Raw genomic sequence first — 102,059 nt, 5'->3', positions numbered from 1 at the left:
AAGCCTGGAGAACTATTCCTGAAGACTACTTAAAGAAAGAAATTTAAGATAGTTTAAGCTGTGTTGAACAATAAAGGTGGCATTACCAAATATGGACTTCCAGGCTGGTAAGTGTTTCTCTGTATTAAATAATATTAAATATTGAGTAGTGAGGAAATTTCACGACTGGACTTGTTGCACAGGTGGGATCCTATCACGGTACCAGGCTGGAATTCTCTGAGCTCCTGAGAGTGACCGCTCTTTCACAAATGTATCCGGAAACAGTCTGCATCTCTAGGTGTTTAATTTTTTAGACCTGTGGCTATAGAAGTGATTAGAACATCTGAATTTAATGATTTGGATGGGTGAATGAATACTTTTAGCAATATAGTGTACTTTAAAAGATTAACTACACTATTATTTGACTGACATGTTGATGTCAGAAGTCATTGGACTACTTAAACAAGTAACTGTTTTTTTCATCTGTGCACTGAAAAGAAGCTGTAGACACAACATGAACTATCTTTACCTATAAGGCTATTTTCAAACAATGATAAGGCACACTTATTCAACACTAGCACCCCATTACAGTTGTCTCTCTGTACACACACAGAATATAAGCTTGGCTTTAACTCTCTGTAAACTCTGGCTGGTCATATCTGCCGTTTTGGTTGCTTCCTGTTGTGTTAGGAAACAACTGTTGTCTTGTGCTATTTCTCTGTGGGTTGATCACATACAAGTAGTCATGTGATCCACTGTAAATATCAAGTACTGACTGTAACATCTTTAAGAAGTTCTTAAACAAATCACTGCACCTGACTGAGTATACACTGACACACTGATCAATATTAAAAGTAGTCCTTATTTACAGACCTAGCAATGATACAAAAACACACAAGAAACACAAATTCTTGTCACCTATCTGATTTTGAAGGTACTAATGCAAGAAGGCAGGAAGGAAGTATCACTATTGTGCTTGCTAAGTCAATTTCCTGCGCTCTGGTTCAGTCCATTTCCAGTGTGAGCCGTGCGATCAATCTGCAGCTCTGGACATGATATCATGTTACAATGTGACACTACGTTGAATACAGCATGAAGTTGCCATATTGCTGCTGAAGTGTAGGATTTGGCGGGGTATTTTACAGGACTGGAGAGGCTCAGAGAAAGATTGCTCCAGGCTAGAGCATCTCTCCAGTCCTCATCCCATAATGTCTCACTGTCTTTTATCCTCTCCCTGAGCTTGTGCCACCTCTCACGGGACCGCAGACCCAGGCAGGCGGCCAGCTGGTGGAGGCTCACTGGGACCACCAGCAGAGACACGAACAGCATAAGGGGCTCAAGGGGGAAGACACTCCATGTAACAACATACTGCACCTACCATTGCACTTAGTAATCACTTCTAAGGTTTCCATACAGGCTGCTGGCATGATCACTTTTGTGTGTCTGCAGGGATTTTAGCTTTGCGAATAGTTACATCAATCTTTTTGTGCAAACGTGTGTGTGTGTGTGTGTGTGGGTGATAATGATGTGCAAGCATATGTCTGGATATACCCAAGATGCCTCTTCTCTCCCATTCTTCAATGTGCAAACTATGTGTGTGTGTGTGTGTGTGTGTGTACGAGTGTATTACAGGAAAACAGTGACTAATGTCTGCCCTCTTCTCTTCCGTAAGCTGATCTGTCCCTGAGGCGGACAAGAGGGCACCGGATTTTCTCTTCCAAGAGACGCTTTAGAAACGCTGCAAAGACAGAAGCACATGAACCCTTTATTACTGCGCAGGCACACTCAGCACTCATGAACTCAGTGACGCCCATGAGCGGCCGTTCTTGTGTGCCGTAAGAGCATCCATCTCCGAGCGCCTTAAGGTCAACTTGGCCTCCATTACCTAAGCCACAGCATCCAAGAGAGATGACCCATGTAGTGCTCAGACAACACAAGCTGAAACTGGTAATGCAGCATTGCTCCCCTCTGTGTAAACATGGAAAAAGTGGCGTTGGGACAAACAAGAAAACCTACACAGTTCAGGCTGACAATGTCTAAACACATTAGGTTATGGTAGCAGTATGAGATCAAAGACACTTTAATTAAAAACTAATTGATGATGCTCTGCATATTTCTTTATTTTCAAATGCATGAATGTCCTTTTTTGTGAATAGGAGGTCAGTAGCAGTCTTTCAGTGCAGTCATATTCTCCATTCAGGGGCACGGAAGGTAACACTTAATTTACCACTGTTATAATGGACACAGTATCTGCTGCATACATAATTAATCGATCACTGTTTTCCACATTGATAACAGAATGACCCTGGTCCTCATCTCGTCTTTGCTGCTCACAATTACTGTGAAACATGTGACACACTCACAGAGCTTCAGAATCAGAAGCGCATCATATGTGCTTCGTGGTTAGAACCACTGCAATCGGGCCCGATAACTCTCCGGATAGTTATCAAGCCAGGCAGGACTTACGCGGTTTATCACAACTCTCATGTGGATACATGAGGGTTTGCAACATGTTAATGTGGTTGTTATTCCGCTCCAAGACTCTTTTGAAGAGCTGCAGCTTAGATGGGAAAGTAATTTTTGAATAATGCGCAATAAAACTCCTCAAAAGGTTCTGCAGAGCCACACTTTCCAGCAACAAGCACTCTGCTATAGCCCCTAAGAGCCGTTTGGAATAATAAGAAGGCAAGCAATAGTCAAGGGTGAGACATGTTGAACTGCACCGGCAAAGTGAAGATCTGTTCGCGCTATTTTTAACTCAGAATCTTAATGAAACAACCCCCTAGCACCCATGAGCTCCCCTCTTCTTTCCCACTCAATGAATCCATTCAGTTGAAACACGCTCAGGCAGTAAGATGAAAAATGGTGCTTAGAAATGGCTGTCCAGCTTCAGTGATTAATATTAGAGTGAGAGAAGTGATGATCTATTATTGAACTCCCAGTCTTCACAGCACAACGAGGATAAAAGTGATAAGCAGTGGTGCCACAGTGTGTAATTACAGATTACTCTCATCATTAGAGTAACCCACTTTGGAATGTATGTTGTAATTAACTTTATTTTAGGTGCAGCATTTAGCCTTTAGCTTACCTTAGGAGCATCATCAAAGTACTTCTGTACCTACAGCGCTCAGACAGACAGGTCTGACAGATTGTCCCTTACATACTGCGCACATTAAAAAGCCTTTATTATCTGCCTTTATGCAGATAGATAGATAGATAGATAGATAGATAGATAGATAGATAGATAGATAGATAGATAGATAGATAGATAGATAGATAGATAGATAGATAGATAGATAGATAGATAGATAGATAGATAGATAGATAGATAGATAGATAGATAGATAGATAGATAGATAGATAGATAGATAGATAGATAGATAGATAGATAGATAGATAGATAGATAGATAGATAGATAGATAGATAGATGGATGTGTTTCCTGACCATTGTAAACAGGATAATACCGAGTCCACTGCCCCATGAAGCAAGTGTGGGACAATTGATTTTTGAAATAAGTTAGGTCAGGGAGGTGATGTGTGCGCTTTTGTCGCGCAAAGGGAGGGTCGGGGTTGTGCAGACAGATGGTAAACAAATATTTGACAGCAGCCAGCAGCAGCACTGGGCTTCCTCTGTGGTGTGTTTGCAGGGTGAGCGGGCTGAACTATACAGGAGTTGTCTCGGCTCTTCAGTTCCCAGTTCTGCGTCCTCTGAGAGGAAGAGCTGCTGTAATTGGTTTCTCAATGAAGGATCATCAGCAGCTCCCCGGAGGCTTGGTGGACTGTAGCGCAGCGCTGCTCCATCAATCGTCCGTTTACCGGATTTGAACGCTGCTTTGCTCTTTTCTTCTGAAATAAACAAGTGCGCAGTGAAGGGGACTGTCGGAGCATCATCACCCTGCGCGCTTTAGACGGGGATCTTTTGTGATCTCTTTTTTTCCTCCCCCAAACCTGCTGAACGAGTATTGGGGGTTAATCGTTCTGTCCACCTCGGGGAGAATATCGACAAAGTTTAACGCAGATTTTCGCCATGAGTGATTTGGAGGACGACTTTGCCAAGATCCTGCTGCTAAAAGAGGAGAGAATACGGGACTTGGAGAGGCGGCTTGCCGATCGGGAAGACGAGATTCAAGAACTGAAGAGAAAATTACACAAATGTCAGTCTGTTCTGCCAAGCGCTCAACTTATTGGACCCAGGACCCGCAGGGCGCAGGGCATCTCCGCGGAACCTCAAACGCACCAGGACCTGTCAAGGCAGGCGTTTCGGAAATATGCCAAGTCCGACTGGTAAGACAGTTTACGCAGGCGGTGGTACTTTATAGCTCTGTTATTGCGCCCATGTGTCTGCTTTGTGTCCCGTCTTAAAACATTTTCTGGGTGTTTTTCTTCTGAATTGATTTTTTTCTGGTCATAGAAAACTATTCATCAGCATTTCGTTACGAGGACGTACAACTCTGTTTCTAAAGGAGAATACATGTGGTGACAAAAAACAAAAACTAGAGGCTCAAACACACACGGCTCACTGAGACTCCTGTGTGCTTTGTCTCCACATAGTGTTTCTGTCTCTTTATGATCTTCTTTTTTTCTAAATGGGAGACTCAGAGTTTTGCCATGAATGGACGAGCACTTCCATTCTTGCGGGCCGATGACGCAGCTCCAAGGCAAGCTTTAGAAAGAGCTCCTAATTGATCAGATCCATCATGGCAGCCCCACGGGACGCAGACAGGAGGAAGTGCGATGCATTATTGGCTTTTAGTGGCTGGACGCTGAGGACCCGAAGTGCATGTCTGAGGATATTTAATACTCCATTAGAAAACGCTTTGTTTGGCCATATGCTTCCTTCATCACCTTTAGGTGCTCGTTTTAGGTTCACAATCCTTATTTTAAGGGTTTCATCTGAGGTATGATGTCTGTATAGATAAAAGAAACTACCTTTTTATTTAGTCCTACTCAGCTTAGTTTGGTTTTGCTGTGTTTACTCGAAGAACCAAAAAGTTTGCCAAAGAACTTTTTCTTTTAATTTATTCTCACCTCATTTTCTATCATCAGAACCCCATCAGAATAAATTACTTATTACACTGACATCACACACACGCACAAGCAGACAGCCTGTTGACTCGCTTAGTGCAAGAGACAATGGGGTTAATAATATTAACATGGCTAGACTATTTCCAATCTTCATTTGCATTAATAAACTGCAGGCAGGAAAGTCCTCATTTGCAGTCATCAACGGATGCTCGCTGTGCTTTCAAAGGCAAACAACCGCAGGGAAAGCCCCCAGACAAACAAACTGAAGACAGCCCAACTTTAGAGGGATGAAAAAGTGGCAAACGAGCTACATTAAAGTTAAAAATAAAGTATCTCCATCAAATTGTCAGCCTTCCAGTGGAAGCATGGCTCGTTCTCAAAGTGATCAAATTATGAGTTTATTTTCAGCTGCTGAGTAACAGTAAGTGCCACAGTAAGGCTGCAGGAGTTGACAGACGGGAATGTGCCCATGCGCTCTGAGGATAAACCGGAAGTAAACCTAGAAAACGTGAAAAACGCCAGTGACATGACGTCTCTGTGCTGCCGGGGTCTGGAGGAAGGCGCCCACATGAGCTGCTGACTGTGAGCCGCAGAGGGGTCAGAGACGGTGTGACCCCCCTCATCCACCACCACACACGCACACCCCACTGAATCAGGACGTGGCACCAGGCGGCGGCCCGCCCCGCTCCTCAGATTACTGCAGCATGGAGCTCCGGATCCTATTTCTATTGATCCGCATAGGAAAGGGGCTCACTTGAATGGCTAGAGAAGTGAAATTTAAAGCGCAGAGGTGCTTTGAAGGACAGTGGGAGGGCTTTTTGTTGATGGGAAGATGCGGGGTTCCAACACTGAACCTGAAATCTCCGGACGTCTGCAGTTTCAGATGTTATGAAGCAAACTTTGCTGCTGCTTAAGCTCTGTGGTCTGCCCCCATCCCTTAACAAACATAATATAAACCATGATTTTATTTTATTTTTTTAATTAGCTCAGAGAATACTGCGCTACATTGGCTTATTTGGATGGTTTTCTTTTGTTGTGGTTCAATGAATGACTTAAACAGAAAGTTAGGTTTGCTGGTTGTTGAGCAGGTCTTCCTCTCATGTTCAACTTTCACAGATTACCTCTGTTGTGCTTTGTAGCTTGCTTGGTTCCTTGCTGTGGTTCAGGTTGTAGAGCAGGAAGAGCAGGGTTCACGGTTCACTCCATGGCTTTTCATATTGAGCATCCAGACTATGCTTGGACAAGGCACGAGACCCAAAGTTGCTCTCCATGGCAGGCGAGCTTCACAGCCTCTGTTTAGCAAAAGCACAGTCTGAAGAACATTTTCCATGCTGCTATGCAGTTTCAATACATTTTCATTTGATCTGTGTAAACCCCCATTACCCATTAAAAAAATCACAGACCTACATGTTATTACTTTGAGTGATATTACTAATACCAATTCCTCCGATTAATCGCATACATACCCGCATACCCCAAATCCTACATTTTAATGTTCTCATGATCCAGTATCACTCATTACATGCTGATTTAATGTCCACAATCATCCTCAGCCTGGAGAGCAGTACCATGCCTCATTCTTGATTGTCTGCGTTGATCCTTTAAGCCGCCACAAGAGGGCAGCTGAGATCTTTTTATTAGACCATCTGTCTCCATTTCGGTTTGTTTACATGGTTTTTGTCGGGAAAAATATGTCTTAAACCACCGCACCAAAAACACCTATCTCTGCAGTCCGAGAAATCTCCCCGCTTTTGTCCTCACTGTCAGCCGGTGACGCTTCATCCTCTCAGCACAGTAATTGCGATTTCAGCCTCAGTAAGTCCTCATCCTATCAGATTGTCCTTGGCAGTTTATCCTCTTCTGAATTTGTCCAGAGAGCACGAGGCCAAATGCTGTTCGCTGAGCTTCGGATGAGTCATTGGGATAATGTGGACAGGCACCAGCGGCGCTCGGAGTGCACACAACACCAGATTAGATGAGAAACGTGGAGCTGCCGCGAAGGAGTCGTGAGCCTCATTAGCTCTGACATTTTTTTTTGTCTCTGCTGCTGCCGTTTGACACTTTTTTTAAAATATGAAATTTGGCAAACTGACTCCATTTTGCAACAAAATTGAATTCAGAAAAGGGTTTGGGGAAAGTTTAATTCTTCACACCCAACACAACATGAAAAGCAACATTCAAATTCAAATGAAATATTGAAAACATCTTCATACATTGTCTAATATTTGCACTTTTGTCCTCGTAGACAAAAAAGTACTCCAGCAGAATACACGCGTCCATCCTTAATTGAAAACCTCGGTGTTTATTTTTACGCTGAGGTTCATTAAGTTTTCCATCACCTTCAACTTCTATTAAGGCTCCTGTGCTCATCTATTTGTTACACGCAGCCTCAGGGTGAGTTGCTGAGGTATGATGACATGGTTCTTAGAGCAGTGGCTTTCTCACTGACTCCATTATTCATGGGAGACGAGCGCATCTCTCTCTCTCTCTCTCTGGAGTGGCAGACTGCACTGTGCTTCAGATTCCTGTAGGCGCCCTTCTCGCCATGCGCTCTCACCGGGTCGCAGCCTGACGCACTCGGGGAGGACGGTCCTCCGCTGTCACAGCACCGAGGGAGGGAGCGAGAGAGAGAGAGAGAGAGTAAACTTTGCATGACTGTGGCTGAGACGCTTTCTGTGCTCACCTTGACGATCGCGTGCCACGTTCTTTTTAATCCCCAAACATCTGCTTCTGACGGACAGAATCAGCCACAGCAGAGACAGGGGTTCCTTCCTCTCAAGCTTTTCATGACGAATAAAGTTTGTGAGCCGCGTGGCAGAGCAGAAAGGATAAAGACTCGGCTGCATACCTTGCGATAAACTTCCTGGGAAGTCGCTCATTGTCGCCGATTAAAATGGGCACCTTGCGCGACCTCCAGTACGCGCTCCAGGAGAAGATTGAGGAGCTGCGCCAAAGGGATGCCCTCATCGACGAGCTGGAGCTGGAGCTCGACCAGAAAGACGAGCTTATACAGAGACTACAGAACGAGCTGGACAAATACCGCTCAGTCATCAAACCGGCGACCCAGCAGGTCCACAAGCAGAACGACTTGCAAGAGCAGCAGCGAACGAAGAGGCAGGCAATTTCGGCCGAACCCACTGCCTTCGACATCCAGGATCTTAGCCATGTCACCCTACCGTTCTACCCCAAAAGCCAGCAGTAGGTGTTCAAATTCTACCCACAGTCTTTATATTTAATATGACTGATATTTTTGCATTCACTGTTGTGCTTCCGTCTGAACTGATTCACTCTTTGTTACCTTTCCGATTCCTGTGCGTAATGATGCGTGTGGCGCAGCAGGTACTTCACCTGTAGCGCACACTGGGATAATGAGGCAGTGCTCTCCACGTACTCATGCGCGCGCACCAAGGGCGCCCCCCCACACACAAACACACAGCGGATGTTCTTGCAATGTGACACGATATCTTCAACTATCAAAATGAGACAAATATTAAAACCTCAAGAATCCGTGAAGCTGTCGCTAGTGACGCTCATCAGCAGGATTATAAGCAGCATAACGATCAAAAGTTGACTGTATATAAACTTGATCATAGTCAAATATGAGGGAGAATTTGAATGCCATCCAGGTTTGGAGAACTGGTGGTGGGAGCTCTGTGTAATGTACCAGTGCCTGTTTTATACAAGCTGTGATCCTGTGACAGGCAGTCTTAACAGGCTCTCTCTGCATGTTTACCTTATGATTTCTGTCTTTCTCACTCCCTCTGTCTTTCCAAACTCTTACGCAAATACGGCTCTCCTGCTCGACTTGGTCTGAAACAGGAGGTCTGGATCTTAAACGTAGGCTGGCACTAAATTTGCCTTCTGTTGTGAAGTAATCCATCTCTCTGTTGGTTTAAAGGTTGAGCTATTATGAATCAACACTCCCCTGGTTGACAGGGAGAATATTTACCTAACATTTCTTTAAACACATTAAAAACTGCACATATTGAATTTAATGAAAAGAAAATATTGCCCTAAAATGCTTAGCAGGAGACTCGAGTTCCTAAAAATAAATAAAAGTGATCATTCCTATGGAAGTGATTGGAATATTATGAGTCCTAGCGTTAAGTTATCATTTTCTATTCTCATAATGATGTTTTAAGCCTAAGAGGAAAAAAGATTACAGCCTTCAGATTTTGCAGCGAGATCAGTCACATCAGATACGAATGTCATTATTCCACTGACACGCAAACAAACTCAACAACAAAGATTTCATCAAAGAAGATTCAAAAAATGAAGGGATTTATTTATCTGAGCAGCAAAAAGCCATTAGTCTTTGTTATACCTGTCAGCTCCCTGGGTTTGTGAAAACACACAAAACGCTCTTTTCTTATGCGTGTTTTTTTGTTTGTCTGAGATCCTGAACACTGGTTTGGAAGGTTAGTTGAGGAAAACACCAGAGTGATCAATTCTTTTGATAAGCGGCATCATTCAGAGACTTTTATTATATATTTCTACTTCCATTAAGTGATTTTCTTGAACCACTTGTCAAGACTTTTATCACTTTACTTCAAAAAGTGGTTGATTACCCCATGATTTAATATTGGAACAGATTAGAGAGAATCTCCAGTTAAGAAAATATCAATTATGATGGGAAAAGACTATTTTAAGATTTAAAAAGAAAGAAAAGATGAGTGGCAGCGGTTTCTTAAATAATTTCTGATGATGATCCTCAAAGGAAAGCTAAAAATTAACTCATTACCATGAGGCTGTTTGAACTTCCATCAAGCCTCTCTCAGCGACAGCTTCAATTTTCCGTTAAGCGTCTGCCACACCTTTTCACACTCCTCATTTGTTAGAGAATGGCATTTTCTCTAATATTGCTCTTCTAATAAGCATATAGATGAAAAAAAATTAATTGAAAAACAGCCAGTGTTGAATGCAAATGACTGGAACGTGTTTGTGCGCCTGTTCTCTTATTAGTTGAGCACTGTTCTTATCTTACTCAGGCAAAGATGTCCAAACTGGTTGGACATCTTTGTCTGAGTAATTTGGAGAAGTTTATATTTTTCTGTAGAAAAGCAGCTCATTTAGATTGAGTTTTTTGTTGTTGTTTTTTTGTGCATGTTAATTTATACTGTGGGCTAAAACAAGTTCACTAACTCTTTATTTTCCTTTGTTACTGAAATTTACTGATAATACCTGTTAGATCTGGCTAAGTGTTTGTGTTTTTCTTTCATTCTCCCCTCTCTTTATCTTCTTTACAAGGCCCATAGAGCACTCTTTACACTTATGCTATCCATTCTTTTCCCTCTTTCTGACTTTTATTTCTCCTGGCCTCTCCCACTTTTCTGCCATGCCTTTTCTTTTTTTCCTCCTTAAAGAGCATAGTTTCTCCTTTTAAGGAAGACTGAACTTGCTCAGTCTAAACTTCTGTAGTGGATGAAAGAAAATATATCGCTCTCACAAAGGAGACGGAGGCAGATGTTTTCATAAGGGTTGGATTTGGAAGATGTTGCTCAAGGATGGCCACAGTCATGTCTGCTCTAAATCTCTTGGGTGTAAATCTAACAGAAATAGGGTCAATGAGGCACATTTCCAGTGGGCTGGAGGTCAGCCTTGGAAAAAAAAAGATTTCCAGCTTGTTCCTGTTGAGCCTTTTTCACACATGTACTGCAGGCCTGGACTTTTGTAGATGGTAGATGTAATTGACAGACACTACCAGTTAAACGTTTGGACACACCTTCTCATATAATGCTTCTTTATTTTAATGATGATTTATGGTGTAGATTCTCACTGAAGGCATCAAAACTATGAACAAACACATATGCAATTATGTAGCAAACAAAAAAGAGTGAAATAGCTCAAAACATGTTTTATATGTTAGATTCTTCAAAATAGCCACCCTTTACTTTGACTACTACTTTGCACGTTCTTGGCATTCTCTCGATGAGCTTCATGAGGTAGTCACCTGAAATGGTTTTCCAACAGTCTTGAAGGAGTTCCTTGAGATGCTGAGAACCTGTTGGCCCTTTTGCCTTTACTCTGAGGTCCATCTCATCCCTAACCATCTCGATTGGGTTTAGGTCAGGTTACTGTGGAGGCCAGGTCATCTGGCGCAGCACTCCATCACTTTCCTTCATCATCAAATAGCCCTTACACAGCCTGGAGGTGTGTTTGGGGTCACTGTACTGTTGAAAAATAAATGATGGTCCAACTAAAAGCAAACCGAATGGGATGGCATCTCGCTGCAGGATGCTGTGGTAGCCATGCTGGTTCAGTGTGGACTCATCAAACCAAAGCACAGATTTCCACTGGTCTAATGTCCATTCCTTGTGTTTCTTGGCCCAAACAAATCTCTTCTGCTGTTGCTTTTTCTTAGTCGTGGTTTCTTAGCTGCTATTTGACCATAAAGATTCACGCAGTCTCCTCTGAACAGTTGATGTACAGATGTGTCTGCTACTGGAACTCTGTGTGCTATATATCTGAGCTCGAATCTGAGGTGCTGTTAACTTGGTATTTCTGAGGCTGTTGACTCGATGAATTTATCCTCAGCAGCAGAGGTGACTCTTGGGCTTCCTTTCCTGGGGCGGTCCTCACATGAGTTTCATCGTGGTGCATGATGGTTCTTGCGACTTGGGGACACATTGAAAGTTTTCAGATTGACTGACCTTCAGTTCTTAAAATAATGATGAACTGTTGTTTGTCTTTACTTAGCTGATTGGTTCTTGCCATAATATGAATTCTAACAGTTGTTAGCTGTGTACTAACCTGACTTCTGCACAACACAACTGATGGTCCCAACCCCATTAAGAAGGAAGGAAATACCAATAATGAACCCTGACAAGGCACACCTTTGAAGAAAAAAACATTTCAGGTGACTACATCATGAAGCTCATTGAGAGAAGGCCAAGGGTTTGCAGCGCTGTCAACAAAGCAAAGAGTGGCTACTTTGAGGAATCTAAAATATAAGACATATTTACAATTATTTATCATTTTTTCCTATGCTACATAATTCCATACACTGTATCTTGCCTCATATATTTATGTCTTCAGCATCTATCTACAATGTAGAAAGTAGTAAATGAGAAAGTGTGTCCAAACTTTTGACTGGTAAGTGCAGTTGCATGTGTGAGTGAAAATGTCAGATTCAGACCTTAAGTGGTCTGTACCAGCTCACAAAGGCCATGTAGCGTCTAATTGCTCCCAGGTGAGAATAACTCAGGTCATAGTCCGGTGAAACCACTGTCATTTGTCATATGTCCTGCCACCTGCGCACCCTACTCATGCAGCATCCTCGCCTAATACAAAGGAGTGCTGCCAGCTGTGAGAAGCAGATCATCTTCTGTTGCATGCTACACGTGAGCTGGACAATATCCTGGCTCGATTCTCCTAAAATTGTTTAAGTTAGTCTGTGAAAATGCCTCGAGTTAATTATGCGTAAAGTGTTCTGTCTTTTCATAAAATGAAATCTATTATGAAGTATCAGTCCAAAAAAACTGCACTTCACACAATTACTATGGTTTATCCTTTCAAACTAATGAGATCTTCTCTTCCTGCAGACAACTCCCCCCCAAAAAATTACAACTGAAGGAGCAAGGAGTCAAATGTGAACATAGATTGTGGAGTGGGAATTAAAAATAAGTGCAACACCTCAATCCCTGTTTAAAATTCCCACAGCAGCATGTTTAGACTCTCAAGGACAGAAACAACTTCTGGATAATCCAGGTTGCTCAGTTAGAGCAGCTCCATTTACGATTCAAGTCTATTAAAAAATCCAGTGGATTTGGATGCTTGTTAGCCTGAAGCCTCTCGCGTTGGTTGGTTGCTCTTGTTATTCTGTAAATGATCTAAAATTTGAGAAGAGATGACACGTATAGGGATCATGGAACATCTATAGGAATGCACATACCTGATCTTTGTCCTTAAGATTATAGAAATCCAGAAGCCACATGTGAGAATTAAGGTTCTTTTGTGTGCTTTCAAAAAAAAACCCAAAACGTTATTCGGGTTTTCCAGTGGAATACGACACGCAGCTAATGTTGTTCTTTGGTAATTTAGTTTCTCACGTTTATATGCGAGTGTGAAAAGCACCGCTGGTCGGGATCCACAGGCTTCAGACCCTAATTTGGTATTCATGGCCATGAATGAAAAGCACAATTTATTAGAGCCCCGCTAATAATTCAGCTGGTGTAAAAACAGTGCAATAAAATGTGCAGATGTTGGTGAAAGCTCAAATGGTAGCTGCTTCTGAGAAGAGACTGGCATCGCTCTTTTAAGTGTTTTGGCATTTAAAAAAAGAAAAGAAATTTGAAACAGCACCACTGTCTCATCCCAGACTCAATAATGTGTTTGAGGATTTATTGAAGAAGCGTTTGAGTGACCTTAAAAGTTCAGGATAAAGAGAAGTAAAACACTCATTGTGCAGTGAAACATTGCCTCATATACACATGAATCTGCACAGGAGGTTTGTAGAGTTTGCTGTTTGAAAATAACAGACAGGTTGAAAACATAAATCTGAAAGAAGTAAAAAAAAAAAAGGGCACTGTTGATGTTGTAATTTGAAGTTTTGTTTATGCACTTTTGTTCCTTGGCGAGGACTTTGCTGCAGGCTGGCAGTGGGGAAGAGAAGCCTGCATGTTGTGGGAGCACTGCTTCATAAATGCCTTCTAGGTTATTTGCCCTTTTAGCAATGAGCTCTCCAGGTGATCAACAATGCACTAAGAAATCCGTTTCTGAAAAGGGCACTGAGCACAAAAAGGCAAGAGGCAGTTCCCCAGTGCCTTTGAATCCTACTTGCGGGGCATAGTGGGCTCTTTTGGGGATTTTTTTTATGAATTAGGATGTTGGCCTCCCTTCTCAGTGTGAGAGGTCTCTTTAATGGTTTAACCCTGGTACATAACCTCATTCATTTAGCTGCCACAGAAGCACATACACAGCATGCAGCCGAGCAAATGGAACTGTGGCGATCTTGACTCATTGTTCGCGATCTGGCCCGCGTCAGACTTCTTTCAACGTGTCTTCCTTTCTCAGACAGTCACACTGATGCTTGCTTTCAGGTTTCAGATTTGCTATCACCTGTTGAACAAATATCTCTCCTCTCCTCTGACGCTGCATCCACTGCATGCTGCTAGATTTAGAAGATAATTTATCAGGTCTCCTTTCATAATGTCGCCTGCCTCTCCGTTTGCCCTGTGTTTCCTTTCAGCCCACCTGACAAGCACTCTTGCACCTTGACAACCACGCGTTAGCTTTGCACTTTATTACATTTTCTCCCTACAGTTGCATAGTTAATGCAGAATCTGTTTACCTGCAGAATGCCCTAATGACTCTGCAAACTGAAAGCCGAGTTGGCTTTCAGAAGTAAACCCCTGAACGGAAACAATCTGCATCCATTAGGCATTGATTTTGCTATTTATTGACTTTCCTCAGAATTTTGAGGGGAGGGAGGCGGGTGAGATGGTTTCACCTTGACATCTTTGAATTGAGGATATGCTTTTGAAAAGGCGCCGAGCCGTTAAAGCTAGAATGAAATAGCCTTGGAAATAAGAGACATGCTGAACAGTTTTTATTTGAGATGTGCGCCTGCGAAACCTCTTATTGTGTCTCATTTTGTCATTCTGCAATGAAGAATGCACAAGTCAGTGCTTGTACAGTGACTGTCTCACATTGCTTCGCTTTGCCTCCAGGTCCAAGGAACTGATCAAGGAGGCCATCTTGGACAATGACTTCATGAAGAACCTGGAGCTGTCGCAGATCCAAGAGATCGTGGACTGCATGTATCCTGTCGAGTACGGGAAGGACAGCTGCATCATTAAGGAGGGCGATGTAGGCTCACTGGTGTACGTCATGGAAGGTAAACGATGCAAATTGATCTGACTGTGAAACCACAGGTAGAATGATTCTAAAAAGACTTATTATAAAACTTTGCCTAATCTATGAAGAAGTGTACATCTTTATAAACCTCATTATAGCATCCACAGAGGATAAATGAAAGGGAGTTATTGATGGGTTTCAAACTAAAGCTCAAAACACTTTGTGGTGTTGCATGATTCACTCATGTCACATCGATGTCATTTTGTGTGCTCTGGTGTGCTTGCTGAGTCCGTTTAATTAGGTTCTTTTTAGTAGTACTGACCAGCATGTGGTTCTTTCTTTCTTTCTTTCATAAAACTAAGCGTGCGAAACCCGCGATGACAGCAACAGCAACACAGCATCAACTGTGGCGCTGATGGGATTTGTGAAAGGGCAAGCGATTCAGCGGTGAAACGTTCAGGGAGCCATCATCCTTTACAATAGATCTGACCTCAGGGAAAACGGCCTCACTTAGTGCCTGCCCAATATAATTCATCCCAATGCAGAGGTAAATCTGGACATTCAAATGCTGAACTATAGAATGAATATATTAGTATTTAACTGCTCGAGTCCTTGTAACCTCACTTTAAAACTCGGCTGAGCAGTGACAAGCGAAGCGAGGCAGTAACCAAGAGGCAGTGAGCTTGAGTCTTATGGGCTTGTGTGGAGACTGTGGCATTTAAAGGATAATATTTAACTACGAAGAATGAATCTAGAAAATTGATTGTTTGCTCTATTGTGGGCCACCGACTTTTATAATTGTGTTGGAGAAACATTTCCCGGATCCCCATTCGGCCAAACATTGTTAAAAATAGATTTGTGGGAAAGGAGGACTAAAATAAGAAGGCGGTATTTCAAAGAAGGAATTATGGAAAGGAATTAAATTATGCCACAAATCTATAATTCTGCTCGTTTGTCTCAAAACTCAGGCAGGTGGGATTTGTCATATCAGGAAGAAATACCTCAGCTTTTACAGTGCTTTAACTTTCCTTCTGTTTCCCACAAATAAAATCCTGCTTACTTCATTCAACCTAAACTAAACTAATTGTCTTTGTATATGATTCTGATAATAGCTGTGCACTGTGGGAAGTTTTATATGGTGACTTTAGCATAAAACAGACTATTTTTTCACTGATGCCGAGCTTACATAAATGATTGGAGTACTTCCTCTATCCTAGTTCACACCCCCGTCATGAGAAAAAAACACACCACTTGTTGCCCTTATCTGTATCTCTGATATGTAAAGAGTCATACAAATCATATGCAAAACCCAGCAGTGGACTGTACACTGGTAACCAGAGATAACAGTGGTGCTGGGAAAGGGCTGGGTTGCTGTAATGACATTAGGAAATACTTTTTCGCTTTTACCTTTAATAAAAGAAACTATATATGTGTGCTAAACCACTGTGGCCTTGCTGAACACAGGTCTACAAAAGCCTATGGTCACAGTCAGTAGATTTCACTCTGTCCCTGACGAATGCTGCGTGCCAAAGGTGTGAGGTCACAAATGAGCAAGTGCCACACTGACTTGATGAATAGGTTCCTCTCGAGCACAACTGAAAAAAAAATGAAAGATACAAATCTGTAAGGGAAGTAATTGTTGAGGGGCTTTGTGGGTTCCTCTTTGACAGCGATAGAGGCAAAAGCTGCGATGTAATTGGTAGTAGGGCTTCAGTTCAGGGGTGGTCACACTAATATTGCATATTATTTAATTAATGAGTGAAATTATTTTGCATTTTTGAATCCTAAGGGTAGGCTCAACATATTTATCTTTAGTGAACATTACTGCCTCTCTCTGGCTGCCACTGACTTCCGTTCTGCTCTATGATCGTCTCCTTTCTGTTCCCCTCTCTCGTGTCCCAGCGAGTCCTTTGCCTGCAGTTTTCACCCCGACTGTCCCTGTCCTTGATCTATTTTGCATAAAACCAAATGTTGAAACCATTAGCCCAAGGCGGACGACTTTGTACCAAGGTCTGTAGAAGCCTGTAACGGTTGGTGACATTTTAATCCACGCTGACGGGATGTCGGTGTCTTATGTCAAACACATAGCTGCATCCACTCAGCGCTGTACGTCATTTTCCTGGCAAATGAAGTGTTCGCCGCTCAGGCAGTTGCGTCATTTATTATTGAAAGTTGGTGTGGTAGTCGTTAATGTTTTGCCATGGGGCTGACATATCCATTATGCATCATGCAGGGATATGAGGCACAAGTAAACAACTCTTACACCAATAATAACAATAATAACAGTGGTAATATGAGTGATGCATTTAAACATCACTCCTAGTTTAAAGTTGCTTTAACTATGAGGGCGAATAACTTGTTTCCCCTCTTTTAGAATGAAATTGCAGACAGTTTCACAGCTTCCCCGTTGAAATAACAACAGGAGGACAGTTATCTATTGTTGCAGATGCACCTGATAATTGGAGATGAGACGAAAATAATAAGAGCTGCAGACACAGAATGAATCCTGGCATTGGCTTGCTGCTATGATGAGTCTGCCTGCTTAGCAATGGCTGCCTTCATGAATGTTTGTTGCGCTCAGCTCACATCCACCGGGCTCTAATTGACATCAGTTCTCTTTTAAAAACAGTGATTGCAACAGAGACAAAAGCTCGTGTTTCCATGGAGATGGGATAGATTTTTGATTGGCTGTGTCACCCGCAAAGACCCACACAGGTGGATCGTAATGATAATAACTCGCACAATCACGTCCAATTACTATGAAGTATTTACTTGAGAGGGGGAAAAAAAGCCATTTGAGTTCTTTCATAGATTTCATTCATCTTAATCTAATGACTATGTGTTTGCTGCAGTAGGAAGCAGTGTTAAGTAGGTTCTTGCATTGCCGTTTTGTCTGTCTTTTTATTAGGTGAAGACGTGGAACCTTTTAAACAGGTGCAGATCAAGGACTTCAAGTATCGCCTAATGCAAAATGTAACAGAGTCTAGTCTCTAGTTTCCAGAATAGAGATTGAATCATTAAAAGCATTTTATTCCCACATTATCAGATACTGTCAGATGGTGGGTGAGGTGACGGCCCTCTTTTAAGGGACTAAGAACACTGCAGTGCATGTTTCGTAGTGTAACTTTAATTGAGACTGGGCACAAAAAAGTCTTGGGTTGTTTTTGCTTTGTTGTGTAATTTTGGGGGTTAAAATGTGGTTCTGGCATACTGACAAATGATGCTTTTATGGGGCGTCTAAATATGACTCCAATGGGTCCTTTACAGGGATTGCTAAAAGACAAGATGAAATCTACAGCACCAAAAACTTTAAAAAGTGACATTTTGTACAACTTCGAGAATACTATTGTTAAATTCAACAGTTGAATAGTGGGCCACAGCAAAACTAAAGCAAAGACTATTAAGATCACATAACTGGCTTACAACGTGAATATTGATTACTTCGGCTGGCAGGTGAGGGATTCTTCAAAGTGACGCAGTAAATGGTTTTGTGTTGTTCACCAAAGGTCACACATGAATCACGAGAAGTCGCAAACCTGCCAAATCTGAAGGTTACCTGTGGTTTCTGACATTAAAGATATTTTCAGGGCTGCAAGTAATGATTTTTTTTTTTTCATTTATTGACTAACGTGTCAGATCTGGTCTCAATCTGTCATTTGGGCCACAAAAGGTAACGAAATAGTGACATAAACTCCCATCTCACCACTGGTCCAAAATCTGAAGAATTGCTAAAACAAGGCATTAATTAGCAAATTTGTTGCAGATCTCTGTTGAACAGGTGCGCTAGTTTAGATATAAGTCTTAACATGGTTACATTTAATGGTTTGGTGCTTAATGGAATGGTAAAGAATTGTGTTTTTCTTCTGTGATTGCACATAATTGCTATTTGAATTGAATTGAATTACAAACCAGAACAAGTTTCCTCCACTTGGCAGCTTTTATTGAGACAACAAAATATATTCAACCTCTCCTTACTACGTTTCATCTTGCCAACTTTGCATTTATATTTGAATATTACTTAACATTCCTTCTTGGTCTTGCATCTTTCACCCTGTCTGAGAAACAAGCGCATCCAAGGAAAATAAAATGAAAAAAGAGAACGAAGAAACATTGAAACATACGTGGCAAAGAATCTGAATTATGTATTTTTTTCTCTATGTGTCATCTTTTAGGTACAACTAGATGACTGCCCTTGCTGTATATTTTATTAGTTTTACTGAGTGTTCAGGGATCGCAGACAGAAAAGTGAGGAAAGTGAGGGGAGAGGTAACGTTACAGTAGACTCAGCTCCAAACCCGGAGTGCTCGTGGTAAACTGACAGCTACTTTGACAAGCTAACATAGTCAAGGCAGCACTTGATGCACCGTGTGCCATTTTATTCAGGTGGATGTGTTCAGGGGATTTCACAGCGCACCCAGGATTTGACGTTTTCTCTACACAAATAGGTTAGGCTCCCAATTACTTTATTTGACCTGCTGTTAGGCGAGGCAAGTAGAATATCCTGACAGATCAAGAAAAAAGAATGTGTTTAAAGTTTAAGTGGCATACTTGAAAGCCTGAATAAGACAGAAATGAACAATGTGCTGTTTTGAAGCTTATACCGAACCACTTCTGACAGTCACTTCTTTTCCTTCTGCTTTTACTGAGCTATACCTCAGAATAACAATGAACAGAAATGTTTACTGCTATGGCGAGACACTAGTTTCTCTCTACAGTAGAAGCATCTGATGCTTTATCACTCCTTATGAGGTGACACTGGAAATCTACCTGTTTGCATGTAGCGTTAATGAAACATTAACAGCATAGGAAAATGAGAGGGACAGGTTGCTGTCTGCATTTTAATTTTATGGCATATTTTACCCTCCCTTCAGCTTCTACTAGCACCTTATCGCCTCTCTGGCACCCTGCACTCTAGCTCACATGCTGTGTTTTTGAAACATGACATGAAAACATATCACTCTGAAATCTGTTTTGTAACTTTTCATAAAAAAATCATAGCATCACGTGCGCTTGTTAACCTAATAATCATCTTTATTTGACTATTTAGCTGACTAATTAACCACAGGTCAACATGATAATAATTAATCAAAGTGCTTTGGCAGGCACACAGAAGAAACAGCATGACCAAACTGAAGCAAAATTGGGCTAAAGGTAAGTTAAACTTAAACAAGAGTAATAATAATGAAAAAAGAAACAAGAAAAAAAGGACATCTGTTGTGAGAAGCAATGTAAGCAAGTCTCCTCAAGCAAGTCAAGCTAAAATGAATGGACCCAAGAAACAACCAGCGTACCAGCTAACCAAGTAACATGCTCGACAATTTCTCTCAATTAATTATTATTGCTGTCTGAAAGTTAGACAGATGTTACGGTTTAGGTGACTTTATGTTGCGCGATAGCCAGCGGTCCTCAAAGAGATGCTCTCTGTTCTAACTGTCCAATGAGGCAGAGTAAAGGGAGATGGACTCCTCTTTCATTTTGAGCAGGGCTTAGAGACGTAATCACCAGGGGCACCTGAGTGTGACTCAGTGTCACAGGTGTGAGAGGACACAAGATGTAGGGCAAATACTTTCAGTATTACCACTGTTTTCCATACAACTGCCAATACCTTCAGTAATGACTAAATAGGCTACTTCTGGTCTTTTTAATTATTTGCATATTAATGACATAATGTGAAAATACCAAATGCATTTGGTTACAGAAACACGAGTGCACAAAGCCATCGCACTGCATTGTTGCCTGGCAACTTAAATAATGCAGACTTCAAATTGTTGCCGCTGTTGCTGTCGGTGCATCTTGAGGGGGGGCTGCTCAGCCAAGTAAAATGTGGAGGCGCAAAAATTTTGGTTTGATTGCCCCCTGAGAATACAGCATGAAGCCAATATTTGATGCAACAACTGCTACACTGAAAAGCAGCCAGTAGTAGGTTAATAATCAAACATAACACACTGCTGAGGCTCGTGCACAGCCTGAAAAGGCATCTTTCAAAACTCAATATTCAACTATTTGTATGTGCACCCTCCTTTTGTAGCATGACGTGCAATGCAATCACTGACAGTAGACTGAGTTGCACATATGAGCTATCAGCTCTCATGATAACTTTAATGAGGCTCTCAGCGGAGGTTTAATAAGGCGTCATCTGGGGAAAAGGTTAGAGATTTGTACTTGCAATGATGTCCAAAACAACTGTCACTCCTGTAGCTCTGTACCTGCACATTTAAACCATCCCCCAAATCCCCCCGCCTATCAATACAGGCATAGAAGTAAGTGTAGTCAAGTATGTTGCACGATACATGTGTAATAACAATATTCTTTGCAACTGCTGTGTTATTATGTGCTGTGTTATTATGTATTATTCTGTTTCTTCACTTCACGGATGGCATTGCTGATGCAATAGCGAGGCATGAAAAATCAAGTCCTGTGAAAGAGCCTTCAGAAAAGTATTCCCTTCCAAACATCGTTTTATTCATAATTTAAAAGCTGAGATTTTAATGGTGAATAAAGCAGATTCAAAACTTGCTATACAGCAGCGCAACTCTGTAAATGAAAAGCAGTGAAAGGAGAGGGCAAAGAGGCACAAACGTGGGTTAAAAGAAACTGCACAAAATTCAGATGGCTTGCTGATTTTTCGGGACGGTGTACAAACATCTATCTACTAACATACAATAGCTTAATGATCTGAAATACATCTATCAAGAAGAATATAACTCGGGCTAATGTGTAATTTATGTGCAAATAGTGCGAATGAGCATGTTACAGACTAATAATCTCACCTACGCTGAGCTGAGCACCATCTGCCCTGAACACCAAATGAAAATACTCTTTCTCTGGCAAGTGTCTTTTCTCATTTGCCCTCCCTGCATCTAAGTGGTTCCCTTTGTCACTTTCTTTCATTCTCACGTGTTCTCACAGAGACACAGACACACTGCTGCAAGTTATCTATTCAAAATGCTCCTACACGAGACCAGACACATGCACGTTTCCCTCTATCACTCCTTCTCACATTTTACCAACTTTGACCCCAATCTGTCCACTTGTCACTACGCCTCTCCACTTGTCCACTGCTTCTTTTTCCTGTACTGTTTTTTCTCCCTGCTACTCTTCACCCCTTCTGTCCATCTTACCTATTTTCATTCAGCCATTCCCTCTATATTCTCTGTGTTTGTAAGCCTTTGTTTTTTTTCCCCTACTTAGAATAGGAATTGATCCCCATTTTAACTCCTCTGAGGCCGATGAATCCAGCTCAGAGAAAGAATTAGTGAGTAATTTGTGAATGATCTCTGAGCCTTTATCCCCTTTGTGGCCAACCCCGCTTCGAGTGTTCCTCATCTGGAAAGATGTTGAAAGCAGAGTCTGTGTGTGACATAAGAGAAGGAACCAGGTGGTACTGACAGAGAGAGGGAGGAAAAGGGGCTTGAAAGCATCCGATGAGATGAATATTATGCAAGTGCTTGAAATTACATTCATGTTGGGAAAAGGAAGGCAGTGTACTGTAAACTTGTTGCTGTAAAAGGATGTTCATGTTTGAGAGTGCATGGGGAGGTGGTGGTCATCAATGATGGAAGAAGCATGTGGAGCTTTAAATAAAAGTGAGAGCAAAAGTATTACCATCAGGTACTTCAAGTAAGACTTTAATAGTTATTTAAACTTTATTGAGATGGTTATTAACATTTATAAAGTTTGAACGTTTGCATGCATAATCATGGTTTTCTTATAATTTTACCATCTCAAACTAAAAGTTCCAAAACGTTGCCATAAAAAGCAAAAACCTTACTTTATTTAATAGCTGTGGCTCTCTTCCACATTGATAGGAGACATCTGACTAGGATATTTCCTGGGTGCTTCCTAAATGAGGTCTTCAGGGCATGTTCTACTATGGCAGACCAGGACATGCTGGAGAGATTTTATTTCAGGTGGCTTGGGAATGCCTCCCAAGGCATCTGAATTCCAGCCATTCAAATAGATGGATGGATGATAGATTGATTGACAGATTAATGGATTGATTGAATAACTTCTATCCCCTTCAGGGCTGTGTCCCTCTGCACCTCTGGACTGCTTCTGGTGCTCCTGCTATGTCTGGATTATTTCCTGGAAGCCCTTTTCTGACTAATTGCAGTAGTTGATTTGACTTTTTACTACAGATATAAAAGCACTAACAGAGAAAAATATTAACTTATGTGTCAAACTTTCCCAGACTTGATGTGGAGGGTTTATCACTGGTGATAAGAACCAGGACTCCCACACAGCAAACAGTAGATCAAACAGCATTCTTCAATATGAAAGCCTGTTTCGTCCCAGCATAAAGATAGTGCAACAGGAGTGAAATCTGAAGATTACTTGTAGTTGTTGTTGTTTTTTTTAACTTTGGTATTGCACATTATGAATTTGCTTAGTGAGCTGTCCAGGTGTATATGACCTCTTCCACTGCAAAAGCTGAGACATGCTCCAGTCTTGTTGCAGCCCTGGATAAAAGGTTAAGAAAATGGATTTATAGATTGACAGTGTACAATACTACTGTAATGTTCTTTGGCTTCTCAGAAAGAATATTTGCTGCAAATCTTACTTGTGGTGCAGATTCTTATTCCATTGCATGTGCTCACTCACAGTGAAGTTTTTTGGGCAGACAAAGCAATCATCGATTTCCACCCACTTATTCGAGTTGGCTCCCTCCGACTATCTTCACCAACACAGAATTCAGTTTGTAGGAATTGCAAGTCCAGAGGTAAACCATGAAGAAAGCAATTCAGATCTGACATTTTTTTATTTTATGGATGGAATCAATCTACACACCTGTTTTGGATCTTTGATATCATTTCAGTGTTACAGATAGAGCTAGTTTTAATTACTTTATACAGTTATGGGTAGCTTCAACAATAATATTGATGATTTAGTAAGACGGTTTAGTAGAAGAACACATTGGCATAACATGGAAAACTTTAAATATGAATATTTATGTACAGTACTCAAGTAAATGTATTTAGTTACATTTCACCGCTGGTGATCTTGGAGTAATGCTGAGTGTGACAGGATAAGCTGTGTTTGTCAAGGTTCAGAATGAGGATACAAGATGGGGCACCAGTAATCTGCTCTGCTACTGTGACAGAGTAATCCTTCCTTCACCCCAAGACTAACACATGCACACACATGGGTGTCACACACACATCCACACAGAAGCAGTATATAGAAAAAGCACTCACCGACTCTCAACCACATTGCCACCTGTGGATTGTATCACTCTCTAGTCTGTCATTGTTAACTCACCTACATGAAGAAGCCTGTGAGTTTAGGAAAGGCAGTTTCATCAGTCGGTATTGGTGGAGTCAAGGTTTAGAGGACTTAGAGTAAAGGGTTTATTAAAATTTCGGTTCACTGCAAACTTTTTTTTTATTGATTCCCCTGAGTTAAAATTTATCTCTTTGTTCTCTTTTTGATCTTTGATTGCTTTTCCCAATTACCGTCTGCCTCGACATGGGAATTCTCAGTGGGTTTCTGCAAGGTACAAAGCAGTATTACAAACCAGCTTTGTGTGTATTCTGTTTGTTTGTGAGCTTTAATGTTGTATACGATAGAAGCAAATGGCAGTTTCTCAAAAAAAAAAAAAAGCCTAGTTTTAAACGTGAATACAAAGCAGTTTTGTAGATTATCTAAGAGATTTTTAAAGTATTTTATCAGCCAAGGAGATTAGACAATTCACAGCTCATCAAATGCCATTTAATCTTTTAATAACCAGATAAAAATCTGTTCATCCACCACTTTGGTCCAGAAAAATCTTAGTAAGTGCCACCCAACAGACAACAGGCACGGTCTAAAAATGTAAATACAAACAGAATCCAATGATTTGCAAAATATTTTAAACCCTACAATCAACCGATTATATCAAATGCTGGCGAATATGTGGCTGTGACATCAGTAATTTAAAAGTAACTGGGACAGGGGTGTTAAAATTATGTAATAAAAACATAGAATACAAAAAAAGCACTTTAATTCGTAACATGACTGGATATTAAGAGTAAAAATAGTCTCCTGGAGAGGCTGAGTATTTACTAGGGACAGAATATGGAGAAATCTCTGCACACAAGGTCCAAAGCTGAAATACAGTACTGAGCAGCCATGACCTTCAGGCAGCACTACAATAAAAACAGAAATGATTTTGAAGTGAAAATCAGTGCACGGGCTCTGGAACACTTCTGAAAACTATTGAACACAATCATTGAATCCACCTGATCAACATCCAGAATTCAAGCCACCTTCACTGGCCCTGACCTGCTTTGAGCTGTAGCAGTGATAAACTGCCCTTTGTTCTGCATATTTAAACTGTTATATTCTGTTTGAAAAATCACAGAGACCGCCTCCTACTTGGCTAACAAGAGGAGCACATGCAAACACAAGAATGAGTTATCCGCACATCTGCAAAGTCACCATTAATGCTGAACAATGGAGTCACATGTGCTCCTATCTAGTTGTCTCTAGATGCCATCTCCTGTTTGCACAAATTTTAACTGCATTTTTTTCTGTAATAAAATACTTTTTTTCAGACAGATAAAAGAGGTCTTCATCAGTCATGCAAAACCAAGAAAGACTAGGTTTGCATGACCGATAAAGACCAAGACTGCATTCCCTACAGGTTCCAGGTCAGGAAAAAAAAGTGGATTCATGTTTTTAACCAGTCACAGTTTAAGAACCGGACATTTAGGTAGATTTCAGAAGTGTGCTGCCAGGCAGGAGAAAAAGAGGAATACCCCAAAGACGATTCATGGATGTAGTGAAGAAGGACATGTGGAGGTTGGTGTGACAGAGGAGGATGCTATGAATAGGGTGACAAAAGAGTTAAACAACAGAAGTAAGGAAAGCCTACGTCACAGCCAGGCAGAGTGGAGAAAACTACTTATGTTACATAGGCCGAGTTTTGATTTGACAACTTGTTAATTAACATTAAATTCTGAATAGCAGTGAGCCATGAAATTGATGCCGTTGAGTCAGTTATTTTCTTTCTCTCTCAGTAATGGTGGTTTTTGGATTAGGACATAAATTTTACAACACGTAAAGACCTCCATCTGTTATCCACTGAAAACCTTTGGCGCATCTTGGCACCAGAAAAATAGGATCACATAAAGCAGCAATGAGAAAACATTTTGCTTTCAAGGCTACACTGATTGGTCTCCTCAGATTCTAAATGCTGGCAGAGATGTGTTTAAGGAAGAGACGAGGCCCATGTTCCAACTTTTTTGAAACTTCAGGGGTATATTTTGCAAAACAGCAAAGTTTATGTCACGGCCGGAATGGCCAGTGTGTTTGAGGAGCGTGGACCAAAAGCAGATACACGAGGGACAAGCCGTTTAATTTGGCTGATAACTACCACAAAAACAAAAGCACAGGCGAACAAAGGTGAAAAACTAAATGATAACCTAAACTGGGAAAGAACTAACACAGGACATGGAAAAGCTCTATTGATAACCATAAATCTAAACATAAACCTGACCAGAAAAAGAAAAAACAGAGCATAGAGAAACATGACATCCATGGAACATGAGGAGAACGGACAGCCTGACACTGAACAGAGGGAGACAGAGGACTTAAATACACAGAAGGGTAATGGGGGAAGTGGAAACACCTGAGGAAACACAGCTGACACAAATAAACCTTAATGCCACAACTAAACACACTGAACAAAGAACACAAGACTTTTCAAAATAAAACAGGAAACATAATGGGATGTACACATGACAACACAAGCTTGACACAAGAGACAGAGAGAGGGAGTGAGAGAGGGAGAGGAACATAGAGGAGAGAGACACAAGGGGAACCTACAACAACAAAGGAGGCATAGAAGAAACATAAACCAGACTAAAACTCAACGAAGACAAACTAATAATAATACTAGAACTTAACATTATCTCATAAGTAATACAAAATACAAAATAACTCAACTATGCCTTAAGAATGCCACCTGAATTTAACATAATATTAGCATAAGAAATCAACAATACAAATACAAAATAACACAAAATGCAGCCCCTGACATTTTATCTGTGGCAAAAGACATGTGGTCTTTGTAAAATAAAAATATATTTATCTTTGTACCATCACCCATGTCAGATCTCAGGTTTATATGCATGTGCACATGTGGTGATACAGTATGTGTAATTTGGTTAAGCATTTGTGTGTCTAACACCCAAATGAGACTTACAATGAATCCACATAAAATAGCTTGTGTCTTCTGTCTGGTGAAACGGCAAGCTACTGAAATGAGAGCATACCGTGGAAATGAAAAGGGCCCATTATTGTAGCAGTTTGCATGCCATATTAATCTGTATTCCGCTGTCAGAGCTGTCTAATTAAGTCCAGTCTGCATAAAAGAAATGCTACAGTATATTCACACGGCAAGGATGCTAACTGCTAATTACAAGGCGGTGATTTGGTGTGTGAATATAGAATGATAATTTTCACTAACCCCTGCTTTTAATCAGCTTGTCAACATAGTTGCAATAATCTCAGTTTGATGAGTAGAAGAGTAGCAGGGATGGAACCAGGGCTATTATGTTTTAATGAAAACACAGAAGGGGGCTCCAGACAAGTGGATTTAACTGTCATATCTAAGCTCACATTTCCCATTATTACCGCTGAATAAAAGTAACTTTCAGTGTGAGACTGCAAGATTAAGAAAGTAGACATGTGGTATTACAGTATGTTCTTGCAGAATCTCCGTCTCCAAGGTAAAATGATGTAAAAACGGTGAAACCAACTGTCCTCCGTGTCCTGCTGGCAACACACTTTTTAGTGGCTTTAGGCATCTCAGTCTAATATAAAATTGCAGTGTAATTTTCAGCAAAAAATACTAAATGCACTCCAAATTATATTGTTATGTCCTGACATTTACAATGTAATTTCTCCGAATGCTTGAGGTGCAATATCCTCATGTGATTCAGTAACTATAATACACTCCAAAGCATCCAACTGGTCCTTAAATGTAGGTAACACAGAATAAGCAGGATCCTACAGGATTCAGCACTGGTGACCAGGGGATCTTTCACTTGGGGTAGAAGGTCTGAAATGTTTTAAAAACTTTTAGGTTCCTGCTCATGTTCAAAGATTTCTGTATGTTCAAAAACATACCTTATGTTTTCATATTTTGAGAGAAATCCCCCACTAGTGCCAGTCTTTCTCCCCTGCTGTGCCTCTGTTTTCTCCTGCTTTCTTTGTGTTTGCCTTCTTACATTCTCAACCAACTCTCTCTGCTCCCCCCTCTCCATTTGTCGTTTCCTTTTGTTCTTCCTGTTGCAAAAATCGTGTAGGTTGTACCCAAATACGATCCAAATAGCAGTGCAAAACTGTTAACTAATGCAGCATGAAGGTGATGAATAAAAATGAAGGTGAACTGAGTGTACTTCAGCCTCAACAGCTGTGAGTTAGTCAGCAGAGCTTTGATTTAACTTTACTTGGAAAATTTAACCTATTTAGCTAATTTCAAGAGAACGGAGAACAAGGAAGTCTTGAAGTAAAACACCTTACGCATCTAGATTTGTGATTTTCAAAGCGTCTCGAATCAGGCCTGATTTTGGCATCACCTCCTACAACAACAGCATTAGTGGATTGCTATCTGCAATCTCCACCCTCCGCTTCCAAAGCTAAAGCTTCCAAAGCTGCAGAAGGAAACCGCAGCACGAGTTTGCTGAGAGAAGGCTGATAATAATCAACACGCGCCGTTTGTGTAGATGATGTAGTTTCCAAAGAAGGCTGTAGGATTCAGGGCAAGCTTTTTAGACGTGACAGCTGGAGGCAACGACAGAGAGAGGGCTGTTGACAGGCTGTTTAAAGGTGTTGTCAGAGTTGAACTGTATTAAAGATTTACTGGACATTTCTAGCTTACAGCATGGTAGAAAGGAATTCTAGCCATATTTAATAAGCTGTATTCCTCATGTAAGGCGTCATGCTTGACTTTAATATTGCTTTTTGAAATCTGTAGAATAAAATCGGAGAAAAATATACATCCAAGAGTCAAAATGTATTGAAATGGTGGCACAGTGGTGTGGTGTGATGGCACGTTGGGTCTCATGTGTGGGTTCCCCACAGATACTCAGAGTTTCTTTCACAGTTCAAACACATGGATTTTAGATTCTTGGTGATTCTAAATGTGTCGCCAGTGTGACCGCCTCTCTATGTTAGCTCTATGAAATACTGGTGACCTCTTCAGGGTATACCCCACCTCTCGCACTATGACAGCTGGGACAGGTTCGATCCCCACCTTGACCCTGAACAACTATCTTATATAATGCCTCTCTGACCAGCATGAGGAATGAAAGTAGACAAGTGAGCAAGCAAGAAAAAGAAAGGGAAAACCTTATCTCTAAATTGCCTGCAGTTTGTGGTTAAGAAAAAAAAAAAAACCTTTGCCAACATACAACCAAAAGCTGATGGTGTAGCAGGTTTGAAATACTTCCAAAGTGCTGAGCATTTCTTCAGCTTATGAGATATATTAGCTGTCCTGATAGCCTTATACTGCCAGCCATTCACAGTTTCTTCAGCTACAACCTCTTTTATTTAGCTTCAGGATCCCAGCAGCAGCCTGCTCCTCAGGCCACATGTTGGTAAGATCAGGCATAAAGCTTCAGCCAAGCTGCAACAAACAAGGCGTAGAGTCTGGGCCACTGACGTACTATTTATAAATACCACTGAGGATCGCTAAGTGCTTTGCAATCTTCTCTCATTACATACTTATTTTAATATGTTTCCAGAGGTGGTTGTGATATCATTAGATACATCCACTCCCTGTCTATGTGATGGCAGTAATATTGAGTAAATTTTCATAATTAGGTAAATACTAGGCACTAAAGAGGGGCATATGCGGAGATGGGACTGGTCTGATTGATATGCCTTTTTTAGAATGATTGGCATGCTTTCATTAGATCAGTTGTGATATAATGACGGTTGTTATCTTTTGTGAGTGGAATAGGTAGGAGCTTTTCTACAGAGAATTTTGATGCTTGTTAGCATGTTTAATGAATTCTCTGTTTACCAAAATTATGTGTTGTACTTGTTAAAGCTGGACTATCAGCTCTTCCGGCCATTCTAACATTCCTTTTTTTTTTTAGTAAATAAATGTTTGTTTATTGTCATTTAGCAAAGTTACAAGTCAGCAGGAAATTAACTAGTTTAGCTAATTTAGCTAAGCTAGTTTTGACTTAAGAATGATAAACCATGTTCTGACTGAAGAATTTGTAAAAAAAACAAAAGTAAAACTAAAATGTACAGCTCTACTACGACTGACATAAACAAAGATGAAAAGCTAAATAACAGCAATGTTTGGCGGGTTAGTGTAGTGAGTAAACTTCTGTCCTGTGGTTAGGCTAATATAAATACATTAGCATGTAAGTTTCGATCCCAAGCTTAATGTCCAAGGAAATGTTCTTTTCTGAAGACATCAAATAAATATTTAGTGTCCAGGACACTGTGAGTACATGGGCTATAGTCAACAACATAGGCTTTTAAAAACTTCACTTAAGGATGTGTCATGAACAGTGCAGATAAATTCTATTATTATTTATTCTATTAAATAAAACAAGACAGAGCATTAAAAAAAGATTAAAACAGTCTCAATCAATGCAGTACATGTTTGGATTCAGAAACAGGGTTGATGTGTCATCACTTGACAAGTGGCTAGAGAAATAACAATCCACATGTCATCAAATGAGCTAGAAGGCCTAGTTGGCAATAATGGAGAGATTTAATTTTTATTTATTTATTTATTTTTTACCAGGGTAAAAGACAGAACCAGGCTACATGACCAATTTAAAGTGTCAATCCCCTTCTCTCCACTACTCAAACTGAATAGGTCCTGACTCCAACCAGAAACGGTTTCTATAGGGCTTGAAGCCCTATAGTAGAAACTCAATGTAAGAAAAGGAAATACACCCACGACACATATAGAAACGGTATGAAATGAAACAAATTTGAATACTGTTATTTGCAGTTAGGCTAAGTGCATGAACATAATTATAAAACAGCAGATGCATATCTGTATCACAGCCACAGATGGAAGTAAATTACTGGGAAAAATAACAAAGACAATGAGGAGTCCACTAAGATTGTGGTTACTAGCTAAAAATAAGTGAAAACAGGCTTGGGTTGGGAGTTATAGAATGAGCCATATTCCAGTAAATCAAAGTCACAGTGGTGTCCTCTTAGAATAAGTCAACACAGTGTGCTACTTTCACAAAATAGCTTTGAAGAACTGACAAGCAAGGGCTTTAGACTAGTTATCAATGGAAATGGAGTTTCTTGGATAACTCAAACAGTGCCAAGGACATGCAGAACGTCAGCTTCTATTGATGGCATCCAAGAAAAAAAACCAAAAAAACCTTGCTCTTCGGCACAAAGCTGCAAAAGAACATGAGTGGAATATTGCTTTCACATACAGTCAAACATGTTTGGCATAACCTGGCTGAGACTACCACACTAAATGCATCGTCTTTAAAGTGAAGCAGGGAGGTTGGTGTGTGATGATACGGGACTGCATCAGAGGGAAAGGTGCTGGGGAGATGAAATTGATAGAGGGCAGCATGAATGCTTGCGGATGTTCCAAAATACTGGCAAACAAACTGAGTCACAGTCTCCAGAAGCCTGGCAGGAGAGTAATATTGGAGCACGATAGCGATCCAAAAACAGAAGACTGCCAAAATCAAACAAGGAGAAAAAAAAGTGAAAAATAGGACCTGGCAAGTGTGCCGGCTGGCTGAATCTAATAGAGCACTCTTTGGTATTTTAAAAAGAAATAGTAGAGTAACAAACCCCATCCAAAGGAAAGCAGCTGAAAAAATGGCAGAACATCCTTCCAGAAGTCTGTGGTGTCCTCTGTGCCGAGGATGTATGAGTCTGTCATCAGAAGAAAAAAAAAGCTGATCATGCATTGTATTAAATTATTAAAAAATACCACTGGAGTGCTGATGTTTTACTGTGAATCATGGGTTTAATATAAGTCTAAGCTGTTTTAACTGACAAACAGTATTGGAATTTCGTTCTTAGGATATATTGTAGAGGGGTGTGCGCAGACCTCTTGTATACTCTGTATCTACAGATAAGCCACAGTGTTAAACCCACCTGCCTACCTCCTGCTGCCAAAACAGCTGGCACTGACAGGATATCTGAGTATGTCCTGTGGTGTCTGGCAACAAGGTGATGGCGCTGGTTCTTTTGGGTTCGATGGGCTGTGGGCTGAATCAGGCTCGAGCTGGTCCATTCTGCAGATTATCAGCTGGATTGGGATCGGATGAATTTGATGGATGAACAGCTGGAGCCTTTTATCGTGTTTCTCTAGTCACATTGTCCTGCCGGGTGAGGCTGCTGCCATCGGGAAATGCGTTTGGCATGAGGCTGTTCTGGTATGCAACAAGGCTGACAGGTGGATGTACCTGTCAAAGTGGCATCCAAACATTTTCCAGCATTGTGGAACCTGTGGTTGCTGCTTGCTCATTAATCAGAATACAGCACTACAACATCACCAGGTGGAAGGCATAGTTAACCACTCATTTTTTGAAAAACACCTTAACATTTACAATCCACAATTCAAAAACAGCATCTTTCTTTCTACCTCCTGCATTGTTGTTTTTGGCACTCACTCTGTATCATCCCGTTGCTTGTATTCTTTCAGCGGCAGTTATACATGCAGCGATTTTCCGAAACAAAGCTTACGCTTGTTATTTCTTTTGAGCGTAAAACTATTTTTTTTTCTTTCTGAGCCTTCCTCCCAAATTAATAACACAGCTCTTGCTCATCTTTTTCTCTCTGCCTCACTTTGTTTGTTTTCGCTCTTGGCTTACATCCATATTTCTTTCTATTTTATTTTTTAACTGGGGGACAAAAATAATGCATGACTTGACACGACTGCTGCAGAACAGCTAGTCAAAAATTACTGAACCTGACTGTATTATTCAGCTCGGTAATCAGGAGGAATTTACTTTTAATTAGGCCTGCTATTAATTAGCTTTAAAAGAAAACACAATAACTTTAACTTGTAGCCTTTTCTCTTGGAACAGAGCTTTCGTAATGAAGTCCATTTCTTGCATTTCTCTATTTTCTGATTGATTTTTTTGTCTTATTTTTCACAAGCAGGCATTTGGTGGGTTTTTTTTAGATTTCAGGATACGGGCTTAAAGTAAAATAAATAAATAAAAAAAAACCAAGGTGAAAATAAATAACTCAGAGTTGACGCACTACTAAAAGCTACCATTTCAGGCCGTTTCAGTGAACTGCAATTTATGAACTTTTTCCAAATAAAAAGCAGATGGTGATGTCTTTTAAAAACCTGGAATTTTCTAAACCTCTTTCATTCTCTGTTGAATACATCCCACGCTCGACCCCAAAAAAAGAGCTTTTCGCTTTAGTCCTGTTTCTCTACCAGACCATTAAAATCGTCAGGCACATGGTGGCTGTTTTTCATTATTGCCCAGCTGAAGACCGAAGTGACAACTTGAGTGTTGTACCACCTGAAACTAGTCTTAGTGCTCCTGCATTGCTCTAATGGACAGGCAAGCACTGCGTAATTTGACCCATAAGCAATGCCGGAAGAACAAGGCCCATCATGACAGGATGGTGGTTGTATAGTATTTTCGCTGGGATTTGAACTCCCTCACATCCTGTTTCTTAATGTCCACTCTGTGTGGCTTGAAAAAATAAAAAGTCAAGCGGTATCCTGCGCCTGACCCCTGAAACTCAACGTTATTTTTGTCCTCGGTGTGAAAAACTCCATGTGAAAATAATCACATGTTCATTTTTTTCAGTTTCCTGTAAATGCTGTAATAAAGAAGCGTGTGCAATGTGTTTTCTACAGGTGCACAGTCAAGTCAACTTATTACAGAAATGCATTTATCTTTTGCCAAAAGACAGATTTCTTAATATAAATGGTCTATAATTTAGTCAGATATTTTTGCAGACCACAGGGGACAATTTAAATCACTCCTGTTAGAGGGTTAGTAGGAGCACATTCATGCTGTTTTTTTTTTTTTTTTATCTGTGAAGTCTTCATCACCAGAGTGAGATAAAGTCAGTCTAAAAGATGGGGCACCTTTTTAATTTGAAAAGCAGCCAGAATCCCATCTGATCTTGAGCCAGAGGGGGGTGTGCTCCTATGTCTGTCCTCATGCCCTGCTATGTGGAGCGCACTGCTGTGTGCATTCAAATGAACAACCATTACCACAGCTACAGAGCCTTAAGGGAAGAAGACATGCTGTGATAAATCGATTGTTGTACTTAAAGTAAGTTTAAAACGATGATCCAAATGCTGATCTGAGACAAGAAGGTAAGAAAAAAAGGGCTGAACTGAAAAATGTCCAGATTTGCCAAAAAAAAGAAAAATATCCACATAAACACCCCAGACTGAATAAAGATGTCCAAGCTGAACTGGTTTAGAGTTTGGAAAGCAAACATTTCGTAAACCGATCAAAAGAAAAATTGCACCCTGGATTCAGCCTTCCCTAATTGCACTGGTCTTTCCAAAATTGGCAGCTTCCAAGCCAAACAAGTCCTCTGCTGCTGAGAGTTTGTTTGTAATAAACATAATTAAGAGCAAGACAAAAAGACAACAAGATATCAGTTTGCAGGAAACTGATTAAACTTGTGCCAAACAGAAACAGAGAACTGTTGAAGAAGACGGGCGAAGCACATATTTGCCACTTTTACGTGCCGTGCTGCTCCGATTAATTTCGTTAGCACGCGTAAATGCCAGACTGTATTAAATCAGCTCCCATGTAAACAGCTGACTCGAAGTCTTCAGCTGAATGGTTTCAGTCGCATAGTTCAAGTAAGAAAAGTCAAGCAGATGTCCAACAGATGTAAAAACAGCAAAATTAATGATAAAAAAAAACTTCTGGGATGTGCAAAGGGACACAAAGAGACATGCATGGGAGGAGGCTGAAAAGCAGATTTGCTGACGTCTAACAAGGAAAAAGAGGATATAAATAAAAACACACACACACGGAAACTGATTAACAAACTCAAACAGGAAGTTACTGTAACAGAGAGAGAGAGACAACATAAACACAAATAAATGGAGATGCAGATAAGAAAGCACAGGCGACAGTTGGGAGAAACCTAATGATAGTTAACTCATTGTCCACTCATGCCATATTTTGATTGCGTTTCTACACAGCACACTGGATCAATGAATGTCAACATACTCCACATTGATATCATATTGCCTGTCTGGTGGGAGAGTGTATTTGCATGTGGTGTTATTTGAATGAGGTCTGAGTAGCACTTGCATGAGAGAGGTGAATTTCAAGTGAATTTGGAGCTGCTGTGAAAGAGCAGTGTGATAAGACACGTTTTTATTACGCACGAATGCAGGGAGTTAGCTGGCCAGTGTGCTTGTCTGTGCACACTGGGATGCAAGGGGCCCCTTGGAACAAAAGAAAAGGTTTCTTAGAATAAATCATTTGTGTATTTCCAATAAATGAATAATTGAATTACTTAATTTTGTAGCAATTCCCTCACAGCCTGCACTTACTGAGCTGTCCAAAATAAGCACTGTGTTTCACTGCTCATCCTTCTCAGGAATTAATTACATGGTTCTTCACAGGAAATTATTAGATTTATCCTTAGTGGAGGTTCTGCTACCTGACGTATGCTTGTCTTTGTCCTTACATGCACTCCTCAATGAAAGATGTGCACACAGACTGCCCATATTTGCACTTAATAAAGTTCTGTGTCTTACATCCTTTTATTCAGAGCACTAGTTATCTGTACAGGTGCACCTATTACATAATTTTCTCTCTATACACGTCTGCAGACACTTTCTTTGTTTGCACTCCAGCACAGAGTGTCTTCCCACTGAACTCCATTAGCCTCCTCTACTGCTGATGGATCAAAAACCAGCGGATTTTGCTTCACGTATTGTGGTGTGGCAAGGCTCAATAGATACTTCAAAAGGTGTGTGCAGTTAATAACAGACAGATCCCTCCTTTGCTCAGAGACCAAGATAAGCTGTTTTTACATATGATAAGATAGAGGTAACAAACACAGTGTTGCCTTTGCTGTTCCTTTACATTTCTCAAATTCGAAAGACATGGCAGCTGCTGTGAAACTATTAGCAGTTTTCTTCTAAAGCATTCCTCTTCCATTTTCTTATCTGTGACACCCAGGTATAATAAGGGCTTAGGAGTTTTGAGAGGTGACAAGTCATCGTTATCTCAGCACAGTTCACTGATTAGTCTGGCACAGTTTTGTTAAGCTCGGTTGATCCTCAGTGGCTTTATTCCAGATGTAACTCTTATACAGAAACAAGCACATTAATTGTGGTCTTTATAGACTTTGTAAGGCTAGATTGACACTACAAACACTTATTTCAGCCAAATTAAGTTAATAAATGTTTACTGCGTCCAGAGTTTCTAAGTTCCTGGGATAAATCCTCAATTGCACAGGAAGGGATCATCTGATCATCTTTACATTTATAAAAGCAATAAACATATGCTTTTTAGGAAGAAGCAGCAAAAGGAGACATGCAAAGAAAGAAATATGAACTACTATGTAAAGCCTATCCCTCATTTCTTGAGTTTTGCTTCCAAGAAGCCTGACTTTCTTAAAACTAGTGCAATTCTCCAGGCATTTTTTGAAGGTCTTTTAAAGTTTTTCTTTGGCAATTGGCTGCTTTTGCACTCATTTTTAGCCCAGTCCCTATTAGTGACCATTTTCAGAGGAATGTTTTATGTTTATCAAGCCACTTAACACCGACCTATGACTCATTCAGGCATTAGAAAGACACTTAAATTGTGTCGCATAACAGAAAAAAATATATCTTTATGCATTTTCTTTCCAGTTCTTTAGGTTAATTAAAAAATGCCAAATATAGCACAGTATGACTGACATAAACTATTTTTGTACCAACAAGAGATATTAGACAAAAACTTGGCATGGTGTGCAGTATGTCCTCAACAAATGTAAGGAAATTGGACAAGTGGAGGACAAAAGAAGCAATGGGAGGCCTAAACACTACAGACCTAAAACTCTACAACAAATTAAAAGTACCTGTATTTTAGGGGAAAAAATCGAGGCTGGCTGTCAGAAAGATGTTCTTAAGGAAAGGAAACAGAGAGAACAGGATGAGGTTTGCCCAGTTACATAAGAACTGGACTGAAAATCAGTGGCAGCAGGTCTGATGGAGTAACAAATCCAAATTTGAACATTTTCAGAAGAAAGGTACAACAGTGAGTGTGTACAGCATCTATAAAATGCAATGCTGTATGTCAGCTCTGGGCTGCATTTTGTCAAAAATGATCGAGTTGTGTAGAAAAGTACCATCAGAATTTGGATCTGCCATGCAATATTATCTGGAAATGGTTTCATTTACCAGTATGACAATGATCCCAAACACACTGCTCGAGCAGTAATTGCATATCTGCATAGAAAAAACACACAACACAACACTATCAGTCGTGGATTGGCTTTCCCAAAGCCCAGACTTCAGTATTATTGAAGATGTGTAGCATCATCTTTATAGGGAACGGAATAAATGGCAGCAAACATCCAAAGAAGAGTTCTGAATGTCCTTCAAGAAGCCTTGAGTACTATTCATGAAGACTTTGTAAGAAATTTCAAGAACACTTGCCTGGGGGAATTCAGACTGTGTTGAAGAATAAAGGTTGTAATACCAAATACTTTACTTTCGAGCTCGTCAGAATCGCACAAACTCAGATTTTGCCAGTTTTTGAGTAAATTGCTACAGCTATTTCCTGTTTTCCTAGCAAAATATAACGAAATGAGTGGTGGCTTTAGAGTTTTGCACATTACTTTAGAAGCAGTCGTTTTTTTCATGTGCGCTAACAGGGGAGCACAGTTATCACTGTCACTGTCACTTCACAACAATCTCACAAAAAGGAGATTCTGGGGTCAAAACACTTTTTTTTTTCATTCTCTCTCTGGGTGCTCCAGTCCAAATACATGCATGCTAGGTTGATTGTCTGTTTCTGTATCTCACCTCTTGCCCCGTGTCAGCTGGAATAGGCGCCAGCTGCTCCGTGACCCTGAATTTAGATAGGTAGCTAAGGAAATGAATAGATGTGTGCTGAGAATCAGATTTCAAAAGTCTGACAGTGAGCAACATTACTTTGACACCATTTGTACAACACATTTTTAAGCAAATCCAAGCTATTTTTGAACAGGCAGTTGGCTTAATATCAAACATTGTGCCTGCTACTCTCTGTGAAATTCACAGTTTACACATTTAGGAAAATGAGGAGTACAGGAAGTAGATCATGAATTCACTCTGAAAAAGAAACTGCACATTTGTTTTTCAGTCAGTCTAAGAATCCTCTTATGAATTCTTAAGCTGCTGATAATGAAGCATTGCACTGTTAAAAAATATAAATGTGGCTTTAAAAGCAAGATGTCATTTTTTTCCCCCCATCTCGAGCTGTTTCTTCTTTTGAATGGAAAACAAGGAGGGTGCTACTGCAAGGCTCTGACTGAAAAAACAGGGCTGTTAAACAGGGACACTGGAAATAGCAGGGGAGCAGGCATTAAGACGGTGACACATTTTAAGAGCTAAAGATTTTCTCTCCATGTAGTTTCATGCTGGGTGTTAATGGATAATGTATTGTTAGCCATAGTGAAAATGTGTGCTATAGTACCAATAAGACAGAAATAAGTACAAAATGAAAAAAAGAATGAGCCCTGAAATAATGAGAGGGGTTTTTTTTTGGAGGCCTTTTGTCAAATGCGGTCATGGCCCGCTAACAAGATAACGTGTCAAACTGTTTTCTTTGTGCTTGCTCTCATCATCATTCTGTATTTCATCAGTTGCCTAGAGCAGACTTTAGATGTTTTCTCTGGGCTTTTGCTCTGTGAATCAGAGTTATGGTCCAGCTGGAATGCTGAGTTTTTTCAGGAAAACATACATCCTTGATGAGGCTTGTCTAAACACAGAAGCAGGAGCAAACCCCTCCAGTCACAGAGGCAAAGAGGCTCTTACAGTGCGAAAGAAAAATGTGTTCACTTATCTGAAGCTGGTAGTTATGTCTCCTGTTGTCTAGAAATCTTTATTTGATACAGTTAAAGCAATAAGATGCTATCAATTTTCATTTTAATGTTAGTTTAAAACATGCATTTGTTTCGTAATATACAGGTTTTGGCATTTTGTGTAAGGTACTTCCTGTTTTATTTTAAAATGCATGACAATTCAGTCATTGCTCTGTGCATATATACTCCCCTGCTTCTCTTTTTTCCATGTGCAGTTGAATGTTCCAGTTAGCTACAAGTTTATGAGTGTTCTTTGTGGATTAATATATATAGTTCTTTTTATATTTTCAGACTTTCTTCAAATGTGGACATAAGGTTTTGCACTTTTACCTTCCCCAACAACTCTTTTTTTAGTTAAGTGGTTAGAAAAATCTGAAGCTCACTGGTGTCACTCGAACTGGTCAACTGTCAACTAAGGAGCTACTAAGTGAAGGGGTGGGTCATGCAGTAATGGTGTAGATCAGAGTGCGGACACTTAAACAGTGGTGTTTATACACCATGAAAAATGTCTTGGGCATTGGAAATGTAGTGTTCCTGGGCTTTGGACCCAATGTTTTGTGGGGTGTTTTTGTGACTCTGAATTTTGGTTTATTATTACCATTATATAATTTGGTTATACTCCATGAGTTAATGTTTGCAATTCGTGGTTTTAAGGGGTGTCTTTTCTTTTGTATACATAATATGCCTCTATGCTTAGCCTTGTTACTTTTGTATCCTGAGTTTTGTTGTTATTTATATGTTTCTTTTTACTCAGAGTTAATCTAGCCTCCTTGTATCTTGTCACCCACTATTTGTGTAAGTCTTAGGTATAGGTGGTTTCCCTGTTATGTTACTTCCTGTGTTATTTTACCACTCTCTTGTTTCTAGTATTTAGTTTTTCTCCTCCTGTCTTGTTCTTGATTTTTTTCAGCGGTGTCTTGTTACCCTGGTGATTCCACTTCCTTTGATTGCCTCATGTGTGTATTCAATAGCCCAGTTTTCCTTTGCCCTTTTTCTGAGTGACTCTTTGTCATTCTTGTGCGAACCTGCAATTTCTCTGTTATTTTGCCTTACGATCTTTGTACTCTTTGAACTCTTTTGTACTACAATTAACCACCATTATCTCGCCTGTTTTTGAGTCCTTGTGTTTTGGTCTTTTTGTCCTGTGAACTGTGATAGTGAAGTGACTTTGTGGGTCTTTCCATGAAGCCTGTGCCACTCATGTAGGAAAGTATATGTGTTCACAAAAAAACTACCAAATCCAATTTTTAAAACTGTTTTTGCATGCAGCCAGCAAGCATTTTTCTTTAATCATTATTACTAAAACAAATCAATGCAAATAGTAGGAAGCAGAGTTACATTTAGCAAACCTCAGTGTAAACAGATCAAAAGGAATTCAGGAAACTGAAATCAATTTTTATTGCAACAATTTCACCAAACCCGTGCATCTGAAATGAACTTGATAGAATCTCAGTTATGTTTATGGTCAATCTTTAACATGTTGAAGAATGAGACAATAGCGAGATGAGCAGTAACATCATGTTTGTTGATTAATTTCCTTTGCTCTGGCAGAACACTTGTTCACAGAACACAGTACTAAGCAAAACTACAGGATGAGATACAGTATACACCTAAAATTTAATAGAAAAAGAGAAAACTTTGTAGCCAACCATGCAACCATTGTTTAATTAACCATTAATCACATTAAAACTAGATGAAAGGTCAGATTTGGACAATGATCATACGAATCCTTACATACAGGATTCTTTGTGATTCTGTTAGTGGTGGTAACATAAGCTGACAGGTTTGTAGAGTTTTTTGTTTTTGTTCATCTACAGGCTCTGGCATGAGTCCGGGAGTAGTTTGAGATGCATGCATTGCAAAATAATCATATTTTTTTCTAGCCGAGTGAGCATTCAGGCTGGTTGCCCCTAAAAAATGTGACAAAACCCTTAGACATCTATCAGCCACTCCATTTCATCACTGAATCGCTATTTGCAGCACATATTTAATGTAGTATTGGACTTACAGATTTGGGTAGTCAGGCAAGAAAATAAGTGTCAAATTTGAATAGCATTGTTACTAATGGTTTATTTCCATTTCTGTGCATGTTTCAGATGGGAAGGTGGAGGTGACGAAGGAGAGCCTGAAGCTCTGCACCATGGGGCCAGGAAAGGTGTTTGGAGAGCTGGCTATTCTGTACAACTGCACCAGGACTGCTACTGTCAAGAGTGAGTCTCCACAGACACCCGTAAAAACAGCCAAAGTGCTTGAACGTGTCTGTGTTCAGTGTACACCTGTTACCCAGGTGACAGATAATATCCCGTGTTCTCACACAAATACACGCATCTACACACATCTACTGAAATCTGTTTGCTTGTTCTAGAGGATTAGGGGTCTTTCTGCTTCCAGCTGTCATGCCTCTGTTGAAATATAGACAGGTATCACACTGTCGAGATATGAATGAATGTTTGGAACACAGCAACGGCATTGTGCCTTGTTTACAGTGAAATATCAGCAGTGGGGGTTTTTTCTCACAATACTCCAGTGAAGTTTCTTGTGAAGCAGGTGAAGTGAAATGTCAGGGTTTACCGAGCCTGCTCTTTCATGTGTCAAAGCTCCAGGTATGAAGGATGCACAGGGGGTGAGTAGGTGGTCTATCAGACTGGTGATTGAAATTTCAGTTCAAAAGAGTAAAGACTGGAGTCTGAGAGAAGACAGGATAGATGGTTTAATCACATTTGAGAATTAGTGTGTTATAAAAGTGTGTCAGGATGAATTGTGTGTTTAAGTAGGGTAGGAAACGGATTATTATAGATTATTAAAATTTGATTTGAGATCTTGTTATAAGTTGTATTTGAATGATGGACGTAGCCTCCGAGGCTGAAAAATGAACCCATTTCAGGAATGCCTTAAAACCTTGATTCTTTTTCATGGCCAGCAGGGGGTGTATCTTCTTGGTACAAAACAAATTCTACAGCCCTGTACTTTTCTAGGTATTTCCCAGCATGGGTGAATGTAATAAATGTAAATGCAAATGCAAATGCAAATGTCCGACACAGTTGACTCAAATATTAAAAGGTCTTTAACGTGCGTGCTCCCCAGTACAAAGTCCTTTTGATGTCAGATTGCATGCATGGGAGAATAGCTCAGATAACTGTCCAGTGAATCACAGCACTTTCAGTCCATGTTTAATAAAAGATCCTTTTTTGTGCTACACGTGAAAAGGGTAACTTTGGATAGTGCCCATACTTGATTCTCCCGACAGTGTGCAGAGCTGAAGTGAAAAAGTACATACGAAAAAACAACCCTTCTGCTCACTTAGTCTATGACCTCAGTAAACGGTTTCCTAATGAGTTTCTCAGAAACAGTTTAAAGACTAAACTTAAACAGGCAATAACATGCTGTCAGGCATGTTTTCTAAACTTTGACAAGGTGCTACTACATGAGCATGCAGTATTCTCAGTTTCTGAGTCACTTCCTCACTTCTTACTCATGACGTCTGGTCTAAAAAACAACCATTTACATTTAGCTTTTCCTATGCACAGTCCTCCAATTTCAGAGGCTCAAAACTAAATGGACTGGCAAGCAGTTTAATGGCCCGGTGAGACAAATCAAGCAGATAAAAGATCTGGAGTTTATTCCAAGTGTTGAACTTGTGTTTCGTATCTGTCCCCTGGAATTCTTAATTTATATGATATGAGGTCCAATAAGATGTCAATCCAAGTGAAGGAGACTGAAAAACCCATTATAAGCCTATCACAGTGAGAGAGTAAAATGTTAGAAGTTGCCAAATCAATATACTGTAGTCTTAAAAAGAAAAAATGCACCTGGCAGCACAGCTACACTAAAGTCTGGAAGACCCAGAAGACAATTAAAGTGGAGGATCACAGAATTCTTTCTATGGTTAAGGAAATTCACTCAAAACATCGAGCCAAGTGAAGAATATTGTGGTCTGTTAGTGTCAAAGACTACAACTAAAACATGCTCATGAATGGAAATACACAAGGTTTAGAAGAAGACTTTTCCAGAAAACATCTTAAAGAGCCAGCACAGTATGGAAAAACTTTGGATAGCTGAAACCATTTTTAACTTGCATCAGGCTGATGGGAAGAAAAAAGGAGAAAGAGAGAAAAAACTCCTGATTCAAAGCATATCACGTTTTCTGTCAAAACTGGCGAAGACCATGTTATGGTATGTATGGCTGCTAGTGGAAGCTGATGACTAGCATTTATTGATGATATGACTGAAGTAGCAGGGTAATTTTGAAGTGTACAGGGCTATACTCTCTTTTCAGATTTAGCTGCAAAACTGATCAGACTTTGCTTCACAGCACATATGGTTAATGACCCAAGGCACACTCTAAAAGCAACCCAAGAGTTTCTCAAGGCAAAGGAAACAGGCTGATAAAGAGCTTAATTTGTCATGGAATAATAAGGGAACAGACCTCACTTAGCCATGAAACTGCTTGTCAGTCAATTTTGCAATTATCTTTGAGCCTCTGAAAATCTGTGACTATGCATAAAAATGTCTGTAATTCTTAAGCGGTTAACATGACAATTTTATAAAACCCCTTGAATTAAAGCTGAAGGTCTTCACTTCAATCAGATCCTGAAAGTTTGATTTAAAAGCCATAGTGGTGGAAGCAAAATTACAATTTTCCAAATGAACCTAACTGTATGTACAGTTTATGGGCCTGGTAGTTAAAGTTAACGTCCTCATAAAGACGGTTTAAATTTAAGTAAATAAATGTAAGACAGTGTATAGTTGCTTTATCTAGCACAAAGGAATATAGTGTATTATTGCTCAGATATGGTAAATCATTTTATTTACCTTGAAAATGCATTAATTGCAGTAATTGTAGGCTAGCTGATGTTTCCCTGTTTGGGATGAAAATCGATGTTATTTATGAATGAATGTATGAATACAAGGGTTTACTCAGGCTTGTACTTGCGAGTTCAAGTGGGAAGGAAAGAAGGTTGACGATGTTGGCTCCTAGGTTGCACGCCCTGTGCTGACCCCTCTTATGTCCCGTGATCCCCTATTTCTGACCAGCCAACCTGATGAAACTCCCAGCTCCTGTTGCTATGGGAACAAGTGCCCACAGCAAGATGAGCCAACTCTTACGGGTTAAAATATTCCCCTTCCCGCTGGCGACAGAGTGTCTGCTTTTTTTTCTTTTGTATATATTCTCTTGCCCACCGGCCTGTACTTCCTGCCACGATCTTAAGAGATGTACGTCAGCGCTGCTCAATAAAAACTCACACATGGAACAAATGATGTAATTGTCTACATAGACAGAAGTGTGTTTACAGTCTAACAGGGTCATTGGTACTGTCTCTGAGAGTTGCTGTCTTTGTTTTAACATATGTCGCTACGCATGAATGTACTGAGGAATTCAGCTGCCACACAGGCTATGAGAGCCAACAGACTCGACTGGAAATCATACACCTGGTAGTGCGTATAGAGATCCAGCTTCCAATCAGCAGATTTAATTTCATCATTCCATGGAGCACAGTAGGAGGATAAATCGTTGAAGTAATTTCAGTTTACGTTGCTTGGTCTCCTAAGTCATATGCATGATTGATTACTTCTTAACAGAATTTATCTGAGGAACCTGTTAATGTTGACTCATGGGAGCTCATCCATGAACTGTCTACACTTTCCCGCCTCTTTCCTTTTACTGTTACTGCTAACTCACAAAATAATGACACCATTGCCAGCTGTGATAATGAAGAGATTCCCAGAGTCTGGCACCTATTAAGAATCTCAGAAACAATTAAGAGCCATTAAGTGCAATGATTCGTTTACAGAAAATGTGTGCAATTATGACAGTTCTTTCATCACAGTCAGACTTGTCAAGATAAACCCAAGGATTGTTTCAGATAACTGACATAATAAATGACTGCACATGTTTCATTCAGGAATTTGGCTGCATTTAGTTTTGCATTAGTTTCCAATAAAACTGACACGTGTTTAAATTTCACTTGAGTTTCAAATCAGAATTGAGAATAAAACTCCAAAATACCTTTTTGGGCTTTTTATCAAGCCTATTTACACACACTCATAGGAGCAAATCAGTAATACTCAGTCAAATCAATGGGACAGGTTTTATTCGTGGGCTTTTATTTAAAGAAAAAAATATATAAAAATATGAGGGTAAGTGATGTTAATTGGCAGCCATTTGTGCGGTTATGGATAATTATGTGGATTTATTGCTAAATCTGGACAATATTGTAAGCTTATCCAAGTAATAGCATTGTTTATTTTGTTTTTATTGCTGTATGATCATGATTACATATTCCCAGAAGGGCCATTTCCATCAGTCCTCCCGCATCTTTAGGTGATTTCATTTCTGATCACTCAGTGGCACTCTCACCCACCCCTACAAAAAAATAAAAAATAAAAAATGGGTCCTGTAAACTAAGCATTTCAAGTAGCACTTACTCCCAGGCTGTGTAGTGCCCCAACGAACTGCTTTAATCAATATGTTATGTATACTTTTAGGATACAGACACTTAAGTGTGGAGCTATGGCCACATTTGGGGTTTGGCTCTGCCAGTCAGAACAAATGAGGTGGGATTTCACATGCAGCCTGAGAGAAAAAATGTTGCCTGAGAATTTTTTTTTATGAAATAGTCTTTTTGCAATCAAATCTATATCACATTTTTTAAATATATAACAGCAGCTGGGCCGAGGCTGGCTGACAAAGAAATAGAGAAAGGGTTAGGAGTGAGAGAATAGAGAGGTGATGAACGGAGGGCAGCAGTGACAGTAAAATGAGAGAACCACTTCAAGGAGGCGAGACAAATTCTCATCTTGTGTCTGCAGACAGGAGAGAGGAATTGAAAAAAAAAATGTTTATAGCATAACAATGTAAGTGTTTCTTGAAGATTTGGACAGCATAACAGGACACCATTCACCATGGTTTGGCATAAAACAATTGAGAGCAATTTGCAGAGCTCAATGATACACCATTAAAAAGAAAAGGAGGCAAACTCAGGAGGAAAATTGTTATGATTCTCAGATAAATGAAAATGCATAATTAATCTCTGATATTCAAAACTGGATGTCTGAAAACGATGTCAAAATATTTTGATAATAAGACTGCAACTAAAAGTTATGCTTAGTATTGATTAATATGTCTCAATCTTTCTCAACTGATTGCAGAGTTCAAGGTGACATCGAATGTTTTGCTGTTTACAACCCCAAAAATTCTGTTTACGATGATATAAAACCAAAAAAAAAGCTTCAGATTTTCACAGGAGTTTATACATTCTGTTTAGCATGATTTCAGGAATAGCTTAGTTAAAGCTTATTTGTTGTGTTGCTGATTTTCAGTAGAAAAAAGCCAAAAGTGCTTTTTATTCAGGGTCTAAAAGACTATTGGGAGTCTTGAGATTGATTCAGACCAGTCATCTGAAAGAGTGAGGTCACTGGCAGTCACTACTAACATAATCCATGTGACTGATTATCTGTATGCTCCATCTTAATGACATTGGTGGAAAAGGCCGTATCAGACGTCATCTCAAAGACTCAGCTGTGCTCTCCACTTACAGTTATAACGCACATGAATGCTTTTGCATAACACTGGATAATATCATTCTTTTCAAATAATGGTTATATAATAATTAATTTTGAGAAGTATCAGGGTGCATAAATCATTTAAAGAGTGCAGAACAATGCATGTGTGCAAGGAACGATACATACAGTGGTGCGTATTTGCCGCCATAGTATATGTCTTTCTAAAATACCTCATGCAAATATAATTTCATCCATCTCAAACATGGCACTGCCATTTTTACACTGGCTCTGCCTTCCTTTTGACTTCTTCTTCTTAATGTTTGAGAAATAATAATTTAAAGATACAACTAAATAAATTCCATCCATCCATCTTCTTACACTTATCTGGGGCCGGGACGCGGGGGCGGCAGCCTAAGCAGAGAAGCCCAGACCTCCCTCTCCCCAGCCACCTCCTCCAGCTTGTCCTGGGGGAACACCAAGGCATTCCCAGGCCAGCCGAGAGATATAATCTCTTCAGTGTGTCCTGGGTCTGCCCCGGGGCCTCCTCCCGGTGGGACATGCCCGGAACACCTCACCCAGGAGGCGCCCAGGATGCAGCACCAATCCGTCTGTCGATCTCCCGCTCGCTTCTTCCGTCACTCATGAACAAGACCCCGAGATACTTAACCTCCTCAACTTGGGGCAAAATCTCGTCCCCGACCTGGAGTGGGCACACCACCCTATTCCAGCTGAGGACCATGGCCTCAGATTTGGAGGTGCTGATTCTCATTCCCACCACTTCACACTCGGCTGCGAACCATTCCAGTGCGAGCTGGAGGCCATCACCTGATGAAGGCAACAGAACCACATCATCCATGAAAAGCAGAGATGTGATTCTGAGACCACTAAAGTGAAAGCTTTCCGCCACTTGGCTGTGCCTAGCAATTCTGTACATAAAAATTATAACCAGAATCAGTGACAAAGGGCACTCCTGGCAGAGCCCACATGATGAACAACATATTAAAATAGGTGTGGAAAGAAGTTAAAAATAAACATCCATAAGAAAGAGGATACACTTTTGAAACACTCAACTGCTACCGCTTCAAGTGCTTGTAGTTTAAGCTCTAATTTGAAACAGAGTGTGGACATCAGTAACTCCGGGCAGAGTTGTAGCCTGACAATTTTTATAGAGGTGACCAGGCTGAGACATCACTACCTTCGGGGATGACACATGAAACGGATGTGTTGTTATTTTTTTTTTTCTTTCTGTGTGACAAACCCCTGTAGGTAAAATTGCCGTCTTTTGGTGACTCGATCCTGTCGTTTCAATTTAATTAAACAGCAAGGCGCTTTATATTGTAAGGTAAAGAGCTACAATATTAGAGTGAAAACCCCAACGATCAGACAGTCCTTTATGAGCAAGCACTTAGCTAAAGTGTCTTTGAAGAGGGAGAGACCTTAGTTATTACCTGCTTATGTAGGTGTGACTGACATTTAAGGTACTGATGTTGGCTATAGTTATTTAAATACTCTTCAAGTGCTGTGAAGATATGCCCATGCAGGGGCAGATCCAAAAGGGGGGCACAGGGTGGTATCAACCCCATAGAAATATAATTGTCCCTCCCGCCCACCAAAAACATCGGTAGAGTACCTTTAAACTTAAAACCTGAGTATTTTATTCTGGTTTAATTTATTCATACTTTAAGTATTCCCATGTTATTCCTTTGCTCATCTATCATTTACAAACACCATTACAAGAAAATCCAGCCGTTTTAAAAAAACGACTGCTTATTATCATTTCAAAAGAACACATAATGAAGAGTTATACTGAAAGGCTCATCTGAAGCAGCTGTGGCATTAGACTAAAAGGATTAAGAACCACTGATGCACTCTGCCTTTCTAATGTATAAATGTATTACATGCATATGTGTAGATTATATGCCGGGCTTTAGATATTCATCTCAAAGTGACATTTCTTTACACTTAATCTTCATTAGCTGATTTTTTCCCTCTTCCCGGCTAATGTGGGTTTGAAAAAAACAAAAATAAAAGCACAAGTCATAATATGATAAAAGATTTTCATTCCTCATGAATGACAGCCAAACCTGAATCTGTCCTGTAAGATTAAAGGCTCCGTTTTCACATGTATGTGTATTGGGTTTGTGGGTCTTTGATTTTTTTTCTCACCAATAACTTCTGAATGTAGAACTCCAGTTATCTTACTGCTAGGTGTTTAAGCCTGTTTACATGTCCTTGATCATTTTATTTTTCAGCAACAAGTGGCTGAATTATACTCCGTGGGGTTCATCTCTGTGTGCAGACCTTCTGAAAGCCACTTTAAACACATAAAAAAGCACAGAGTTGCATAACAGTGTACTCAGTGGTGTTCAAATTCTAGTCTGCATTTTGACAGGTGCTGTGTTAGAGGTCAAACTGTCTGCACACAATACAGATGAAACAAGACAGTCAGCAGGGGACTAATAATTAGCAATTTATGTGTACCAGTTTTATGTGTAGTGCTGAAAACGGAACATGATAATGGAATTACATATAAAATATTAGGGAGCATTTTTCTAGAGACTTCTGAGAATCTTGTGAAAGAGTGATAGCTTAGCTGTATAACAGCCCTTCCTTCCGCCTCGGGTGAGCAAACAGTTGTCCTTGTAATCAGTCTGCATGTGAGTGTGTGTGTTTATTAGACTGTGCCTGCACAGTCTCAGGAATCACCCTGTCCACAGTGAGTGATTCTTGTTTTGGCAGAATGAGATAACTTACAGTGTGTGAGTATTTTGACTTCTTCTGTAATTGTTTCCTGCGTTTTTCGTCTCGTATTTCCACACCGTTTCTTTATTTGTGCACCACAGAGAAATGCCAACAATGCTCTTGCTGCATTTAAACATTTCTCACAAAACAGCCTTCCACATGGCACGGAATATTAAGCGTGGCATCACTTGTTTTCATTTCATCTTCATTCAGTGTGTTTTCGTTGTGATTAAAATCAGGATTTAAAAGCACGCCTGCAACAGAAGTCGTTACTGGTGTGCATTTTGAGAGCAAGAGTGAGAGTGCTTTCACATATGGTAATTTTTCTATAAGTCCTGTTTAATTCTAAAACACTGACACAGCTGTGATCAGTCGACTCGGCAAGTATGTTTGCATGCTAATATAGAGATTATGTTGGACCAAGTGTTAGCGTTGGCTTTTCAATAATTCTTATGAATGTTAACAGCATTAGCCATATTTGGCATCTAAGTGAATAGCTTTGTCTTTCTGGGGATATATTACAAGCATAGTCATTAGTTTTTTTAGAAACACTTAGTAGCACATAGCTCCTCTCTTGTTCCCTTTCCCAAATGTTTATAAGGCAGATGTAAGTGCTACTTTGTTTTCCGTAGTGAGCTAGACAGGTTTCGATGCAGGACAAACTATAACCACATTCATCTGTGCGGATGTTTGGACACAGCTGGCTGTTATAGTCTTTGCTATCTTGAGGCTGCCTATTTTTAGTAGTTGCTTGTATCTAGTAACCAGTGAGGTTATAATTCTGTTGTGTGAGATAAAGAAACACAGTTAACTGAGAGGGCTAAGTGGTTTTTTTTTTTACTTAAAATGTTGTCTTATGTAGCCATGATTTGAAATTTGACATATCATGATGATTTAAATGTAATTTCCAAATATGATAATAGATTAGTTGCAATAAAGCTCAGAAGATGCAAGAAGCAGAGGAAGTGAACGTGGATGAGTTTAAATACCTCGGTCAAAACATCCAAAGCAACAGTGTGCAAGAGAAGTGAAGAAGAGTGCGGGCAGGGTGGAGACGAGTGTCGGGGGTGATTTGTGACAGAAGGATCACAGCATGAGCGAAAAGGAAGGTTTAAAAGATGGTGGTGAGACCTGCCTATGATGTGTGGTTTGGGGAGGTTGGCAATAACAAAAAGACAGGAGGCAGAGCTGAAGTTTCTTTGATTTTCATTGGGATGGACAAAATTACACATGAGTGTGACATCAGAGGGACCACTCAGGTTGAGGAGTTTGGAGCCAGAATTAAAAAGACACAAGACTGAGATGGTTTGGATGTTGAAGGAGGGATGGTGGATATATTTCTCAAAGGAAGTTGAAGATGGAGCTGCCAGGCAGGAGGAAATGATGAAGACGTTAATGGGGTTTGTGGATGTATTGCAGGAGGACATGCATCCTCTGCATGTTTATGTGGTGGCACGCATTAGGAAACAAAAAATAAAGTTTTAATCATTTCCAACTCCACACTTTTATTCGTGGCCTCTGCTTCAACAACTTCTCATGATAAAAGTTTTAAATAATTGTTTCTCTTATGCTGGGCCTTGGTGCAACCCCTCCATTTATCCACTATCATTTATCCACATTTCCCTTTGAGGCAACTTTCTGAAATTGAAGGTTTGAACAGCATGTGTTGCATTGCTCATAGCCACAGCTGGTTCATACATGCATCAAACAGATCCGAGAGTAGAAAAAAATGCTTGGAAGAGAGTGTTTAGAGTGTTTAGAATGAAGTTTCAGCTTTTGGCTCATAGGGATTGAGCATATATACGCTGACCTCAGTATTTCAGGCTTTGGTTATGTTAAATATAAACACACACCATCATAGCTGTGTATATACACTACACCTAAGCAAGGTTAGGCGATACGGAGATGCATATTGTGCAGAGGTTCCTGACTTTCTCCAGAGTCAATTGCTACAGACCTCCAAACTTCATGTCGCCTTCAGATTTGCACAAGAACAGTTCGTACAGAGCTTTATAGTTTCCATGGCTGAGCAGCTGTATACAAGTTTTACATCATCAAATGCAATGCAAAGTGTCGAATACAGTGGCGTAAAGCATGCTTCCACTGGACACTAGAGTAGACGTGATGGCAATCTGATGGACAAGTCGACACTGTGCTAAGTGTAAAGTTTGTTGGAGGTGGGATTATGGTGTAGGGTCGTCTTTTAGGACTTGGGCTTGGCCCCTTAGTTTCAGTGAAAGGAAATCTCAATGCTTCAGCATACCAAGATATTTTGGACAATTTCATGCTCCTTACTTTGTGGGAACACTTTGGGGATGGCCCCTTCCTGTTCCAGCATGACTGTGCACTGCTGCACAAACAATCTCCATAAAGACATGGATGAATGAGTTTGGTGTGGAAGAAATTGACTGGCCTGCACAGTCCTGACCTCAACCTGAGAAAACACCTTTGGGATGAGTTAGAGTGGAGACTGCAACATCAGTGTCTGACCTCAGAAATGCACTTGTAGAAGAATGGTCAAAAATCCCATGGACATACTCCTAAACCCTGTGGAAAGCCTTTGCAGAAGACTTGAAGCTGTTATGACGACAAAGGGTCAGCCAGCATCATATTAAACCCTACGAATTAAGAACTTGGTGTCACTCAAGTTCAACAGACGAATGAATACTTTTGGCAATATAGTGTATTTGAAGGAGCATGAGGATGAAAATATAATGAAACTGATCAATTAGTTAAATGTGACCTGTTATCTTGTTTTGAAGAGGGTCTTAGGTTGTTTTTAAATAGATTGTGGATGTAAAGTTTGTTAAAAATATGTTGCTCCACATTGTCTTCTGAGTCGCTTTGAGGTTGTGCACCCTATAGTGCACCGAAATATGGGGTAAAATATGGACCTGGTCCACTGCCAAGTTATTTCACACTTTAGTATTTGAAATTGGAAAGTGAGGAGAGACACACATTTGCCGAAGATGCTACACACTGCACTGAATACAGAGGTGACCTCAGAGAGCAATAGAAGTATGTTTTTTATGCATTCAATCTATAACGTGAAGAATTGTTACACCTCTTAAGAGGAACAACAAACGGGGAGGGTGTTGAGCCTGAGCACCATCATTAGGCATGGTTGGAAAGAGAAGGATGGATAACAAGAGTCCTTTGAATCAGGAAAGCAAGTGAGCACGTTCTTAACAAGGAACACAGAAGTGCCATCTATTGTGCTGCTGTTTTTCCTGTCTTCCGGGCTTCAGAGTACTGATTAAAGGTGCATCCACTGACAAAGGCATATAAATCAAAATAAAAACATGTGAAATGTAAGAAGAAATGGTAAATGACCGGTATAATTTATACAGGCAGGTTGAAAGCAATTAGACAGGCAGAAAAACGTAACACAAATAATTGTGACTGGCAATTAATAATGAAATGAAGGGGGGAGAAGACTGACATGTTCATAATAACATCAAGAAAATTACTTTTTCTGTAAAAGTTAAGGCGCTATCATCTCATGGCAATGTATGCAGGCCACACTGTGCTGGGATAAAGGATTTCATTGGTTAAATGAAAGAAAAGGAAGAAACGGGGACACTGAGAAGAAGACGGAAAGAATGGCTTTGGCAGATAAAATTCCTGTGGGACTGTGTGGGGAAAAATCTTCTCTGTTTCCATGGCTGCCATGGTAACACTGTTGCCAGAGTGCAGCAAGAAATGTGATGGTGAAATGGTGAGGCCGGCTGGGAAGTCCCCACCTACCTGTTTGAAATCACAGTTGCTGCGGCGGGCACTGTGTGCAGTTTTGCCTGACGTCTGTATCCAAAACTTGACAGCGTGACTTCTTTCAGTTGAATGAAGGCCTCGCCTCTGAATTTTGATGTACGGTGTGTTAATAGATGCCTGGAGTTTGTGGTTGTGTTTATGTGTGTTTTGATTATGGGCCCCTGCTGGTGTTGTTTTCCTGACTCTCTGTTGGAGCGCAGGTGTGAGCCCGGAGCTAGATGCTCTTCTTGGGTTCTAGATGGCTTAAAAGGTTAAAACGCCCAGAGAGGAAACCTCAGACAGCAGCATTTAGTCAGAAAGAAAACAGCTCTGCAGGTGTGACTTCAGACAGCTGCTTTCCTTGAACATTTTTATCCTAATAGTCTCCTGTGACAGTATAGCCAGGCAGCGTCAGTGTTGCTTCCAGGGAATTTTGGCTGATTGAAGACAGCTTGTACTTGTTTTGCATTATCCGGGTCACATTTGCATTACTTCCCTTTATTATACAAATGACTAATTTGCTTTACCAAAGAATTTATTTGCTGCTGAAGTTATATGACAGCGCAAGTGCTAAAAATGGCATTTTGAAAAGCTTCTTCAGATGGATTATCAGCACAGAAAACAGATCAGATTTATAAGCTGCTGCTTTTATTTACCTGCGCAAAACTTAGGGAACCCTAAAAGCTAATAGTTCTCAGAGCAAACCAAAGCATATGACTCATGCCCTTGCTTATGTTATGGACTAAATAGTTCTATGAACTTGTTTTCTATGGAAAACAAATTTTAAAAGAAACGCTGCAGATTTAAAAAAAAAAAAAAAAAAAGCAGTCTACAAAAGGAGTTGTTGTTTTGTATGTGGCTTTAGAAAAATCAGGAGGACAGGTGGGGTCATCATGGAACATTTTCCAGCTAATAATGTAAGCTCTATAATTCCACAGCTTCCACATGCTTAGGTTGTTGTTGATATGAACTTTTTTTGGGGGGGGGGGTTATGCAGAGAGGGAACAACACTTTGGAAATGACAAAGTGAATGACCTAAATTTGAATATATGTATCTGCCCAGATTAAACACAACCATCAAAAAGAGAGGAAGCATCTGTTGCCCCCGTGTGCTGCCAACCTGGAGTTAAGCTATATGGGTTTCCCCTGGGTGATGCATTATCCTCCCACAGTTCAAAGACTAACTGTTGATTCTTAATTGGGTGTAGGTGTGTGTCTCTCTCTGTGTTAACCCTGTGATGGACTGCCAGTTCTCTGGGATGTTCCCCACCAATCGCCTTCTGGGCTTGGACAGGCTGTTCCCGCCCCATGATAGCAGTAAAAAAATGAATGGACAGTAAAAACATTATTAAGCACTTTTGAATTATTGAACCAAAATTGAAGTTCTTTATGTATGCATAAAAATTAGTCTCTGGTTGGAAGATATTCAAAAATTTGTAGAAGACGAGAGAATTTCATTTTTAACTGAAAAGTATGTACCGTTTACATTTTTGAGAACAATTCATAGGTTATAATGACAAATGGAGGGGGAGCGGAGGTTTGTAGCAAATGTACTTGGAAATCATAGAGCCAAACAAATAATAATAGTAATAATAAAAAAGGACATGCAGACTATACATTTCTCCACTCATAAGCTTAATTTGCTCATTAGATTTTATTCCATGTAAACAGGCATAGCCAACATGTTTTCTCCAGCAAGCTCCAATCAATTTATATTTTAAGGAATTTTATATTTTTTCTAATTAGGCAAATGATTATGTATCCTCAAGCGAGATAATCTTTCATAAATAATCAACATTTAGTTAGAAATTTGGCTTATTTGGCCCAAATATATGTCATGTTGAAAGTGCTGCTAATAATCCATCCATACGTACATCCATCCATTCTTAACTACTTCTCCAGTTCTTCTCAGCTGTAAACAGGTAAGAGGAGGTTAAACACTGTAGACACGTATCACAGATATCTATCTTTCTATAACAGAGCTTGCTGGTTTTTCAATGGCAGGTAAACAAGTGCATTTAAAGAGGGCGATTAATCAGAAATACAACAAAACAGTTTAAGAACTAAAGCTGCCCTGGCTGCTACTAGCATCGCAATAAACCTAACCAGAGGCATAATACATCTTATGAGTTTACCAGTATGTTTGAAATAGCAGCGCAAATGGAGTGTGCAAAGGACTGAGGGCAAGATACTTACATACACAGAGTTGTAGAGAGTAAAGCTGTCATTTAAATGTTTGGATGTTATAACAGTTATAAAGACGATAATTGTTTTTGTTTTTTCAGATAGGCTGCCCAAACAGAGAAAGACATTTATAATCTTAAGGCAGCTCATTAGTTTGGCTAATGTTTGCATGATTATACTTTTCCCCCTATAATGAACAAGTTCTTTAGAGATTTTACAGGACGTGAGCGGGACTCCTGCAGAGTAAAGACTCTGCTTGTCAAAATAATTGCAGTTTCATAAAAAAAAAAAAAAAAAGGAGGACGAATGGTTTCACAAATACACAAGGCAGACTGCGCACACGCTTTCTGCCATTCAGGCAGTCTCTCACACACAAACACATACAAGTACTCATCACAACATTCAGTCAAAGAAGGAGGGGTGGGTTTTGGGAGGGGTGGGGGGATTATCACTTGGTATTTTTTCGCTTGATAATTTTGGGTGCAGAGAGTCGATGTTCCTGCCTCAGTGGGATGCAAAACATCAGGCTCGACTGACAGAAAGCCTTATGAATTGAAGCAATGAAACAACAAGTAATTCCTTGTTGTTGTCAGAGCTGAAGAAAGAAAAACTCGTGTTTGTAATAATTTTTGTGTACATTCTAAAATTGTAACTCATTCAGTGGGAAATTATACTGTATTGTAAAATGACTAAAATAGTTATTGTTATGTGTTTCTCTCAGGATATTTTGCTGCCTGGAAAAAAAAATTGATATTCCATTGTGCAGTTCAGAGAACTAGCTATATAGAGAAAAGTGTCTGATACAACCTGGACGACTGCCTAAAAATAACTTGCTGATGAATAGCAAACACACTTCATTTCCTCCATTTGATTTTCTGCAGCGGGGCCGACTGAAATTTATCAGGTTATTCAAACTGATTTCCTCTGCGGCGAATAATTTATAGTTGATTGTCTGTAATGACGAAGGCAACAAACAATTAAAATTTATCTCGCAAACCAACGACAAAGCAATTTACACAGAAAAGGTTGTTTCCTTTTATCGGAGTTCAGAGTGAGGGAATGAAAATAAATATGTATGCAGTGACATCTGCAACTTATGTAACAGCACTTATGTCATCATGAGAAGTCTGTGTAGAAAAGAGGCGATGAAGTTATTTTAAAGAATGTGTATGAGACAGCAGACAGAACAATCTTAAATTTGATGGGGTTTTTCGTCTCTTTGTGGGATACTTCATTTTTGCATTTTCGTTTGCTGGAGGCTTAAGGTTACTGCATGTTTGTTCGGCCTCCACCATGCACACCTGCCATCAGTGATGCCTGTCAGCACAACTCAAGCATATGACTCATATCATCACTTTCATCCCATAGTAGGCTACTCTAAAATGATCTCACTTTGTGTAGTATATGCAGGTAGCAGTTTAAGTAGTTCCAGCATCTCTCTGTTGAGTTTTCTGTCGATCTGTTTCTTGGTTGTCTGGATTCTTGAGTCTTTCCCAGTTTGGTATAGATTGAATTGTTTTTATTATTTGCAAAAATAATTGCTGATCTTTTGACCTTGAAAGTTAAGTAGCTTGATGGTTCTTATGTGGATTGCAATAGATAATTCAGCATAAATTCATAGGTAGGAACTCACTGACAGATTCACTTTGATGACTTTTGTGATGATCTGACTTCCATCCATCAATCCATTGCCAGTCCATTGCAAGGCTAATACAGAGAGACAGACAACCATTCACATTCACTTTCACCAATTTACGGTAACCAGTTAAACTCACTTGCATGTCTTTGGACTGTGGTTCTGTAGTCACAGAATAAGTGGAGTTTCTTCATTAACTTGTTAAATATTTAGAAAATTCAAGAGTCAACCATAAGGAAAGACACAAATTCAGGTACAGCTACTAGCTGATGTGTTCCAAAGCCTCCAGTGATCCCTGACCTTTTCCTTATTACAAACATTTATGCTTTAATGGAAATATTACATTGACAGATTTAGAAGTTGTTCTGCCTTTGTTTCTGACAAGGAAGTAGTAACCTTTTCTCTCAACATTTTATCCAGAGCTATCACGTGGTTAAGGTTTATATTGGCCAATACTATGCTCTATTACCAAATGCCCTCGAAATCAGTGAAACATTATATCTGCTAGATGGGCAGAACAAAATGCCAAGTGCTCACAGAGCTCTTGGAACAGATATAGACTTCTTTTCCTCTGATTAATCTAAACATGGTTTGAAAATAGTAAGGAGTGACAGTGTCATCCATCATGACTGACTGTCCACATATACAGCACAGCCCATCTAGAAGCTGTAATTAATATGTTTAGTAACTCACAGGCTTCCAGCTCAAGTTGTCAAAGAATTTAATGTATGTACCAGAAAGTTTACTGCTTTGCTTCAGGCACGAATACCAAGAAGCCTGCAAAAAGAGAGACAACTTTAAAATGATATAACAGAATACTTAAAGTGAAGAAACTCCAGTCATTTTAATTTAAATGATAAACAAACATGATCAGCTGTGCCTGAGGATTAAAACTTGAAGGTGAGGTTTGTTTTGAAGATGAAGTGGTAAAACAGAGAAAGATAACAGAGAAAGATAAAGTCACGCTTTTAAGAATACTCCTCTTCAATATCATGACTCCCACATGTTTAGGTGCCAGACATACTTTTTATCTTAATAGCAGACAGAGATAACAGAAAATAAATGTATGGTTCTTTTAAAAAGAACAAAACAAAAAAAACAAATGGAAAAAAACCCAAAAAGATTTGCTCTCCTCTGGTTTCTATACAGCATGGGGTGAGTGAACATTGTGGGTGGATGGCAGGTGGAATGAGCTCAATATTTCTCAAGCAGCTGCTGCTCCAAGTCTATAGACTCCCACATGACGCGACTATTGGCAGAATTGGCAGCTGGAGGTCGCCTCTGATTAAGCCAGCCAGTTTTCTGTGTTGAGATTCATTGAAAACACAGTGTCAACCTGCAGTACAGACACGCAGTACTCCTGCTTCTCCTGCACTGCTGTGTTCCTTTAATCCACTATAGTAATAACTAGGATTTTAACCATAATTATGAGTAGAATTCCTGTAATATTTTCTTATTCCCTAGGCTCAGTGACATTGTCTGGCATAAATGACCTGTCCTGTTTTCTCACGCTCTAAAGAGCTCATCTAGATGTAATCAGACTCGGCTGATGTTATTAATGACTTGGGGGGGAAAGAGATTACACTCTTCCACCCTGAAGCCTTAACAGCATTACTCTCGTAAGACTTGTAGGAAGACATAAGCAGTAGACCTTACGTCATGTTGGGATTTTAACTGTGCCTGTGACTGCGTGTGAGTCAGTGAAAAGAAAATCGTTAATAATCTCATCTTTGGGTACGCAAAGACGGAGTTAAGGAGAAAATGTCAGTGACAGAAACTGAGGTGTGAGTAGCAGGCAAGTCACAGATTCAAAGGTGGGAAGCATTTTTAGAGTCATGGCGAAAACCATTTCAATTGCCCTCAAACCCAAACATTACCACAGCATTCCTGCGTGGAAATTCTTATGGTGGGTGCTCTCGCTAATTAGTTTGGAGACACCGCTTATTCTCTCAGAGCGGTATAACCCCAGGTTGATTATCTACAAGTGCTAAAATGATAAATCGGAGGCGAGCACGCCCTAATATCCCACATGGAAGCAAAACCATATTATGATTATTATCTCCCAGGTATTCCGACACTGTTTCTTCACCGCGTGACAATAATTTGATTACAGGTATGGCAGCGTTGTGAAACTGCGAGAAGGACAAGCAAACAAATCTGTGTCTGTGTATACATGAGTGTTGTGTCAAAATACACATCATCATCATCTGTCCTGATCCTAATATGGCTAGAAAGTGTATCTGCTGACACAAGAGTTGGTAGATTATAAATGCAGATTTTCAAAAAAGAATTTGCAGCCAGAATGAAATAAAGAAAGCTAATTTTAGCTCCTTTTCTGGCTGCAAATACTGTTTACATGGTCATGTACATTGAGCAGTGCTTTCTGCAAATATATTTCTTGTCACACTTCACTGCTTGAGACTCTGGTCTAATCTTTAAGTACCAATTTCATATAGCCCTGAGGTGCTTTTGGACAGGCATGTGGATTTTCTGCATCACCAACAGCTAATGCTTTATACTTTATACTAAAACAATTCAAGACTACATTCACAGAAATGGAGAGTTCTGATTTTTCCAAACCCTAGACTGTCTAGCTATGGATTGGTCAGATTCATGACCAGATTTCTCATCATATGTTTATGTATAATTTAATGAGGCAAAAGAAAAAAAAAGATTACCCAAACAAACACACATGGAGCATTTGCATAATGCCCCAGGCTGAAATTCAGTTACATTGAATTATGGCTATGCCAAGTGAATAAGTCCCTCCGCTGCTTACGTGCTTTTTCTTCTATCTTACTGGCGGTATCCATACGTCTGTTGTTTCTCACAGTTTTCCATTTCAAGCACAGATCCTCTTTTTTTGGGATTGTGCATGCCAGAGGAGGTAGTTGGCCAGTTTTGCAAATCTTCACAATCAAAACTGTTCATCTGTTATTACAAATAATTGAAGGGTGTGGGATTACAATCACTCCATCAAAGAACAGGAAGGAAAGGAGGAGCATGACCGAATGATAACGTCCTTAGCTGTGGGCCAGCAGGGGCGTAAATGGTCATCCTTTATTCTGAGGTTGGAATGCATTCAGTTTAGAAGAGCTTTGAAGGGCAAAGGGAGATATGTGTTCAGCAATATTCAACAGTATGTTATACTGAGGTTAGCGGTTTAGTTTAATAATATAAAAAATATAGAATCTAAAATGTTTTAATTGAAATAATTATCAACAGATACAAAATCAGCTACTGTATAATTTAAATAAAACAGTGCAACACAAATCAGCTGCATATTACATATATGTGACCTGCACCAGCAAACATGTCTTTTTTCCCCCTGTGTAAACCCACACACTGGCAGATTGCAGGTTTGTGCATGTTGAGAGGCCACTTTCACAGTGTTGACAGGACTCCGTTTTTCACAAAAGCAGCAATTTTACCACACTTGATCCCCACATCCGCATATCCTGGAAACGGTGTCTTCACTACCTCCACTGTTTGCATGATGGCATGTGTGCTCTGGGTGTCAATTGACACACATCAAATAGTTTACAAACACTGTCTTTGTGGTGTACTGAAGACCATCTTTTCAGTGCTTTTTTTTGGATGCTTATACATCATATTTTAAACTTCTCAGAACTATATCCACTGCAAACTAGAAGAGAACAGACGGGGATTTGACAGATGTTGATGTAATCCAAGACTGTGATTACAGTAAGTGTGCAAGATAACATAACAGCAGTGCATTGACAGTTTGTAGCAACAGGCTTTTACTATGTACAGTATAAATTTACCTATAGGCAGTCATTTTTGTCAGGTCAGAGAACTGAATTGAATTCAGTTGTCCACCTCTTGAATAAACACTGCTGAAGCTGTGGTGAGCTGTGGCTAAACTCCTCTAAACATTTCCCAAATATCATCCTTGCATTTCTCCAGTACAGCCTGGGGAGCATTGTGCATCCAGAAAGCGGTGAAGCTAATGGTCGACAACCCATGAGCATTAAGACATTCATCTTCACCCTGAGTACAGGATAACTAGCTCCCTCAGTCTCACCGCAATTTAGCCAAGCCTTCGAATAATAAGTTTACCTACTGCAGTCTGCTGCGGGCCTCTTACATATCTTATTTCCCAGTGCCCTATACTCCCACTTACTGCAAAACCACTCTATTGCACAGTGGGCAATGATTTCAGACTTCCCACTCTTGCTGCTGCTTATGGGTCAGATTAGAAGGCTATTCTAATAATTTCTCTTTTGACCTATTTCCATATGCCAGATTTGACCCGTTCGCAGTCTGCTTTGGAGTCATTTGTCCCCACCTCATGAGCACATTACCATCTGGATAAGACACAGGTTCTTCCAAATATGGTTAAAATGTTGTATAATGACACCTTTTTTCTTACAAGAAGAAAGACAATTGCAATAGTGTGAAAAAATTCTGTTTATATTTTGCCATCAAGGATTAAATCCATGATGCCAAAAATGTATCGAAGTGTACATGTTTATATGAGTGTGTTTGCATCTATGTGAACAGTACTGCATTTGTGTATATTTATTAATAAATAGACATACCTGTGTGTTTGAGTATATACATCTTATGTTTACTCTGTTCTTGCACAGGATGGCTACATATTTATATCCAGACATGTGTTTCTATATATATTTTTATTTCACGCTGTGTGTTTAAGAGGGTTCTACTTGTAGAAACAGTTTCTAAGTCTCGAAGTAAAACAGTGTCAGGCTCTGTAATGAGGGCACATCTCCTGTGGTTTGGCCCGATTTTAAATGGCTGCTAAACTCCGGGTTTGCAGATTGGTGGTGAATGTGAGAGTTTATACATTTGTGTATATATGGTAAATAATAAATGGACTGATACTTACATATTGACTTGCCTCTCTAGCAGAGCAGTCAAATCACTTTCCATTACACGACTCAGTCGCCCGTTGGCACACAAATGAAGCCAGGCTTTTTATTCTATGCCTTTGAGAGCTTTTGTAACATTCACACTCTGATCTGATGGATGGATCGGGGACAACCTGGGGTTCAGCATCTTGCCGAAGGACATTTTGATATGCAGACTGGATGGGCTAGGGATCAAACCACTGACCTCTCAATTGGTGTCTAATGTTAATGGGAGAAATTAAGGTGTGAGGAGCAGGAGCAGGCAACTCTCTCTCTCTCTCTCTCTCTCTCTCTCATGCACACACGCACACACACACACACACACACACACAGAGTCGCGTTTTAATATCTTAGTAGGGACATCTAATTGACATCATGCTTTCCCTAGCTGCTTCCCCTAAAAAATAAAAAATGAATGCGTAATGTGGACCCTTGGCCTAAACCTAACCAAAACCTAATTGTAACCCTGACACTAAAACCCCATTTTGAGTCCCAAAAATGCCTTCAAACTCATGGGTAGAGGCAATTTGTCCCCATAAGGCCCTTGGTCCCCACAAGTATAGTAACATTCCAATTTCTGGTCCCCACAAAGATATGTAAACATGGTACACACAAACACATGCACACACAAAGAGATGCCCTAACTAAAGTAATTATAACCAAAATTATTTTTCATTTTTCCCTAATGGTTAATCCACCAGAGAGCTCTTTAATTGAAATTATATTTTGGATGCAAAAATGTCATCATTGTTGTTATTCATTAAAAAAAGCAGAAAAAACAGTAATACATTATTATTTTTTGATTAATATGTAAAATTACAGTGATTTGCTTGCATTCCTGAACAGAAAAATTAATTTTAGTGGTTAAAGGTTATGTTTATTAATTTCTAACTTGTTAGAGAAGTCCAGTGTGCCAGCTCCAGTTTGGGTATAAAAATCTGAATTTGGGTCAATAAATTCAGTAATTTACACGTTTTTATCACTTACAGTTCAACAGCAGTGCAAAGATTGGTGTTGTATTGCTGCAAGTGCATTTGTATTGAAGTCACTTTTTTCATCATCCTAATAATCTCAGCCATTCTCAGCAGTTCTTGCCTAACTTGTGATGTGTACCCTAGCAATTTTCTTAGCATAAAAACACTAAAATCTATCAAATATTCCCCTAAAGAAACACACTGTTTTGTTGACACCGCAAAAAGTTAGTTTCCTGTGTGTGTGTCTGTGTGTGACTGTGTGTGTGAGTGAATGCGTATCACATTTATTAAGTGTCACACATACACTGAACGTGTTAAACTACTCCTCCTGCAGTGACACGTTGATTCCTTATTAGCTGCAGACGTGCTGTTCTGCAGCTAAGCCTGCACGCTGACTTCCCTGTTAGTGCCAGTAAGAGAAAAGTATTTCGTCTCTAATCAATAAACACCACACCGTTATTAACAAAACTTGATCTTATATCTTTAAATCTCTGCACAGAAGGGTCACACTGCATTTTCAGGCACACACATACACACTGACAAAATACTGAGCCGACTGTTATCATAAGTATTCTTTTCTAATGTTACCACATGTCCCTGTGGCCGGAGGGCTCCCTGGAGATTTACACTATTTCTGGATGGGCCAGATTGTAGATTTCTTTCTCTGTACTCCTCATAATCAATTGTACGGCTGCACAATTGAAGCACTGAAGTCTTTTCTTGCAGAAGATAATGATACTTGCAATCATGAGAAACCAGTTGTGAAATAATTATCAGGAACTGCTATTTACAAAATGAAGTATTGAATCCTGAGAGTCACTGCACAATGTGGCCAAGCTAGATGAAATCTGGGTTGTTTTTTTTGTTTTTTTAAGTTTTTGTTATTAATTTTCTGGCCCAACAATTCATTTCTTCTGTGAAACGGGTCTGAATGGTGAAATATAATGACATTCATTGGGTTAGAGGTTCATTGCTCTGATGAAATCCCTCATGGCCTGGTTTTCAACAGAGACTCCTCTTCATGACAGGGATTTGTTGAAGTAAAACATATTCAGATCAAAAGTGTCTACAAAGGACTTCAGAGAAAGAAGTGTTGAAGCTCAAAGCACTGAAAATGTCAATGACAGGAATGGTGAAAGACCCAGGCCTCAATCGATCAACGGCCAGGAATAAACATGGAAAAAGTGGAGAAAAATTCAATTTGACACTACTTTTGCTTTTTGAAGGTCTAGATATTCTGCAAAAGTGCTGTCAGGTTGCATGTATTATTCAAAAAAGTGTCAAAAAGCATTGCATTGCACTGGATTTGTGTCATCTCTTACACTTGCTAAATTCTGCAGTTAACCTATTCAGCAAACATCAAAGTGCCCATGGAAAGATAAAACAGCTGAAACCACTGCCATCCAAAGACAAATCATTTTAGCTCACCTTATGCTAGTCTCAGAAGAGCTGGATGCTCAGCAGAACAGCGCTCTGTGGTCAAATGAGGCATATTTGTAAAGTTTTTTAAGAAAAAAACTGCAACTTCACCTTTACTCCATGCATTGAAGCCTCAGGGCTTGTGCATACTGCAATCATTGCGGAAACAGTTATTTAAGTCTAAACTGTTTCAGTAAGAAGAGTATCGTGGTAGCTGCTTGTAATTTCAAAGTTGTAACTTTTGTTGTACAGTTTGATAATTGCCCGTAACACAAAGAGCAATCAGTAACTCTTAAAGTAAAAAAAAAAAAGAGGGCATTCACATTCCTGACCTTAAACCAATTAAAATCCTGCAGCATGACTTTAAGCAAGCCATGCATGTGAGGTATTCCAAAAATACCAATTAACTCCAAATTGCTGATTAAAGAGTAATTGTCCAGAATAGCTGCTATTTGCTGTTTCTAGATTAGAGGCTAGATAAAACATTTGGATGAAGATTATTTCCACTAAGGTAACTAAGCTTAACAACCGACAAATTTCTCATTTTCAGGAAGGACTATAGCTAGTTAAAATTCACCGACACATACCTCGACACACCTACATTTCCTTCCTCATTTCAAGTGAATACAACATTCATGATAATCATGTTGCACGCACAGAGCATGAAGCTGTTGCAGGTCTTGCATTATGTGTGCTCTTTTATTATTCTAATTGCTGGAGGATGAAAACTGTCTGCCACAACATTGCTAATGTTCCTTTTAATCATGTGTGTTCTTCTTTCCAGCTCTAACAAATGTGAAATTGTGGGCCATTGACCGACAATGTTTTCAGACGATCATGATGAGGACGGGTTTAATCAAGCACACAGAGTATATGGAGTTTCTGAAAAGGTAAGGAAGCAAGGCAAATTTTCCAGCAGTGGCAGAAGAGTGGAATAGGTCTTTGATCTGAAAAGCAATGAATGAATTACCAAAATGAATTCAGGAAAATGTGTGTGAGCTGTTTCTCAGATGATCCCTTACTCCTCCATTTTGCCAATAATTATATAACTCAGCAATTATTTCTAGTGCATCATAGGAAATGTCATTCAACATACTAGAAAAATATCTTGTAACTGTATCACCGTCATCGTTTTCAGTACCTTATCTGTATCAGAGGGCCCTGACCAATAATCACTTGTCTATTGCCAAACCTATTAACACTTAAAAGACCTGCACATCCTTTTTCGGGGTCCTGCATGAGGTATAGGATAAAAGGAAGAGGCATCAAAAGACAGCCAATGATCAAAATGCATGAGATGCAATTGCCTTATAAATATCTCTCACTCTCTCTCTGCATTCAACTTCTTTTTTACTGTCATCCACTTTGAGCTTCATCAACCCAGTTATTAAAATTATATCATACCTTCACTCTGCTGCGTGCACCCCACACTATTTTTTGTTTTTTTATCATGACTTTTTTGGCAGAGTCGGTATTTGATCTGTGTCCTCTCATCCATTCACTCTGCCACAATTTTGTATAAATCTTCCAAATCATGAAGGCACGTGTTCTGTCTAAAAGACATTTCTCCCGAGGAAACCTCGTGAATCACTGTGATCATGATCAGGTTCTGTCAGTCCTGAGAGAGATGCAGTATGAGCTATTTTTAAGTATTGGGCACAGTGCACAGGAAGGAAGCTTTTTACAAGGTATTTCTAACAAGTGCAAAGCAAGTTGTATGTCAGTATGTTCCAAAACAATCAATTCTGCTGTTGTAGAATTTACTCAACTATGGCTGTGCAACTTCACAGTGTACAGTAATGCAAGTATAGTTACTTTAAATGTAATTTTTAGCTAAGGCTCAATGTTTTGGATAAAACCAAACGACATTTTAAAAAAGACACACTCCAAAAAAAGGTAGAAAATGTTGTCTTTAACAAATTTAATTAGATGCAAATTTTGCAACATAGGCACAATGCAAAATGTTATATTTAATAGAAATTGACTTGATTGGTATACATTCAAGTTATATAAAGCATATTTTCCTCAGTGATTAATTATTTGAAGAAATAAATGTTTGATTTTCTATATTTCTGTTGCATTTTACTCAAAATTTGAAAATCTTTTTTAAAATTTTAGTTTAAGATGTAATTTTTGAACAGGGAGTCGCTTTGATAGCTTCAATTAAACCAAAAACATTTTGCAGCTTGACTGTAACGACTGCTTTTTTTCTGCTTAAAATAGGACAGTCAGTATGCCCACAGTCACAAAGATATTGCAAGTCAGCAAAGCTTTTGAACAGCATGACTTTTTCTTTTTCTTTTTTTAAGGACAGTCTCCCGCCGGTCACCCAGAATAAATTCATTTCTGTATCTGGAGTGTAGTTTCACGATAAAGCCAGACTTTAAGGCAAACACAACCAAGAATCTATTTTAACCACATATGGAGCCCTATTAATATTTCATCTAAGATGTAATCTATTTTAGTGATATCGTTTACTAATAAAGACCGCAAACATTTGCAGTCTCTCTGCTGAGTATATTAGCACACACTGTTCAGTATAACAGCTCTTGCCTGTCAGGAGGTCTTACGTAACAGCCCGACTGATAGACTAAGTAAATATTTAATAGGTGTACGTACTGGTTGTTTTGGGATCCCTTGGTGTGTTTGGTTTGTAAAGGGATACCTGGGGGGAGAAATCTGAGATTTATAACAGTGTTTGTAAACTCACAGCACACAGATAATTATGTTCCTGTTTAATTTCCTAGAAACAGATCTAATGAAAGTAATAAACACATATTGGTCCTCATGAGTCTTCTGCCCACCCGTTTAACTGCTGTGAAATTATAGATTTATTCGGACAAATAGTGAAGAAGAAAAACGGGCAAAGAAAACCCCACATTGTGCATCGGGGGGAATTGAGCGCGCTTGTGAAGACTTTTTTATTATTTTTTCTTTGCATGTACAGACAGGTGACAAATGAAAGGAAAAACAAAACGATATGTTTAAGTAAAATGATGAGCCAAAATATTCTGCTGGAACAACTTAAATCTGCATTGATAATGATTCAACAACTCTTAATCTCTGGTACTTTACTGAAGGGATGAGCTGCATTTTTTCAGAAGATAATTCCTTTTGATGTTTTAATAATAATGCTATAGAGAGCATTGTCTAACATATTAGTCTCTGTGTTCCACTGGATAGTCTGGTGTCTATGAAGGGCATAGTACATTAATTATATTACTTTTATTCCCATCAAACCATTTAGTATTTTTGTATTTCTCAACCTAAGTGAGTTTGTCTTTTAATTTGTTACCTGCCTGTGTTTTAAGTTTCTCATTGAGTCGCTCCAGGAAAAGTAATTTCAAAGCTTAGCTTTTTTGACAAACTCGCCCAGCTTTAGAAAATGCACATTTCTATGAACTGATATATGGTGGTGGACTTTTATTGAGACCTCTGTCCCCTTTCACTTCAGATAAAAGTCTAGCTATCAGGAAAATAGCACCTTTTTGTAGGTGTTTACAGGATTCTAATAGAAAATTATTTAAAATTGTATGCTTTATAACTGCACAGTGCCTAAAGCATGGCAGATCCACGCTTCCCCACAGGCCTTGTGTAATTACTCAGCTGTAACATAATTAAGCAGTTGAATCAGAAATTTACTGCGACAGACGCCTTTTGTTTGTGTCAACAGCTTCTCAGCTCAGGGGATTGAAACTCTCTCTGTTGCATGTACAGTAAGTGTCATGTGTTCATTGCTTAGCTGGTTAACTAGTGCCTTTGTCGGGGAAGCAGTAACACAAGGATCAGCACAGTGGCCGTGACAAGATGGTTCAGATTACTGTAATAAAGCATGGAAAATTAAGGGGGAGGGGAGATGGAGAAACAGAGAGGCAGAGCGAGAGAGTGAGACGATACGGGCAGATAAGCCCTTTGTTCACCAACGCGGGGTTATTTTCTCTCCTCCTTGATAAACATTAGGCTAGTTTTATTTAGCAGGGTTGATAGCAGGCAGCATTCATTCAGGCTGCCAGGAAGTAATGGAACAAACACTACGGGCTCATACTGGCGTATTCAACCGTAGGATGTGATGCCCAGCTGTGTAACTACTCATGCTGCCCATTTATGCTGGAAAATTTATATGTATAGTACTAAAATACAGGCCATACAATAGAAAAATACAGATTTTGAGTGTTCCCGCTGCCTATATCTGAATTTGTTTGTTGGTTCTCAGATCAAAGTCATGCTGTGATTGAACAAAGTATGTCTAAAAGGATGAAAAAAATAATCATACCACACAGGAAGCAATAAAAAACAAAAACTTGACAGTCACATGATAGCATTTAGCCAATAGAATAAAACATTTAAAAAATATGCTGACAACTAACAATTTTAGAGCCTTTATTTGAGTGCATGTTTTGTGTTGTGGACCAATGCAGCTGTTTTATGTTCCGCTTAAAGCGGTGGAAAAACTACCAGAAATAAAAGCACTTCTTTCCAGGAAAACTAACGTCTAGATGAGGGCTTGTATAACAAAATGAATTTTTGTTTTTGTTTTTCTAGGTTAAACCGAATCATGCCATGAGAATGAAGACATTTTGACGCTTAGTTGAAAGAGAGTGTCTCTGAGCTCTTTGATTGCTTATGCGTATCCTATCCAAAGGGCTCCTCAAACAAAAACAGTCTGAATCCTGGAAGCACTCCTACTCAAATCCTCTATTTCTGGTGAACTTTTGTTGATATCCACTATTAAAACAATATGACATATTTGGTGAACAAACATTTGACACGGAGCCTACAGATAAAATGACATACGTAAACAATACTAATAGAACATTTAGCTTTGGCAACAAGTCATATTTATAGTTTGTAATACTGTGGCCAAGGAAGTACACCCTTTGTCTAAGAATTATTACAATATTTTCTTCTTAAACAGAAATAACTCATTTAAGTAGGCGTTTTTTTTGTGTGGATGCGCCAGAATCGAGACACCCACAACTGATCTTTCACTGAGGCTCTCCATAACTCACCTTTTCTTCTTTTTGAGTCTTTCTTTGGTGGATATTCTAGAGTGCTTAGGATAATCATCCTCTTGAAAAGGGCAGTTTCAGCTTTAACTTTTGGACAGATGGCCTAGCACATTATCTTAAAGCACTCTTTCATTTGATGCAAAACTGAATCAGTGAATCAATTCCTGGAGCAGCAAAGCAAATCATAACAATTTCAACACTGTGCTTTAAAGATGATAGACAGCTTTTCTCTGTGAACATTCTGGGGCTGCATCACACGTATCCACTGTAGCCAAACACCTGCACTCTTTTTCAATCATCTTACAGCATATGAATGTGTCACCTTCATGTCTGAATGAGCACCCTTGCCACTTTTCTGTAAAAGTCAGGAGAGCAGTTCAACTTTTTCACACTTTGTGTCCCTTTCAGCATGTCTGAACAGCACATAATTACCTTAAATGATGAATGTGAGTTGCACAGCTCACTAAAAACGTCATTGTTCAAATTCTTTGTAGCTTGCAACAAAAGTAAGAGATTTTCAAGGCCACAAGTGCAAGTTGTCTTTTGTACATTTAGCAAATAATGCCTTTATAGGCGATCCCAGGTGCTCTTCCTGACTGTGTAGGTATGTCTGAGTGAGCCTGAATAAACCTTTGAGGAACATTAAGTTAAAGTGACTTTTTCCTCAAATGTTATTTATTTTAATGCAAATTTATGCGGACTCATTGTGATTGTAGGCACATGCAACCAACAACCAAGTTCTTGGCTTTTTTTTTAAGACATGTAAAATATGAAAATGACAACTTTATGTTTCAGTTTTTTTCAAAGAGATCAAGATTTTTGAAATTTATTTATTTATTTTTGCTCAGAGCTTCCAAAAGGATATGCTTTTTTCCCTCAGCTTTATACTAAACCTCCAGCTACACTGCTTCCTACGTCTTTTTTTTTTATATAGAAAAAAACAGGGGGGTAATTAGTAATATTCACTATGCATGAAGCTGTGTATTCTCTCGTATAAAAGCCCTTCTTTTTTCTCCTGCAGCGTCCCCTCATTCCACGGCCTACAAGAAGATATTCTGAGCAAGCTCGCTGATGTCCTTGAGGAGGTAAGTACCTTGTTGTGTCTGACATCTGCAGCCTACTTCTGACATCTCAAATGATTTTCATACATTCACACTCTTATTGTGGTGAGAGAAGGGAGGAGGGTGAAAATGATTCTAGATGATGTGCACAGTAGAGATTATTTTGGGTGCTAGGTGGGACAACCTGTACACAGCTGGGACTTCAGAGTAAATGCTGCTCTTTGGTACCTGCTCAGTGTGAGATGACTTTCTACATTTCTCACTTACTAGGGGAGGAATTTCTGGAAATCAGTCCAGTAGAAACCATTTCAGTTTTCAAATGGGTCAAACAAACTACACAAAATCTTTACTGTTATAGGCTTAACCATCCTCTTCTCACAATGAAACACGTAACATTAATAGCATTATTTATATATATATATATACACACACATATATATATATATATATATATATATATATATATATATATATATACACATATATATACACATATGTATATACACATATATATATGTATATATATGTATAACCGTGGCTCAGGGGGTTGGGGGTTGGGAAGCGCACCTGTAACCGGAAGGTCGCCGGTTCGATCCCCGGCCTTTCTGTTCTGGTCGTTGTGTCCTTGGGCAAGACACTTTACCCTACCGCCTACTGGTGTTGGCCAGAGGGGCCGATGGCGCGATATGGCAGCCTCGCCTCTGTCAGTCTGCCCCAGGGCAGCTGTGGCTACAACCGTAGCTTGCCTCCACCAGTGTATGAATGTGAGCGTGAATGAATAATGGCATTGTAAAGCGCTTTGGATGCCTTGAAAAGTGCTATATAAATCCAATCCATTATTATTATATATGTACATTTTTTTTAAATATATAGGTATAAAATCAATTGGACATGGAGTTTTTAGTTGGGTAGCATCCAAAAGCTGACAATTATACATTTGTTTATGAAGTCTAGAAATTAGTTCCAATCAACATAAATCAGCTGACAAGCAATCATCCGTGTAGAGCTGCACACAGACAAATTTTAAACACGTGTTTATTTGCTGTCAAACACTGAACTACTTTTAATTTCAGTGTCAATTTATTGTTTCGTACCATTTAAAATTCACTAAAAATAACAAACATAACAAATAAACAGTGCATTGTATTTATTTTGAAGCTTTCACTTCATTTGTAGTTATACTGTTGTTGTTTTTATTAAAAATGTAAATGTTTGCAAATATTATGCAGAAATGCAAAATTATCATACAGTAGATAATATGCCTTAATATATGCAACAACAAGCTAAGAATAATAAAAAAAATTATAAATATATAGCAACAATAACAGTAATAAACTATAGTATATGAATGATTGCAGGTATTTAAATTTGTGTTGATAACAGAAATATTAGTTCATACATCTCAACTCATAGCTGGTCAATAGAAATGATATTTGTTGCTATGGCTGAAACATGAACAACATTGCCTTACAAAGCAGTTACAAAGCAAATATTAACAGTTGTGACATTTTATAGAGGAATGTAATTTTAACAGATGGGATAAAATCATTCCAGAATTTATAACCTCTAAACCTAAAACTGACCTCTACAAGTGAGAAATGTAGGAAAATAAAGATGTGGACACTGATGAGTTGAGAATGCACCTGTGAGTTAACTTTAACATCAGCGATATTTCCTTCACTTTAATATATCTCATGAATAAAAAAAAGCATAAAATAGATATTCATGTATTAAATAATAAGAGCCTTCAGTTTCCAAAATAAAGAAACAGGTGGGATATATGACTCTGAATGGATTGTAGTCCTAACAAAACATTTCTGGAGGTTCGGAAATCTGTGGAGAGTAACGGGAAAAGATTCTCCAAAACTATATCACAAGATGAAAGGCAGGGATAAATTAAACTCTAATAAAGAGTAAGGAGACAGTTTGTCCACGACAGCAAAGTCAATCAAAAATATTGCATCAATTTATAGTTTAGGTGAGGACACCTGTGAAAGTTGGCAAAAACATTGCTTCCATAGTGTAGAAGGTTAGCATGTTCACTTCATAAGTAAAAGGTATGATTCACAGCTGGGAGGAAGCACAAAGCCAACTTTGTGCAGGGGGTAACAAGCTAGTGTACAACCCAGGCTGTCCCAAGCCCGGATAAATGGGAGGGTTTCATCTGGTGTAAAAATATGTGCCAAACCAAATATGCAGATCAGCCTGCTGCTGGAAATAAAAAAGAGCACCTGGAAAGACGTTTCTGCTTGTTGATACAGAATTTTATTGCTAACCTCGCAGGAATGTTCTAATTAGGTGAACAAAGAAAATTCAGGTTTTAAGGTAAAGCCAGCAACAAGTTAAGAAAGCTCGAAAATCTATTGAATCATGTTGACTTAATATTTTGTGTTTTATTTATTTATTTTTACAGTGTACAGTTTTAAACAGAACAAAATGCCGCTAAGATTATTCTTGATGATTTGATCAAGAATAACTATTTTGAAATGTAGTTATTTACAACATATTTAAATTGAAAACCAAGCCTATGTGGTGACAGGTGGCACATCTGTGGTGATCCACACAGCCTTATCAAACAACCTTTCCATCTCTTTGATCAAATCACAACTATGTAACAGGCACAAACTGTCTTGCTACCATTTTAAATTATGTGTCATATTTCATTTGGCCCATTCAGGCCAAAGCAAATATCATATTTCACTCGGTCACATATTGATTAAATCAATTATCCTTCCCTACCGCTTAGACTATACTAGTTATGAAAGATTGTTTTGGTTCATGACTGAGCTTTGGTTATTTGGATCTATTTTTTTTCATCTCAACAATATTAAATAAACCTGAGCTAACCAACGCATAACTTCAACATGCTGTGGACTACAAACTGTTTTCAAATGACACACAGCAGACAGGAATGTCTCTTCCTTAAATAATACACAGCAGACAGGAATGTCACTGCTTAGTGTAAGGCGTTAGGCACCTTTCCTGGGTAAAATTGTGTGAGAATGAAAATCTGGCAAATGTCAGTCCCTCTGTGGAGTCTATTTATGATCTAACAGGAAATATTGAGCTCTGTCTTTTGTCTAGACTTGTGGCCAGATGTGCAGCATTGTGTGTATTTTGCTGGAGAAACAGTTTATTGTCCTTGTGTTATTGTTCTGGATCATACAACATAATTTGATATTCAATTATTTCCATGATGCCAGCTGTTATATAAAGTATTCAGTATAACCTAAGAAACTGGCCTTGGAGAAGAAGCATTATCTTCCTCTAGAGGTTATTTTCAACACAAGCCATGAATGTGAGTGTGAAAGTGCTTATCTACATGTGTGAGATGGAGCCTACTCAGTTCATGCTGCACCCATTCCAGCACCCACAACCCTGAATAGGATTACCAGGTGTAGAAAAATGTGATTAATGGATGAATATTCTGTATTAATTTTTTTCTCAGGAAGGAACTGTGATTTCCCTTCATATTCGCTGCAGCAACATTCATTTATTCATTCATTTTCTTTACCTGCTTATTCATATTCAAGGTCACAGAGCATATCCAAGCAAGTAGTGGGTGGAAGAAAGCAAAATACCCTGGATAGTTTGCCAATCTGTGATTTTTAACAAGAAAAAAGATATCTAATTGTGATTTATATCACTGCACCCAATTCAGGTTTTCCTCCTCTGAAGAGTACTTTTTGTCTCTGGTGAGAGTGTTTCACTTCCAGTATAAGAAAGGAGACAAATTAATTACAGTCAACCTGAACTTCTCTTCTCTTCTCTTCTCTTCTCTTCTCTTCTCTTCTCTTCTCTTCTCTTCTCTTCTCTTCTCTTCTCTTCTCTTCTCTTCTGACAGACACATTATGAAGACGGAGAGTACATCATCAGACAGGGGGCCAGAGGAGACACCTTCTTCATCATCAGTAAAGGAAAGGTAAGGACAGTGCGGTCCAGTCTACCACCAAAACAGTCATTAGCTGACATCACAATGCGGGGCATCGTGGTACATGGAGAATAAAAGACCCCCATGTTTTGATAGAATGGGGTGGTATTTTTGGGTGGAAGTTGGCTGTCATCAATCACCATAGGTTAAAGGACAAGTCAGAAAGAAGCGCTGCCTCTTTCATCATCTCTTTCAGCAGCGACGGGGGTATCTTGGAAGGAGAATGGAGTCATTTTGACTCCACTTTTCAGTAATCAGCACTGACTTTCACACTGAGCACAGTCCTGTCTGGCTTCAACACTGTTGGAGGGCTTTCACATACTTTTTGTGAACATGTTTTGATGCCAGGATGGCTGCAAGTCTCCCTCCTCATTTTCTCTCTGCTTGTTATCTTCATCTTCTCCATTCATTTCCTGTGCTGCCTTCACAGCTTGTTTCCTGTCTGTTACATACACAAGCTCACATGCTGTTTGTTTTCAGCAGGTATGACTGCAAATTGATCAATCAGTGACACCTGACAGGGTTTTATAATGCCCGTCCAACAGTTCATGTCCTCTAACCCCTCCTATCACCTTGTTTTTTTGGTTTGATTAATAATTTGGTAGAATTTGGTTTATCTAATTCTGTTTCCTTTGTCTTATTCTATCAGTCATGTCATAACATGGTGTATTTGGCACCTTCCTTTACCTTCACCTTCCCATGTTTGATCTCCACATTCCACATATCCCTGTTCTGTCACCATAACTGGTCCCTTACATCCACAAAATGTAGATGGCACATGGTTTGTAATCTCACCTATACATCATTTTTATCATTTATAAAGTGGGTAATGCTGTAATAAGAATGTGTTAGTAATCTTTTAGTGATTTATAATCCTAGTATTTTCCAATAGTTCACATATGTGAGATGTGAGTGCTTTTGTTACGTCCTGTTTTGTGTCCTTTTTTTTTTTTTTACCTTACTTTGGCAGTAAACAAAAGCTGTAAATTTCACAAGGTCAGTAAAGTCACGTTGCACAACAGTACGGTCATGGATGTGTGGGTGCAGGAATGAACTCACATACATACACACCCGAACTTGTCAATGCTTTCTGCTTAGTTACTTGCACATCTCTCACTTTGCCTCTGTGTAGTCTACTTTACCTATAGGACTTTCCACCAGATTGGACGTCACCCAGCGCGCACACACAATCACACTTTGTACCTCCTGTACTTCCTTTCTTTGTTTTGCGCCTGCTCCCACGTGAATAATTACGCTGTCACTCAGGTGTAGACAGTGCGCCGGTGCAGGATACGCTGCTACATCTGTGCTGACTAATGGATGAAGACAAGATCCTTCAATTGACGAAACAATCGCCTTCGTTCCCTTCCTCTAAGATCTACTCAGCTGCCATCACTTTGATTTGTAAAGTCTTCCGGCCCAGCAGAGCCCCATCACTCATGTTTCTTCTGGCTCGTGGCGCTTCCCAGATTCTTCATGGTGATGACAGTTACCTGTTTGAAACAGACTTGCGTTACAGCAGTGCTTCCTTCTTGTTTGTAGCAGTGTGATGAACCTGACATTTTAAGAAATGATTCCCTGTCTTGGAATGATATCTTTAAATTAAATGTTATCCATCTTTTGTACTCGCTGCACATCTACATGACATACATTATCACTATTCTTCTCCTTAACTTTCCTTTTTGTTTTGCTAGGTTAATGTAACCAGAGAAGACTTGCCCAACGGAGAGCCTGTCTACCTCCGCAGCCTCGGAAAAGGAGACTGGTTTGGAGAGAAAGCACTGCAAGGGTAAGAGTGTTCCTAATAACTCTGCCGCTTCCAATTTATATCTCCCGTCTTCTATTCTTTCACTGCTTTCCTTCTAATTTTCACTCCCAACCTGTCTTTTATATCCTTTGTCTTAGTGTTAACTTGGCACTTAGCCTCCAACTCCTATCAATCTCCTTTCTTTCCGCAACTCACTCTTCTGGACAGTCATGATAACTTGGCAAATGTTTGGAATTGCTTAAAGCTAGGCCATTTTATGATAACTGATTTACTGTAGCTGTTCAAGGCAAATTTTCCACGCGTGAAATAATAATTATTTCTCTGGACCGAAGAAAGCTTGTTAAATATGATATGAGAAAAAGTTTAAATTGTCATTGAATCCACATGTCTTTTTTTATGCATTTCAGTCTATATTAAGGCGCGTTTTGATCCACAGTTGCTACTGTGAGCATTCTAATTTGTTTGGTTATGTAATAATTTTCCCATCTGCGTAAACAGCAACAACTATCTGCAGATGCAGCTATTTCACCTCCAGCCCCTTTTTTGAAGACAGTATAAATAAGCACACATGCAGTGACTGTGGCACATTCATGTTTCTCAAGTTCTATTTTTGCCTAAATCGAGAGGGGGGTGTGTTTAAGTGACAGCGGAGATCCCTCACAACAACACCGAGTGACAGCCCGTCTGTGCTATTTTGCACACACTGATGTCACTCAGAAAAACTACAGGGAAAAATCATTTATTGTGAGTAGAGTGGTGTTTGTCACAAAAGTGCGCGCTACCAGCTCAAGTCTCATTTCATTTAAACAATATTATCTAGATTCTTTTCCTCTCCGTTCTGTTATCAAGGACATCTCCATGATGTCCTTGGCTGTATTAATGGATTTCTGCACTCTTTCGTGAACATTTGCTATTAGCAGGTGTAATTACGTTCCTATAATTCACACAGTGTATGTCGACTTGGAACAAACAGATATAAAATGAGATTACACACTTCCAACATTACACTACTTTGTACGTTATAAGTCTGAACCAGCAGTGTGGATTCTAGCTGTGAAGATGTCCCACAGGCCAGTTTTAAGTAACTATACTTAAAAATGATTCATGTCTTTTTCTAACATTTGGTTTGCTCAAAGTGCTCAAATACTTTCACTGTGGACACTTAGGTGTTATAACAGTATTTTATAAACCTGGCGTCAAGACCATTGTGCTGAAGTGATATTTTTACCCTGCTGTTTGTTCTTCCTTGTTAGGATTGCACCTCTCCATGGACAATGTATTATTTAACATCAGGGAGTGAAGAGATGGAAAATAGTCTGAAGTGTATTATGTCTATGAGGGTCAGGTAGAAACAGAGAAGATATGCACTCATGCATGCACATTTGAGTGTGTCCATACTTAGCCAGCAGTGTTAGAAAAATAATGAAGATGTCGCCATCTTGTGGCTGCTGAATGTGAAAGCCACATAAAAATCAGCGCTCAGACTCATCGGCGCTTGAAAACACAGACCGAATCAAAGCAGCGTGCTGTGGAAAAGAGATTTCCGTTTATGTCAAAACAATAAATGATAATGTTTATTATTGAAAGAAATAATTTCAATCAGGTTTTGATGGGTTTTGATGGTGTGCCAACATTTAAAGAGCTAATGTAATGCGTTTCTTTATGGTACATGGCAGTTTATTTTGGTTATAATTTTTGTGGTATGTAATCACTATGTATGCATTGACTTATTTGGAGGGGTGGGGCCTCAAAACCATAAAGTGACTGTTGTGCTTTCCTGACTGCACACATTTGTCATTTGTTTCTATCATGGCTGGAACAGAGGAGTTAAATTTAAATGAAAATGTAAAGCTGTGCAGTCTTTTCTTTTTGACATATAACAGGTTAACAAGGGTTGTCATTGGCCTCCAGGCTGCACTTTGAGAACACTGTCTGCTGGATGATGTTCAGACAGCAGCTTGAATTGCACAGATGGTTGGGCTTTCCCTAAATGTAAAAGCTAATGACTAAAAGATAAAAGATGACAGAGCATTAAAATGAATGTGGGCCACGTTAGGCATGGAAAGCTTGATTTCTTAGGGGAGGGACACGTCTGTTGTTGTTTTTAAGTAGACATTTTCTAATGTTTTACGCACATGTATTAAAACTAAAAGTGCTGTTTGATGAATAAGAATCAAACACAAAGTTCTAACTCATCATGAATGTAGCAGCTATTCTGATTTTGAGGAATTCTGTGATCTCTTTTAAGTGGTGCTAAAATTATGTGAAGGAAAAAAAATGTTTAATCACCCTGATGATTTTCACTCTTGGTGTGCTTACACACCACTTTGCACACATCATTTAATAATTAGTTATTATTAATCTCTGGGTCTCTGGCACAGTGTGTCTTTTGTCCTGTCTTTTCACCTCACCCCCAAACAGTCACAGCCAATGGCTGCGCTTGCCTTATCCTGGTTCTGTTGGAGATTTCTTCCTTTTAAAAGGGAGTTTTCCCTTCCCACTGTCACCAAGTGCTTGCTCATTGGGAGCTGTCTGATTGTTGGGGTTTTCTCTCTATTATAATAGGGTCTTTACTTTACAATATAAAGCACCTTGAGGTGACTGTTGTTGGAACTTTAAATTAATTAAATTGGATTTAATTGAAGTGCAGCATGTGCTTAGCATTAATATTATCCATGATTTATCACTCATTTGTTGTGAGTAAGGTTTTTGCACATGGACTACACAGCAGGATAAATAGTCAGTGGTTATCACAATATACTTTGAAATGTTGTGCAGTTTTGAAAGCTCTTCAAAGCATGCTTAAGAGCATCTTGTGCTTTGTTTAATCAAGAAAAACACTTTTGTTCAACAAACTGCTATCTCCGGCTCACTGTCTCTTGTTATAAACACCTTTTGTCTTAGAGTGTCTTGAGCTGGAGAAGCTTATTTGACTATACCTTTGATGGTCAAGGGCGTCTCGCAAATTGAAATGATGGAGATGATGGCCATCTTGGAACTAGGCTTTTGATCAGAGGGCTCTTCTGCTGGGCCATCTTTCTAATTAGGAGTTAACTGTGCATGTCCTTGCTCATGAAACTCAATAGCCTATACTCAAAGGCTACTCTGTCCATCTGAAGACGTTGCCTTTGATCTGTGAGAACAACATATTTACAAATCACAGTCAGTTCCCCTGCCAGCTATAATGGTTTACGAGAGCTTGTGTGAGTGCTGGCGTGAGATGTGTATACGTTAAAGCAGTGGAAGAAATATCAGATTACAAGTTTTCTCTAAGGGGCTTGCATAAGTATAGGCCCTGAATGAATACAGTATGTATGTACCTCATCCCAGTGAATGGATGTTCCGGGAAGAGACGCACTTCGAGGGTGATATGTTGTGTGTACGTAAAGGAGAACATATCTGATATCACATTCCTCATGTCACTGTGATGTGTTAACTTTCAGTGGAGTAGTTGGACCATCACCTGCATAGACAATGTGTGACCTGACCTCCAACTCCTGAGTGTATTTTGTGTGGGTATGTTTGTGGGAATGTTCCAGCTGAAGGTGCTATTTTAAAAAAGACGTCTGATGTAACTGAGAGAAGTTTGATTGGTATCGGTGTCAGAACACCTTCAGACCAACAATAGCACTCTGAGAATTCACTGTGAGAGTTTGTAATAGTGTGGATATGTTGCCACTATTGCACAAAATCATCACTTTCCCTTCACTCCAAGCCATACCCTCAGTCTGTTAATAGATTTCCCCTGAGTCACAGCTTTAGTTTCTGTCATTCATTTAGTATTAACTACAATTCTGAATATTTTACATTGCTGTGTCTACATTCTCTAAAATTTTTTACATTTTTGTAACTATAATATAAAAGAAGAAATCGTGTAGCTGCTGCTTCAGAAGCACTTCGTCAAAGCAAATCCCATGTTGCTTTTATTTTTAAATCATTATTTTAGGGGAAAAAAGCCCTTTGTTGTGTAGCAGTGCAGTTATGAAGAAGAAAAAAAGAGTACTGCTCCTTTTGTTTTTCCCCACGGGCCAAAGATTTTGTTCTGGGTGCAGGTGAGGAAGCACTCAGTTGCTGCTGGAGCTCTGCACTGCACTGCACTGACAACGAAATGACTAAATATTTAAGAATGTGCCAGTCTGGCAGACTGATGTGCCAACTGTGTGTCCAAGCAGAGATTTGACAGTGTGAAATAATAAATCGCAGGCCAACCACAAAAGGTTTATTTTTGCACAGGCCACAAAAATAAATGCTCTGTATGAGAAACACAAGCTCTGAGTGAGTGTGTTTATGGCAAGCTCAGACATCTGAGATTTCCCACATTATCTTTGTTAAAATAATCAAACATGGGGTGTGTGGTCCATGTTTTTTTTAAATAACAGAATACTGTAGCCCATGACTGAAATATAACTTCAAAGGAGAGAATTAATGCACCAATAAGGAAGTGTTTCAGAGAAATATTTTCAATAACTGAGGAGCAGCTTCCTGGAATACTAGAAAAATATATTCATGAATGTAAAAAAAAAGTTATAGCATGCATTGAAAGTGGGTATACTCTTTGTTATGCAATTTGTACTTAATGGGAAGTAGCTGCACAAATACTGTGGGACCCATTTAGTGTCGAAAAATAAAAATCGCTTTTGGAGTTTTATACACGCTATGTTTCAAGAAATCAACATGCTTTACAACATTTTCTTAATCCAGGTTAAATTTAGCACTTTTAATTCATCAAAAGAGACACCAGGCATACAACCAGGTATTTGTTCTGCCCAGTATTTGTTGTTGATTTGGAAGCAGACACATTCATATCTATATGTTTCGATTTATTCACAATGGCCTGTTTGATACAGGTATTTGTGTGATTTTGTGTCTCTTTTTCATTGAAATCAGTACAGCAGCTGTTGTGGTAAAGAAAGAGCTGAGTGCAAAGGAAAGGCTGACAATTTATTTGTCAATCCACGTTCCTCCCCTTACTTATGGCCATGGACTGCGGGAAGTGACTGAAAGAATAAGATTTAACAATATAATTGGCAGACACCCTTTGGAGCATGCTCCAGGGTGACAAGCTTGATCTTTCGGGTGGAGACACTTTTCAAATCAAGTGGTTTAGGCACCTGACTGGGATGCCTCCTGGATGCCTCCAAGGTGATGTGTTTCATGCATGTCAAACTGGGAGGAAGCCCCAAGACCACACCCGCCAGGGAACAACCCTGAAAAACTGGGGGTGGTGGCAGAGGAAAGGGAGGTCTAGGCATATCTGCTTAGATTGCTGTCCCCAGATTAGAGGTATGTGGATAAATAGATGCTATATTTAGTTAAAATGGCCTGCCACTTATTCTGCCTGACTCTTCTCCAAAAGAAGTTGCTACTTTAATCTCAGTGAGACTTTTTATTATTTGAATAAAATCTATTTTAAACTATATATGCATATATATAGTTTAAAATAGATAAATATAAATATATCTCAGAAAATATCTCAGCCACAGAAATGAACCCTGCAAAGCCTGAACCACTGAATAATTGTCAGAAAATTCTAATTTTATCAATCTGGAGTGTTTATTGAACATTCTGACAGTGTTTCTTTCTTTTAGAGAAGACATTCAATTTTATTCTGCATGTATGAATTTTAATTTGAATCATTTTTACTACATGCATTTTTGTGCAATTTATTGTTTAAAAATTTGCAATTTATTCAGGTTTTTCACTAAAAGAAACACACACACTGATGTTGTAGAGGTCTTACTTACAAAACCTCATGCATCAAATATGGAACATTTGGCGTTGCAGGGTTAAGCACATCCTCCTGCATCCTCCACAGTCACCTCTAATTCTTGACCCAGTCTTAACCTGGCTTTTATTCTCCCTCACCTTGCCCATAGCTACTGCCCCACTCTCTGCCTCCAACCATATATTATTTTCATAACCCCTTTCCCAGGACACCAGATCACTGTCCAATTACCATGTTCTTTTCAACTGTCTACTGGAAATCAACACCACAGGCTCCCGTGTAAGTCTAAAGGACATTCCAGACACAGCATGCAGCTGCTTTTAGTGTGACACTGCTTGTGGAAATGTGTGTGTGTGTGTGTGTGGCTGCTTTCCATTGCATTTCTTCTTGTGCCACAATTAACAAGTACTGAGCCATCTTTGGCTTAGGCTCAGCTTAGGCTCAGCAGTGTGCAAATGAATCACACTGACAGATATTGTTTAGGGATTGTGTTTCAAATAGAACATTGCCAGTATCACTGCCATGGCGCACAAAGTTGTTTTCCTCAGCTACAGTCGAGCAGCAGGGGACAGGTGTAAAACGCTTCGTCTAATATGAAACCCTTGAGGTCTCTTAAGGATGATTCATGCTTACATAAACACTTTTTTTTTTTTAATATAGCCCGTGGCGTTATGTTGTTTCGTTGTATCACCATGGTTAGTGAATGACGCATACATTGTACACTTCTTTTATGAGACAAGTCTTTGTAATACATTGTGTACTGTTGCTCGTTATAACTGCTGAATTGTGTGTAATTCTAATGAGTTGACTTCATTTGTCTTACCTTAACTTCATCCACTCAGGTTTCTCTTCATTTTTGCTCATTTTTTGTTAAACTGCTTCTGATTGGCTCGCCCTCTCAAACAGAAGGTTTGAACACTAAGTGGGTGGGGCCTTTGTGTTCTAAGGTAGAGCAGTGAGCACTGAGAAAGCCATACTAAGGATACATGTTCAGAAACTGTGTTTGAAGCTTGAAGCTGGAGCTTGCTCATAGGGACTACTTGCACAGACGCTGACCTCATTATTTGAAATGTTGGTCATGTTTAATATTAGCATCAATCTTTGTAGCACTCTGACAGAAACATTGAACGTTTTGAAGACAAAGTTGGATATACTGGACAAAGTTTGTTGAATATGGAGGTGCCGGGCAGGAGGAAAATAGAAAATTCACGCATGTGATGAAGGAGGACATGCAGAGGGTTGGTGTGACAGAAGAGGATGCTAGGGATAGGGTGAGGTGGCAGATGATCCACTGTGGTGACCCCTAAAGGGAGAAGACAGAAGAAGAAGAAAATAATTATACTTTCAAGGTTTTTAAATCATTGGCGTTTTGAGTTACAGACCACTTTTCTTTTACCCATTAAACTGCTTGCTAATACTACAAGTATGTCTATGTCAATTGTTTTGAAAACTGTTGGGGGCAAGCAGGAGAACAGGTGGAGAGGTGTTGGCCCGAGTATTGCATTAAGAGCATGGATGGAGGTCTTTGGAGCTTATCAGAGGTGAATGAAATTCTGTAACATAGCTAGCTTGAGAGCCTCAGTTCTCATCTGTTAATATATCCCTAGCCTCCCTTCTCCTCTGTAGTCCTCACCTTTCAGTGGTTTTTGTTCTTCCACCAGCTGTGACCTTTATTCAGACGGGTCAGCAGCAAGAGCGAGGCAGAGTGTGTGTGAACATGTGCGTGAGCATGTGTGTTGGGCGAGGGGGGTTGTGGATGTGTGTGTTTGGACGAGGGAAGGCAGCAGAGGGAGTTCACATGGCATGAGAAGGAATTGTCACCTCACTTCATTGAAATAGGTTGCCATATGTCTTTGAGTTCAGACCAGGCACAGACAGTGTTTGTCCAAGGCTAGCTTCTGTTAGTGCCCCAGCTAAAATGAATCGACTCTTTTTAAATCTAGAAAGTAGACAGTTTTAGCTTTTGATTTGCTCCCTTTTGGGATATTATAACAATCTTATAAACAAATCTTCTTTCTATTTTATTTTATTACTTTTTTTTAAAGGATACAGTTCGAAATAATCTGCTTATGGGAAACCACCCGAAGAGTTTTTCATCTGTTTTACATTTTTTAGTTTGTACTGAAGTGGATAACACTATCCTCAGATTGGAAACTTATACAGAATTACTACACAGGTGTCCTTTGTTAGGGGGGTGCCCTGGGCAGTGCACTGGTTCAGATTTAGAGCTAATCCCTGTGGGGCTCTGTGTGGAAAAAAATTTCACTGTAAAGGATGGAGTCTTGGGATACGGACTCAGAGGATTCGTGCGACTGGGGTGACTCCTCCGAAGAAGGACTGTCATCAGAGGAAGATGAGCTTGATGTCAAATATGATAAAGAGTAATGCAAATTCTGCAGTGATGTGTTATATTCGTATATGAAGTGATATGACAGATTTCAATCACCTCTATGATGTGGTCTTTAAAATGAATGAAAATATTATTTTATAATGGCAACACACACTTTTTTTATCATTTGATCAAAGTTTTAGTTTTGCAGTTGTGGCTGATTGTGTTTTGTGTTCACTTTCTCCAGGGAGGACATCAGGACGGCCAGTGTCATGGCTGCAGGCGCAGTCACCTGTCTAGTCATCGATCGAGAGTGAGTATCAATAAAATTAATCCTCAAGGAACCTAGTGACTTTTCTACACCGTCTGTACTCATTTACATTAAAAAAAAGAGGATGTTTCAAGTTTTACAATGAACACGTCTGTCACGAGCAGCAATGAAAGAAACCTACAAATTTTGATTTTGCTGAAACATCAATCTGAGGCCACTTCTCCTCATTTGTGAGTGACCACGGCAGACGTATGCTTGATTTAGACTTTAGATTGCAATGAATGTAGAGCCAACGATGTAACCGATGTAAGTGGCCGACGTCGTCATCAGCATTTATGTTTGTGTTTCTGGTGCATTATGCACAAATTCGATAAATTTGAGAAAGAGGTTCTGTATTGGGTCATGACTCAAGTTAATTGGCGTATCCACCTTTACGAGTGGCCACAGCTCATTTAGCTGGCGTTTGGCTCAAAACATCAAGGCTTTCCAAAATTCAATAAATGTATAAAAAGGTCCTATACTAGGTCATGATTCAACCTAATTGATATCTCTTTTATATTTTAGAGCTTAAAAGGTGGATTTAAACGACAAACACTGAACTATACATTTACTAACTTTAATATATTCAGAGGTTGTGCTGTTGCAGCCATATTTGGTCTGGTATGACCAGTTTATGTTAGCTGGTGTTACATAATGTAAGCATTTGTATTCTGTAATACAAATGTTATTGCTGAAGATCGCCAACTTCATGAGTCTTCCTTTCTTGTTTTAGTGTTACACTACAATTCAAAATGTATGATTTTAGTCACTACAGGCACTGCATGTCAGCCAACGTTAAATAGTTCTGCTCCACATTAAATTTTAGAGATGATAAAAGTTACAAAAATGTATTCACGCCATCGTCTAAGCCTGTTCAGTTTCTATGTTCAGGGCTCAGCTTGATTGTCATGTAAATATTTTCCACACAGAGAACAAAGAAATTAACTTATTTGCATTTGCTTTGTTCAGTTATGCCAGAAAATCAGGTGTAACGTGTCCAGAATCCACTTTCAGTAAAGAATTTAAATATATGCTAGATGTATGCAGGAATGACTAACAGCTGCTATTTTCTCCACTGATTTTTAGCACATCACCCCACAGCACAACTATGTTTGTCTGAGCTCAAACATTTGCTATTTTCCCCCAGTTGCAATAATGTAATTTGACATTTAATTACAGTGTTTATAATGTTTAATGGTAAGATTAAGCTATTGTATATCTGAAAAAGTTCATAACCGCTTACTATGTAAGGAAACAGCCTGTCTAGTAGCATCGCTGTCTCTTGCATTAAAAAGAGACAGGCTGGGTGGGGAGAGGAAATGGTATCAGCTTTCCAAGGGGCTCCCTGTTGCCTTAGGGAACACAGCAGGCACAAATGGGCCATCCTCAAAGCAAGCAGAGGGGATAGTGAGTGAGTCATCCAGTGCAGGTGATTACTGCTGCCTTTCATGCAAGCAGCTAATGCTGCCACGGCCCACAAAAGTGGTTCAGTGTGTGCATTTGTGTCCCTCAATCAGGCTGGTTTTGGTGCACAATATTTGTTTTTGAATCTTTTGGTATTCTGTGCCCTTCTGTTTGTTTTCTTAATAGACGTGCACATGTGATGCTTAAAAATCAAACAGTGTGCATGCTAAGAGGTAAAATAAGGATAATTACAGGAGCCGTGGGAAAGCGAGAGAGAATAAAAAAAGAAGCAGCAGGGATTTACAGGCTCAGTCCAATAGACACTGTAAGCAGCCAAACATTTAGAGAAAAGCTCAGCTCAGAAACAGCCCTAGCTAGCAGGCATTATGGTCTCAACAGGAGAAAACACCAGATGCAGTGCATCTTCTAGCTGACAGCTTGATGAGCCCTGCTTGAAAAGTGTCAGCTAGTTGTTCTTCCAGGATGTTTGGAATCTTTATTTTGCATAGAAACCCATACTTCAGGGAGAAATGAGCCGAAACACGGGAGTTATTTTTCATGTACCAAATCTCTCAAGAAATTTGGAGGATTTTATTTCAGCAAGTTATTATGCTGTGAAGCTTATTGTTCTGTAGATCCATCTAATATGCTCTAACTTATTCTTTAACTTTCAGAATTTGCACTTTTCTTCTTATCATAATTAGAAATACAGAGGAATAAAAATGTGTTGTTGCTCTGCTTCTATCAGCTAAATCACTTAATCACAGGTTGCCAGTTCGAGCCCCCGCTCGGACAGTCTCGGTCGTTGTGTCCTTGGGCAAGACACTTCACCCGTTGCCTACTGGTGGTGGTCAGAGGGCCCGGTGGCGCCAGTGTCCGGCAGCCTCGCCTCTGTCAGTGCGCCCCAGGGTGGCTGTGGCTACAACGTAGCTTGCCATCACCAGTGTGTGAATGTGTGCGTGAATGGGTGAATGACTGGATATGTAAAGCGCTTTGGGGTCCTTAGGGACCATAAAGGCGCTATATAAATACAGGCCATTTACCATTTAACGGACTTTATTTAGTACTGAAAAAGATATAAAATATTGTCATGGGGGGAGTTTTACCTTGCATAATATCCCATGATTTCTTTATCACTCAACACAGTGCGTTTTAAATTTTTAATTTATTGGCTAAATATTCATGCAACGCGTCTACTTTTGTCTCAAAAATCCCTCTCACCCACCATCTGCTATCACACTGTTTTACACCTCTTTGGGGTGGCTCTGTCTTCTCATCTGTCTCCTCGTCTGCGATTTTTAGAGGCTTGTCTCTAAAAGCAGACTGATGAATATTTAATACTAACTGGGAGTGTGTATGGCAGACTGGTCATGCTGTGTGCCAGCTTCTTATAGAGATATAATGTGCTTTGTTCCCTGTAACATAAGCTAACAGTAACAGATTCATATATTCTCATAGAATGAATCAGAATATATGTATCTTTGTTACTTACACTTGTGCTCTGTTACTTAGACCTGCATTGTCTGTAGATTTTCAAGCAAAACAGTGTCTAAAATGCTTCACCAGGTGCTGTTTTAACAGTTACTGTCTGTGTTTCAGTTCATTCAAGCACCTGATTGGGGGTTTGGAGGATGTATCCAGCAAAGGCCATGAGGATGCTGATGCCAAAGCCAAGTAAGACAAAGAAAAAAATCATTTATATTTGGAGAAGTTGGTTGTTTTAATAATTTAACTCTTAGTTTAAAAAAATGCACAATGTGACTGCCTAGCACCTGCAGTGTTTCGCGAAGAGACATGCAGGCCAGCTGTTAATGCTCGTGCCGTTACTTCTGTTATGTAACAATGCAACACTCTGTGGGAAACAGAAAGCATAAGCTATAACCTTCACCTCTATTTCTGGAGGAATTAATATGTACTTTATCTTCACTATGGGAATAAGAGAATGGCTCTATAGAAGGCACTTTGGCATTGAGGTGGGAATCTAGAGGTTCTTTTAGCCATCTCTTGGCATAATCTGATACCCCACTGATTCAGCGCTATGTTGAGACTCAAGGTGAGTAGAAACAAGAACCCAGTAATGACAGTTTACAGGGAGCCAGAGAGCAGGAACAGCTTATCCCATATGTAGATAGATTTAGAGAGACAGAGAGAACAAGAGGGTGACAAAACAGACTAGACGTCTGCCTGGTGCTGTGGATTTCTAGCCGAGAGTGCCAGTGATCTTTCGCAAGTCAGTGGCATTTCGTCAGCAGAGCAGTCAAGAGCAAAACATACCACCAGGGTTGGGAAGAGGCAACAAGAAACCGATGGGTGTAATAGGGGGCGTATATTCCCTTACCTCTGGCTTTTGGCCCTGGCCAGATCCACTTTATGGCTCCACTGATGATTGTTTGGCCTGCCAGTAGATCTATGATAATATGATAACATAATATCCAGTGGCTGTCAGCATGAAATGATGATCAACAAAATATTGTTGTGCTGTATTAGCAGAAGCCTTGGTTTTACGATCCAAGCCTTTACAATCACCCGCCATGAAGGGTACAGCATGTTGTGTGGCAAAATTAAAAGATAGGAGAGAATTACATTGTTCTATCAAAGCCTACATTATCATTCTACACCCATCCATCCATCCTAGATAAGGTAGCCGAGTTAATTAGGTCTGTGTCACACAGTGCGACTTGCAGACAGCTTAAAAGATTCCTTAAGCAAGTTAGATTTTATGCAAATGAGTAACAAGTTGTACTTTTGCATGACAAATGTTTATAACTTTATCATCAAGCCAAAACTTTAACTCAAATTAGACCCACTCACCTTCTCTGCTCTCTCAAATCTGTCTCATCAACGTCATTTTCACCCTGATTAAGGCAGCTTTCCCTGCTGCGTGCTGTGTTGTCTCTTGCTGGCACTCCCCACTCTGCAGAGCACGTTTGCTTCTTGGTGAGGAAAGCCTGAGTCAGGATCCCTCTGTGATGGAAACTGTCTCTAATTGGTCACAGTGGATAAGCATATTTCAGTACTGCTGTTGCTGTACAGGAAATTATAGCTGCTCTCTGTGGGGTTGGCAGGTCTTTTCTTCAAAGACTAGCTCCCTGCCACATGCTACTGTATATGCACACATTGTTTTTGATCAAGGCCTTGCGTCTCTGGGAAGGAGATGCTACATTCTGCACACTGCTACTGCATTCATAACAACTTTTATATATTCTGAGGTGAGGGGAGAATTTAAAGATAAGACAAAGTAAAAGTAAAAGTTAAAAAAAAAGTTAAAAAGCTGATTTTTCTCCAGTGATGCAAACTTATCAGAAAATGTTTTATAGAGAAATCTGAAATTATGTTACCTATATATCCTGAAGCTTTATGTTTACCCTTTATTTTTAAAGGAATAAAATCCTCTGAAAAATAATCTTCTGCTTCTTGTTGTTCAAATTATAAACGTCATTTAGATGGCACCAGTTTTATTTCCCACTCTTTGTGATTAAAATGTTCTAATTGCCCTTTCAAGCAGCCATTTCCACTTACCTTTAATCAGCAATTTGGGCCCTTCCGGTGAAAAAACCCTTAATAACTGAAAATTAATGAGAAAATATGACCGACTATGACTCAGCGGGGCCTGTGTCTTTTGAGAGTGTAGAAGTTCAATAAACAGGAATCACCCATAAATAAAAGTGGCATTTAAGTCTGGTTTAAGGTCAGAAGTGCTTTCTTCTCCTCTTTCTGGTCCCCTGAGTCAGTCTGATGAAGAAGAACTGGAGCAAAGTAAATGAGGATAATCGTACACACACTCCCACACAAATACGGACACACACTTTAGACACACGGGGATTGCATCATTTTTATGACCTCATTCGTTCAGTGATACAGATTATCACCCACTGGGGTGCTACTTGACCTGCATAGGAACACTTTGTAATGCTGAGCTTGTAATGGATTTTCATGTTAGCAGTTATAAGTAACATCTTATTGCAACCTCATAATGCATATGCTGTCCAGGAAACTGTGTCAGATGCTGCTGAGCTCTCTGTGTTCACTTTTATTCAAGGTCATGGTTTAGACATCTATTTAAGGTGGATGTATGGTTTCAGTCCCACTGGATCTTCTCTCTGGTATCATATTCCAGTTTCCGGCATATCATGGCTCAGTTATAGAGATAGACGAGTGTAGTTTTCTGCTTATCTGAAAAAACTGTATTGTGTGTCGCTGCCTTAGTGAATATCTCCACCATTCATTGATTCCTACAGAGACTGTGTGTCCTTGATTGAGACATTGTGTTTTGCCTGTGACAAAATTATTCATTACATTGCAAAGTAGCTTAATGGTTTTCTATTGTTACTCGCTTGAAGAAGTGTTCATCATCTGTAGAGAATAGAAGACAGATTTATTCTTTCATTGCTTATCTAATAGAAAATGGTCTCGTCTTGTGCTTGGTCTGTGACTAGCACAGTTTTTGTTCGTCAGCTCTTTGATACTGACTCCCTATAACGAAACAACGCTGCCATCTGCTGGTTGCATGTTGCTATTACTAGTCAACCGTTTTAGCAACTTTACAGTGTAAAATTATATCCTTACTCTCCATTCCTTCTATATCTTGACAGAATTTGTAAAACGGTCCTTCATTAACAGAACCCAGACACATCCTAGTGTATCATATTTGATACGTGCAGTTTTTTGTGGGTTTTTGAGACTTCTACATCATCAGAGTGACACCCCCCCATGAAAAACCTAAATGAGCTGCACAATCAATTTTTATGCAATTTTTCAAAAGGCCAGATAAAAAAGCAACTACAATACAAATTAAAAATCATATACTGAAATTAAAATGTATTAATTTTTTTTAACAAATTTGTCAGATGGTTCAATAAACTCTTCATTTAAAAATAAAAAAATTGAATTTTCCTGCTTTATTTTCTATTTCAGGCTTTAAGGGGTTAACAATACTGTACCACACACGCTAAACATATAATCTTGGTTACTTGTCTCCTTTTCTCAAGCAGCTCTTATTTTAGGATTTGGAGTGTTTTCTGGGCCTACATCCAGGTCAGGGTCGGGGAGAAAAGATGAAAGGATAACCTGCAAATCTCCCATGATAGTAATAGTGTATACATATACACAAATAAACCATGAGTGTCCTGGTAACCTGATGTGTTTCTGAGAAACATCGTGCTCAGTAACCTGCCAACACGTGCCACCAAAGTGTCCACTGCCGCGTAGCTTAGGGAAAAGGTTTCCAGTGTAACTGATCTGAAACAAGTACAGTTAGGTTGGTTTTTTAACACTTGGAATAGCCAGATAAGCTAGAATGGCGTAAAGCAAACATAATTTGGCATTTTACTGATTACATTCAAACCGGGAACAGTTTTTTCTGAAAGTGCTTAACCTACATTTTTGTAAATAATCTTAATCCCTACAGCTCTGCGAAAGAAGGCTGCTGACTTATCTAAACATCTAAACAAATCTTCTGTGGAGGTGTTTTTTGATAAGTTGCTGTCTACATAAACATACAGCTGAAATATATTTGAGAGAGAAGAGGCCTGACGTCGAGGCGATAGTCTGTTATGAGTGACCCAGAAAGGCCTATCCAGGCTTGGATCTGTCCTAAGCCCACTGATCCAGAAACTGAGCTGATGAAACTCTGTCTGGATCAAACAATAACCAAAGAAGACACGGGGCATCTGGGGATAAGGGGTGGACACGTGGAAACAATCTCCACTGCCAGCATGCCGGCATGTTGTGGAGTTCAGTGGCAGAGCCAAGGCATGTCTTCTGAGCCAACTGAGTAGTGAGTAGCCTCTGTGACGGATGTCCCATCTTTGTTCTTTCCTATAAGAATGGGGACAAGCTGGGGACAGTTAGTCTGTGATCAAAGAGAGGTCAAAGTAATTTGCCAGAAGACTAAACTCAAAAACATCCTGTTCATGTGCTCATATTTATACTCTCCACATCCTCAACAACATCCTTGATAGATTACTATGAGTTAAATCCTCTAAGATTTGCAAACAAATGAGCTCAAGGAGAGACGGATATTTTGTCTCAGGTTGTTGAAAGTGGATTATGTTTTCTTTCATCCTTCATCTCATCTCTAATCCTGTTCCCCTTCGTTCTTTCCTCCCCTTTTTCCTGGCCCCACAGGTATGAAGCAGAGAATGCGTTTTTCTTCAATCTGAACCTAGCTGACTTTAACATCATCGACACTCTGGGGGTTGGTGGCTTTGGACGCGTTGAGCTGGTACGAAGCACAGCAGTGTGACATTAACATGAATTTTCTGGACTTGTCTGACAAGCTGCACACGTTGCTATTTGAATCTCTCTCTTTCCCTGTCACTGCAGGTTCAGCTCAAGAGTGATGAGAACAAAACGTTTGCCATGAAAATCCTCAAGAAGCGGCACATTGTCGACACGAGACAGCAAGAGCACATTCGCTCAGAAAAGCTCATCATGCAAGAGGCCCACTCTGACTTCATTGTTAGGTAGCTTCTTAACATTAGCTTCCTTAAAATGCTCAATAAAGTTTGCTCATACTATTAAATGTTTAATTCTGGTGATCAAAGTAAGAGTTATTAAAAATGACATTCCCTATTAAGGCTTATATAATGGCCACAAAAAGAGCCAGCCATCATCACAGCTTTCTCATTTTGGCTTGGTTTGTATGTAATATGGCGTGGCTTAACAATAATAAAGAAACTGCCTGAACAAGAATAAAGATGGGTGATACAAGCATCAGCAGGCTAACAAAACACAGCTGCAGCAGTAGTTAGGAGGTTTAGGGAAACTGTGCTACCAATAACAGATGGTTCAATAGTCACCCTTGAATAATGAGGGCACGCACAATTTGCTTTCTATTAAGTACTTCTGACTTGGCACAGAGATTATCTGTGGAAAATAGTGTTTCAGAAGTCCTTTTTCTGATGAAGTAGCGCGAGACTGCACAGTTAAAATGCAGCAAGTAACATGAAAAGGAGCACGACAAACACCGGCAGGACAATCTTTAGTTGGATGAAATAAATTTATTTATGCCAATTTCGGTCCAGCTTCATTGGTGTGCTTGTGGCCAGGAGCACCCTGGTACTGACTAGAAAACATGAAGGTGGGAGAGTGCTGATAAGGCGATGCAAACAGTTCAGGAAAGTTTTAATAGAGATGAATGCTAGTTTGTGTGCTGGAATACTGGATGACAAGATAACTCACAGGCTTGAGATGCGTGGCCTGACAATTAGCAACATGACAATTTAAAAAACACTTGGTTTGGAGAGGTATGTCCCCTCACTTGAATCCAATAAAACACTTTAGGAGTGTTTTGCTGCACAACGTTTATTGAGGTTTACTAAAATTATTTATGTATATTTTAAAAAAATGTTTTAAATACTGAATTATATCAAAGGAAATCCCTGGCCAACAACAGACTGCTTTATTTCAGTATTATCATGTGTTCGAAGTAGATTATAAGATGAATTCATTGCTTTTCTTCTGCCAAATAATAGTTGCGCGGTTATGAATTTTACAGCAGTTTGTGATAACAAACACTTCTGTGTGTTTTCAGACTGTACAGAACCTTCAAGGACAGCAAATACCTCTACATGTTGATGGAAGCATGTTTAGGCGGAGAACTGTGGACCATTCTTAGAGACCGGTAAACTCATTAATGATTAGTGTCACACACACACAATTATATGGCAAAGAAAGGTGTGGCAGTTAAGTTAATTCTGGTAAAATGATATTTGAGTCCTGCTTTGACCAACATATCTAGTGATTTTATAGCTACATTATTGGCAGTGTGTCACATTTTACTATTTAATGTAAGTTACAATTTTCATCTTCTTTTGTCCTGCTGTGTTTACAGGGGTTCATTTGAGGACTCGACCACCAGGTTTTACACAGCCTGTGTAGTTGAGGCTTTTGCTTACCTGCATTCCAAAGGCATTATCTACAGAGACCTTAAACCAGAGAACCTTATATTGGACCACAGGGGTTATGCCAAACTGGTAAGAGAGGAACATGGAAACACAGAAACCTCTAACTGGAGTGTTTGTGTGTTTTTGAGAGATTTACGATGATGCAAAAGAAGACAAATGCTATCTTTCTCTGATGTATGTGAAATGTCAAAAATCATTTTGAATACTGCCACATAATGGCTTTAAATACAAGAGTAATCACAGTGTGAAGAGAAGTATAACTACGCTACGCTAGGTTTTGTTTTTTGAGGTACACCACCATTCCCTTTTCTCATCATGGAGAAACCAGCTTGTCTCTTTTGGCAGAGCAGCCAGCAGCTACTCAGCTCAGCTCCAAACCCACCAACGCCACTATTTCCACCATTTTCATTCCACCATTAGTATGCATAAGAGTGAACATGATCTGATAGGAACCAAAATACCACGAGGAGGATTTTAAGTCAAATTTTTCTTTGCCTGATGACTACAAGCTGACAACAAAATCTTTGTTTTCTTTAGGTGGACTTTGGCTTTGCCAAGAAGATTGGGTTTGGGAAGAAAACGTGGACCTTCTGTGGGACACCAGAGTATGTAGCACCAGAGATCATTCTGAACAAGGGCCACGACATCTCAGCTGACTACTGGTCTCTAGGAATCCTTATGTTTGAGCTCCTAACTGGCAGGTACCCACAGGCCCGGGCTTGTCCTTAACAAACTTGTTGATGAAGTTTTTGCGGTAATGCTATATACTGGCAAAACTTTTTGGAAATGTTGAGTCACCTGGTGAAAATTAAAATGTGTCAGCTCATTGCACAATTTACACAGAACAGTTTGATGGTAGCTGATTACATAATTGTCCACACTTAAGCACTTTTTACTTCAAAGTAATATGTTGGCCTCTGTTGTGTAGTCCTCCATTCTCTGGCCCTGATCCTATGAAAACCTACAACATCATCTTGAGAGGAATCGACATGATTGAGTTTCCAAAGAAAATTACCAAAAATGCTGCCAACCTAATCAAAAAGCTATGCAGGTAAGTGTTTATGCCTGTAGACATTTATACATAGTAATTCATTTAAGTGGTCTGCGTGCTGAATCATATATTATTTTTTCTACTTCAGGGATAATCCTTCTGAAAGACTGGGAAACTTGAAAAACGGTGTCAAAGACATCCAAAAGCACAAGTGAGAAAACGCATTACTCAGTCCAGACATTTGTATTAATTTGTTCGCTGTACAATGATGAAGTAATGCTATTTTTTTCTTTTAGATGGTTTGAGGGCTTTAACTGGGAAGGTTTGAAGAAGGGGACACTGACACCACCTATTATCCCTAATGTAAGTGCACACTGTGCTCATTTTGTTTTGTTTTATAGCCACTCAGTTGTTGCTTATTCTTTATGTGAAAGATTATTTTGTGTTTCTACCAGGTCACATCAGCAGTTGACACGAGTAATTTCGACAGTTTCCCAGAGGACAATGAAGACCCACCTCCTGATGACAACTCCGGCTGGGACGTTGATTTTTGAAGTCCTCTTCTCTTGAAACCAGAAGAAACTCTTCTTTTGTTGGCTTTTAATGGTTTGGAGGTCATTAATGGAGGACATGGCTGTGTTGTAAAAAACAAAACTGCATTAAAAATGAAAGAGAAGATATGGAAAAGAAGATAAATAGTTGGATGGCAAACCCTCTGGGTCACCGATATGCCTTTATTTCACTGTGGCTCTGGATCAAGCATTTATAATGGGACTGCTGTAGCACTTCTCCGGTGTTGTTTTACACTTGGGTCTAAAAGGCAAAGAAAGTGCAGGGATACAAACACACACAAATACAACAGAGGCTGATAACGGAGCCAGGTTTTCCCATGTAACATGAAGCGATGCTTAGTGGATGGATGAATGTTTTAAAGTTTGTCGAAGTTTTGCTTCTACGACTAGAAAAAGGAACTATATGTTGACAACCGCTCAAAAGAGGAGGGGGATGGTTATTGGTTTTTCTTTTTTTATAGATTCGTTTTTCCGCAATCTTTAGTGAAATATTTGGTGGACTCTGGGAGGGGATATGATGATACTGCAGTTGGTCACTGGTTATCAACATGCAGCTGCTTTCTGCAATCTGTAATGCTTTGTAGACATCTACACACTACAGATGGTAAGTGCAACTGGTACCAAGTGCTCACGACTAATCTGAATGTCACAGATTTTTCTTCTTATTGAAAATACAATATGAATGGTATGTAGTATTTGAATTTACGAGATCTATCGTCACACATGAACGTTACTGGGCTGAAATCAAATACTTAGTACAATTTATGTGAGATTAATCTACCTTGAAAAGCACAAACACAGTGCATTCAGTGGAAAGAGATGTGACTCTTAAAGTGCCCTCCTTAAAATTTTAATGAATCACACACCGGCACACATGAAATGTCAGCTAGTATTTCCATGAAGCAATGTGTCCTTATGCACTTAAGACCATTAACTGAGAAAATCCACAGTTATAGCTCATTTTAAGCTTAAGTAGAGGTCACACTTTTCTGTTCTATAATAGGCTTTAAAAAAAAAAATCACGCATACGAATGCTTCTCTGCCTACATCCGTCTTGAGTTTGTTTTTCAGTCACTTCTTGAATCCACCCAAACCGGACGTCCTCTCCTGTATAGTACTGACATAACTGTGAACATGGTTTTGATGTCTTTGGTGCTGTTGATAAATTATAATAAGCGATGTTGAGATGACAGTACTGGTTCTTTGTTTTTGTATTGTGATTTCTTTTGTGCTTGATTACTTTGTAACGTACTTGACAGCATTCTTTAGAAAAATTGGAGACTTGTATAAATTTGTGAACTTGATCGATGATTTATCACTTGTGGTATTGTCGAGGTTTTTAAACAGGTTTCACCATGTTGAGTTCAGCCGTGAAAAAAAAAAATCATCCTTCTGTTTATTTGGAACTCAGATTTACCACATTTGCATTATCATAAGACTATCTTGACTTAACATAATCGCGTGGGAATCTTGAAGTGTCTCCTAGAGGCAAAAAGAAGCTAAATAAATAAGGTTATATTTTGTGAAATCTCAACTTTGATCACCATGATCTCTCGCCCAGCTCGTCACCTCTTGCGTCCAAAAATCAGAACATGAAGTCAAAAGGAATGTAAGTGCCTTAAGTCAATGGCATACAAAATTTACATCACAAGACCTTTTCGATGCTGCATGAACACATATACACCTCAAAAACTTATGTGTCCTCTTAGATGGCTGCTTTTCATCCTTTCTTATATCTAATAAATACATTAATCACCACAGAGAATTTCTAGTCATTTGATGGCTGACAAAATATATGAGTAAAATTTCCTGCTTACGCCTTTGATTTATGTCACGAGAACATTTAAAATGATTAGAAGCTATCCTACCTGATATGGCTGCAATGACATGCTTTTCTCCACATATCTAATGTGATCTTTTGAAGTCAATCACTACTGGCCTGATACAAAACACCAGTGAGCATTAATCATGGCTCAGAAAGACCATCCATCACTTGTTTCAGTCAGTAAATTTGAGCTTTTAGAGACGGCAAGAATGATTTGCAGTTATGAATATTTTGCCAGTACAAATATGGAAATATTTTTTTCACTGTTGACAGTCTTTGACAGAATGTCAGCATTAATCATATCTCATCACGATTCAAATTCTCTTTTCACTGTTTGGCTCAAAAGCTCAAGTCACATTTCACCCCACTAGCAGGAGAAGTTTGCCTTTCAAAAGCTTTCTTTACAGTCATTGTTTGCTTGTGTCTAGGCAGCAAATCCACGTGGTAAAGCTTGAAGAAACAGTTAAAATTCATCCTTTTGACGATATTAACCATGTATTGCAAAGCCTTTCTAGGCAGAAAGTTCTGAAGGCAAAATTCTCCTATGTGCATTCACCCCAGGAAGCCAAACATACATATTATATGAATCTATTGATGGAGAACTAAAACAAAAAAGAAGAAATCTTAATTCTAAACCATAAGTGTTTTACTGTGTCGGGGGAGGGAGGGGGGTATGTTTTCACAAAGCCTTATGTATGTCATAACTTACCAAACCACTGGTTTTCAGTTTTTATTGACTGCCTTCTGCAAAGTTACCTGATATTTGCCTTGTGTTGTTATTTTTCTGCTGTAAGTTATTTTGCAGAGTGCCACGTGTACGATTTTTAAAATTATAGAGTAAAAACAATACTTTTGAGTCGTGTGTGCTGTGTTCTTTCAAACTTGTGCTGTGCAGAGTTCGCTGTATTTGCCACAAGGGGGAGCTAATGGTAAGACTAAAACGTCCCTTCACGCAAGTGCCTCAGCCTCATGTGAACCGCTTAAAGTTCCCAGATATCTAATAATCACTCCAAGAGTTTAATGTCATCCACTTAGTGGTAAGTGCGGATGATTCAGCTTTTTTGGCCTCCGTGTTGTTCGCACAACAAATCTGTTTGGGGCACAGGGAAATGGCTTCAGCCATAACAACAGGGTGACACTTCTGTGAGATCAAAGGGGATCAAAGTGCATCAAAGGAGCTCACCTTACCAGTACTGACATTCAGTAAAGTGGAGATAAAAGCTCTACTTCAAAAGATATGCAGCAATTCAAATGCGCAAAGTGCTAATGTGTTTGTCAGGTGTCTGTGGCGCATCGCTTATTCTTCTACACACGCAGACACGTTCTCACACTCAAACTTCGGATAAAGGCTCCGTGACCAGCAGATGACGTCCAAGTGCTAAGATATCTACAAGGAGAAACTTAAGTTCTTGTTTTTATCACGCACTTCAGCATCTGAAGGGAGCTCTTCTTGCACAGCGAAAACTGACTGTTCACACACACAGTGCAAAAAGTTTTGAAATCAGTGTCACTAAAGGTTTAAGGTGAATAAATAAATCAGAAGAGCTCACATCTCTCAGGAAATGGACGAGAGATAACAACTTAAGGACAAACACGGAGACAAGTCTACTGCGATGTGGGGTTATCAGCAGATTCACGTGGAAAAACAACATTGAGACTTAATTTCAATATTCTCAAATACATTTCTCCTTCTTGAAGTGGTGGAGCCTAAAGGGTCAAAGAGCAGGGTAGATCAGAGTCGCCTTTAATCTCAAAGTGCCAGTCAACCCTGAAAGGCCTCTCCACGGAAGTCCATTAATTCGGCAAAGTTTTCACACCCCTTACTGGTCTGCATATCCTACACATTGATGTCCGCAACTGGTGTAATCAAGCACACGTTGGGGGATAATTGCCCCCTTTGCAATCAGAGGGATCAAATGAAGTAGTTAATCGACTTAAGTAACTTCAATCGCTGTCTTCACACAGCCAAAGGGCAGCCAAAGGATGTCAAAGAAACTGGAATAAGCAAACGGCTTCTACAAAGATGCGCAGGTAAGTTGTCACCAGAAATAGTCCTATCAGAGATATAAATCAAAATCAGTCAACAAATCAAATGTGCTACCACATTTAGAAAAACGTCATTGTTTTTATTTTATAAAGTTATACCTATAATAGTTTGAAAAATATACTACTTGCCTATTTTGATAACTTCACAGTAATTGCGAAAATTAAAATAAGTGATAAATAACATGGAGAAAAAAACTATTCCCGATGTGTGATTTGTGTGTTTAAAATATAAAATTGTCGTTCATAAGAGATCTATCTAAGGGGGAGGGACTCAAGTGATGAATTTGTGAGTAATATTTTTAAAACACATCGAAAAAATATTAAAGAAAACATTATTTGTCATCTGTATTTTTTATGTTTTTATTTATTTATTTTATACTGACTGGATAGAGTAAGTACTGACTGGTGGTTGGGGGGTTGTTTCCCGTGTACGCCACTGTGTGATGGGTATTCAGACAGACTTTGCAGGTCATTATCATCACAAACACTGAAACGTTGTCCTGTGCAGGGAGCAGAGATGGCCATTTCCGTACAGTGGGTCTCTGTTTGAAATTCCACCCCTCCGCCTTTGTAGTGCACAGCGAGGGGCGGGAAGACAAACAGGTCCACATGTATAAAGAGAGATCATCCCAGGACTGCGAGTCAGGAGACTTCCAAACATCGTCCTGAAACTCTCTGGAAACTTTAGGATTCTGGATTCAAGGCCGTTTTGGACTTTGTCACTCTTCTTCTCAAAACAAAAGGGACATTCTTATCGTGTGTTTGCCGGAGAATTTAAGAAAGGAATCATGAAGATGCCTTCAGTCCGCCGCTTCTTGGCTGTGTATCTCACGCTGTTTGGATACCTTGGGGACGTTTACGCGGGCACAGTCCTGACGAACTCCAACGCGATCAAAAACCTGCCCGGCGCTCCGGTTGTTAAAGATACCGATAGTGTCAGTCCGAGTCCTCGAACATCACCTTCTGGTGGCATGGGACACAAATTACCCGCAGACACCTTGCAGGTAATTAACTCAGCCGTGCGTAAAAGTCAAGTCTGTGCACCACAATAGTGATTCGCTTATATACGTTGTCACAGAAATCATAGCAATATACTTCCTGACATAATATTTTTGTTTTTAATCATATATAGACCTCAGGTGTTTGCACGGATGATGAAGAGTGTGGAGGTGAGGAATTCTGCAACGATGCTCGAGGCGTCTGTCTACCCTGCCGTAAGAACCGAAAGCGTTGCGCAAGGGACTCGATGTGTTGTGCAGGAAACCGCTGCAGCAACGGTGAGCTCATTTCAAATCAGTAATGACTTTTGGTTTTCTTTTTGTCATCTTGTAAACTATATTTTTTATTCAACTTTCTACTTATTATTTATATCTTAATTAACTAAGGGCTTTTTCTGTAGTGTTAATTGCAAACCCTAAATGCAGTTATTTATTTTCGTCTTTTACCTTTTCAGGTGTTTGCCAGGCAAATGACTTAGATGGTGCAGATGTAGCTCTCACCACTGGCTGGCACACACACAACAGTACCACGGAGCATCGAGCCAAGAAGCCTCCCACTGCCCATAGCAACCAGCCTCATGCTGTCAAAGGTAAGTGTGCTGTTAAAAATCATCGGTCTTATCTCTTGGGTTCAAGTAACAGCAGTAGGAAGTTTTCAGGGAGGTCTGTTCCATGTAACATATTTTCACTTTGTTCTCTTCCCCCCCTCATCTCCAGGCCAAGAGGGGGATGCCTGCCTGAGATCTGCAGACTGCTCCAAGGGTCTTTGCTGTGCCAGACACTTCTGGTCTCGCATTTGTAAGCCTGTTCTGACAGAGGGCCAGGTGTGTACGCGCCACCGCAGGAAAGGCAACCATGGCTTGGAGCTGTTCCAGCGTTGTGACTGTGGCGAAGGGCTGGCCTGCCGACCAGAGAAAGGAGAGCGAGATCACACTGTCAGCAGGACTGCAGCCCGGAACCTACACACCTGTCAGAGACGCTGACATGAACGAGTGGACGCACACAGAAACAGAAACCTGCACACTCACACGCCCAGCAAAACCCACAAATCAGTCACAGACACTGACAAACACTTGCATACACAAGAGATGCTGACACACACGCACACACACATGCACACAGACACCTAAGACATTCTTTCCTGCCAAAGTTGCTGACACAAACACATCAGCCGGAAGGATAGACATGATTCCTGGAAAAGTGATACACCCAGAGGGATACAAGAGTGCAAGACGGACTGATTCAATTCCCTTTCAGCAGATGAGGAGTCGGAAGTTAGGAAGTGACATTTCAGAAGTATTAGGAAGATCAATGCATGTCGTTGGTAATGGCAGAGCTGTTTTGTTTCTCTTTTTATGGAACTTCATGCCACGGTTATTGCAGTAAATTACTGTATTGTACATATTTCCCTGGATGTGGCACTTAAATGAGCTATTACATTCTGTCAACACCAGTATTATAAAGACATGGTGCTGCATGCATTGTAAATGTGTTATATATAATGTTTTATAAGAAATGTTATCTATTGAAAATTTGAATATATTTGTTTTATTAAATGTCACGTGATAATCTTAATGCAGTCTTTCTATTCATCATTTTTTAAAATTTGAATCTACTGCAGCAAAAAAAAGGGGGGGGGGGGGGCTTTACGTAGGATTTGTAGAGGTTTCTTGCAAAAGTTAAAAACTAAATGATTTAGTCTTCATATAGTAGCTGGTACACAGAAAAATAACAACTGTCCCCTTCTGAAAAGCAAAAGTTGTTTTCAGGATGTCTGTGGTGCTTAACCTGGCCCAGAATCACTAAACACAGTTGTTACACAGACCCAAAAAGACTTACAACAAACATACAACTGTAATGAGTTACTACTGGAGCCTCAACACGTCAGGTCCTGCTGTGAAAGCAGAGAATGGTCAATCAAGGATATATCATCAGATGAAGGCAACCCACCATATCAAATGATGCCTACAAAGAGGTAATAACTAAGTATCTGTGTCCTGACGAATGTGTTTGCCACCTACACCTTTGGTGTTGGCTAGTTTCTAATTATGATGTTCCTGCCTTCATGTGCAGCAGAGCAGATAGCTGGCTATCCAAGCTAAAGCCTCTAATTATTTCATCTTACTCAATCTACACAAGGCTTCATGAAATGAGGTGCACCACAGCACTTTTTCTGTGATGCAACAACAACAAAAAAAGTTCTCAGTCTCTCCAATTGCACAGCACACCCCATTTCCTGGCTGTTGCGCAATAGATGTGCTCTAATATGTAGGCTATGAATCC

The 102,059-nt window shown here is 39.6% G+C and overlaps 2 protein-coding genes and 1 long non-coding RNA gene across 4 annotated transcripts; 2 read left to right on the top strand and 1 right to left on the bottom strand.

Annotated features, from left to right (window-relative positions):
* Window positions 1–3,644: 3,644 nt before the first annotated feature.
* On the top strand, window positions 3,645–97,588 carry LOC116333752 (cGMP-dependent protein kinase 1). Of its 2 annotated transcripts, none has more exons than XM_031757013.2 (18): window positions 3,645–4,264; window positions 14,674–14,840; window positions 40,897–41,010; window positions 64,685–64,790; window positions 69,931–69,994; window positions 73,815–73,892; window positions 75,596–75,690; window positions 83,971–84,036; window positions 87,037–87,111; window positions 91,564–91,660; window positions 91,762–91,901; window positions 92,972–93,061; window positions 93,272–93,413; window positions 93,882–94,045; window positions 94,273–94,395; window positions 94,484–94,546; window positions 94,632–94,698; window positions 94,791–97,588. In XM_031757013.2, exons 1-18 carry the CDS (start codon window positions 4,008–4,010, stop codon window positions 94,887–94,889), a joined length of 2,007 nt encoding a protein of 668 aa, XP_031612873.1. In that variant the 5' UTR covers window positions 3,645–4,007; the 3' UTR covers window positions 94,890–97,588. The 2 variants fall into 2 exon arrangements, with proteins under 2 accessions (XP_031612873.1, XP_031612864.1); XM_031757004.2 differs by lacking the exon at window positions 3,645–4,264 and adding an exon at window positions 7,625–8,203.
* LOC120443344 lies at window positions 81,902–90,079 on the bottom strand. Its single transcript, XR_005615370.1, has 3 exons — window positions 88,249–90,079; window positions 87,776–87,844; window positions 81,902–82,697 (listed from the first exon to the last, which is right to left on the bottom strand). It is a non-coding gene; the product is annotated as an uncharacterized LOC120443344 (long non-coding RNA).
* Window positions 97,589–99,200: 1,612 nt separating the features above from the next.
* On the top strand, window positions 99,201–101,333 carry LOC116333640 (dickkopf-related protein 1-like). Its single transcript, XM_031756876.2, has 4 exons — window positions 99,201–99,782; window positions 99,911–100,055; window positions 100,232–100,366; window positions 100,494–101,333. The coding sequence occupies exons 1-4, from the start codon at window positions 99,567–99,569 to the stop codon at window positions 100,757–100,759; spliced, it is 762 nt and encodes a 253-aa protein (XP_031612736.2). The 5' UTR covers window positions 99,201–99,566; the 3' UTR covers window positions 100,760–101,333.
* The last annotated feature ends 726 nt before the right edge of the window (window positions 101,334–102,059 follow it).

The sequence above is a fragment of the Oreochromis aureus genome, linkage group 13, assembly GCF_013358895.1.
Source record: "Oreochromis aureus strain Israel breed Guangdong linkage group 13, ZZ_aureus, whole genome shotgun sequence".
In the NCBI taxonomy this organism is placed as follows: Eukaryota; Metazoa; Chordata; class Actinopteri; order Cichliformes; family Cichlidae; genus Oreochromis; species Oreochromis aureus.
The sequence above is the reverse complement of the archived record's forward strand: the minus strand, read 5'-3'. Positions and strand labels throughout refer to the sequence as shown.

Bases quoted from the DNA above. Each gene is read 5' to 3' on its own strand.
- LOC116333752 (XM_031757004.2), top strand. From the start codon at position 7,899: ATGGGCACCTTGCGCGACCTCCAGTACGCGCTCCAGGAGAAGATTGAG. The intron at 64,791-69,930 runs GTAAGGAAGCAA...TTTCTCCTGCAG, and splicing joins TATATGGAGTTTCTGAAAAG to CGTCCCCTCATTCCACGGCC. The intron at 94,547-94,631 runs GTGAGAAAACGC...TTTTTCTTTTAG, and splicing joins AAAGACATCCAAAAGCACAA to ATGGTTTGAGGGCTTTAACT.
- LOC116333640 (XM_031756876.2), top strand. From the start codon at position 99,567: ATGAAGATGCCTTCAGTCCGCCGCTTCTTGGCTGTGTATCTCACGCTG. The intron at 99,783-99,910 runs GTAATTAACTCA...AATCATATATAG, and splicing joins TACCCGCAGACACCTTGCAG to ACCTCAGGTGTTTGCACGGA. The intron at 100,056-100,231 runs GTGAGCTCATTT...TTACCTTTTCAG, and splicing joins AGGAAACCGCTGCAGCAACG to GTGTTTGCCAGGCAAATGAC.